At 42.5% G+C, this 144179-nt stretch overlaps 3 protein-coding genes and 1 pseudogene across 5 annotated transcripts; 2 read left to right on the top strand and 2 right to left on the bottom strand.

The window, feature by feature from the left end:
• Positions 1 to 21166: 21166 nt before the first annotated feature.
• LOC121829873 (U6 spliceosomal RNA) lies at positions 21167 to 21267 on the bottom strand (annotated as a pseudogene).
• Positions 21268 to 60036: 38769 nt separating this feature from the next.
• Positions 60037 to 66604, top strand: Ucn3 (urocortin 3). The gene is made up of 2 exons (XM_006990202.4): positions 60037 to 60465; positions 65683 to 66604. The coding sequence occupies exon 2, from the start codon at positions 65689 to 65691 to the stop codon at positions 66178 to 66180; it is 492 nt and encodes a 163-aa protein (XP_006990264.1). The 5' UTR covers positions 60037 to 60465; positions 65683 to 65688; the 3' UTR covers positions 66181 to 66604.
• A 7751-nt stretch (positions 66605 to 74355) lies between these two features.
• Tubal3 (tubulin alpha like 3) lies at positions 74356 to 96318 on the bottom strand. 2 transcript variants are annotated; one of them, XM_016008482.3, is made up of 4 exons: positions 96133 to 96318; positions 79220 to 79463; positions 77277 to 77429; positions 74356 to 75764 (listed from the first exon to the last, which is right to left on the bottom strand). In XM_016008482.3, the coding sequence occupies exons 1-4, from the start codon at positions 96289 to 96291 to the stop codon at positions 74824 to 74826; spliced, it is 1497 nt and encodes a 498-aa protein (XP_015863968.3). In that variant the 5' UTR covers positions 96292 to 96318; the 3' UTR covers positions 74356 to 74823. The 2 variants fall into 2 exon arrangements, with proteins under 2 accessions (XP_015863968.3, XP_076428976.1); XM_076572861.1 differs by lacking the exon at positions 96133 to 96318 and adding an exon at positions 84412 to 84513.
• On the top strand, positions 90592 to 123199 carry Net1 (neuroepithelial cell transforming 1). 2 transcript variants are annotated; one of them, XM_016008505.3, is made up of 12 exons: positions 90592 to 90892; positions 97336 to 97402; positions 101555 to 101614; positions 116910 to 117017; positions 117397 to 117564; positions 117933 to 117995; positions 118289 to 118385; positions 118520 to 118596; positions 119122 to 119379; positions 119723 to 119893; positions 120769 to 120955; positions 121308 to 123199. In XM_016008505.3, exons 1-12 carry the CDS (start codon positions 90765 to 90767, stop codon positions 121709 to 121711), a joined length of 1788 nt encoding a protein of 595 aa, XP_015863991.1. In that variant the 5' UTR covers positions 90592 to 90764; the 3' UTR covers positions 121712 to 123199. The 2 variants fall into 2 exon arrangements, with proteins under 2 accessions (XP_015863991.1, XP_006990262.1); XM_006990200.4 differs by lacking the exons at positions 90592 to 90892; positions 97336 to 97402; positions 101555 to 101614 and adding an exon at positions 112025 to 112527.
• Positions 123200 to 144179: the final 20980 nt, after the last annotated feature.

Here is a 144179-nt window from a genome sequence, read left to right as displayed (position 1 = left end):
CTGCCTGGCCACTGGCCAACCAGTGTTTTATTTATTGACCAATCAGAGCAATTTGACATACAGACCGTCCCACAGCAATTGGTCATTGATATCTCTCAGTATCAATTGTCTCCATTTCCCAATTAAATAAAACACAGACTGATGGAATGGATGAGAGAGAGAGAGAGAGAGAGAGAGAGAGAGAGAGAGAGAGAGAACATGATCCATCCTTTTATTGCATCAAAGAAATAGACCTCAAATCAAAGATGGGCATTGTCTCAGGGTAAAGGGTTGGACAAAGACATTCCAAGCAAATGGACCTAAGAAGCAAGGTAGTATAATCATCTCAATATCTAGCAAAACAGACTTCAAACCAAAATGAATCAGAAGAGATAGGGAAAGACATTACATACTCATCAAAGGAAAAATCCACCAAGATGACATTTCAGTTCTTGACATTTAGGCCCCAAACAAAAGGGCACATAAGTTTGTAAAAAAAAAAAAAAAAAAAAAAAAAAAAAAAAAAAAAACACTACCACAGCTTAAAACTTAAATCAAATATTGACCTCATGCACTGATAGGGGCAGACTTCAATACCCTACTCTCACCAATAGACAGGTCATCTAAATAAAAACTAAACAGAAAAATACTGGACCTAACAGATGTAAACCAAGTGAATTTAACAGATATCTTCACAACATTTCACCCAAACATAAAAGAATGAGCATACCTAATGTAACTTTCTCCAAATTGACCACATACCCTCATAAAGCAAGTCACAACAAATAGAAGAAAATTGAAATAAATCCCTGCATCCTATCAGATCACCACAGATTAAAGATGGATATCAACAACAGAAAGCTCACAAACTATGGAAACTGAACAACTCTTTACTGAATGAAAAATGGATCAACACAGAAATAAAGAAATTAAAGACTTTCTATAACTGAGTTAAATGAATATACATCATACCCAAACTTACAGGACACAATAAAAGTGGTTCTAAGAGGCAAATTCATAGCATTAATTGCCTACATTAAAAAAAAAAGTTGAGAGATCTTATACTAGCAACTTGATAGCAGACCTATTAAAAACTCTAGAACAAAAAAGAGAAATCAAACCCAAAAGGACTAGACAATAAGAAATAACCAATCAACAATATAGAAACAAAGAGAACAATACAAAAAATCAATGAAACAAAGAGTAGGTTCTTCAGGGGAAAAAATCAATAAAATCCACAAACCCATATCCAAATTAACTAAAAGATGGAAAGAAAATATCCAAATTAACAAAATCAGAAATGAAAAAGGGGACATAACAACAGACACTGAGGAAATCCAGAGAATCATAAGGATATACTTCAAAAACCTATATTCCAAGGCAGCCCCACCTCACAGCATGGGCAGGTGGTGAGTGCCACTAGAATGAGCAAGTGTGGCGGTTTGAACAGGAATGGCTTCCATAGACTCATGTGTTTGAATGCTTGGCCCTTAGGGGGTGGCACTATTAGGAGGTGTGGCCTTGATGGAGTAGGTGTGGCCTTATTGGAGGAAGTGTGTCACTGTAGGAACAGGCGTTGAGGCCTTATATGCTCAAGCTATGCCCTTGTGGCACATAGTCATCTTCTACTGCCCAAGCATCAAGATGTAGAACTTTCAACTCCTTCTCTAGCACCATGTCTGCCTGCATGCCACCATGCTTCTTGCTGTGGCAATAATGGACTAAACCTCTTTAGTCCAATTCAATGTTTTCCTTTATAAGAATTGCCATGGTCATGGTGTCTCTCAATAAAAAACCGTCACTAAGACAGCAAGTATGTAGTGGAGAGATGGGGGAGATAGAGAATTGGGGTAGTTTGTGCAATGTGGAGAGAAGAGGAACTGGAGATTCAGTGGTGGTTAGGACCAAGTTGATGCAAGTGGCCTGCACTGCCATCTGGACCCATGGAGATGTTTGGATCCGTGCTGCCACTGAGGGCCATGTCTGGGTCCATGGTCCTGCTGCAGCTGGGGGCCATGTTCATGGTCTGTGTTATTGCCAGAAACCACGTGGAAGCCTATGATCCATGCTCCCTATGACTGTAAAGAGCAAGGAAGCTACTTTTGCAGTGACATCAGTGATTGTAGATGCACAGTTAAAAAGAAGGACATAGAAGTCTTCTGTGGCAACCCCACCCTACCCCTCAAAAAGTAACAGCCTAAACAGAAAGCCATCAAAGAGAACTCTTTAAAAAAAGATGCTGTGATAAGGATGCTAAAGTTAGCTCTCCATAATTGTTGGCTTCTGCATGGGGTATGGGAGGGAATGGCTCAGTTCCATTTAAGGAAAAGGCCACTGAGAGTTTGACTCACTCCAGTGAGTATATAGATAACACAAACTGGATTTGGTTTGTTCCTTTTAATTTTAATTTTTTTGGGGAAGGAGGTCACCAGGGTGGGTGGGTGGAAATGGAAGGCTGGGAAATGCATGTGATCAAGGTGTATGATGTGAAATTCCCAAATAATTAATAAAATAATTGTTTAAAAAAAACTGTATTCTACCAAACTGGAAAATCTAAAAGAAATGTAAATTTTTCTCAAGACATATCACTTACCAAAGTTAAATCAAGAGCAGCACCCTTGTGGGATTGGATCAGGGACACAATTAATATTGAGTCCCATGACCATGATGATATGTGGATAAGAGAGGTGATTTCAAGAGCTTTGAAGAAAAATGATAATGTCAGATGCTTTAATTGTGGTAAACAAGGTCACCTAAAAAGGGACTGTAAGCAGGGCATTTCTAGAAACAATGCTTCTTCAAGGAACAATAGCAACAGGACACCCTTCCCTTTTGGATTATGTAGAAGGTGTGGTAAAGGTAAACATTGGACTAATGAATGTAGATCAACAAGGGGCAAACAAGGCAATCCTTTGCCTTTGCTGTCAGGAAACTCCATGAGAGGCCCCTCTCAGGTCCCCACAGTAAATTTAGTTCAGTCCTCTCCTGCCATCATAGAAGAAACCCCTTCTCAGAGCAATTAAATAACCAAATGCCTATTGTAATAAACCATACAGCTCAGGATGATAGAACAGCTATAGCAGAGAGAACAGGAAATTGAAGGAAACCATAGAACAAATTCTTTGGCAAACCTCTATAAATGAACAAAGACTAAAATTAAAAATACAAATAAATAACATTCTCTTGGAGGTCTTGTAGACACAAGTGTGGATGTCACAATAATTGCACCAGAATTTTGGCATCCAAATTTGGCCTCTTCAGGAGGTAAATGTTCAGCTGTTAGGGATTGGAACATTATCTCAAGTGAAACAGAGCACAAGATGGGTTGAATCTATAGGGCCAGAAGGACAGAGAGGAAAATTAAAGCCATATATGGCTAATATAGCTATGAATTTATGGGGCCATGATCTATTACAACAATGGAATACCCAGATCAACATTCCTCCAACCTCAAAAACAAATTATAAGCTAACACATGTTTCTGAGAGAAATATTAGGAAGTATTATTGTAAAAAACAGTCACCGGCCATACAGATTGTACAAAAACAGGACACAACAACTGCTGATCTTTCAAAGACACCAACAGCTCTACCTTTAAAATGGTTAACAAATAAGCCTGTATGGGTTCAGCAATGGCCTTTAACAACAGAGAAACTCCAGGCTTTAAAGAGCTGGTACAAGAGCAGTTAAATGAAGAATCAACCAACCCTTGGAATTCTGCTGTATTTGTTATTAAAAAGAAATCTGGTGAATGGAGAATGGTAACAGACCTAAGAGCAATTAACAAGGTAATTCAGCCAATGGACTCTCTACAATCTGGAATTCCTTTGCCTATTCTATTACCTAAAGGTTGGCCTCTTATAGTTATTGATTTAAAATATTGTTTTTTCTCAATACCCTTACAAGAAAAAGACAAAGAAAGATTTGCCTTCACAGTGCCTACTTATAGTAATTCTCAGCAGGTTAAAAGATATCAAAGGAGGGTTCTCCCACGGGGAATGTTAAATAGCCCAATCCTGTGCCAATATTTTGTATGACAGCCATTGGAAGTAATATGTAAAAAATTTCCTAAATCTATAATTTATCATTACATGGACAATATTTTACTAACTGATTCAAATGCAGATGCATTAGAAAGAATGTTTGAAGAAATAAAGAAAATTTTGCCTTGTTGGGGATTACAAATTGTTCCTGAAAAGATACAAAGAGGAGATTCTATTAATTATTTAGGATATAAAACAGGTCCACAAAAAAATTAGACCCCAAAAGGTGTAAATTAGGAGAGATCAATTACAGACTCTTAATGACTTTCAAAAAATATTTGGAGACATTTCCTATCTACAGACTGTTGTGAGGTAAAAAATGAACTGAGTAATTTGTTCAAAACCTTAGAAGGTAACAAGGACTTAAATAGTCCAAGAGAATTATCAGTTGAAGCTCAAAGAGAATTGGCCTTGGTGGAAAAGAGTACAGGAGGGACATATGGATCATGTGGATCCCAAACTTGATTGTATTTTGGTTATTTTACCCTCTAAGCATTCTCCTACAGGAATTTTAATGCAGAGGAAAGATATTATATTGGGATGGATAGTTCTATCAAATAAACAGAGTAAAAAAAATTTATGTGGAAAAATCTCTGAGTTGATTTTAAAAGGAAAATTGAGACTTCGTCAATTAGCAGGAATAGACCCAGCCTAAATTGTAGTACCTTTAACTAAAAATGGCATTAATAAATTATGGGCAGAAAGTAACCTTGGCAAACAGCTTGCAGTAATTTTTTGGGAAAGATTAACAGCAAATATCCCAAAAGTGATAGAATTCAACTTATAAAGAGAGCTGATTGGATTCTGCCTTGTATTGTATGGGAAACACCCATATCTGAACCTCATACATTTTATATAGATGCAAACTAACAAGCAAAAGCAGGTTACAAATCAGAAAATTTAAGTAAAGTGGTTCAAAGTCCTTATACTTTGGTTCAAAAATTGGAATTGTATGCTGTTCTGATGGTATTAATGGATTTTTTGGAACCTCTCAACATAGTTACTGACTGTCAGTACGCTGAAAGAGTGGTCTTACATATTGAGACTACAGAATTTATCACTGATGAGTCAGAATTACTCATTGTTATTTATTCAGTTACAAGATACAATCAGGAATAGGAAGCATCCCTTATATATAACTCACATCTGACCCCATACGGGTCTGCCAGGCCCTCTAGCACAAGGTAATGATGAGATTGATAAATTATTGATAGGAAATGTGCTGAAGGCCTCAGAATTTCATAAAAATCATCATGTCAATAGTAGGGGTTTGAAAAAAAAAGCATTTTTCCATAACCTGGCAACAAGCCAAGTAAATTGTAAGGAAATGTCCTTACTTGTTCTTTTTACAATCTGATTCCACTACCAGCAGGAGGTAACCCAGAGGAATGAAATCTGGCAAATACAGAGGAATGAAATCTGGCAATTGGATGTGTTTTACTTTGCAGAATTTGAAAAATTGAAATATGTACACCACACCATTAATACCCATTCAGGATTTCAATAGGCAACGCTCTGAGTTCTGAAAAAGCTGATTTGGTAATCACACATTTGCTAGAAATTATGGCCATCATGGGTATACCTGCACAAATTAAAACTGACAAAGTTTCAGCATATGTCTCTGGTAAAATGAGACAGTTTTTTGCTTATTACAATATAAAGCATATTATAAGTATACCACACAAGCCTACAGGCCAAGCAGTTATACAAAGGTCAAACAAAACTCTAAAGGATATGCTAAATAAACAGAAAGGGGTAACAACCCCCCCCCCAGAAATAGATTACATAATACTCTATTAACTTTGAATTTTCTCAATGCTAATGAGAAAGGAACAACAGCTGCAGAGAGACACTGGATAATAGAAAAACCTACAGAGTTAAATCATCCTATATGCTTTAAAGATGTGCTGACCTCAGAATGAAAACCAGGATATGTGTTACATTGGAGATGAGGTTTTGCTTTTGTTTCTACAGGAGAAAAAAAGCTATGGATACCATCAAAATTGATAAAGGTTCAATTTGAACAAGAGAGACCTTTTAGTTAGAAGAGGCGATAGTTCATCAACCAGCATGACCATCCAATTTAAACTAACTTATACCATTAACACATGCCTTTTCTTTAATCAGATATAACTTGCCAAAAGGGAACCTCCCCAAAGTTAGACTTGGGGAAAGGTTTTTGTTTTTGTCTTTCAGGAGAATGAAAGCTAAGGGATCTAAAGAACACTGGACAAATGAGACATCTGAAGAAAAAGGACAAATCATTCAGAATAAATGTCCCAAGAAAAAGAGTAAATTGGCCTATTGGTATATCACATATAAAATTTCATTAAGTCTTTTCAAGTGTTTGTTTCTGCTCTTCTCTACAGACACTTAACACAAATGGTCTTTACGTAGTCCAAGTTCAATTAAAAATTAAAGCTGGCTTTGGAGTTGGAGAATGGCTCTCTCCTTCTCTAAACCCAAGCATGCTTGTTAAAAGAAAATGCAAAATCTCTGTATCATGTCAGAAGAGCCATCTGATAAGGGACAGAAGAAAACCAAAATTAAGGGACTATTATTCTATTGCCACTAATCTCAATTCTTTGGTTCTATTTTGATTCCTTAAAACTTTTCTTAAGGTCTGAATTTTATATCAAAATTTATAAGGTTTATATATACATATATTTTAAACTTTTGTTATGATATATTAATGGTCATATGGAGTACTAACTAATTCTAGAAAAAAATCTTCATCTAGCTACCTGTACATATTTTTGTGCTTGAATCTCTATCCATTTTCTGCAAGGAATCATGGACATGCCTAACAGAGACTTTGAAGTCTCCAAACAGATGATGGGTCCCACAATGATGATTCCACGTGGACAATAATACCACTAAGCTGACAAACATCACCCAAAGATCAGCTTTGGACTACAAACTACTCAGGACAAGTTCAAGATGCCTACCTGAGATGATCCAGCCTCACAGATTATTAGTGTGAGGACTTGAGATAAGCCCTGCACTTTTGCAGAGAATGGACAACAAATGATATAGCTACCTCTCCCAGGACTTGACAATTAACCCCAAATTTTTCTTTTCAGGATCCCCTAAAGATACCTTTGCACTCAAACAGCAGGAATTAATTTTAAGAACACATTGCCCACATTCCCAAGAGGTGGGGTGGGTGGGTTTTGGTCTTTCTGTGGGTTTTGGATAATTGTCATTGTCTAGGATGGTTGGTTACAAGTTGTTATTGTTAATGGTCTGGAAAAAGGCTAAACAAAGGAGATTAGACTCAAGGTTCTTGTTTGAAAAAAAAAGAGAGAGATACAGAAATGATGAATAAAGATTATTGAATCTACTCTGAAAAGAAAAAGGAGAGGATATGGATATGATATAAATAAAAAGGTAGATTATTAAATCTACTTTTAAAAGACAACTACTAGTTTTAAGTATTTTACATTGGATTGGATTTTTGTATATTGTATACAAATTATGTATATTGATACAAATTTGAGATTGATTTTGTTTTTTTGGGGTTTTGTTTGTTTGTTTGTTTTTCGAGACAGGGTTTCTCTGTGTAGCTTTGCTAGAAAATTCTGTATGTATATTTTGAATCTTGTTCAAGATATTGTACCTATACAGTTCATTTAACAATGTAGTGAAATTTGCTAATCCTTGAAAGTTATTATTATCAACTATTAGGATATAAAGAAATGAAAGTTAGTAGTTAGTCATTACAATCAAATTTGTAGTCGTATTAGGTATGTTTTCAAAGTCAAGCAGAGATATATTTTAGATAGGTGATCTTCAAACCCTTCCAAGATCTACAGAATATGGCATTTAAAATGTTTTAATAACATAGATTTTTTTCCCTTTTTTTATGACTATGAGACATGTCTGCTCCTGGCAGTACTTCAGAGAAGATATGAGCATTGAAGAACCTCTACATGGAGTTAACTTTCATTGTGGCAAAAGTTAACCACTGGGCAAGAAAGTGCACTCTCATCAACTGCTGACAGTATGTTATCCAAAATGTATAAACAGGACACAAAACAAAGGACTACCAATCCTTGCCAAGACAAATGTGGTTGTAGCTTTGGCAACAGGAATCCTCTAAGGCAGGCCAGTATGTTACCATCACTGAAGTGGCTTTGCAATCTGAAAAAGGTACAGTGCCCCTTCCTTTGAAGGCAATTGAGCAGGCAGTGGACCAATGGCTTCTGGTATGCAGTGGAACAGTAGCTAGAGCTAGAGAAGTAACTAGGCTGATTGAGTCTGGTCTCTCAATGGTAGACTGGCATTTAATAAAGGAGATGAAGCCACCCACAAGTCGAGAAGAATGGGAAGCTGAATTCCAAAAACACCAGCAATTTCCAGAATTTAAAACCCTGAGTCATGACATGACACTGGCAGAATTCAAGTTTACCTGGAACATGGAATACTCACACTGAATGTGGGTTTGAGCTGTAGGCCTTGTGTATATCCTGCTTCACAAATGAGTCTGTCAGATATGCTAAGCCTGTAGGCCAAAGATGATGCCCCAATGTTGCAAAGAAACCTTGGGTGACTGCCCAGGAAGCTGTCTGTTTCTGTCCTGACTCACATTTTTTGGAAGTTATTTGTTTGCACTTCCTGTTTTACTAGGTAATATTATTTCTCAGTTCTCTGAGGGAGTTGAAGATTAGATAGTTACATTTTTCCTTGATAAGAAATTTCAGAAAGAAACTCACTAAGAGGTGTAAAATGTATAAATTTGAAAGACATGATAAGATAGTTTTCTGTTGGTAATATAAGATAGGATAGAAAGTGAATTAAGTACATTTTGGATTCACCAAAATAGGATAGATAATAGAATATTTTCGCTGAATTTTTCAAATGCAAATGGACTAGACATTGCTGATTTATTTATTGCTTGTTTATATTGTATATAGTTATTGTATATAGTTTTCCTTATATTAGTTATAACTTTTTTATTTTTTATTAGACAATAAAAGAGGAAATGTGGTGATATTTTATTTGTGCTCTAATAAATAAAGCTTGCCTAGAGATTAGAGGAAAAAAACAGCCTTTATAAGTAAACACAAAAGTCATCCAATGTTAGCACACTCCTTTAATCCTATCACTTGGGAGGCAGGGATCTGTCTGGATCTCTGTGAGTTCAAGGCCACACTTGGAACAGAGCCAGATATGGTAGCACATACCTTAAATTCCAACACTAGTTAACCATGGAGGTCTGAAGGTCTATACAGACAGACAGGACGTGACAGAGCTGGGCAGGAAGAGGAAGTGATGTAGCTGGACAGAGAGAGCAAATGAGATAGCAGAACAGCAAGGCATATAGGTATGAATATACAGGAAGTAGGTCTCTTTTGGAATCTGAGGGTCTGTAAGGTGAGGTTGGCTTGTGGCTTTTCCTATTCCTCTGATCTCTCAGGTTTTAACCCTGATATCTTGCTCCTGTTTTTTTCATTTAATAAGACCGTTTAGCAATTCATCTACAAGAGAGGAATGAGGGGAGAGACTGCTAGAATTAAATGGTATTTGAGGGGCATTGTGGAAACCTAGTGCAGTGGAAACTTCCTATAACATGTGAAGGTGATACTAATGAAGTCTTCAAATAATGAGGAAGATGGAACCCCAACTGGCCATCTCTTGCCATGGAACGAAGCTTCCAGTACCAGGACTGGGTTTCATCCAATTGAGTTGTTTGATGAAAGAATCTCATGGAAATCCCCCAATAACCCAGGCTGTTGCCAAGCAACAGGTTTCTTTCTACAAACAGCACAGCCCCATTGCTGAAGATGGCACCCACACAATTCGCTGAACTTGGAGAAGGCAAGCTAGTGTCTGTGCCATGGAAAGGTACTCTGCCCACTACCAAAAGAGAAAAGTAAAGACCATCCCAGCCACAGATCTTTGATTTACAATCTGTTCTGCCTGAAAAATATGCTAGGAAAATGATGACACAAAGCTTGCAGAAGTAACCAACCAATGTCTTTATTTATTGCCTCTTAAAGGAAACTTATGTATGCTGCAAATTATAATGCAGAATGCTTGCTAGTTAGTACTGTCAAATACCTGGAAGAGTCATCAAAATACCTATCATTAGCAAATAGTCCCAACACTAACTAGGCAGAAGCAGAGGAATCCCAGATTCAGGACTATCCCGTGATATGTATTGAGACTCTGCCTCCAAAGAAAATCAATAAGTAACTGTCTTGACCTTGGAGGGTATGTTAGATGATATCAATGCTGTGTTTGCCTGTAATAATCCAGAAGAGAATAATACATACAAGCCCCCTTTCTGGTATTTGCTATAATTGGAAAGGACCTTTAACCAATCCTATCTAAAGGAATGCATTTCAAGACTTGGCACAAGTCAAAAACCGCTGGCTACCCCTTCACCCAAAAGGCACTGAAGTTTTCCTTGTGGCAAGAAATTCCTTCCCAAACTCCAATGTTCTATATCAAAAGTAGGAAGATGGAATTGAAACCAACATGGTTTCTAGGATTTTATAGCTAGAAAGGACCAGCCAGGCTGCCCAGGCAAATACCCTTGGATCAGGTACCCAGGTCTTGGGCAATGCCTATGAGCTTTCTCTCTAGAAAAGCAATACAGTTTAGTCCACCAGAGGGCGCGCTCCAGCAATGCTACCTGATGCAAGAGCCAGCCATGCCGTTTATTCAATGTATTCCCCTGGCAACTTTCTTAACCTTGTCCTGTCTTAATCTGAAATAAACTGGACAAACTTCATCTTCCTCGTGGTTAGCATATACCTCTACAAAACGGAAGCAAAAATAACATCCCTTAGCCATGCCAAAATCTTTAAATAAGTTGAGAGGTATTTAGTTCATCATACAAGCCGCCCTCGGCACCACTTGGTGATTATTGTTTCTCAGAGACATTTGAGTCCAGGAGTTTAACAATGACACCACCTGAAAAGTGCACTAGGATCTTGTTCTGGCCTCCACTTGGCACCCCAGTGAACTATTGAATGAATTCAGATGAGACACACAGAGTACAGTGAAGACAGGCCGGGTTTATCAGTGTCCTAGGAGCTGCATCAAGCGTTCCACACCTGTCCTTGAATGACAAGCCATAGTGAATCAAGGATGAAGAAAAGTGTGGCGCAAAGCCTGCTGGGAAGTCTGGCCGATGACCATCATCCAGTAGACCACTGAGTTGAAGCCTTTGCGTCTCAGTCAGGTTGGTGATGTTGACAGACCTTAGGCACTGCGTGGGGGAAGTAGGGAGGGGGAGAATGGAATAGATATAATTCAGGCCAAGATCAGACCTCAGTAGTCCCATTACTTGCTTCTGGGTCTAGAGTGGCTTCCTGGGAAAGAAACTATTGAAATATGGACAGTGTAGGTGAGAGATCACCAGGCCTTAGCTCTCACTGCCCAGCTCTCAAATCTAAACTCCTTTGGATGAAAAGACACTAAACACATCAGAGAATGTTATGAAAACTGTCTCATTATGTTCCCCAACATAACTTTCAGTATCATCTCAGCAGCTGTCTTATGATGAACGTCTTTGAAACTCATTTCCTCCTTCCTGCTTTACTCATAACTGAGAAGTATTGGAACAAAGGGTTCAACAAAGCACAAAACAACTTTGAATTTCCCCATTTTGTTTGCCAAGATTTGTCTTGATCCATCCATCTATTCATTCAGTGCAAAATTCATTCCATATCAGATACTACAATAGCAAAGTATAAAAGCTGGGTGTGGTACCTTTAATCCCAAAACTCGAAAGCGGAAGTGAGAGGGTCTCTGTGAATTGTGAATTTTAAGCCAGCCTGGTCTAGAAAGCAAGTTCCAAGCCCTATATCAAAAAAAAGAAGAGAGAGACAGAGACAGAGACGACAGAGACAGAAACAGAGAGAATAGTGTTCATAGCTGACCTCAGGGTCTCCAGAAGGACAGAGCTACATAAAGAGGGTGAGAGGAAGGTATTCTGGGAAGTACATCTGTAAGGAAACACAAAGACAAAAATGGGAGAAGGAAGAAACTGACCCACAAAGCAGATGCAGTAGCTCGAACTAGAGATTGAAATGGGTTCTCTGGAGCTGTCCTGTACTGACAGGGGGCTGCAATCTCAGAAACATGCAGCCATCATCAGTGAACCACACCCTAGCTATATAGTCAGTTGAGGCAGGCTAGTTCCTTCTTGCAGGGCCAATATCGCACAAGCTGCAAATCACCCAAGCATTCTAGGAATTCCTAAAACTCACTCTAGCCACATGTCTTCTCCTTTTATGAGGCCTGAGGGTCATACAGCTCCTGTGAGGTAAGCCATTTCTCTTAGGCTCTGAGAAAATTCAAATGAGGAAGGGTAAGCTTTTCTATTAGCTTACCCCTGCAGGCAAATTGGAGCCTAGAGACCATCTGAGCTGATGCTTCACCAGGCCTGTGCCTCACTGAGGGTGTAATTAAACGGAAGAGCATCAATTGCCTCATTAGCCCTCTACCTGTGGCCATTAGCAGGGAGAAAAGCAGATGCAGCAGCTAAGCACCCCCTCACTGTTTGCTAAGGTTTCAGATAGAGGCTTCATTGCAGGTGGAGTTACCTGGACAGCGGTTTGGGCATGCCAGAGTGAGCATGGTTAATGGGCTCTCTGCTCCACGGAGCTGGACCCAGCAAAACCAGAGGCAGCAGAATGAGACGCTTATAAAAGTTCTTTGTTTCCATGAAAACATCCAGTCCTAGTGTTACTGGGGAATCAGCGTCGTTTTTGGTTGGTTGGTTGGTTGGTTGGTTGGTTGGTTGGTTGATTGGTTGGTTGGTTTGAGTTTATTGTTGTTGTTGTTCTTACTGTTCTGTTTCTTTTTTTCTTCAATTGAAAATAGATTTTATTCATACAAAATATTCTGATTATGTTTTCCCCTCCCAAACTCCTCTCAGATCCTCCCTCATTTCCCATTTCACTCAAATCCACACCTTTTTTTCTCTTTCTTATTAGACCATAAACAAGTATATAATAATAATAATAATAATAATAATAATAATAATAAAAAATTGCCAGGCAGTGGTGGTATACCCCTTTAATTTCAACATGTGGGAGGGAAAAGAAAGTGGAATTCTGTGAATTTGATGCCAGCCTTGTCTACAGAGGGAGTTCTAGGAAAGCCAAGTGTATACAGACAAACCCTGTCTTGAAAAACCAAGTAATAATAATGACAATAATAAAACAAACAAAATAGGAGAGGACAAAACAAATAAACAGAAGAAAAAGCACCCCAAAAAAGTACAAGAAACACACACAGATGCAGAGACACACATTCACACACACAGGAATCCCATGAAAACACAAACCCAGAAACTGTAATATACACCCAAAGGACCTGTAAAGTGTAAAAAAGAAAAAGTCCTGGCAAACATTATAAGACAAAGAACCTCCAAAACACCACTGAGTTCATTTTGTGCCGGTCATCCACTGCTGGGGATGGGACCTGCCCTTAAGTGCTGTTTATATACTCAGTGAGACCCCACTAAAGAGAAAACTAATTTCTCATTTGTGAGCGGTTATCAGTTGGAGCTAACTTCTGGGTTAGGGATGGGGGCTTGTGTCCACTTCTCTCGGCACTGGGATGCCATCTGGTGCAGACCTGATGCATGCTGCCACAGTCTCTGAGAGTTCATATGCTCACCAGTTCTGCTCCATTTGTTTTCTTGATGTCCTCCATCCCCTCTGGCTCTTAAATCTTCCATCTCCTTTGCAGCAGAGTTCCCTGAGCTCTGAGGGGATGGATTTGATGGAGACATCCCTTTTAGGCTTGCGTGTTCTGAGGTCTCTCATTCTCTGCACACCGTTCATCTGTATTTGTTCCCATCTGCTACAGGAGGAAGCTCCTCTGATGATGGCTGAACAAGACACTGATCTATGAGAGCATTAGGATTCATTGTATTGCTACCTTTCTTTAGCAGAACAGTAGTATTTGGTTTTCCCCTAGGTCCCTGGTCTATCTAGCCTCGGGTTCTTGGCTACCTGAGCAGTGTCAGGGATGGGTTCCAACCGGTGGAGTGGGTCTTAAATCCAATCAGACATTGGTGGGTGACTCCCACAAGCTTTGTGCCACCATTGCACTAGCACACCTTACACGCAGGTCACCTGTAGATTACAGGGTCTGTGGCTGGGTTCATATTTACCTTTCTCCTGTGGTAGCGTGCAGAGTACTTTTCCAGTACTATGCATACTAATCAGTAGGAGTGAAGACTCTAGGTAGGCACTATTTCAGCATCTCTATGTTTGGTGAATTACGTAGGTGCTGTCTTCAGTGATAGGGCCTTACTGTCGGTTGCAGAGAGGCACCAAGTGTCTTGGCAATAGCCCAGGTTGTTTAGGGGTTCCCATGAGGTCACTTTAGCCAACAACTTGATTAGATGTAACCTATCGGCAGTACTGGAAATTTCATTTGGTGGTGACAGATGTCCAGTTGGGGCTGTCTCCCTGTTATTTGGAAATTTAATTTAGATCTCTTTTATATATGTATGTATTTTAGGACACTTCTACTGTATTAGATCTCTACACAACTCAGAAAACCTTTTTATGCATTCCTAATATCTTTGATAAAGGAATTTTAAAGTAGATTCAGAAGCTTCAAGATCATTTTATTAGAATTTTAGGAAGAAACCACATAGTGAGTAAGCTGCAAATCATGGCAGCTGACGAAAGGAATATGATGAAGAAAAAGAAAACCATTCCATTTGAGTTAAGGGCCCAAGAAAGAGCAACAGCATTGTGTGATATTTCACACAAAGGAGAAAGGGAAATGAGGAAAAGAAAAGGCTATGCGACTGAGTTAAAATTCAGAAGAGGGGGCAGGCTTAGAAATGAGGAGCTGTACGCAGCGGAACAGAGGGAAGGGTGTCTGAGCTGTATAAGTAATTATATCATCAAGGTGATAATTATACCTTCCATCTTTTTGGCTTTGAGAAGAATCAGTTTTCCCAATGAGTGGTCTCCTCATCAGGCTATTGGCAGGCTCAGCTGGATTAATAATAAAGGGACGAGGCAATAGTGTATAATATTTGGGGCAGCTTACAAAGTAATGTTGTAACCTAGGGCTAGAGGCAGAATTCAGATTCTGTTCATTTGACCAGGAAAAAATAAATCTTTTTTTATGTGAATCAACCAACCCCTCAGCACTACATCTTTTTATGTTATTTGAAAATTCAAAGAGTGAAAAGGCTAATGTTTCCCTCTTCAGTGCCACCATGGAAACAGAAGATGGGGGCCCAAAGCAGACTATGACTGAGGCGTCCATTCTCGATGGCCCCCAAGTACTTGTCTACCTAAGTAGCATGTTGGTGTCAGGCCATATAACCTTAACATCTTGACAACAGGGCCTCAATGTGCAGGTGGGTTGGGGAAGGAAAGGAGGGGTGGACGAATTGCAGATTTTATTTTTACAAGGATGTGTAAATTGGTAAATAAAGCTCTACAATGTGGGAAAATAAGACAGACTAAAGGCAGTATTGTTAACAAAGTACAGAGGTTATAAAGGAACTGAGCATTTGTCAACCCCCCCCCAAAAAAAAACCCTAACTGCCAGACAGAAAATGCAGCATAGCCAATAGCTCATGACAGAACTCAAAGCAAAACTTAGAGTTTTCCAGTTTCTAATCTGTTCACCTCCCCAGACAAAAATGTTGGAAACCTGAAAAAATGGGGTGACCAAGGAGATGAATTAGAAATAAGGGGGTATGGGAAAAGAAAGGAATGGAGGATTAACCTAGAGAAAGGATGGGAAAGAGCAAGGAAAAGCCATCATCAAAAATTGATGTGCTGCAGCTCCAGAGAGGCTAACAGGGAAAGGCCCTAGGAGGGACACATGGATGACCCAGCGAAGGAGAAGTGGATGAGATCTACAGGAGTGGACTGGGTGTTGGGGGGGGGGGGCAGAAGGTGAGGAGTGGGGAATGAGAACATAGGGAAATGGGAAGGAACAGGGACAGCGTGGGAGGGCAGGGAAGGAGATACCATGATAGATGAGGACATTATGGGAAAAGGAAGAGGCAGGGTGCTAGGGAAGCTCTCAGGAACCCACAAGGATGACATCACCTTGGACTGCTGGCAGTGGTCCAGAGGGTGCCTGGACTGGTCTACTCTGGTGACCGGTCTAGCGAATACCCTATCATAGAGCCTTTGTCCAGTGACTGATGGAGGCAGATACAGAGATCCACAGCCAGGCACCAGGCTGAGCTCCGGGAATCCAATCGATGAGAGAGAGGAGGGATTCTGCAGGCAGGGAACGTGGAGATTATGACGGGAAGAAGTGCCGAGATGACTGGCCACACTACTGGAGGCCCATGAACTGTAGACTAGTGACTGTGAAGCCCCCATGGGACTGGACTAGGCCCTCTGGGTACGGAAGACGGTTGTTTGGGTCCACCCAGGCAAGGGAATTGGGATCTGTCCCTGGTGCATGGGCAGGCTTTTGGGAATCCGGTACCTGTGGTGTGGTGCCTTGAGAAGCCTTGGTACAGTGGGAAGGGGCTTGGACCTGCCTAGGCTCAGTGTGCCGGGCTCTGCTGACTCCCCATGGGAGACCTTGATTTGGGGGATGTAGGGATGTGGGGATGTGGGGTGGCTTGGGAAGGAGGGCTAGGAGTTGGGAGGAGGGAGGAGGTGGGATCTGTGGGTGGTATGTAGAGTGAGTAGAAAATTTCCTAATAAAGAAAAATGAAAAATAAAATAAAATAAAATAAATTGATGTGCTGGAGAGATGGCTCAGGGGTTAAAGAACACTGACCACTCTTCCAGGGGACCCAGCTCAATTCTCAGCACCTACATGGCAGCTAACAACTATCTATAACTCCAGTTCCAAGGGGGAATCCAATGCCCCCTTCTGGCCTCTAAGAGCACTGCACTCTGAGGATGCAGCACATGCAGGCAAAAGACCCACACACATTAAAAAGTAAATAAATAATTGAATGGTGCTGTCCAGCATGGCGGCACCTGCCCATAATAGAAGTGCATGGGAGGCTGAGGCAGAAGGAGTATGACAGAATGGCTGACATATGTAATTTAAGGAAGGAAGGATTGAGTTTGGCCTTCAGTTTAAATCCATCACAATGGGAGAATCATGACAGCAGGAACATGAGGCAGCTGGTCACATTACAGTCTCAGTTTGGAAGCAGAAAGAGATGAAGGCTGGGCTAAGCAAGCTTTCTCCTCTTTATTTAATCAAGGACTGTAGCCAGTGGGCTAATGCTGCTAACATTTAGTCTGGGTCTTCCCACTTCAATTAACCAAGCACAGGCACACCAAAGTTTGTCTCCTAGGTGAGTCTGGATCCTGCAAAGTTGACAGTCAGTCTCAACTATCAAACCTGAGCTACAGGGTAAGACCCTGTCTCAAAAAAAAGACATTAATTCCAAAATTCATGGACACAAAAATGCTTAAGGAAAATTTGGAAAAGAACAAGATGAAATTGTCCAAATTCCAAATATGCTTGAGACCATGCTATTGAGATCAAAATAGTGTATTAATAAAAAAGTAATCACATACATAAAAGTTACAGATCATGAAAGGTTAGAGTATACATGGAATTCACTGTGTGGTGAAGACATTGCTTCAATCCCAGGAAGGGTGGGTGGGAGAGGACCTACTCAATAGTAGTTACCTGGTGTGACAGCATACACCTGTAAGCCCAGCACTAGAGAGGCCAGAGAAAGAGAATAAAGACAGTCTTAGCTCTGTAGTGAGACCTTGCCTCAAAAACAAATAAATGACAGGTATTGGCTGAACATGTGAGGCAGAAATTATTATTATTTAAATCATTACTTCACACCATTAAAAATTTTTAAAAAGCTGAGGGGCTAGAGAGATGGCCCAGAAATGGTCCAGAGGTTTAAAGTGCATGCTGCTATTGCAGAAGACCCAAATTATGCTGTCTAGTGGTGCAGGAACAGGTCCATTTTCCTCTGCCAATTAAAGAATTAAAAGCCAGCAAAGAAGAGTTACTGGAAATCTTGGGGAGTCCCAGCAGGCAGTTCTTAGTGTCATTAATAAAAGAATTTAAGAGCAGACACAAACACAAGATTAAGGATACAGGATGTACTCAGATGGAAGCTTAAGGACAATTTCTTGGAGTTTCAAGGGAAAAATCCCAGGCCAGGCAAGCTATAACTCTTGAAGCTACTGGAAGGGAGAAGGCAAATGGAGGACAAATGCTATGCTGCTTGAGATAAGTCTGCGCAGAGGTCAGCCGCCTAGAGGGAGCAGCTTTAGAAACAGGAGACAGAAGTCCAAAGCATTAGTTAGAAGTTTAAAAACTGGCTTAAGCTCAGGCCTGCCTTCAAAAGAAAAAGAAGGAAAGAGATAGAAATAGTTTTGCCTTTTTGATTCAAGTTTCAGGAGCAAAATAGGCAGATCTAGCAGAACCTCATGGAAGCATGGCTTGTAGCGAATGAGCTAAGGGGTGGATATTCTGGAAAGGAAAATATATTATCTTAAGGCTAACCCACCTTGGGGATGGGGTACCCTAGTCAGATCCCTAACCTGTCCCATTGCACTTAAAGTTATGTCTCCACCTAGAAGCAGCACACTTTCTTTACTCAGTTCAGTTCCTAGCACCTGTATCAGACAGCCCACAAGTGTCTCTAACTCCAGCTCCAGGGGAAACCTATGTCTCTGTCCCCCTATGGCACTGGCACTCAGATACTCACATGTACATACTCCCTCATACATACACACATACACATATACACACAATTAAAAGAAAAACTAAATCATTTTAAAAACCTGAGAAATGGTTTCCATTAAAAATGTAGTATTGATGCTGGGCGGTGGTGGCGCACGCCTTTAATCCCAGCACTTGGGAGGCAGAGCCAGGTGGATCTCTGTGAGTTCGAGGCCAGCCTGGGCTACCAAGTGAGTTCCAGGAAAGGCGCAAAGCTATACAGAGAAACCCTGTCTCGAAAAACCAAAAAAAAAAAAAATGTAGTATTGGACAATGTTTTTTTTAACTATCAGAAGAAGACAGGAGGGTGTCTCTAAGATGCTAAGAAGCACCACAAAACAAAACTAATGGGAAAATACCAATATATTTTACCTCTTTAGGTTGTAAAACTACTCTTTTAGAATAGAGATGACCAGGAAAGCTATAAGTCACAGGATAGATCTGGAGAAATATTAAATATCCAGCTGGGAACTTATTGTCATAAAATATAAAGAATTCCTACAAGAAAACTAAAAATAAAAAAAGCAGCCAAAGAATATGACAAGCAATTCAGAGAAGATGAAATAAAAATGTCCCATTAACATATGAAAAGATGAACCTCATTGTAATCAGGGAAATACCAATTACAGTAAAATAAAAAAAAACTTTAAGATCAGCTTGCCAAGAATACTAATATTCAGAGACAACTAAGTATGTGAGACTTATACACCCACACCTAGGTAGTAGATGTCAAAACAGACACAGTCATATGGAAGGACAAGTGAGTTTAAAATGTCCAAGTTTTGCTTTCCTGCATAAGCAAATGAACAAATTACTTGTTATTCTTGTGATAACAATTTGACCTAAAACTAGAATGATTAGATATTAGCCTCAGAGCCCAAGCAGGGAAAGATATTAGAATCTAAGTGTATCTCAGCCCATTGCTTCAGCTAGATGAGTCCATAATCAAAGCCATCTATACCCCAAGTAGCCACCCCATCTCTCCTCCGAGGGGCTGATGCCACTAACTGGCTCCCAGACCAGGATGACAGCATCATAGCTAGGTTATCTCATTTTCCAAACCTCAGTGATGAATCTATTTCATGCTGGCAAGTGAAGTAATTAAATTTCTTTAGTAGCTGGGTCATTGGGTGCTTAATGAAAAATTTGACTCATCCGGTAAGAGAGACACATGTCATTAATCATGGAGGGACCCTCACTTCCCCGATGCCAAGCTTCTCGTTGACCTCGCTTCATTTATCTAACTCATTCTTCATCTCACTTTCTCTGTAGAGTTCCAGAGAAGGGTGTCTGGGGAGACTAGGAAGGGAGGAAATTCATTTAGGCATTGGTGACCCAGGACTAAAATCCTGCCGTGCCCTAGCATATAAGGAGTGAATTGATTTTCTGTGATGTCTGGATCTTTAAAGCCCTGGTGAAATGGTATCACCATGTGGGGAACTTGTAAGTCTGAAAACACAGACATTAACTAGCAAAGCAGGGAGGGTGGAGGGAGTGTGGGGTCTCTGCAGCCACCACAGCTAGCAGAGAATGGTCCACAAAAGGCAAGAAGGGGTTCAGTTCAACACAACTCAGTAGCCGGTGTTGGTTCAAACTTTGGGGGTCAGACCCCAAGAATTTATTTTAGGCATATTTAAGCACAGCACAGTTTGGTGAAAACTTCCCTGGTGATAATTAACCCAATCCTGTGTGCATAATAAAGCTTAAGTGACTGCATCAAGACTCTGTAAAGTACATGTGATTACATGTGACACCTTCCATAGGTATATTCCATATACTGACAAACTCATGGTAAGGGTCTGGGAGAGAATCGACTGTGGTCTTGGTCACACAGATAACACAAAGGTCACCAGGCTATTAACCTATCCACTCTCAGCCTTCTGGGAGGATAACAGGTTTTACATCCCTCCCTTTGAAGGACAATACTATGTGTTTAACATTCTTTGGTTCCCCTAGTGTTTAGCTGTGAGCACAAGGACCTCTGTGCCTCCCACAAGGAAGAACAGGGAAGAATCAGGTATCCAAGGCTTTGTTTGGATAGTCATCTCTAATAAGCAGGTTTCTACCTTCCTGTGCCATTCCAAACTTAAATTTTGAAACCCGGTATTTCTTTACCATGTCTGACTCTAACTCTTGCTACTCTTGACTTACTAACTTGACCCTGACTCTGTGTGCTGTGGTTTGAAATACTCCCCCATGGGCTTGTGTTTGAACCCTTGTTCACTAGCTGGTGGCAATATTTTAGGTGCTTGTGCAGCTTTCAGAAGGCAGAAGCTGGTTAGTGAGAGTAGTGGGACACTTGAGGCTGACCCTTGGGGGTTGTACCCACCTCTGGTCCCACAATCTCCCATGGGAGCAGTCACACCACATTCTCCAGCCACCCTGCCTTCCCCACCATGAGGAGCTGAAATCTTTCTGAAACTATGAACAACAACAACAACAACAAGCCTCTGTCCAGTGTCCTAGTCACAGCCATGCTGTGTAATTGATACAGTGTTCCTGCACAGGGGCCATGCTAATCTTCTCTGTATCGTTCCAATTTTAGTATATGTGCTGCCGAAGCGAGCACTGATACAGTGTTCTTAACCCCTGCCTTCTGTTTGTGTTCTGTGATTACCTTGACTTAGTTAATGTAGCGGCTGTCACTCAGTGACACTAGTACAGTGCTAAGCACTTCACGTAAATTGTCCTCATACCCTCTGCATCTCAGACTTGAGAGGGTAATTAACCGAAAGGACCGGGCTTTGTGTCCACTGGACAGCTCTGGCTGCTGTACCACCTTACCTAAGGTGTGTGCTCTAGAATCCTTAGAAGACTTCGTCAAACTACCTGAGTGTTATGATTTGGGCATGAAATGCCATGAGTTGAAGACTTTATCCCTAGCTGGTGCAGTACTGAGAAGTGATTGGACAGATCCAGGGAGGCACTTCATCAACACAGTACTTTGTTGTGATGGTTCATTTTCATTGTCTTTAGAATCAACCGGGAGACACACCTCTCCATATGTCTGTGAGGACTTTGGAACAGGCCACCAGACTATGCACTGATGGAAACAGTTTTATTCAAGATGAAATCAGGTGTGCCAGGACCTCATTTGTCACCTTGGACAGGACATTGTGGGCCCAGTTCCTCAGCAGAGGGACTTCAGCACAAAAGACTGAGCTTCTGACATTAACCCAGGCCTTTCACTGAGGGAAGAGCAAAGGAATCACTGAATACATGATGGTCTATATGCATTTGCGATGGCCCATGTCCATGGGGCCCTCTATATAAAGAGAGGGGATTCCCCACTTCAGCCAAAAAGGAAATCAAAAACAAAGAAGAAATCTTTGCCCTACTAGAGGCTATATAGCTACCAGGAGGAGTAGCCATTATCCACCGCAAAAGACATAAAAAGGGAACTCCCCAGAGGCCTAAGGAAACAGTGAAGCAGATTCAGCCACCCAGAAGACATCCCTAGAACCAGTCAAGCCTCTGCATATCTTGCTTACCTTGACTGAACCTGAACTAATCCACAGCCAAGCCTATACATAAAGAAACTTTGCCCAAGTGGGCAAAAAGTAAAGATGCCAAACAGGAGGTAAATGGGTATGGTTCTTGCCAGATGAGAGACTCGTACTCCCTGCCATTATCAGAAGACAAATGGTCACCAAACTTCACCCATTGGAAGCAACTAAAACCAGCTACTTACTCAGGCTTAGATAGTACAACAAATTTGGGTTGCCCCTCTCCCTAGAGTCTGACAATTGCCCAACTTTCACAGCCAAAGTTTCCCTAAATCTGGCAAAGGTCCTAAATATTAATTGGAAACTACATTTTGCCTGTAATCCACAAAGCTCAGGACAGGTGAACTAAGTATGTCCTTGAGACCAGCGAAAATTGGGCCAACCTCCCTCCTCCTAAGGACCAGATGCACCCCATATCAAGAAGTTCATAAGGCAAATATTACTAACCATCCCCTCCTAACGTCCTTAGGGGCACTGCAAAAGACCCAGACAGTTCAAAAGGCTGTGCCCTCGCTCATATCTGAACCTGACCACAAAGTTTAGCCTCATGACCTTGTGTGGGTAAAGAGGATCCTTTAGTCATGGCCAGAAATAAGCTTTAGGAAAGAAGAAAAAGTCACAAATCTAACAACTGGTACCAATCTTCATTTTCCTGGTCCCCCTGGTTAACTACTCTACTTACAGCCATTAATCCTTATGCTCCTAACCCTCCATATCGGATACTGATTACTCAACTGCCTACTCAGATATCTAAAACAGAGAATAAACTCAAATAAACTACTAGGGCTAAGGAGACTATACAACACCCTACCCCTGATGAGTCCACAGTTTGACTGATGCCCACAGAATCAGTATGGAACATAACAGGTCCCCAGATCTCAATAGGCCCCAACCCCAGCACAACCGGTGTCAAGATGCGAGTACCACTGATGCCTTGGGACCCAGCACGCAGGCCACACCACCTACCAAAACAAAAACAAAGACCAAATCCACCAAAGTCCTGGGAAAGTCCCTAAATGTACTAAAGATGTTTTTTTTTTTTTTTTTTTTTTTTTTTTTTGCTTCTGTAGTTCTTCATCTGGCTAACTGTTCTTGATAACTGAGGAGTGGCAACCCAGGATGTGTTTTTTGTGCTTAAAACCCACCCTGAAGAAAACATGGGGTTCTGAGCACCCAGTGTAATCGCCAGCCAGCTAATAAAGCATTGGCTTGAATCTTCTCTGGTGGATACCCCACAACAGTGTTTCTAGAAAGATCAGCTGAGGAGACATGAGAATGTGGGTCGTGCCACCTCTGTGCGGTGACTGAGTAAAAAAAAGGAACGAGGGAGTAAAACAAGCACTGGCATTCAGCTCTCTGCTTCCTCACTGCAGACTTCATGTCATCTACTTCCTCAGGATCCCCCCACTACAGGAGAGCTGTCCTTGATGCCATACATTTCCTGCCATGACAGACTATATCCTCCAAGAGTGAGCTGAAATAAATCCTTCCTTCCTTAAATTGCCTTTGTTAGACTGAAATCTCTGCAACCTAAATCCAAAACGACCTCTTTTTCCCTTGTTTATTTGCTCAGGATTGTTGTCACAGCAATAGAAAGCTAATACAACATGCCAGAAACCATCAAACCTTCAGAAGTAGAATCTAAGTAGGTGAAACCTAGGAGATCACCAGGCAGTTGGAGAGGTGCCTCTTAATTCAGATCTGCCAAGTTAAACTCTGGGGTCCATATTGCCTTTGTCTGGTCCCATACTCAATAAGAAAAGGACCTCTTTCTCTTGCCATTGACCCTCTGTTTTATACCCCATCTTGACACACCATCTGCCTATGCCTCCCATGGAGAAAGAGTAGAACTCAGACTGCGTTCCAAAGGCAAATAGCAATGTGCATTGGGAATAAGCATGGTTCAGATAACACCTATCTCTTCTCTCCCTCCTAGACTAAGCTTGGAAATTCCTTTGGTACCTGAATCTCAAAGAGATGCTTTTAGTGTACCACACCCACCATGCAATGATCTTCAAAATAAAAATGTTAATGGAAACTAGAAATAGGTTGTTCTCCCCCCAGATTTCATGGTAATAAGGAAACATCCTGTGAATCAGCTGATACAAAGGGCGAGGGGTGGGGAAAGGTTAAAGCAAAAGCAAATGCTGAATCCATCACCTGATACTACCACCCAGCCCACCAGCCCATTTAATTACACACTGAGTATATGAGTAATTAAAAATAACAATAATAGTCACTGGGCTATTGTGCTGAGAAGAATAGGTAGGAGATGAAGAGGTGGTGACCTTGACCTTGTATACTAAGAAAATGTGAAGGGTTCTTCTAAATATAGGAGCTACCTACTGAACCATGTGTTAAGGAGGAGCAGAGAAAGGGAGCAAGACCCATTCTTGTCCATAGGGGAGGCAGATGATGGGCAGTGAATCATAGAGGTTAAGTTAATCACAGGTTCCTCCACCTCCTACCTTTATGAGCCCAGGTAAACACACTGCTTCTTCATCTGCCAGGGAGAACAATCACCATAACTCCATCACAAGGTATGCAGAGTTTGTAGTGACATGTCAATTCAGTGTCACGAGAAACTTTAATCAAAATCATATGACTAAAATATTCATCTCAGTGCCTAGCTGCAGGTAAAGAGCCAACAGATGGCTGATAATCACTACAACAGCATAGACTTCCTGTCTGTCTTTCTGTTTCCGGTTCACTGACAGATGTTCAGCAGGGGCTTCATAGTCAGTCTCAGCCATAATTACCTCTAACCTCAGTCCTGCGTGTCTTTATTTTCTAGGACTAGATGTGTAGGACAATTTCCAGAAAGAAAGATACTATTCAAACATAAAAACTGCATCTTGGGGTGTCTTAAATATTACAATTTCTAATTTGTTGTTCCTTCTAGCAAGAAGGTATGAAATCCAGTGAAGCCACAGAAAGAGGAAACAGTATAGGAAATGGATTCTGAAGGCAGAGATGGGAGAACAGACAAGATTTGTAGATATTGAGAATTTATAACTAATTAAATATGAAGAAAAATATATTAGAAATATTAGAAAAGTAACTAATAAAAAAGAAGGAAAAATTTAGAGGTGTATTTTTCATGTTTTTGCCTTTTGTACTTCATTTTAAAATTTTTATTTGTTTCAGTTCTGCTCTCATGCCTCCAAGACTGGCCTAGAAAGCTGTTGTTAGTGCAAGAGGATACCCTTGAACTTCTGACCGATCCTCCTGCCTTCTGAATGCTGGGAAAATAGGCAAGTGCAACTATGACTGAGTTTCTAGGGATCAAACCCAGGGCTTATGCATGCTGGGCAAGCACTCATCAACGGAGCTGCATCCCCAGGCACTCTATTTCCTTTTTCATTGACACATAACTGTATCTTAATGTGGTACAGTGTGATAATTCACTACATATAAAGGGCAATAATCACATTAACATAATTAATTTTTATATCATCATTTTTGTGTGTACTTGGAGGCTTCAAATTCCTCTACTAAAAGTTATAATAGTTTGAGCTAGTCAGGGAAGCATATGCCTATAATCTCAGTACTTGGAAAACTGAGGCTGAAGGTTTGCTGTGAATTCAAAGCCAACCTAGATACAAAGTGAGAAGAAACTACCAACACCACACACACACACACACACACACACACACGCACACGCACACGCGCACGCGCACGCGCACGCGCACGCACGCACGCACACACATACACAAGCAAATTATTTTTTTTTAGATTTCATTTTATCCTATTGATATAATATCTTTTTTTAAATTTATTTTATTTTATTTTACAATACAATTCAGTTCTACATATCAGCCATGGATTCCCTTGTTCTCCCCCCTCCCAACCCCCTCTCCTTCCCCCAAGGTGAATTCTCACCTCCTCCAGGGCAAAGCCTCCCCCAAGGACTGAGATCAACCTGGTAGACTCAGTCCAGGCAGGTCTAGTCCCCTCCTCCCAGGCCCAGCCAAGCTACCCTGCATAAGCCCCAGGTTTCAAACAGCCAACTCATGCAATGAGCACAGGACCCAGTTCCACTGCCTGGATGCCTCCCAAACAGATCAAGCCAATCGACTGTCTCACCCATTCAGAGGGCCTGATCTAGTTGTGGGCCCCTCAGCCATTGGTTCATAGTTCATGTGTTTCCATTCATTTGGCACAAGCAAATTTTATATATATACATATATATATATATATATATATATATATATATATAGCGATCTCTCTCTCTCTCTCTCTCTCTCTCTCTCTCTCTCTCTCTCGTGTGTGTGTGTGTGTGTGTGTGTGTGTGTGTGTGTGTGTGTGTGTGTTATTTCCCCAGCACTTAGAAGCTGAAGGCAGGAAAAACAAGAGTTTAGGTCATCTTTACTTACACTGTGAGTTCAAAGCCAGCCTGAGCCATATGAGATTCTGTATCAAATAAAATAACAATGATGGTGATTCCATCCACTATACACTTATCACAACAGTGCAAGTCCAGAACACTGACAACAACAAATATTGATGACAAGAATGCTGAGCAGCAGGATCTCTTGTTGCTAAAGAGAATGCAGAATGGTACAGCTACTTTAGATGGACTTTATTACCTTATTAAAGTAAACATATTTTATTCACTCAACAAACACTTCTGATGAATGAAAGCTTATCTCCACACAAAACCTACATGCAAGGGGCTAGAGAGATAGTTCAAGGATTAAGAGCACACATTGTTCTTGCAGAGGACCTCAATTTGTTTCCCAGCATATATGTGAGGTGGCTCACAACTGCCTGTAACAGCTCTAGGGGCATCAAATACCCAATTTCAGCCTCCATGAGTGCCTGAACTCAACTGTACTTAACTACACATACACACACATACACATAATAAAAAATAACAGAAATGTGTTTTAAAAATTCCTACATGTAGGTATTTAAATTGGCTTCATTAATAATTGTCAAAACTTTAAGAGAAGCTGTCTTTTAATAAATGAACAGATAAAGTCTGGTACATACAACAATGATGTATAATACAGCAATAGACTGACATATGATATAGCACTAAAAGATTGTCTATCAAATCATGAGTTGTCATGGAGGAAAGTTAAATGCACTAGACAAAGTGAAAGAAGTCAATCTGAAAAGGCTCCATTCCGTACAAATCTACCAAATGACATTCTGAAAAAAGGAAAAGTGATGCTTGCCCAGAGCCAATGGGGAAGCAGGGAAGGGAGACTGAGGTGCCGGGCAGCTAGCCTGTGTGACACTTAATGGTGGATACATGTCATTGCCCATTTATCTAAACCCACGGAAGGTACAACACAAAAAGAACCTTAATAGAAAATGAGTCCTAATAAATTTAGGGATTATAAGATTGTGTCAATGTGGGTTTGTAACTAGTTCGCCACCCTAGTGGGGATGTTGATGGCTTGGGAAGCTGTACATGTGGGAAAGTAGGAGGTATGTTGGAAATCCTTGTATTTTCCCTGTACTTTTTTATGAACTAAAAAAAAAATCTCAAAAAATAAATCTGGTTTAACAACCTTGCAAGTGTTAGGTAAATCCTCTTGGAATGTACAAATAGATCACTAACCTCCACCAACCCAAAGGCCGAGTGTCATAAATAGCATCTGAGGCTTATAACAAAGACTCCTACACTTTGCTGTAACCACCTACTAATACTCCCACAAATGCATTGTAAAGTTGCTGTGATTTATAACTTTCTTTTATTCTGTTACTACAAAATGGTTACTATATTGGAACATGGTATTTGGAGTAACTGGAATCTGTGTTCCTGTGTGTCACTTGGATTTGGCTACAGAATAAGCTATCTCTTAACTCTTTAAGATGAGTACTGTATTTCTGTATTTAAAAAAGAAATGCAGGGGAGCTTGTCCATTACAAACTGATCAAAGCATAGATAGATGGTAGATAGATAGATAGATAGCCAGATTAATAGATGATATATAGGTGATACATAATGGATAGAGAAGTGTATCATGATAGCATTCTAAGCAAAAAATTTTTTGAGAAAAATAGATACACTGCTTTAAAAGTAAACATGGAGAAATGGAATGCTGAAAACCACTTGTAATTTAATCAACTACCCTTTGGAACTTGAATTACTGATTTCAAGTGTCACTTGCCTTGGTGGGTGGGTAAGCTTTGGGACTGGTTTTATCAGAGATGTTATAGAATCAAAAATGAAACTATCTACATTCTTTGCTGATCGGTTTGCTGAATGTCTAACTCAATGCTGGGGATACAGTGTTAATAAAAAGTGAAGGATTGCCTGCTGTACCGAGCTTTTTCTTTCCCTGTCTTCTTCTTATGTATTTTTTTTCTCAGCACTGAGGTTGAACCCTGTCTGGGCCTTGCTGTGCAAGCACTGTACCACCGAGCTATCCACAAGCCCTGAGCTTGTATTTTCAAAGAGAGTTGAAGGGAGTGGCTGGATGGGAAAGAGATCTTCCATAATTAGCAATGAAAAGGTGGGAGTGTCTTCCCACAGAAGTTCTTACTGTGAGCCTCCATAGAACAGGACCATCACATACTACATTCCTTTAATTATGACTCAAAAATCACTTCAGGAAGTCATTGTTCCCACTGTTTGGGATGTGGGTAATCTCTGAGAAAACTTTCAAAATTGCCCATGGCTAGGTGTTGGTTGGAGAATATTTACCTAGCATGCTTGAGACTCTAGTTCCATCCTCAGCAAATAAATAAATAATAGATAGATAGATAGATAGATAGATAGATAGATAGATAGATAGATAGATAGATAGATAGATAAGTAAATAAATAAGGTGTTGAAGCTGACCTGTCAGTCTTAGGTTGACCGCTGGCATTCCTCATTTTCTGTTGCACACTCCACCCTCATCACCACATGGTTTATTCTGTTCCCTAGTGTTTGACTCTGAAACACCTCCTGCCTATGCTAAAGGAGTTCTCCTTTCCATAGCATTGGGTCAATGTCTGAATCTCCCAAAAACTGGCAACTTCCCAGGCACATAGCAAAAATATCTCTGATAATGTGGCTGGTGACACCATCGTCATCTAACAAGAGGGAAAATGTGAGTTATGCTCCTAACATCACACAATAATGCACACTGCCTTGTCTTGAGTCTCCTATTTTGGGGACATAAGGAAAGGTATAGGTATATCCAGGACCAACATGTTAGCATTGTTTGTGATCCCAGGACTTCATCATTGTCCAATTTTAGTGAATCATCTTTCCTAACCCTTACCTCCTATCCAGGCTCCATGAACCACCCCCTTCCTTCAGGAACTGAAGCCTATGACTGAAATGCATCTTCCTGATCCTCTGTGATTTGATTTGACTCTGATTGGATTTCAAATACAGAGAACACAGATCTATCACCATGCAGGGCTTTAAGATAATTGACATCTTTGTCCCCTGGACATATTCTGACAGGAGAAAAGTGGGAGGAAGGCATAAACCAATGAGGTAGAGAACAAATACTTTAAACATCAGCCCTGGGGTCACCCCAGAGTGGATCAGGAATGATCTTCCTTCCTGCCTTCATTTAAGAAGAAATCCCCACAGGGAGACTGAATCATGCCTTCCCGGGTGATGCAAGGAGAAACTGTAGTTGCCAGGAGGGAAAAGCTGCAACTCTGTCCCAGACAAAAAAAAGTTGACTGCTTAAAACTTCTTGATTGTGTAAACTTGGGTGCTTGAGCCAGAGCCAAATTACTTTGGACTATCTTAATTTTTGTTAATAACCATTCATTGCCCACCTATGTCTGACCGAATGCCCTTTCAATGAACAGGCAAAGTAAATTAGAATGTATTAGCAAACCACTAGACTCTACAAACCAAAAAAGTCACAGCATTAGGAAGGCTGAGACCCACTGAGCTAGAGGACTAGTAGAACACAGGTGATGTGAAAGAGGAGGACAGAAAATGCTGGTGTTTAAAGGAATAAGTGGAAAGAGGTGTGATGAGAGGGGGAGGGGGTAGTGGGTGGGCTAACAAAAACCATGGAAGTATGTTAAAGTCTCATGGAAAACCCACTAGTTAGTAGATTCATTTCAAAATACAGCTTTTTGAAAGGGGAGTTTGAATGGAGTTATCTTACATGGGTAAGCAATGCTTCTCCCAGAAGACATGGATTATTAAATAAAATTGCAATACTGGGCAAGGGACACCTCACCATGAGTTATTGGTCAAGGAGGCCCTAGAGGTCTCCAAAACAACACATATTATTGTCATTGCCTGTAGTTATCCACTGTAACTACATGACAGGATGCTGTTAAGGGAGACACTACACACTTTGACTGCAGAACATAGAGAAATCAACCTCAAATGAGCAAAGAAGCTTCCTCCCTGCTGGCTAGCTTTCATAGTGCTAGAAGGTGCAATAATCTGTGGTCCCAGGTTGCATAAAAAAGGACAAAGGATTGCCCAATTCAAGCTGAAAATTCCACCTCTTATTCTCAGCACTTTGGCCCTATCTGCTTCTCTACATTGACTGCTACCCAATGCAGAAGTTCTTCTAACCAATGTTGAGAGCAGCCAAGGTTTATGGGTTTATTTAGAGGGCATGTTGATAGCATGACCATTTAGTAAAATAACCACAGCAGCTTCTACTTTAAGGTATATACCTTCCCAGTCTTGGGCTTTTAACCAAGATATAGTACCAGGTGTGGCATTCTTTCTAATGAAGCAGGACTCAAATACAGTCAGAGAGCAGTTAGTTACCCCATAACATCGATGCCACTATTACTAAAGTGGACAGATCTTGCCTTGTAGATCAGTATTGTGGCATTCTGGATAAGATCATTGATGCCTTTTTTCTCCCAGAAGTCTGCACAGCACCTTTCCCCCTCCCATCTAGATCCACTCCCCTTCTGTTTCTCATTAGAAAACAAACAGACTTCTAAAAGATAATAATAAAATAAAATAAAATGATAAAAAACAAAAACTGACACCAGAACTAGACAAAACAAACAAACAGAAGAAAAAGAGCCCAAGAGAAGGCATAAGAAACAGAGATACACTTGTTTGCACACTCAGGAATCCCATAAAAATCACTCAACTGGAAGCGGTAATACAATACACAAAAGACCTGTACGGTTAAAAGAGAGAAACAAAATATATACAAATGAAATAAAAATAAAAATAAATATTAAGCTAAAATTTAGAAAATAGAGGGGGTGGGAAGCCTTGACAGAACATTATGAGACAAGGAACCTCCAAAGATGCCATTGAGTTCATTTTCTGTTGGCCATCTCCTGCTAGGCATGTGCCTCCAGGAGACCGTGTTGATTTAGAGGGTCTTGTCTTTTTGGTATCCTCCAACCCAACTGGCTCTTATGCTCTTTACACCTCCTCTTCCGAAAGGTTTCCTGAAGGGAAGGATTGGTAGAGATATCTTGTTTAGGGGTGAGTGTCCCAAGGTCTCTCACTCTCGGCATAATGCCTGTCTTTAGGCCTCTGTATCTTCCCCCTCTGCTGCAGGAGGAAATTCCTCTGATGGTGAGTGAGCAAAGCACCAATCTATGAGTATAACAGAATGTCATTAGGAGTCATTTTATTGCTACTTTTTTTTTTAGAATAGTAATAATTTAGTTTTACCCAAGGTCCCTGAGCTGTTTAGTCTCAGGTTGTGGATCACCCAAGTAATATCAGGTATGAGTTCCATTCCATCAAATGGGCCGTCAGTCAAATGAGATATCAGTGGTTTACTCCTGCAAGGCTTCTGCCACCATTGCACTAGCATATCTTACAAGAAGGGCACTATTGTAGATCAAAGGGTTTGTGGCTGGGATGGTGTTTTGTGTCTCTCTTCTGGTAGAGTGCAGAGTGTCTTTCTGTATCAAAGACCCTAGAATGTGGGGATGAAGGCTCTGTGTAGTAGACCCCAGCTCGACTTCTCTGTGTTCAATGACTTGTGTAGGTATTGTCTTCAGCAATGAGGACTTGCCATTAGTTTGTGAGAGCAACTTATAGTCTTATCAACCACCTGGGTTGCTTGGGATTTTTCCATCCGACCCCTTTGGCTAAACATATAGCTGCATAAGAATAACTTTCCATACTATTGAGGGGCAAAGAGCACTCATGCCACTGACACATAGTTAGGAAAATAGATAAAAAAAAAATCATGGAGTTGGGAGAACAAGATACATTACAATAGGGAAGAAAATGTGTCAACAAAAGGAAATGTCATTATTTTATCATTTGTCCTTAGTTTTTATATTAAAACCTTTGTTTGTTTCAATGGGGGACCATAATGGCCCATTGTCCACTAGCTGACATGAGTGAGCTCTCCTCTACCCATATCTCATGGCTTTTTAGCACACCTTCTGTGGTGATTGACAAGAAAGATACAAGAGCAAGCAGCCAATCCTTGAAGTTAAGAGTTTATCAATAACTGGAAGCTTCCCTTTTTATATTATTTATTATGAATCCAAACTTAACAACCACTTACCATAGAAACAAAGATTCCAATTTCATGAAAGTTATAGGAAACAAATATACTTCTTTAACATTTAGCAAGAAACCTTCAGTACATTCATAGTTGCCCTGGAGCTCTGTGTTCAACATAATTTCACTCTCTTTCCCTGACTGAAAATTTTAATGGATTCCTGACAAGATTATGCCTTAACTTCTACATCCTCTCTCTGATCATCCCATCCCTGACTAACGTGTGACCTTTTATGACTGAAGTATTGAAAGTCATTAATGGTTTCATTGCTTCTGATTGCCAACATTTGCAAACTGTGCTATGGCATTTATCAATCGCCTATTAGTCTGGGCAAGGATCATTCCCAGCATTGGTTTATGCTCCACAAACTAATTTTCCTTAATTATAAGCAGCTCAGCTCATACAGTCCTAATAAACTACTAATGGCTTGCCATGAAGCCCACAGGAAAAAGAAATACAAAAACAGTTGATATTTAGTAAAATTAAATAGTAGTGAACCCTGGGAAATTGAATTCACTTTTCTGTAGCCCTGACAATATTTGAAACTCTTTTACTGGAAGGCTGGGAAATATTGCTCCAGATGATTTGTTCATATGAAAGTAAGGTGAGGGTAAAAAAAAAAAAAAAATGATCTAACACTCCAGACTTAATGTTCTCTTTCCTGCACCTTTACCTTACTTCCTGAAGAGACCTAAAGCTTATTTCTCTTTTTTAATTTTATTTTTGAGATTATGAAACAATTACATTTTCTCTTTTCTTTTCTCCATCCCAAACTTCCCATACACTCTTCCCTGCTCTCCTTCAAATTCATAGCCTCTTTCTTCACTAATTGTTATCACACACGCACACACACACACACACACACACACACACACACACACACACACACACAATTTATATATTCCCAAATATAACCCATTCAGTCTGTATGTCACTTGTGTGTTTGGGGGGCAGACCATTTTGTACAGGTCAACCAATCGAGTGCTTTTCCCTGGGGAAGACCATTTCTCCCAGCTTTCCACAGTTGCCTATAGTTCTTTGTGTAGGGTTGAGGCCCTGTGGGCTTTTCTCAATCTAGTTTGGCATTTCCATTGTTGTTATCCTTCATCAGCCCACATTTAGGCTGGCACATTGGTGACATAGCTTCTGATGCTACTAGGAGACACACTCGCACAGCAAATTTCCTGATCTTCTGGATCTTACAGTCTTTCTGAAATACGCCCTGAGCACCAGTCGTGAGATTGTTTTATAGATGTATCTGTTGAAACTGGACTCCACAACTCTGCATATTGATTGGCTGCAGTTTTCTGTAGTGATCTCTATCCATTGCAAAGAGAAGTTTCCTTTATGAGGGCTGAAGATGATATTTTCTGTGGGTATAAGGACAAATATTTATAGATTGTTGTTAAAGATTATGCTGGTTTAGTAAATTAGTGCTTGTAGATTCTCAACCAATAACCATGACTTCTCTAGAACTGAGTAGTTAGCTAGGTTGCCAGTACCAGGCATGGTTTCCCATGTGTGGAGTAGATCTTATGTCCAATTAGAGAGATGTTGGTTACCACAAAAGCATGCCACTACTGCACTCTCAGGGTTATCATGGCATGTCATTGGTGTGGTTGATAAGATGTCATAATTGGGACAGATGGTTGCCTCTCTCCTTTGGAAGCTTGCATGGTGCCTTCTGGTACCATGAAAGCTGGTCCTTAGGGAGGAAGCATTCAGGTCAGTTCCAGCTCGGGGTCTCTGGACCCTGTTTCTGAAGTACATGGTGTCTTCAGCAATAGGGACATATCTTTCACCTCTAGAACATTACCAAGGGCAATAGCAATAGGCTGTATGTTTTAGAAGTCTCTTGGATAGCCCTGGCTAACAACTCAAAAGAGGACTTTTTCATGCCTAGTGTTGGAATTTCATTAAGTGGTCTCTAAATCTTGGAGAGGGTAACATCAGTCCAGATTAGGAGAGTTCTTCAAAACTATAGAATGGACTACAGAATTACATGCATTATAGGGCTTTTTGGTGAAAAGTTAATAGTAGGATTCCTTGTGACTTTTCTGGAATCCTTATTATTATTTTACCCATCTCCTTTCTTCTTCTGTATTTACCTCCCTTGCCTTCTAAAAAGAGCACCTTCATGAAGCTTACTTCTTTAATTGCTTCTCAAACAGCCTCATAAAATTCCAGGGGGGAAAAAACTTACCCTTAGAAGATATGGGCTCTTACTAGATATATGGGCTTAGGCAAATCACTAACCTCTTGCTTAATTACATCTGGGGTCCAGTTAAATTTCAGCACAAGAGACATTATAAAACTTTATCTATTTCTGAGAACAAAGTTTGAATTCTGCCCAAGATCTCCTCTATGATTATGTTCCCAGTAGATGTTACCTCCTAGCTGTCACAATTCCAGTACCATCATCAGACCATGAAGATCTACAGTTTCTTTTCACAGTAGCTGAAGGTGTTAACATATATCGGGGTAGAGAGTGTGATGACCTATTGTGTCCCCCAATATTCTGTGTCTCCCTGTAGTAGGACAGGCCCATAGGGTCGAGGAAACTGACTCAGACCAGTAGCCAAGGTATGCACATAACGTACTCCTTAAGAGCCAACTTGGAGTCTGCCTGAGGACCTAGCAACAGTTGATGTGATGTCAGAGTTTCTGATTGTGTCCAGCCAATGAGGAACGACCACACAGACTGGGTGCTGGGAGGAGGATATATAAGGCCCTCCCTGTTATTGAATAAATGAATTCATTATTTGCTTTCAATAGATTCCCGGTGTCTGAGTTGTTGATGCCGCACCTTCTCACCCACTCCCCCATGGGAGCTATTAGAATCCAAGCTACATCTCCCAATAAAATTTACCTGAGGATCAGAGGAAATAGTCAGCCACTATATAGAACTCGGGCAATGGTAGCACACGCCTTTAATCCTATCACTTAGCAGGCAGGAATCTCTCTGAAACAGAGCCACGCATGGTGGCACATGCCTTAAATTCCAACTCCAGTTAACCATGGAGGTCTGGAGGTCTGTACAGACAGACAGGAAGTGACAGAGCTGGGCAGGAAGAGGATATGATATGGCTGGACAGATAGAGCAAATCAGATGGCAGAACAGCAAGACATATAGGCGTGGGTAGACAGGAAGTATCTTAATACATACACACACACATATATAGGTGTGTGTGTGTGTGTGTGTGTGTTATATATATATATATATATATAGCCAATGACTGACCAAAGTAAGGATGGATACCCTCAAAGTCCAACTTAGTGAACCAGTGAGTTTCACTGGGGTTACTTGCAGGAGCACAGGTGAGGAGTTTCCTTCAGGAGCAGAAATCACTCAACAAGAGCCTCATCACAAAAGCCCACCCCAGCATGGATGAACCCCACAAAAGGTGGAAGCCTGCAGCACACTGCACAATCAGAAGGCCAATCAGTGGGAGAGTATCTTTTCCAGGCCCCTCAGATGGTCCTCGCCTCTTCCAAATAGCTTACCTGGTCTAAAGCTCTTCTAGGTAACTCAGTTATTCTCTTCTTCTGGGAAGCCTGGCTGGTCTGCCTCTTTTAGGCAGCTCAGTTCAGCTGGCCCAAGCCTCCTTCAGACAGCTCAGCCCCCTAGCAGTGTCTCTAGGCACTCTATTTCTCATATAAGCTAAAGAAGGAGGGGCCTATTGAATGTGGCCAGTTTCAGAGACTTCCTGAACCTTTTGAATTTTTTACTTCCTGAGTTTTCAGGAGCTTCCCTGCAAGATGGAATGCCTCACCTCCCCTTAGAACATCCCTGAGTTTTAATGAGCTTCTCTTCAGGATGTAGTGTTTTATTGTGGAGGAGGTTGCTGTATAACAAATGTGTAAGTGTTGTTGACTCTTCCAATGGGGCAGACTCCTGGCCTGGTGCTGTCACTCAGTTTAATTCCTGTTATCATCACCAAAGTTGTTTCAAAGACACTGTGGTTCCTTTGATGTGTGCCCATTCTCATTCCGTTAGCATTTAGAGAGAGCTTCCGTTTGCTGTGTACGAAGCTTTGGGATAAAGGTCTAGGAGCAAACCAGGCATAGTTGCTATTCTTAGGAAATTCATTCACTAATAGAAGAGTCACTTAGGATATTGAAGTCATTTATAGCCTTGAGTCTCAGCTCTTATTCTTTGAGAGTCTTGAGAATTGTCTGGGTAATTAAGTTGACAAATACTTTGCATAAATTCCTTCACAAGGTGGCACACAAAAAGTTTGAGTGACACACACATGACAATGCTTCCAATTCATTGTTTCAAGAGGGTAAGCTTTATGTCAACAGGCATTTAAAAAAAGAAAAAAAAAGAAAAGAAAAAGTCTTGTGTCGTTCCTATTTCCTGATGACACACAGACTTTCCAGATTTCTTTGTAGGCTGCCAGAGAGATAGAATCACTCTTTACCACCAAGGCAGTTCTTTGATATGTGACATGGCTGATGGGTATGTGGTACATATGCTGTAATATCCCTGTTTTAGTGTATTGTGATTTATGTACTATGGTGTACTGTGATGTGTATGTTGCATGTATGTTTGTTTGTGATAGTCCCCCATAGTTACTCATTTTACTAAAATAACACATCAATCCTGAAGAAAGATCTATAGCCAAGCTTTCATACTGTGCTTGGGGTGATGAAAAGGGTTTCATTCGTGCTCTGTGACCCCTTAACCTACTCCCATTTTTGTTTGTTTGTTTCAATTTTTTCCTTTTATTTTTCTATCTGGAACACAGAAATATTTCTGACAGAGCTGGTCACAAAGACTACCTCAGGACTAGGGGCTCATCACAGACAGAAAAAATAGATTTTTTTTTTTTTTTGCAAAGCCAAGGACTGGGGAGGGTTCCAAAAGGGGAGCAAATAATTACAAGTCAGCTCAGTTTCCTGATCTTCCTTTTGACTAGCCTCACAGGAGGCCAGCAGAGCATCTCATAGAAGCATTCGGAAGTGTTAAGGCCCTAAAGAATTAAAAGTTGTACATCAGCAGGAAGGTGGGAAAGTGACTCAGCCCACTGGAACCTGAGTAATGCCTGTGTACACTTTGAGTGAGTTGTCCAAACCGTGTTGGGATTCTGCTTTCCTTCAGTGACAGCAATTGACTGGAAGGACAAAATAAGAGCAGCTGGTAAATGTTTGAAAGTGCAGAATGAAATCCATCCAAGGAATCGGCCAGATCTCCAGGTATGCAAAATGTCTCAAGTTCAGTCCTAGGGAAAATTAACCAAAAGAGCAATGGCTTCCCCAACCCTGTTCTTCCCTGCCTTCCTATCATCATCACTCTCATTCTAGAAGCTAAGTGCCTTTTAAAAATATATATTTCTCATTTATTTATTTATTTGTGGTGTGTGTGTGTGTGTGTTTGCACTTGCAAATACAGATGTTCATGGAGGCCAGAAGAGGGCACCAAATCCTCTGAAGCTAGAGTTAGAGTTACATAAGCAGTTGTAAGCCACCTAATGCGAGGTACTGAGAGATACAATGGTCCTTTGTAAGAGCAACAAGTACTCTTAATTACCAAGCCATCCCTCAAGCCCCCAACTTCCTTTTTGATGCCCCACAATTTCTATGCCTGGAAAGCAATCCTATAAGTCATTCAAAGGAACCAGCAGAGAATGATGAAGATGAAATGAAATGCCCTATTTCTTATATGCCAGAAACTCTGGCAGCATAATGTACATGTAAAGAAAGTCACTTGGAGTAAGAGAGCCCTTTCTGTGCCCTCAAAGCAACTCTCGGTTCTGTTGACCATCATCTGTAGGTTCTGAGCACTTTTAAAGCCCACAGGAGGGGAAACTGTGATCAGGATATATTGTATGAGAAAAGAGCCTGTTTTAACAAGAGGTGGTGGGGGAAGAAAAGAAAAACTCCCATCTATGTTCCTCCATCGGTGAACTTTCTTTCTGCGTTAGTGGACAAAAAGTTCCTATTCCTAACTTCTGCCCCCGTCCCTTCTGCCATCTCCTAGTCCTTGAGGGGAGGCACACACCTTTAATCCTAGGACTTGGGAGGCAGAGGCAGTCAGATCTCTGTACGTTTGAGACCAGCCTGGGCTACAGAACGAGTTAAATGGCTTAAGGTTAGATAAAGCATGAATTATCTAGTTAGGAAAGGCGGCTTTAATATGTGGACTTGTATGTCTCCCGCCAGAACAGCCTATAATTCTCAAACCATGAGCTGAGATAAACTCTTCCTCCCCAAGCTGCTCTTGTCGGTATTTGGTGACAGCATTGGAAGCAGATGCAGCCACCATGCCCTGCTGCTATGGGCTGTATTTTGAAGCAATCAGAGAGCTGGTATTATTAGGCAGGGCCCCATTTTTATAATTATTTCTCAAAGCGCTTCTGGCCCATTTGAAAGTTTGAATATGAACCCATATTAGCATGAACCTTGGGCTTCTGATTGTAAATTTTCCTACAAGATTTTCATTTTTTTCCACCCAGATACTAGACACAACTAAGATATTTTTACCTCTCTGTATAAAGGAGGGAGGGAGTATTTTTTCCCATCTTGATCATTCACTTAAAAAGGAAGCAGTCTCTTAACAAATGCTTTCCTTATGACTGAGTTTCCCTTAAGCAGTGGCCTCTGATGGATAGTTTAATATCTTCTTCCAGCATCTAGTTCTGATACATTGACTAGTGGAGCAGAGATTTGTAAACACCAGAGTAACAAGGCTGCTTTTCAACTGTGCTCTGTTGAACCATAATGCAAATCTTAATACAATCCTGAGGTCTCTCGGACATTCAGATAGTTTGCCTCTAATTGACATGCACAGAAATAAACCTGAGCAAATTATCCTGAGGGTAATGATGTAATGAAAAGACTGAGGTGAGAAAGAAATTGTCAAACCTAGGACAAGCCCCTGGGTGCTTTCAAACTTGGTCTAGTACTTCTTACAGAATTACACACACACACACACACACACACACACACACACACACACACACACACACACATACACACACACACAGAGAGAGAGAGAGAGAGAGAGAGAGAGAGACAGACAGACAGACAGACAGAGACAGAGACGGAGGGGAGGACAGACAAACGGATTCATGCATACACATACATTTAAGTGAAGGGACTTTTTAAAATTTTTACATTTTTTATTTAGTGTTTGTGCAACACAATTTTGTACCCTTCTCTCTACACATTTTGATTTCTTTCTAACCCCTTTTTTTTGTTGTTTTTGTTTTCCTTACCATGTCTCAGAAGTAAGTGGTATTTTTGTTTGTTTTGTTTTGTTGTTTTTTGAGACAGAGTTTCCCTGTGTAGCCCTGGCTGTCCTGGAACTTGCTCTGTAAACCAATCTAGCTTTCTATTCAGAGATTCTCCTGCCTCTGCCTTCCAAATGCTAGAATTAAAGGCTAGAAGTAAGTGATTTTATTAACCTTTTTCTAATCTAGTTGTCTAAGCTGGCTTGGAACTCCTGGGCTCAAGAGATCCTGCTTGCCTAAGTCACCTTCAAAATAAATGGAGCAATCACCCAGTGTAATCTCCACTTCTTATACCAGAGCAGTAGAGTAACTCTGTAACCTGAAACTTGGCCTTGTGATTGTGACATTCTGTTCTGAAACCTCAGAGTATTTTTCTACATGAAGACAGTTTCTTCCAAAGAGAAATCCCAAAATCAGCAAATGAGGATATGTTTTTCCATTCCCAAAATCCATGGCTTGCATTTCAGCCCCACTATTTTGCCCCCAGAACCTCTTTAAAGGTATGGCTTCAAAGCCTGTTGAAATAGTATACATGGCTATTGTAAAGAAGAAAAAAATTATAGTTAGAAAAAAATAAGAGACTCAGTTTTAGAAACTCTGGACTTTTTAGAAACTCTGGTATATCTAGATGACTGTTGGATGTGCAGTCTGAGGCTCTCCTATTAGAAATGCCTGAGCTGAAACCTCAGTGCTGTGGGATGTTCTTTGGTATGCTGTGAATATGTGTTGCTCTCATGGTCGATAATAAAGCTGTTTGCCCAATGGTGAGTCAGAATAAGGTTAGGCAGTACAAGCAAACTGAAGACTGAGATGAAGAAGGGCAGAGTTGGGGCAGACACCAGCCAGCCACCAAGGAAGCAAGACATGTAGAAAATGAGGTAAAAAGCCACGAACCACATGGCAAAGCATAGATAAAAAAAATGGGTAAATTTAAATGCAAGAGCTAGCTAGTAATAAGCCTGAGCCATCTGCCAAGCATTTATAGTTAATATAAGCCTCTGAGTGATAATTTGGGAAGTGACTGCAGAACAGGGCAGGACAGAGAAAATCCTCTGTTTGCATATGGCACCCAATGTGGGGCACCAGATAAATCAGGACATGGGAGTATGGAACCAGGTAAGGTTTATTAAGGAATGAAATCAATAAGGTACACTCATGACACTGAACAAGGTTGAGATACTGCTGCTGATTCAGCTGCTGCTGTCCTGTTTTTCCACACAAGGGAGATGGACGCAAACTGCAAGCCATGCTTCTCCTCTGCTTGCAATCCAAGAAAGAGCTCAACCCTTCCCCCACAAATTCTTAAAGGGTCACATACCTTCAGAAAAGACCACACCCATTGGGCCAAACCATTCCAATTGGTCATTGGAATGAATGGCAGAATTCCCATACCTCAAGATGAGTTGTCACATGGCAGAAGAAGCTACAGCTTAGTCCGAATCCTCCCAGGAAGATGCAAATAACAAGACAAGCTGGAATGTGAGTATGGGAATTCTGTGAAAGCTGAAGAGATGGCTCCAAAGTTAAAAGCACATATTGCTTCTGCAGGGGAGCAGAGTTCAGTTTCCAGATCCTACATCAGATAGTTCACAACCACCTCTAACTCCAACTCCATGACATCCAATGCCCTCTTCCGGCCTCTACAGTCACCTGCACTCAAATGCACATACCCCCATACAGATACACACAATTAAAACTAAAACAAATCTATAAGAAACAAAAAAATTCTGTGAAGGACACTGAATTTCTTGTATGCCAGAAAAGATAGAGAACCAGCTGAGAGTAGTGTCCCAGATCCAAGAGATTATCTTAACGAGGAAGTAATAAGTGACAGAGAGATTAAGAAAAGATTTAGAGGAAGCTGTTGGGGAATCATTCATCATTCCATACATTTAAGATAGGCTTATTATATTCTATCCTGGAGGGCTGTTGAGAGGAATAAATAAATTGATATGTAAAAAATACACAGGACAAGTTGGCCCAAAGTCACATGGTAGTCCATCTATGTCTATAACCAAAGCTCTCTGGTTCTCAATCCAGTGGTCTTTTCCCTACATTCTGTTTTTTCATTCAGGTCCTTTCCCTGTAGCTGGAATTTTCTCCAGTTCTGGCTGGGCCCACAGCTGCTCAGACCCAAATAAACACACAGACACTTATATTAATTAAAACTGTTTGGCGTAATGGCTCAGGCTTCTTGCTAGCTAGATCTTACACTTAAATTAACCCATAATTCTTATTTATGTTTAGCCACATAGCTTGGTACCTTTTCCCAATTCTGCCTTCACATCTTGCTTCCTCTATGTCTGGCTGGCAACTCCCGATTCAGCCTTCCACTTCCCAGAATTCTCCTCTCAGTTTATCCCTCCTATACTATACTTCCTGCCTGGCTACTGGCCAATCAGCCTTTTATTTATCAATCAATCAGAACAAAACATTCATAGCATACAGAAAGACATCCCCAGCATTTCCTCCACAATATAATAAAAAGTGTGATTCATTTTGTTAATGCTAATTGTTAAGTTCCTGTTATTTTGCATGCATTGATACAGAGATGAATCTCTTTCTTTGGTTGTTAACTCACTGAGTTGAGATGGAAGATTTTCCTGGGGTTCACTATGATTCCACAAGAGTTGTACATGAAGACCCTTCAGGAAAAGTTAAGAATTTATTATACCACAGCTTGAGGCCTTGACCCAAAAATGGAATCACTAAATCAGGCTAAGGTACAGGCTCTTTTGTGTCTTTGACCCAAAGCCTCAGGGACCAACAAAAACAAACAGCCACCCAGAGCCATTTCTCCCAAGTCTCAAATGTTATATTCCCTAGTGCTGTGCCCACTGTTACAAATAATCCCTGGCTCATGCTCATGAAGGGAACCCTAGTTAAATGCAGCAGATCACAAAAAAACATGAAAGTAGGAGGAAATATGGTGTGAGGGGGAAAGAGATGAAAGGGAATAGTGCAGACTTTGATCAAAGAACATTATATGTATGTGTGAAATTATAAAACAATAAATGAGTGGGAACATGAGTGATCAGGTCTGTGGGGAGGTAGAGGGAGAGTACTGAAAGAGACTACCGGCCCTCTCTCTGCCCTCTGCTCTGCTCTGCTCCCCTCTTCTCCCACCCCACCATCTTTCTCTCTCTCCAGGCCTGGCTCTCCTCTTTCCTATCCCCTCCTTCCTCCCAATAAAGCTCTCTGTAACTCTGGTTAAAAAAAAATACTACTGGAAATGGGGGGCAGCATTTTGGGGTCAGGTAAAAACCTGGTACAAGGGAATCTCCCAGGATGACCCCAGCTAAGACTCCTATCAATAGCAGATACATAGCCTGAACTGGCCATCTCCTGTGACCAAATTGGTGCCCAGCCCAATTGTCATCAGAGAGGACTCATTCAGCAAATGATGGAAACAGATACAGACCCACAGCCAAACATTAGGTGGAGCTTGGGAAATCCTGCAGAAGAGGAGGAGAAAGGGTTGTAGGAGCCAGAGGGTTCAAGGACACCACAAGAAAATTCACAGAATCAACTTAACCTGGGCTCATAAGAGCTCACAGACTCTGTCACAACCAGGAGCCTGCATTGGAACTGACATAGGCACTCTGCATATACGTTGCAGTTATTTAGCTTAGTCCTCTTGTGGGACTTCTAACAGCAGGAACAGGGGCTGTTTCAGGCTCTTTTACTGGCTTCTGGGATCCTTATACTGGATCACCTTGCCCAGCCTTAATACATGGAAAGGTGCTTAGTCTTACTGCAACTTGATATACCTACCATGTTTTGTTGATACTCATGGGAGGCCTGCCCTTTCCTAAACAGAAACAGCAGGGCATTGGATTTGGGGGTGGGAACATGGCAGGGAGGCAGTGGAGGAAGAGAGACTGGGAGGACAGGAGGGGGGAAACTGTGGCCAGAATGTAAAATAAATAAATGAATAAATTCATTTAAAAAAACAATAAATGAATTAAAAATAAAGAAAATACATTTACTCAAAAATGTGTGGATGCTTGTTCATGTGTCTGTGGCTGTCTCGATGAACATTGTTTGTCAAATCTGATGAATTCCAGGGTGTCATATTTTCTATGACAGTACATACTTTTCACATAACACAAAACCATGAAGATATCCTATGTTTACTTCTAGAAGATGGATAATGTTAGCTCTTATGTGTTAGTTAGCTCATGACCCATCTTGAATTATTTTTCCTGTATGGTGTGAGGTACAGATTGAGACTTATTTTACTCCAAATATTTATCCCATTACCAAAGTATTATGTGCTGAAGATGTTTTCTTTTCCCATTGAATCAGCTTTCTGCTTTTTAAAAATCAACTCACAACATACATATATATTGTTATATGTTATATGTCACATATTACATGTTACACCTCTACTCTTATTTTCCCAATTTTTAAATTATTTTTAAACTTTGTATACCAAATGATAGAATGTTGTATGCCATTTTCATGCATATATACATTATTCTGTCTATTTCTTCTATGACATTGGTCTGAACACTTAGTGTTACAGCTTTCTATTAAGTCTTAAGCTCAGGCACTGTAAACCCTTTAATTTTGTAGCCACTTTTCAAGATGGTTTCTATTGGTGGAAGTATTAAGGCATGTAGTTAAAAGGGAGGTTTATTTTGTCGGGTAACTTACAAGTAAAGGGATAGGTTACAGGGTCCAGGAAAGGTGTTCTCTGGAGAACTCTGCTCGGTCTACATTCAGGATCCAGGAACCAAGAGAGCCAGCATATCAGGATTGTGGGTCTTTAAGGGCTCTTCTTTCAGCCCTGGCTTGTAGGCGTGACAGGTACCAGAAGCCTCAATGGGGGGAGTACTTCCAGGTCAAGGCTGGAACAGCTACCCACTACAGGTTTCAGCTATGCTGGATCTTTTATTTTTCCAGGATAATTTTAACATCAACTTGTTAATTTCTCCAAAATACTTATTGGGATTTTGATTGATATTTTTTAGCATTTCATTCATGAATAGTGTAGACATCACTCTCACTCATCCCTCTCCCCACCCCAACTCCTCCCAGCCCCCCTCCAAAATTCACAACCTCTTCTTCTTTATTGTTATTATAATTATATTATATGTGATGTCTATTCTTGGCTGTCAACTTGTCTACATCTGGAATTGACTAAAATCCAAAAAATGGAAGGCACACTTTTGAGGGACATTTGCTTAGTTTGAAGTAGGAAGATTCACTTCTAATCTGGATCTTTGACATAGGAAGACACACCTTTAATCCAGATCCTTTGAGCTGGGAAAAGTCACCTTTGATCTGGTTCTTGAAGTGGTCAGACACACCTTTAATCTGGGCCACATCTTCTGCTGGAAGCCTGCATAAAGACTTGAAAGAAAGAAACTTATGCTCTTTGCTTGCTTGCTCTCACCTTGTTGGCAGGTCCATTCCTTCACTGGCCTTAGAGCCTACTTCTTTGGGATTCCAGGGTATACAGAAGACCAACTGAGACATCCAGCCTCATGGACTGAGCAACTTCTTGATTCTTGGACTTTTCATTCATAGCCAGCCATTATTGGATAAACTGGGGCACAGCCTGTAAGTCATTCTAATAAATCCCATATATGTGGGATATACATATATGTGTATGTGAATATATATACATGTATATGTATATATATATATATGTGTGTGTGTGTGTGTGTGTGTGTGTGGAGAGAGAGAGAGAGAGAGAGAGAGAGAGAGAGAGAGAGAGAGAGAGAGAGAGAGATCCATTCTATGAGTTCTTTTACTCTCGAGAACTCTGACTAATATAGATTTTGGTACCAGAAGAGGTTCTAGAGCTTTAGAAGTATAAGGATAAAACTTTTAAGTATCTGGAAAAGTCTTTCCTATTTTCCAACAGCTGCAGTGGCTGAAACCTTTCCAGCTAAGGCCTCTCCTGGGAGCTTGGAGGGTACTCAAAGCCCTTAGTGTGAACATTTTACAAACCTAAGGAGATAAATGTATTCGATTATCCTGATTCACCAATTGTGGGCAGCAACAGATTTAATGACTCTGTATATGACACCTTTGACAGTTTGTGGAAAAGTAAGGAAAAAGATGATGCTAGCTGGCTGCCCTTAGCATCTCTGGGTAAATTGACAAAGGATAGACATGAGCTCCATAGTAAAATTAACCAATTTCTAGCATTTCAGAATACAGCAAAGGAAGGGATGAACTTAGTGATGAAACTGACTGGCTCCTGATGTGCGTAAACAGTCTAAAGGTTTCTAAGTGAGCCCTGGAAGAGAATCTTATCTCCAGCAGGAAATCAAACCAAAGCTCTCATTATAAGGTTGGCTGAATTACAGCAAAAATTCAAATCTAAGCCTCAGAGGGTGTCAGCAGTTAACTTGGGATGGAAATATGGGGGAGGATCCTATTGAAGATGAGAAGTTTGAACCCTTAGGTTCTCAAGGGTTTATCTCACGTGAGAATGTGTACTCACACCTCCCACCCCCTAAATATTGTCTTTTTCATCTTTAACTGAAGAAATCCTTCATTGTCTGCTAAACCAGCAGTTCCCTTCTCTGAAGAAAGTGCTAGGTAAGAGAATACCTCAGGACCCACCAAGAGTTGCCTCTAGACCTATAACCCAGACTTAAGGCAAAGCGGGCTCCTGGGGAGCAGGGGGAGTGGGTAGAATGTGAAGTCGGGGGCGGGGGGTGTTACACTACTAAAGAGCTTAAAGAGTTTGCTAATTCATTTGAGCAGAAGTCTGGGGAATATGTGTGGAGTGGATTTTAGGGTACGGGATTATGGTGGAAGAAACATAAAACTGGACCAGGCTGAATTTATTGATATGGGCCCTCTGAGTGGAGATTCTGGGTTTAAGCTCACACGGTTTAAGGGGGAAAAAAGAGTGTCAAAAATTTGTTTGAATGGTTAGCTGAAGCATTTGTCAAAAGATGGCCTACTGAAAAGGAGTTGGAGATGCCTGATATCCCTTGGCTTAATATCAACGAAGGGATTTTTAAAACTGAAGGAAGTTGCAATGCATCATACGTACATGCATACGTATGTATATGTATATGTGTGTGTACGTCCTACTGAGTCCATTTATTGTTGCTTGTAAGAGTTATTTTTAAGGGGAAATTTGTATCAAAGACCACATAAGACACATTTAGAATTGTTAGAAGGTTTTTAAATTGTAATAGTGGAGAATAGGTTGATTTTTTTTTTTTTTTTTTTTTTTTGGTTTTTCGAGACAGGGTTTCTCTGTGTAGCTTTGCGCCTCTCCTGGAACTCACTTGGTAGCCCAGGCTGGCCTCGAACTCACAGAGATCCGCCTGGCTCTGCCTCCCAAGTGCTGGGACTAAAGGCGTGCACCACCACCGCCCGGCTGAGAATAGGTTGATTTTTAAAAATCTGATCCCATGGTGATAGTCAGAAACAGAGATATGGAGAGGCAGATGAGATAAACAGATATTTAAGGTTGGGGATAACATTCTTCTCTTCAGAAGGCCAAACAATAAACTCAGGAATCATAAGGATAGAAAATGACATGTGTAATCCAGATTTATCTGGGTATATCTGTCCTGTATTCTCCATTTTGAGAAAGAATCATATTGACAGTGGTAGTTCAGAAAGAGCATGATGCTGCTCATCTTATTTTTCTCTCTACTGCTCTAGAGATCAGAAAATCCAAAATAGAAGCTTGAAGGTAAAAACATCCAGAGCATGGAGTTGTTTGGACAAAACAGACCACTGGCAGATAGCTTTGTCTTTAGAGTGAACTTCAGATATCTGAAAAACAAGCCCAGGGACAAAGGAAGAGCAAGTCAAAGTCAAGCGATGAATAATCGCTTGGGGAAATCTCATTTTCACTTCTGAGCTGCCCAGAGAGTGCAGTGAAGTTCTCATTAGCAGCTCAGTTCTGCCCAGATTGTTCTGCATTCCATACAGATATGATGTCAGCAGACCTTCTGCAAACACTACAACCAACCAGCATACCTGCTGCTTGCCAGAGTTTGGTGTTTCTTCTTTTCCAGCAAGAAACTCAACTCAAGGATCCCATGGGCTCAGTGAGCCATCCACCTGACCTGCAGAGTGTGAAACGAGTGTGGGAAGGTGACTGGAAAAATAAAATTCAAATAGGCAAAAAAAAAAAAAGCAGACTTTAAATTTCTCCCATCGTTGTCATACATACCGTGTGTGTGTGTGTGTGTGTGTGTGTGTGTGTGTGTGTGTGTGTGTGTGTAGCAATGATTAAGGAAAAAGAGGCCATGAATTTGACAGAGAACAAGGGGGTACATAGGAAGTGATGAGTGAAAAGGAAGGATAAAAATAATGTAATTCAAAAAATTAAAAAATGTTTCCATTGTCCATGGTACTATTATATAACCGTGTGTGTGTGTGTGTGTGTGTGTGTGTGTGTGTGTGTGTGTGTGTGTGTGTTATGTACATGGCTGTGAGAATATGAGAATATATGGGTGTGTACAAGTACACATGGAGACCAACGGTTGTCAGGTTTCTTCTTTCAGCACTCTCATCCTTGTTTATTGAAACAGCATCTCTCACTGGACCTGGCCCCCACTGCCCGAGCTACACTAGCTGGTCATCAAGCGGGAGGGAGCCCACTGTTTCCATTTCCCCAAGGCTGGGATTAAAGGCACACTGCCATTCCTAGCTTTTCATATGAGTTTTCAAGTCCCCATACTTCTGGAGCAAACACTTTGCCAGCTGAGCCGTCTCTCCAGACCCCTAAAGGGAGTATTTCATTAAAAATTGTCTCTTATGTGCATGTAAGTATGTACATATGATGGGTGTATATATATGCATGCATGTATGTGTGATGAGTGTGTATGTAACATGCATATTGATGAGTGTGTATGTGTGCATAAATATGTTATATGGGATGAGTGTGTATGTGTGCATGTAAGTATGCATATGTGATGGGTATGTATGTGTGCTTGTTAGTGTGTCTTCTTTAATAGGCAAATGGGAGATGCTACATTGTGACTAATTCTGAACATTAGGATGCTAACAGTTCCTGAGCATAGAAACAGAAGCTGCTAGAATTTGGAAAGGTGGATGACAGACCTCTAGACAAGATGAGACGGTCCTTGGCTCTCAGTTCTTTATCTTCTTTTTCTCCAGAGACCAAAAGCTAAAGGACCCTTTTGTTGCTTGAGTTTTCCGCCTTGCCCACAGTCAGGACAAATCTTTGTCACCCGCCAGTCCCACAGCCGCTCAGACCCAACCAAGTAAACACAGAGACTTATATTGCTTACAAACTGTATGGCCGTGGCAGGCTTCTTGTTAACTGTTTTTTTATCTTAAATTAATCCATTTCCATAAATCTATACCTTGCCACGTGGCTGGTGGCTTCCCGGTGACTTCACATGCTGCTGGTCATGGCGGCGGCTGCAGCGTCTCTTGCCTTCCTGTTCTTTTATATCTCCTCTCTGTTAGTCCCGCCTATACATCCTGCCTAGCCACGACCGATCAGGTTTTATTTATTGATCAATCAGAACAACTTGACATACAGACCATGCCCCAGCACAGCCAAGTGCAGACCATCTCAAACACCTGCACTCAGGCCTATGGTCCTAATCATCCTCTATATGGACCTGCTGGGTAACGCCACAAAGAACCCAAGAAGGGCTCCCACAGGACATACAGAACATCCCACAGCACCCTTTGTCATTTCTTCTTCCATCTAACAGAACTCTGGTCCTATCACTGCATGAAAATGGTGAAACAGAGAGTGAGGGCGATTATTTTGGTAAGGCCTTTGGCTTCATCCTGCCATTTTAGAATCCATCACCAAATTCAGGCTCCTTTTAGGACATGGAAAGTTACTATGTATGAAAAACAGGTGTGAAGCACTGTGCTAATAAATTCTAAGTACTTTTGATCTGGCTACTTGGGGTAGTCCAAAGGCCAGCAATGTGGGCATCATTGGGGCACTTGTCAGAATCACTAGATGCACTGAACCAGAATCCACATGTGATGAGAAGCTCAACTGTGGTGAGCAGAAGCAAGGGAGAGTGGCTTATTACAGGAACACTTCGGAAGACTAATTTGAGAAATCATAGACTTGAATGGGAAATGAGTCCCTTAAGAGGATTAAATGATCATTTTTAAGGGAGGCCATACAACCTCAGAAAGAAAACTATATGAGAGAGACGTTTTCTCTCAGATGAGGAATGTAGCCAATAATATGTGTATAGAAATGTAAACAAATGTGCATGGAGCGCCATATAACACTAAAGAGAACAAGAAAAGCAAAATATAAGGGGATGAGGAAGGGCTGAATGCAGGTAATGGACATGGATGGTGAAAGAGGATATAAAGCTAATTGTTTTTATTGTTTTATTCAGTCACGGATTTTTGTGTGTGTGATGGTGGTTAAGTGCATAAAATATAATCCAAATTGAAAGTCTAAAATTTAATATGAAATCCCACCGCTTCCATTCTGAATGCCTACTCTAACTGTATAGAAGTTTGTTGAGTTGTATAGGCTTAGGGTCTGGTTAATTTTGGTGTGAGACATTTTTATTTATTTGAAATTTTCAACAATAAAATTTATAAATTTTTTTAAATATAATAAAAATATTTTTGAATGTGGTGAGTTTAGCAAAAGGTGATGGAAATTTTCTTGGTCCCAATGGCATCTTGGCTTTGGAAAGGATGTCTGTGGAATCATGGTATATACCTGGAAGTGGAAGAATGAAAACCACTGGTTAGTAGTTCATATTAGATGACTAGGAACAGCCTATTGGATTTTGGAACAACACAACACCAGAAATCCATGCTTCTAGGAACATGAGCAAGATAGATGGGGAGCTTGCAGACATCTGGGTTACATGTATTTGTAGTCATAGCACAGGTACTATTTTATAGTATGCCTTTTATTTTTCTTCTCATTGAATTTTTTAACATTCAAAAGGGCATGCAGGGGCTGGAGAGATAGCCCAGCATGTCAGAGCACTGACTGCTCTTCCAAAGGACCCAGGTTTGGTTTCCAGCACCCAGCATCCACATGGCTGCTCACAACCATCTATAACTCTAGTCTCAGGAGATCTGATGTCCTCTTCTGGCCTCCGTGGGCACTGCATCCATATGGTGCACAGACGTACATGCAGGCAAACCTGGATAAACAGAAAAATAAAATGGAAAAAGAGGTATGTAATGCTGGAGCTAGGAGATGGCTCATTTGGCAGAAGCATATGTACCTTAGATCAGATCTCCAAAGCCCACAGAGGAAAACTGGACACAGTGGGAAACACCCGTGATCACAACCCTATGGCAGCAGAGACAGGAAACCTAAGACTTGGAAGCCAACCAGTCTAGCTGAATCAGTGAGCTCCAGGTTTGGTGAGAGATCTTGTCTCAAAAGTAAATGTGGGAGTGATTAAAGAAAACACCAGGCATCAACATCTGTCCCCTCCACAAAAACTCATGCACTCATATACACATGTACACTTGCAAACACACTAATTCCCCCTTGAATTTTACAATGGAAGTTAATTTTGCATGGTTTTCTGCTATCAAGAGCAAACTGTTAGTGGTATTAATGTTTTCTTACCTAGCCCCAGATCCTCATAAAATAAAATACACCCCTACACTCTTCCTGGATTGTTAGAGATAAAATATAATCACAATGCCATCTGACTCCCCACACTTGTCTTTCTGGATAAATATCTAATAATCTCTCATCTCTACCTTATTTCAATAGTATTATCTTCAATTATAGGCTCCATGGCTAAAACAATCACTCACTCTCAAAGCAGGGCTAAGTTCTTCCCTCATGGTCATAAGCCAAGTCACTGCTGCTACAAAACACAAAGCCACAGACATGGCTGTGTCCAGGGCCTGAGATCTAACACATCTATGTGTGGTCCTGTCTAAGTCATTTAACACACCTGGCCTTCAGTTTCCTCTTTTGAAAAAAAAAATGAATTATATTTTGGGGACAAATGTTCGATGATTCTAGAGAAGTTTATTCAAAGTTCAGAAACATTTCAAATCCCTAGAGAATATCTGTTCGGGTATATGATGTGATTACTGTAAACAGGTAATTTTGTTAGTTTTACCCCAGCCCACATATCACACAGACATTCAAATGAACTGCCTTCTTTCCCACTTGGTGATGGATACCTAGAGGGTCTCAAATAAACTCACACTTACATACACACACACACACACACACACACACACACACACACACACAGGCATACACCTACATACACACACAGAGACATACACCTACATGCACACACAGAGACATAGAGAGAGACACATACCCACATGCATACACACATGCACACAAATATACACAGAGACATACATGCACATGTACACATAGATATGCATACAAATACACATACACAACCACCCCAAGCACATTTCCCCTGCATTGCTCCAATCTTCTTTCAGCCATGGTATTTTCAAAATTGTGGCTGGAGGAGAGGTTATTTGGGTTCGGCTTGGGCTTATTTCATTCAATTTAATTTAGTAATCAAAGCTGTGTTCCAAACACAATTTTGTGCAGAATTCTATTATACAAAACAGAAAAGCTGGAATCCTATTGACTGTGTGGAAAGCAGACTGAAACTCTTGAGTCCACACCAAACTGCATCCCAACCCGTCCTCTCTTAGGAACATTTCACAGAAGCCCCAAGCTTCAATCTCACCCCGACTGTTGTCCATTTCCAGTAAGAGGAAATGGAGAGGAAGTAAATCTAATTGGTTCAAAACTAACAATTCTGTTCCTTGGTGATTCTTTTTTATTAAAACAATTTCTATGTAAAGTGGACCATAAACACAGAAGCCTGAGACAGGAGGATTGTAGTTCCAAAACCTGCCTGGAGTGCAGTGTGAGCTCCAGACCAGCCTAAGTAACTTAGTGAGACTCTGTCCCAAAATAGAAAAACAATGGATTAAGACTGCACTTCACTGATACAGTGCTTGCTTAGCATACTTGAAACCTAGCTTCCATCCCAGCACTTTAAGAGTAGTGTGTGTGTGTGTGTGTGTGTGTGTGTGTGTGTGTGTGTGTGTGTGTTGCCTATGTGTGTGTTGTGCCCTACATGTGGATGTCAGAGAACAGCTCATGGGAACTGGTTATGTCCTTCCTCCATGTGAGTCCGGGGAACCAATTTCAATCATCAGCTTTGGCAGTGGGTTCCTTTATTCACTATAATTCATCTTCCCACCACCAAAAATAATGTTTAAAAATACTTCTATCAACTGGGATCGCAGTTTTTTAAAAGTCTAATTCTGTCTTTTGCAAACAAAAATATTCTTAACTTTTTTATTTTGGATGACCATGGCATATTCCAGTCCTCCATTACCTTTGTCACACCAAGTCAATCTCAAGTTTATTGATATCAAACAGCTTGCCTGCTCAGGCACACATCATATTCTGAATAAAAGGTACCTAACTAGCATGCTGAAACCAAAAATTTTGCATTTTTTTCATTATCCTGTTTTACTCTAAGTGAAAGCACCAAAGTTTGATGCACTTGTGTTAGAAAAACTTAACAAAGGAAAGTACTGTGTCTATTGAGGACACAGTAGAAAACGAATATTCAATTGCCAGTCTTGATCTTTGCAGGAAATCCTAATGTTCCTTCATTCACTGCAGAAGTAGGTTTGTGACCTCAATTTAGGATTCCCATGGTTGGGGAGAACATCTTCCTAAGGCCTTCTCCATTAGTAGTACCACTGAATTATTTATATTTTTTAAAGTTTTTATTTATTTATTGTGTATATGTGTTGTGCCTGCTTTTTGTATCTTCATCATGTGTGTGCAGTCTCCATGGTAACCAGAAGAGGGAGCCCAATCTCTGGGAACTGGAGTAACAAGCGGTTGTGAGCAGCATGACGTGGGTTCTGGGGACCAAATTCTGGCCCCTGTGAAGAGCAACCAATGCTCTTAACTACTGAGTCATCTCTCCAGCCACTAATTTAAATTTTTTTAGAAAGTAAGGTTTAGAGTGTTTCAGGAAAAAAAAAAATTCTGCTTCCATTATGAAACTAGTCTCCATATCGTCCCCACCCCAGTGAGCAAATGATCAATACACCTTTGTATGAATGACAATTCATTTTCTTTATCACAGTTGTGAAATAAGGGAATTAATTACCCTGTAGCCATATGGTATTCCTGCTTGAGAGATGGCTTACCGAGCAAAGGTCTGTTCCTTTGCATTCTTGTAAAATGTAGAGAGACAATCTTTTGATGTTATTAAAGTAGCTGTGTCATTTGCCTCATGATAGCACATACCTATTTATTTTAGGAGCAGTATTCACTATGTGGCCCTGGATGGCCCCAAACTTGCAATCTTTCTATAGTAGCCTCCAGAGTGCTGAGATTACAGCATGTACCACCACCACACCACACTTGACAAGTTTTGTGATTATCATCTCCCATCTGATGGGTCAGCCTGGTCTATTGTCAGTTACTCAAGAGATAGATGGGACACTCTGATAACCCAACATTTTCTTAGCTTCTGGCTTTTAAATCCTCAAGAATTAAGGGGGCCAGGGGTTAGAACAAAGGTTTAATAAAGTCATTACGTGTTTTTTAAAACACCAGAGGCTTCCCTTAAACAACCAACTAAAAACAACCCTTGGGTGAAAGGTGGGTGGAAAGAAGAAGCTTCATGGAGGGAGCAGGGATGAGACAGAAAAGTTAAAAGGAGCAGGCAAGAAAAGATGCGCCTATCCCAGAAAAAGGCCACCAGTGTTCCAGCCTCATCTCAAGCCCCAACACTGCCCCTCAGAAACACACATCTGTCGCTGGTCTCCTGCTTCCTGAGTTTTGGAAAAAGCATATCTGTGGAGCTGTGGGGGCAGCTCAATTGTAGACCACTTGGCTAGCATGTGTAAGGACCTGGGCTCTATTTCCAGCCCTCAAATGAATAAATCACACCCTTAAAAACACTTTAACTTTTATCAGCTTGGGGGTGTGTGTGCATGTGGGTGAGGTGCATGCATCTTAGAGATGTGGGAGCCTGAGGAAACATCGTCTTTGCTCAGTTGCATGCACATTTTTTAAACAAGGGGACAGGTGGGTAGTTCTATTCAACTCAAGACAATCGAACACATCTCTCCAAAGAAGTGGCCACATAGGCAAGAACAGGCTGTTGTCCCACCTTATGCCTGGGTGTCCCAAGAAAAAGTGCCAGCCAAGAGTTTTCTTCTTTCTTGACAGCATTTCTCAGTGGCCTTCAACTGGCTGAGTAGGGTAGCTAGGAAAACAGCCATACAATCCACCTTTCTCTGCCTCCCCGGCATTTGGGATTACAGTCACTCTACCTTACCTCAGTTTTGGTGGTCGTTTGATTGCATGGGTTCTGAAGATTGACCTCAGGTCCTAATTGCTTGCAAGGCAAGCACTTTACCAAGTGGGCTCCCTCCCCAGTCCCTGGACTTACCAATTTTAAGCTTGATCTTTAACATGAAGATTTCTGAGCATACCCCAGATTACTTGACATTCATTTTGATTTTTAAAATAAACTCACAGAATGTACACTTCTAGAGAAAATATTAAATGAACTTTTCCAAATTCTTAATGAAATCATTTCAGAAAACTTGTGCTCTACTGCCAAGAGTGTCTGAAAAATGCCCACATCTTTAATTTGAAGAAATGTAAATGAGAACAAAAGAAACTTATGCTCTCCATGTTCAAAGCCAGCAAGGATATGAAGAGTGGAGTTCTCTTGTACACTGGAACTCTATTTGCTTTAGTTGATGGGCTTTTTAATTTCAGTTGCCAAAAGAGAAGGAGGAAATGGACCCCTCCCAGGTGAGATCCTGTGCTAGGTCCTAACACGTATCTTCTTCAGCTCTCACAAGAACAGAGCCCCCTGGGTGCAGTGCTCCTCACTTTTGCTGCTGAAGAGAATTCAAGACAGAGAATCCAGGTAGCTGGCAAAAGACCATCCACATTAAACTACCACCAGGCTTGTTGAAACAGTCAGCCTGTCTGATTTGATAGCAGAGCATCTATGTCAGTTTTATGACCACCCTAAATATACTATTTATCTAGAAAAGCAACTGTCCAAAAGAAATTATAGGTAACAATGCAATTTTAAGTGGCCAAATTTTGGCAAGTAAAAATGAAACCATGGATGATAGATTACATAGATAGGTAGGTAGGTAGATAGATAGATAGATAGATAGATAGATAGATAGATAGATAGATAGATAGATAGATAGATAGATAGATGGAAAAAGAGGGAGGTAGAGAGACTTCAAAATCCAAAATGTGTTTATTGGGATGGTTTCCCAAGTCTTCTGAAATCATGGTGCTGTATGTACCACTTTCCCCTGAGGAATATCCTCCTGTTTTCCTTCCTGTTGATTACTAGAGGACCATGGAAGAGTTAACACATGAGACTACAGTTTGTGCACAGCTGAAGATGTGATGATTTCACAGCATCCAGGGTACTTTATATCCATGGAGAAGGAACTGGGGCTCCGCACCATATGCTTCTTGTGTTTCCTTGTCTTTTTAGGAGAGAGATGAGTGAGATCCTTTTCAACAGACATGTTCTCATGGGAAAGCCTTCACCATCAGAAAAGGTTTTGTTTTGTTTTATTTCTGTTTTTTTGAGACAGAGTCTCACATTGTAGCCCAAGATGACCTGGAATACACTATATCATGCATGAGGTGCTGAACTTGATACTCAGCATTAAAAAAAAAATCAGTCAAAACAAACTTGAAGAAAAAAAAGTATTCAAGTGAGTTTTGGTGCGGTGCACACTTCTAGTTTCAGTACTCTGGGGATAGAGATCCAAGGACTGAATGTTCAAGGGAAGACTAAGCTATAATAGTGAGGCTCTGCCCCAAAGAAGAGTGGGTAATCTGAGAAGAGAAAGAGAAAGGGAAGTGGAGGATGTTACCAAAGATGAAGAAAATTTTATAATGGCAAAAATGTCAGTTGATAAGGAGAGGTAATCAGTAAGGGCCATGTGCTCATAACAGAGCCTCAAAATTCTGTGGGACAAAAATTAGCCATAGGCAAATAACAAAGGGGTAGAGAGCCTTTCTTGGGCTTCTTCTTAATTACCTTCCACTCAACATAATTTTTATGATAAAATATTATGTCTTGGTCTGGGAAGAGGCAGAAATGGAAGTTTCACCATCCTGGCTCCAAGGTAAAATCTGTTTATCAGTGAAACTTTCTTACAGTTCCCTAATGTCTTGTTCCTTTTTCTCTACTGACAAGCTCAGATTCTAATAGTTCCATTGTTCATGTAAGCACTTTGAGCACACTGGAAAATGAACTTTATAAATATAAACCGTTTCTACTCATATGTGAGGGTGGGTAGCTTTTTCTTCTCACCCTGGCCCTCCGCATATTCTCAACAGAGTATTTACACTCTTAAACAGCATTCTAAATGTTGCTGGTGAACTCATAAAAGTTCCTAACAGCTCACAGAGGCCAGAGAGATATGCAAACTCAGCAAGAAGCTCGCTAAGGTTCCAGCAGAGGGTGGGCAAGAAAATCACTGCTTCCTCACTTCTAAGTGACACCTGGGGAGTTTTACTCACTAATCATCCTTGTGTTGTTCAGGTCTATTCTTCTAGCTGTAAAGCAAATGATTACTTAATGAGGTTTTCATCTGTAACAGAAGTGTATACCTAGACTATACCTGCCATGCTACCCAGGTGAGGTGGTTTAAAAGAAAATGGCCCTCAAAGGGAGTGGCACTATTAGGAGGTGTGGCCTTGCTGGAGGAAGTATGTCACTGTGGGGGCAGGCTTTGAGATCCCTTTTGCTCCAGCTTCTTTCAGTGTGGCTGTCAGTCGACTTCCTGTTGCCTCTGAGTCAAGATGTAGGACTCTCAGCTCCATCACCACATCTGCCTACACACCACCTTGCTCCCCACCATGATGATAATAGATTGAACCTCTGAAACTGTAAGCAAGTCCCTCAATTAAATGTTTTTCTTTGTGAGTGTTGCTGTGGTCATGGTGTCTCTTCACAGCAATACAAACCCAAATTAAGACACCAAGTCTATGTGCCATTAGATACAGAACTCTGTTAGTGGTGGATTCGAAAGCCAACTCCCACCTGTTGACAGAAACTGATGTGCTTGCTCTCTATAGCAAGGGAACCTGGGTTTCAGAGACAGTCACAGACACAAAGATGCCTGAGTCCCCATGGAGGTCTGGACTCAAGAGAACCCTGGGTTTCTGAGACAGTCACAGACACAAAGATGCCTGAGTCCCCATGGAGGTCTGGACTCAAAGGAAGAGGGTTTCTGGGAGGTCCAGAGGAAGCAGGGCAGAGTCGTAAGAAAAGAAGCTGAGGTATAGTGTCTTTCCTCCAGTGCTATTTTGGTTACACAAATATGGAGGGTGGTATTGTCATCACTGAGAAGAGGCCAAAATGCTGTGGAATGCCCTACAGGGCTCCATAAAGACCACCACATCAAGGGATTGTGTGACCCAAATGTCAGTCCAACCAAGGTTGAGAAACCCTGCTCTGCATGTGCCCATGTTTTCGATCTTCATAAATCTTCCTCCCTGCCATACCAGAACTCCTAAAAGAAGAGAAATGAGTCAAGTCCAAGTTTCTAACTGCCTACTCTCCATCAACAGGAGTCCCATGACTGCCTAATATCCCAAATGGGGAAAAAAAACTTCTCTTAGACTAGTCTATACTAATTAATTAATTAATTAATGATAGAACTAGTGGATTTGAATCAAACACAAATCTAGTTGCATTTTACCTCTAACCTCCTGAGAATCGCAGCCCAGATATCTCTGGGGTAAGGACTTGAAAAGGGGGTCCAATTTCATACCTCTCTGAAACTTGTGGTGCTGGTGGGTAGGACCCAGGGCCTGCTCTATAACCAAACTGCATGGCAGCCCTCAATTTCATATCTCTATAAAGTGGGTTAGAATGTTAGAAGAGACCAGAAGCCTTGGAATCCTTCTCTACTTTTCCCTCTAGATATTTGTGGACACTGAAGAGTCTAGATCCTCTAAGATCACCTAGCTCTTCACTTAGAGCAGTGGTTCTCAAACCCCTTTCACAGGGGCCACCTAAGAACATCAGAAAACACAGATAGCAAAATTACAGTTACTAAATAGCAACAACAAAAAAAAACACAACTTTATGGTTGGGGGTCACCACAGCATGAAGAACTGTATTAAAGGTCTGCAGCAATAGGAAGGTTGAGAACCACTGACCTAGAAGAATTTCAATCAAGGAACAGTCATCTGGGTCTTGGTCTCTGGTTTTGCCTGACAGACCATGGAGACCCAACCAGCCACATGGCTCCTTAAAAATCTACTCAACACAATAAGGTCTAAGGCGGATTAGAAACAGCATTGTGCCTAGTGTGAGGCTAGTTCACATCCTGACCCTGTGGTGTAGAGTCTATGTGGCAGCAGCAAGCTATTTCTCATGGCCTCTGTTTCCTCATCTATGAACTAAGGGTCACCTGTCTGAACCCCACCCCCTTCACATCTCCTAGGACGTATCAAGTGATGTTTACTCTATAAACATGTCTCCAAAGCACTTCTCAGTGTGGACCAGCTCCTAGCATCCTCTGCCTGGCTCCTTCCCAACTGACTCCCTCCCTTAGCTCAGTCCACACCAGAGCACTGCCCTCCTGTGTGCACACTTCTGTTTTCCTCTCACTGAGCACAGGGGACTCTCAAGGGGGCAGGCCTGCTACTTTCTAAACTATGGCATTTGCTGCCTGATAATCGGGTTCTGTTTCTTTCTCTCTCTCTCTCTCTCTCTCTCTCTCTCTCTCTCTCTCTCTCTCTCTCTCTCTCTCTCTCTCTCCTCTCTCTATCAGGTGCTTTTCTAGTCTAGCCTCATTCTCCAGAGTCTGAAAAATACCTGGAACCCAGTAGGTGTCCAGTAAATACTGGGTGTATAAACTAGTAAAATTTAAGTGATTTCCTATTAAGATGCTCTGGACACCGGATATTTGACCAACACAAACAATGATAATGAGCTGGGTGAGTAACCAGCTAACACTGTTGTCAGAACTCACAAAAAGACAGGGCAACAGATGAACTCCAAACCACCTTCTCTGCTTGCAAAGCAGTTTCTGGCCCCAGATTTCCAATGGGAGGGTTAGCAGGAGGGAGAGGTAGGAGAAGCTGGAGTCAGCCGGAATTAATATCAGTAATGAAACTCTGTCCAAAGACACCGCTCCTCCGCTTACCTGTGGTCTGGGTTCCGTTGCTGTTTGTCTTTTGTTTTTTAATTAATGAAGCAAGTTGCAACGACAGGAGGGGAAGAAGGTGACCAGAGGAGGGAGAGGCAGGAGGGCTTCCAGTCTCCCGAGTACCTGTCATCTCTGTGACGTGGACAGCTGGCTCTAGTTGTATTTTAAATGAAATCTCACCCCAATGTAGACACCACGTCTGGGATTACGATCCACCCTGTGATCTGTCACTTTTATATACATAAGCACAGGGGAGTGGAGCGGTTTCCATAGAGAGGAAATATCACAGCCCACTTACGAACAACACCAAAGACGACAGAGCTGCGACCCCGAGCAGACAGAAGTTCAGAGGACCTGCCTGGAGCAGCCCTGCTGACCCTGGAGCTGTGCCCTCGCCCTGAGCATTTCCACTCCAGAGAAAGTCCACTTACAGGTAAGGCTGTTCTTAGGGACTGACTTATAAAGTGTAAATGTATTTTCTCTCAACAAGGGCTGGGTGCTAGACAGCTGAGAGAGAGTGGCTACCAGCCCTTGGTAGGGGCTCGTGGGAAGAGAGTGCTGACCTCCATGGCCAGACTTGTTTTAAATCAGCAGAAATTGGTGCCAAAGACACCAAGGAGAAGTTATTCAGGGGACAAAATGACCTTTCCTTTGTTAGTATACACAGACCTGCTTTGAAGAGGTGGCAGGTCCAGTACAGTTTGTCCAGATCTCTCTCTCTCTCTCTCTCTCTCTCTCTCTCTCTCTCTCTCTCTCTCTCTCTCTCTCTCTCTCTCTCTCACACACACACACACACACACACACACACACACACACACACACCTCTTGTTTCTGAATGCAGTCCATCTATGAACACAAAAAGCAGTCTTTGGTGATAGCTTACAACTAGATGGGATATCAAAGCCCAGAAATTAGAGTCCCGTATTCCACGCTGCATCAGAGCAGCAAAGATGCATGGATCTGTTGTCCACTTGTTCAAGCTTCTTGCCTGTGGCATCTTTTTCCCTTTCCTGATATCCCGGGGTGGGGGACAGTTACTACAACATCCCCGACAGCTTAAGAGACTAGCCCAATGCAACATGAAAGGTGAAGAATTCTCCCAGCCCAGAATCCTTTCCATCTTGCAAAGCTGGGAATACCAAGGGTGGGGGAGTGGTTAGAGATTGGGGTACAATAGCTGAATGACTACCACTTGTGGGAGCGAGGGAGCAAGGAAGAATATAGAGGAATGTTTCAGGTCTACCTTTTTGTTCAAGTTTCCTGAGAACTCTGTTTGCTTTATCCTTTTCTAAACACAGCTATGTAAAGTGTGTAGGGGGGAGCCTCTTCTAGGAATGGAATAATTAAGATACACCCATGACTGGTCTATAACATGACAATTGTATCCTCCATCTTTGAGAGGAGAGAAGAGCCTCACTTTTCGTATTCAGGGGAGGAGTTGCTTGGGTCTAGATCTAGGTTGGACAGTGTTCCATACAAACTATTCCAAAAGTAAAATATTTCAAAAAGTTTCATCCTCTAATACTTGAAATGTTGAGTGTTCCCTAAGTTCTGCAGTGTGGATTCCCAAAAAGTTTTCAGCTGGCTCGTTTCTTCGTTGAGTTTCTATCTGTTTGCGGACACTGGGCCCCAGAGGTCTCTGTCTTTATTGCTACACTTGGGAAGCTGTGGAATCCATGGTGTCTCTGTCCTGTGCTTTCTTCTGGGTCTGGCCAGGTCCTTCACTGCTTCGTATTTACACTTGATTGGGTTACAGTTGTCTAGAATGATTGTACCTCTTTAAAGGCCCCATAGGAAAGTACTGCTGAAATAACCCCAAAGAGTTTCAAATGTCTGAAGATAAAAAACAAGTGTACAGATTTACTCCCTAATCTAACTAACTGGGGCTTGATGTTTCCAGAAGAAAGAACAGGGGCGACTTGAAACTTCATGTCGCTTCAGTTAAGGTAAATGGTCCTGAAGAAGTTAACAGGAGAAATTTGTTCAAGAATAACACATTCTCTAGGGAGCATGGGGCACCTTTTTTGTGGTTTGGCTTTATTTGGTTAGTTATCTGTTTATTTCAGCTTTTCAAAGCAGAGTCACACACAGTCTTGGGTTACCTGCTACTCCCTATGCTGCCAAGTATGACCTTGAACCCTGATCATCCTGTCTCTACCTCCAGTACTGAGATTATAGGCATATGCCATTATACCTGATAAAGAGCATTTTCCCTTTGATTCTCTAAGCCTCAGAAAAATATAAAGAATCATTACAAGAAAAGCCCTGAAGAGTAATGTGACTGTCTCCCAACTCCTGCCCATTACTTTGATGGTAAAAATACCCAGAATGGTAAAGAACCCTTATATTTTAGATAATAGAGGGCTAGAGTCGGACCTTCTCTATAATGCACAACGCTCTGGATAACTGTCTTTGTAACAATGTTTCATCAGTGTCAAGGCTGACATGTCTTTATCACCCAAAACACCCACAGTCTCATACACACACACACACACACACACACACACACACACACACACACACACGGACTCAGGGTGTGCCAAAGATGTCCCAGACAGGGTATTTGCTCACAGACACATCTTATGTACCATTCAGTCATCTTTGGCTTCCTCTCCATGATTTTCCTCTCTGATGGAAACGAAGGGTTTAAAGAACAAGAAAATAACGTATTTTTAAAAAATTGTTCTTTCTCTTTTCTCTCTCTCTCTCTCTCTCTCTCTCTCTCTCTCTCTCTCTCTCACACACACACACACACACACACACACACACACACACACACACAAGGATGTAAGTAGATTAAAAAGAGGTCTCACCTCTCAGCCCAGGGTCAATTACTCATGTAATTGAGATGAGCAGGACACAAACAAATCCATAGCAGGAGCTCCATGAAGGCCAGGACATAGCCAGAAAAAAATTTAAAGTTTTTCCTGGGAAAACTATAGACAGTAATTTTGGCAGAACTTTTTTTTTCATGTAAATACACATGCATGGTTTGAAAATAAGAACAACAACAACAAAACCCCTGTGCCTCATCAAGTATTTTTTTCTCAGTAATACATAATAGCATATGTCTGCACAGAGAAAATACATCCAAAAAGACAATTAAAAACCTCTTTCTACCTTAGGAAAAATTAATTTCATTAAGTGTGTGAATGCTAATCTGCATGTCAGTTTATATAACAAATATTTATTGAGGATATGATTTAATATAAGGCTCTGTTGACCCTATCAGCAGCTACCAAGGAACCCCAGGGGCAAAGAATCTCTGCATCACAAAAAAGATGACATCACTGAAGAACTAGAAATGCCAAAGAAATACAGAGTTCAAAGTTGCCCAGTTCAAAGGTACTGGTTTGTAAATTCAGGGGCTAGTTCACACTGAAGGAGCAGCCAGTATCAGTAGAGTCAGTCCCAAGATGGACTTGAACACAAAATACATTGAGTTTTCAGCAATATTTGTGATTCTTGTATAAAAATCTAAGCTGGCCCCTGCCACTATGCTGAAGCATTTTTAGGGAGAACAGGTGGAGCCTCACAATGTAGCAAGAACTTGGACTGTGTCAAGATTTTGTGTGCCTTCGTATCCCCTCATAAGCATAACTCACTCAAGAGTCTAACAGGTGAAAATGGGGTTCTTGGCCCTTAGACAAGAGTGCATTTGCAATCTCTGGGAGGAAGCAGTAAACAAAGCCACAGAAGAGATGGAAGTTTCTCTACAACTTTCCCACCAGCATTAACACTTTCTGAACTGTTGTCTGTTTGCTTTGCTTTTTACATTCTTTCAGGGTTAAGAAGTCACTTAAAATTACTCCCAAGTTTTAAGATGTCTTCAAGGCATCAGACAACGAACATTCACTAACTACGCAGAACTAGCTGGATCCTCAGTACATAGTAAAGCCAAAGATCTGGCCATTGAGCAGTGTGTCTTTGTTCACAGAGAACAATGATACAGCTCTGTAAAATATTCCCCAGGAACTCCAACAAGCTTCTTGTTGTTGTTTGAATCAAGCTCTTAATAGCTAATCTAGGCTAGCCTCAAACTTACAAGCATCCTGCTTCAGTCACTTGTGTGCTGTACAAGTGTGTGCCACCACCACACCCAGCTCTAGAAATTCTAACCATCACAAAGAGAAGTTGAACAGAATAGAACAGAGATGGGCCCACGGCATCAGCATCACCTGCAGGTGCAAGCTCTCAGTCTCAGCATCAGGGCTATATACTGAGCTCCTGACGAGCCTGAACTAAAGAGTAAGACTGATTTTTACAGCCTAAGGAAGTTTGGGGTAGCCTTGGGTGCATTCCTACTCATCAACTGAGAAAGGACACAGCCAAGGTCATATTGGCATTAAGGTGATTTAGAGCTCAGGCCTTTGATTACATGCCCCCTGCCACTGTACACCATAACAACTGCAGCTAAAGCCACTGTACGCTATAACTTCAACTAACGAAACAACTTTCCTCACTGCTGAGTGCTCAGCAGAATCCCGGTGTTTATTCACTTACAGAATATTCCTTGCATTTTCAAATACTGGCATTAGAAAATAATTACCCAAGTTTCATAGCTAGCCCAAAGTAAAGTTCAGGAGCACACCCAGATGCGAGCACTTGAAACCTGCTCGGTAAGTGCCTGCATACACTCCAGGAACAGTATGTTCTGATGACAGGTTGAGAACACACATGCTGGGTACCAGCATGTCAAGGTCTGCAGAACAGCAGCCATGGTTACTCTGTGAGGGGTTTAGATAAACCCTGGCCACTGACAAGCCCCAGCCATTTCCACTTGGGTTTTTTGTGAAGTTAATTAAGTCCATGTCTTTATTTCTGGGTGGGAGAGAATGTGCATTCACAGACCAGGCAAAAGGGGCTAGGGTGGAAATGGGATCGGCTCTTGTACACAGGAGGCAACTTCTGCCCACTCTCCGATTGGTCTAGAGAACAGGCACAGATGACTAGTTCTGAAGACCAAGAAGGCGGCCACACACTTACTTAGTACATTTGTTATTCACTTTGGGGGCCAGTGGCAAAGCTGAATCAAACAAGATAGAGACACCAGACTGGCAAATCCTCAGCTTGTAGAGACCATCAGAACTAACAGAGGGTGAACTGTTCTGCATTGCACAGCCGTGAGCAACTTAGAGCATGAAAGGTTTGTTTGGGCTCACAGTCTGAGATGTTTCAGCCCATCATGACAGGGCAGCATAGAGAAGCTTCCATCATGATGGAGCAAATGCAGACAGCAAGACAGGAAATAACCAGGCATGATATGCTTCCTAGGAACACCCCTGTCCCCCAGTGACCTACTTTCTCCTCCTTCTGAGTTTCCAAAACTTCTCAAAAAAAGCAGCTCAATCAGGAGACCAAGCATTCAGATCCACAAGCCTCCAGGATACTGTACACATCTAGACGATCAGAAGGCTGTGCTAAAACACAGGTGGTCGGGCTCTTTATTATGATTCCCTGGTTCTAGGGAAGGACCTGAGAATCGATTGCAATTTGTAACAAATGTCCAGGTGATGTTGCTGGTCTTGGGGTCAACTTAGAGAAACCTCCCAGAAGAACATTGGAAATGATCTATTGGACCTTGCTCCATGTCCTTCTCAGACCTAAGTCCCTCTCATGCCTGTTTCCACATCCTTCTTTTCTACTGCAGGGAGCAATGCTGGTGCCCACGTACTTCCCGCTGCTGCTCCTGCTGCTTCTGGGGGCCCCGGGGACCAGCCTCTCCCACAAGTTCTACAACGCTGGACCAGTCTTCAGCTGCCTCAACACAGCCCTGTCTGAGGTCAAGAAGAACAAGCTGGAGGAGGTGCCCTTGCTGAGCAAGAAGAGCTTCGACCACCTGCCCCCGCAAGACCCTTTGAGAGAAGAAGAGGAAGGAGGAAAGCCTGGCAAGACCAAAAGAACTTTCTCGGGCGCTGCAGGTGGGAGTGGAGCTGGAAGCAGCCGGTACAGATACCAGTCTCAAGCACAGCACAAAGGGAAACTGTACCAGGACAAGGCCAAAAGCGACCGGGGCACCAAGTTCACTCTGTCCCTTGATGTTCCCACTAACATCATGAACATCCTCTTCAACATCGACAAGGCCAAGCACTTGCGAGCCAAGGCAGCGGCCAACGCGCAGCTGATGGCACAGATTGGGAAGAAGTAAAGCAGAGACCTGGTGGGAGGGCCGCTCGCTGAGACAAGAGCCCCAGAATAGAGAGTGGGGGAAACTGAGGGCGTGCCCTTGAGTCTCAAAGGACTGCTGTGCCTCTCTGATCCCCTCTCGCTTCCATCCTGGTTTTCCCTTCTCCTCTGTACATACACATTTAAGTGCAGGATTGTCCAGCCTGTGCAGATGATGGAGGTTAGCGTCTCTCCTGTATCCTGTGTCTGCTTTCTGGTTCCCTGCAGTAACAGGCTAATTTCACCCAGTGCCTCTCCTCTCCAAGCTCCTCCCTGTTGTCCACATGTGGAAGGAGAGACTGTTGAGGCTCCCTCCCTGTTCCACCCGTACCTCGGCAGAGACAAGGAGAGGCACAGCTCACCCTCTTGCCACCAAATACCTCCCCTTATATCCCCATCTGGATTAAAACCAGTGGCTTCTTGAACTTCTGTTGTCTCTGCTTTTCTTCTTTCAAACTGATCATAGAACAGGAACTGCTAATGAGGGATGTTGCTGAGGGGGTCAGTTCCCCATCCCTCCTGGGGCGGCGCTGCTAAAGAGGAAAGGAAAGCTTAAGAATCGGTCAGCTGTTGTGGTTCCTTCTTAAACCGTCTTTGTAAGCTGGTCCCCAAAAAAAAAGCAGCATAATTTGGGATTTGTTTCAGAGTGGGCATCAGGCTGTGGACGAGCAGGAGGCTGTACCATTCCAAATTCCTCCATAGCACACTAGAGCACAGAGCCACTAATTTCTTAATTTCTTGTTGAGTTTTATGTGTATGTGTGTGGGTATGCATGCACATGTGTAAGCATGTTAGCATTGTGGGGCCACCTGTATATTGGTAGAAATACCTACATGTGAGAGTAAAGGCTGATTAATGTAGCTGTCTTCCTGGATAACTCCCCACCTTATATACTGAGGCAGAATCTCTCATTTGAACCCAGAGCTCACTGACTCAGATAACTAGTATAGTTATCCAGCTTGCTCTGGGGATCCTGTCTCTACTTTGCAGAATCTGGCATTATAAGGAGGCCACCATGCCCACCCAGCATTTTTATAGAGATACCGGGGATCTAAACTCCTGTCTTTAAGCTTCCATAGAGTCTTAGTTACTTCCTATTGCTGTGGTAAGACACTATGGCCATGGCAATTTATAAAAGAACATGTTTACTTAGTGCTTATAGTTTCAAAGGGTTAGAGGTCATAGTGGGGAGCAGGCCAGCAGGCAAGCAGGCATGGGACTAGAGCAGTAGCAGATAACACCCATCTTGAGACAGGAAAAGGAGGCAGAGAGAGAATGGAAAAATATGTTTTGAAACCTGAAAGCTTGCCCCCAGTGACACACTTTTCCCAATAAGGCCACACCTCCTGATCCTTCCCAATCAGTTCCACTAACTGGGGACCAAGTATTCAAACATATGAGCATATGAGTCATTCTAATTCTAACCACCACACATGGCAAGTACTTTACCCATCTCCCTGACCCCTTCACTGAACTCTCACTGAACCCAGATACCTGCCCAGTACTGTGCAGGGCAATGTGGCAGGTACTAATGTTTCTGTGATGTAAGGCAAGACTTCTGCTGTCTGAAAACCAGCTAACTGAATAAAAAGAAGCAAATTTGGAAAGAAGTCAATGTTATCACAATGCTACAAATGATGAACTTGAGAGTGAGAGCAGTTGTGTAAAATTACATACATATTCATAGATTTATATGACAAATTCAAGATGAGAATATTTAATATGAACAAAATTCTCCTAAAACTAGACCACATTAAAAACTCTGTGGCCTCCTCACAGCAAAACTCAATGGCCAGATTCTCAGAAAAGAGACCATTGTCCTATTGACTTCCACACAGGGACAAGTCATTAATAAATAAAATTAAACTTCTGAGTGACAACACAACACAACACACACACACACACACACACACACACACACACACACACACACACACACAAAACATGAACATCAGCGCACTACCAGAGGTAAAGTCAAAATAAAAATGAAGCTGGGGTTGTAGTTCAATGGTTGGTATGTACAAGGCCCTTGATTAAATGTCCAATACATGCACAGAGAGAAAGGCAAAGACAGAGACAGATCAGTCCGGTGGACCCAGGGCTGCAGGATCTCCATGACACAGGGCAGCAATGGAATGTACAGGAGGAGTCTCAGTGAGGGCCCAGCATTGATGGTGCAGCAGAGACCAATGATTCCTTTCAATAAACATCTACAGGTAAAAATATACGGATAAAGGGGTTTACTGTGTGACTCACTGTGTCACACTGGACCTTCCATGATGAGATTTTCTCCTTCTTTCTTTTTTTCTTTTTCTTTTTCTCTTTTTCTCTTAAATTTTATTTTGTTTTATTTTGGGTTAGGGCGGGAGATGAGTGGGATTGGGAGGGATAATGTGAAAGACACAAAGAATAAAAAAAAAGTAAAAATAAATAAAAGCTTAGAAATGTGGCTGAACAGTTTAGGCATGGCCCACTGGGCAGTTTCTTGGAGGCCTCAGCACTCAAATGATTTTTATCAAATTTTTAGGCTCTCAAGGTTTCTCACTCTAATTGTTGAGCTGAACTATGATTCCTACTTCCCCTATTGGCATTTTGAATCCTCGATCCCTAGCTCCTCAGTCAGTACAAATGTAATTACTTAAGTTGAGGTCATACCGGAGTAGCATAAGCCCTAATTCAATATGACCAGTGTCCTATGAGAGGAGGAATTTTGGCCATAGAGGCACACAAGTAGAAAATACTATTTGAAGACTGAAGTGATGTCACAAGCCAAGACATTACCACAAACTAGTAGGGTGGCCTGGAAGAGAACCCTCCCGAGAACATAGAGAGGGAGTTTGGGCTGCTGGCTCTTTGACTCTGATGTTTAGCTTTCAGAGCTAATACTTACAATACTGATTGAGAGTTCATGAACAAATGGATGTGAGTCTGCCACTTCACAGAGGGGAGACCTTGGCTATCTTTCTAACTTCTCTGATCTTTAATCTCTGTCTTCAAAACTGAACATATACATATACCTTGGAATATACTTGTAAGAATTAAGTGAGATATTATCACAGTTTCAGGAATACTAGTGACCAAGGAACTTATAAGATTTACTCATAAACATGTAATATTCAGAAAAGTATTCATTTCCCTGTTCTTGGAGTATTGATCTAAGAGATAGGATGATTAAAATTTAAAAATATTTAAAGTTAAAATTTTCCAGCAATGCCAGGCGGCGGCGGCACACAACTTTAATCCCAGCACTCAGGAGGCAGAGCCAGGCGGATCTCTGTGAGTTTGAGGCCAGCCTGGTCTACGGAGCGAGCTCCAGGACAGGCACCAAAACTACACAGAGAAACCCTGTCTTGAAAAAACCAAAACCAAAACCAACCCCACCCCCCAAAAAAATTTCCAGTAATGCTTGCAAGAGAATGATTGTTAAATCAAAGGGTGTAAAACTTTGTAATTTCACCAAATACTGCCGAATTGTCTCTCTCTGACTTGCAGGGACAGGGAGAGTGGATGCTAGCACCACCAATGCAGTGTATTGAGAAAGTTACAGACACTTGCTAATATGACAGATGAGAAATTATATGTGGTAGTTATAGTAGTACAGCTGTTATGAAGCTGAACACCTTTTCATAGAGTTCAAGCTCATTTGTATTTGCATATGTATGTGCGTTTATGTGATCTGTCATGCCCTTGCTTGATTTTCTCTTGGATTAGTTCCTAATGAGTTTATTTTTTTAAGTAGCTCTTTATATATTTGATCAGAAAGCTGTGTGCCTTTTACATGAGTGGCAAACATTTTCCAATTTTTTATTACTCTATCTGCAAGTCTCTCCGTCTCTCTCTCTGTCTTCCTGTCCCTGTCTTTTTTTTTTTTTTTTTTTTTTTTTTGTCCTTTGATTATTCTGAGATTCAGTTTACTAATTTGTACAGATAAGGCATGGGAGGTAGAGCTGGCCATATCCACAGACCACCATTACTTTTATCATGACAAATTTCACTTTTGTGCTGGGTAAGTGTAGAGGACAGGCATCAGTCATTGTTTTAACATGCGTATGTCCTCTGGTCCTCCTGCTTTCTCCTGAGTCAGAAGAACAGATGCACAGGTGAGGATGAGCCTCGCTGGCTGCAAGAACATAGCAATCCAACTCAATGATAAGTTGCTGTGACTAAAGAGCTTTTAACTACTCTAGCAGCCCTGGTAATCAGTAAGTGGCAAAGGGAACTTTGAGTGCACAAAAAGTAAACACTATTCTTGGAACTTCCATGAGCTCTTGGCAGATAATAATTTGCCATTTTCCTAAGACACAATTTTTTTAATTATTCTCCAAGACAGATGTGCATGAAGAACTCAGTTATCTGGTGATAACTGAACAAATTCCCCAGTGTCTGTGTCCTCTCACAGACTGTGTCATCTCTAGTGATGGCCATGCACCCTCTTAGGATGAATGGTTTGAAGGGGGTCACTTAAGTTTTCTTTGATCAAGCAGAAGGAAATTACTAACCAATGTAGAAATCCACAAATTTTTAGGCATCCCCTCTATGAGCAGATTTTTGGTTGATGATGTTTTAGGGAAATATTAGAGGACCATGTCTGGTTCAAAATCCTGCATCTGTGGCATGAATATGTAAGACAGGGTTAAGAGGAAGCACCTAGTTGGATAAAAGTCATTCATGATGCTGTATACCACACTTTTAATTACATTTTATTCATTGTGTGCATGCCCATGCACACACAAGCATGCTATTCCACAGCACATATGTGGACATCAGAGACCAACTTCCAAGAGTCACTCTGTTCTTCCACTATGTAATTCTCATGGAACAAACTCAGGTCATTGGGCTTGGCAGTGAGTACCTTAACCAGCTGAGCCATCTCTCTGGCGTGCTAACAGACTAAATCCCATTGACTACTTTCACTGCAGTCTGCTCCCCATGGGAACAAGGATTACAATGTTGATTCTCAGTGCTGTGTCCCCAGGAGCTGTGCTCAGGATACTCGGATGGCATATAGGTGACTATGTCTCAAAGTTCTTGTGATAAAGAAGCTGTACATTTTTTAAAACACAGTGTTGACAACATTCAAGAGCAGCTGTCTTAGAAGAAGTACATTAAGCCCTTTAATTCCTACTTTAATTATGAACATTTCATAAGTAACTTAAAGCTTAGAAGGTTAAGCAATGATTTTTCTAGTTTAAGAACATCTTTGAACAGTAAAGGGTACCCACCATATTTACAGTTTAAATCTTTAGATTTAAAGGGAATTACTAAGCGTTTGTGGAAAAGTTTGTCATACTACTACAGTCCTTAAAAGGAAATGGCATATATTAAATTTATAGCCAATCTCAAATATTTAACACCATTTATTGAAGTATAAAAATGGCACCAAAAATGTATGTGGATCCTGTTTAAAAGCAGGTGTGTGAGCTTGCCTCACTTAAATGCTGGACATGTGTAGCAGCTGCCTGTACTCAGAAAACAAATCCCAGCAACTGGAAAATAAAGGTGGGATCGCAGAGCAAGCTGAATACTACACTAGCTGAATCAGCAAGCTGCGTTCATCTAAGAGACCTTGCCTCAGAAATAATGGAGAGGGTGATTAAAGAAGGCATACACAGCATCTGTCCTCTGTATGCTTGTGCACACATGGGAACATCACTTGAACACACACATGCTTTTCCACATATGAATGCACATATGCATATAAGCACACACACCACACACATACACATGAGAAAAGGCAAACCAGACTTACAAATAGTGGGAGCCACAAAGTTTATTTAAAAACTTAAGAAACAATGTTCACTTGAATATTATTATGTTGTTAAATTTTAAAACAAAGCAAAATCTACAAATGTTCTTTCTTGAGGGGAGAAAAGGGTAGAGGGAGGGGGAAGTCAGAGAGAGAGAATATGCACTTCACTAGTGCCCTCTAGTGGCTGAAGAAAAAGCTAACAGGTACATTTGTAACAAAACTGTAAAGCACTGTATAGTGTATACAAAGGGAAGAATCATCACCTATTAATTAATACCATATTTTAATATGGAGATAAATTCCATAGCATACCTCAGCTATTCCTAAGTTCTGGACCGGAGTGAATGGAGGCTCTAGATTGCTCTGGTTATTCAAAGAGGACACAAGACCATAAAATTCCAAGGTTTCAGGGAACAAATAACCTTTGAATTATATTCTAAAGTAAGAGTTACATCACTGGCCATAGAACAAGTATATGCTAGAAAATAGGGAGAGACTATGTTGGTTGGAATTTATGAGACCACTGTGACAGATAGGAGTGGAAATGTAGTTGGTATGAGTTGGGAAAGACTACCCACCATGTACAGAAGTTTATACCTTATGTCTAAAAAATGGTGAGTCATTAAATCCTGGGGCAAGGGAGCAAAATTATGAAAGCTGTGCTTAGAATGCTCAGTCATGGAGCAGTGGGAGGGGGTTAGGAAGACAGGACAAAAGTCAGGAAAGCTGGGGGGGGATTTAATGACTCAAAAAGGAAGAGGTAAATTCTGAAAAAATTACAGAAGCAGAATCAACAGTAGCTGGTGCTGTGGATATCGTTCTATATAAATAAAACACTGATGGCCAGTGACCAGGCAGGAAGTTGGTGGCCAGGCAGGAAGTAGGTGGGACAAGGAGAGAGGAGAATTCTGGGAAGCAGAAGGCTGAGGGGAGAGACACTGCAGCCACCGCCAGGAGAAGCAGCATGTAAAGACGCCTGTAAGCCACCAGCCACGTGGCAAGGCATAGATTTATAGAAATGGGTTAATTTAAGATATAAGAACAGTTAGCAAGAAGCCTGCCACGGCCATACAGTTTGTAAGCAATATAAGTCTCTGTGTTTACTTGGTTGGGTCTGAGCGGCTGTGGGACTGGCGGGTGACAAAGATTTGTCCTGACTGTGGGCAAGGCAGGAAAACTCTAGCTACAAGCTGGTTCTATATAGAATATAAGACATCAGGGGAGGCAGTAAAAATTAACAGTGTCATTTAGAATCTGCACAAACAGACAGAGACCACTAAAGGAAAAACACATTTCAGGAAAATAGTATATTTTTAGGAAGAAAGTGTTTAAGTGTACACAAAGCATCTTGGAAAATGTGTCTAGAAAGTGGAAAGTTCAGTGTAAGACTTAACAGAGAAATAAAACTTAGAGATAAGAGAGTGAACAGTCCCATTTCAGATTATGTGTCTGTGGGATAAATAACAAGAGAGAGAGCGAGAGCGAGAGCGAGAGCGAGAGCGAGAGCGAGAGCGAGAGCGAGAGAGAGAGAGAGAGAGAGAGAGAGAGAGAGAGAGAGAGAGAGCAAGAGCCAGGGGTATCTCCACTAGGGAAAGACAGTGTGGAAGAGGAGTCTGATGGAACACTCATTCTAAACAAGACATTTAAACCACCCCCTAAAAGGCACAGGGAGCACCTCAGTTGAGTGAGCAGGAAGCTAGGGAGAAGAGCTGCAGAATGCCATCCTCTAGTGTGACACATGAACTGCAATTGCTTTCTCTACTGTGATAGACTTTATCCCTTAAAACAGGAGGCAAAATACACCCCCCTTTAAGTTGCTTTTGTCACGTATGTCCTCATAGCAATGAGAAAAGGAACTAATAAAGCCTTCTGGGATTGGAGAGATGGTTCTGTGGATAAAAGGGCTTGCTGAACAAGTGTGAGGAACAGAGTTCAGATCTCCAATATCCACATAAATGCAAAGTGGGCACGGCTGCCCACCTGTAATCCCAGTGCCTGAGAGCAAAGACAGGGTTAGACTAGTTAAATCAGTGAGCTCCCACTTCATGGAGAGACCCTGCATTAGCAAATAAAGTGGAGAGAAATTGAGAAAGATATGACATTGGCTTCTGGCTGCCACATGAACATGCTCACGTCCCCATATTCCTTGCAGACATACAAACATGTGCACACACACATGCACACACCACACACACATAAATGCATGCAAAACAAACACAACCCCTATCCTGGACAGGGCAATTGAAGAGAAGGTATGTAGTTTCTTGCCTGCAGAATACTCATACCCAAATTCTAAAAATGCCCAACAATATTCTTGTGGTTTGTTTGTTTGCTTGTTTGTTTGCTTGAATACCAAACTAAGGAGTTAAAGCCCACACTTGGAGAAAGAAAAAGAAAAATTCTGAAAGAATTTGTGATTTAATTGATGTATAATGCATAGATAATAGAGAAATAACATTCATAATCTTTGTGTTTTCCACCTTAGATACAGGACAGGGAAAGCAGAAACATTAAGGTTCCATACTTGATTAGTGTTTTGGTTTGTTTTGGTTTAGTTTGGTTTTTAAAGTGGAGGGGCAAAGAATAAAGTCAGGCTTTTACTGTGACATAAGAACTAATACAAAATAACTCTACCTAGAAGAGACCTAGTAGTTCAAATGACTGTAATCCTCAGAAGGTTCTCCATCAGCGGAGCCGAATTCTACTGTACACAAGAAAATATGACTGTGTTGTTGATATTGATATATTTAATTCAATGCAGAATTTTGGATCTTGCTGATTTGATTTTTGCTTTCCTTTTATTCATCAGGTATATAAGAGCTTGGAAACAAAGCATAACATTTTAACTCAGCATTCATTTGCATAATCATCTTTATATCAGAAACTCAGCCCCACTTCTTCATAATCTTTTTCCAGAGCAGCCAGATCTTCCCTGGCATCTATAAACTCCCCTTGTTCCATGCCTTCTGTGATATACCAGTGCAGAAATGCCTTTTTGGCATACATGAGGTCAAATTTGTGGTCCAGACGGGCCCAGGCTTCCACAATTGCCGTGGTATTGCTCAACATACACACAGCCCGCTGAACCCTGGCTAGATCCCCTCCTGGAATCACTGTAGGTGGCTGATGATTGATGCCCACCTTGAAACCAGTTGGACACCAATCAACAAACTGAACAGAGGTCCTTGACTTCATGGCTGTAATTGCTGCATTCACATCCTTAGGGACCACATCTCCTCTGTACAGTAGGCAGCAAGCCATGTACTTCCCAAGCCGAGGATCACACTTGACCAACTGGTTGGAGAACTCAAAGCAAGCAGCAGTGATGTCAGGCACAGAGAGCTGCTCTTGGTAGGCTTTGTCAGCAGAGATGATGGGGGCAAGGGTTGTGATGGGAAAATGTATTCTGGGATAAGGTACTAGGTTGGTCTGGAATTCGATTAAGTCCACGTTCAAAGGCCCCTCAAAGCGGAGTGAAGCAGTAATGGAAGATATCACCTGGGCCATCAACCTATTGATACTAGCATAGGAAGGACGTTCAACACCAAGTTTGTGACGGCAGATGTCATAGACAGCCTCGTTGTCCACCATGAAGGTACAGTCTGAGTGTTCTATGGTGGAATGAGTGGTGAGGATGGCGTTGTAAGGCTCCACTATAGCAGTGGAGACTCTGGGAGATGGATAGACAGAGAACTCCAATTTTGTCTTCTTGCAATACTCTAGTGAGAGTCGCTCCATCAAGAGAGATGTAAATCCCGACCCTGTGCCTCCTCCAAAGCTTCGGTAAATCAAAAAGCCCTGAAGTCCACTGCATTGTTCTGCCTGTGGAAAGAACGTGCGATGTGAAAATTCCACCAGAAATATTCAGAGCTAGTGAACTAGATGGTAATGGCAGCATATGAATGCCCAAGGACAAAAGACTCAAAAAGGAAGCTGGGGAGATGGCCCCATCAGCAAAGTGCTTGCCTTATAAGCATGCAGGTCTGAATTTGATCCTCAGAAGCTACACTGTAAAAAAAAAAAAAAAAAAAAAAAAAAAAAGCTGGTCATGGTGCCATGTAGTTATCACCCTAGCACTAGGGAGGTGGAGGCAGACATATCACCAGGACTTGATGACTATCCATCTTATCCTGGTTGGCCAGGACCAGGTCATCGGAGACCCTGTCTCAAACAAACAACAAAGTAGATGGAATCTGCGGAATGACAGACAAGGGGTCTTCTGGTCCCCACATGCACCTGTGTACACAAATACACACAGGGACACACACTTTAAAATGGTTCAGAATGGCCCCTTTTGCCATAGTCAACTATACAACAAACATAGCTACTTTGAAATATTTCTGAATGTTCCTTCTGGAGTTGGGAAAGGCTTTAGAGTTTCACTACTGCTTGAGCAGTTCTAATTCCAAACTTCAAAATCCTCCAAAATCCTCTTTTTTTTTTTTTTTTTTTTGAGTACTTACATGATGGCACTAATAGAGAGTCCGTATCTGAGCTCATAGCAAAGGGTGGCAGTCAACACACTGGCACACTAAAAGTACTACATAAAATCACCTGAAGCCTATGACTAAAAGGGTTATTTGAAATGTAAATGAATTTTACATTTGACTTGTTGACTCCCCTAAAATTCATGTGTATATTTGTATATTCGCACATGCAAATATACCAAAACCTGGAGAAAATACCCATCCAAGTACTTCTGGTCCCAGTCATTCAGATAAGGGAAGCTCGGCCTATAGGAGCAATTGACCATCTTTCATTGTTTTCCATGAATTTGTCTACATATGATCTGAAGGTTTTGTCAATAATAAATAAAAGAAAATTATCAACATACACAAGCAAAATAAAGTCACCTCCACAGGAAACAACGTACCTCTTAAGCTACACACTACATCCAGGATGATATGAAAGGCACTATGTTGCCAGTGGTTACACCAAACCAAACTTAACAAAGGATCTGCAGATTCAAACCCTTAAAGAACTATGAGAAAGAGCAGCAAGTATCCTTCACAAAGGTCTGCCCCTTGTCATCTTCACAAGTAGTAGTGACTATTGGAAAACAGTATATTTTAGAGAGCTTTAGGAATCTCTGCTAACATACACATATACCCTGCAATAGTAGAAACAATGGTGATGGGAAGCTGCCTGCAAATTGTAAAGGCTTCCCATGTAGCAGTGTAACCAAAGCCAACATCAGGATACCTAAGTATCTCCAGGAGGCCCAGAGTGAGAGGGCTGGGGAGGGGAGAGGCCAGCAAGTAAGGCTGGTAACAGCTACCACAAGATCATGAGCATCCAGCATGACCCATTCATAGCTGAAGAGGAGCCACTTGCCAGCTTTCGGATCCTTTCTAGCACAAGCTCGATGACCTCTGAGCCCACGGAGTAGCGACCTCGTGCATAGTTGTTTGCAGCATCCTCCTTTCCATTCACAAGCTGTTCTGGGTGGAAGAGTGAGTGGTACTTGCCCACACGGATCCCATCTGCAGAGAGGGAGGTGTGGTCAGTGCTTGCATTCACACTAACTGCTGGCCCCTTTCTAATTCTGACAGGTCCTTTTCCCATGTTAGGGTTATGGCAAAGGAATGGAATTTATTCCACAGAAATGGCTTTTCTTAGTCTCGAAAAACAAAGAAATCTTCTTGTTGGTGTTGTTAGGCAAGGTACTATGTATTCCAAAAGACCTTGAACTTTTCATGCTCCTGCTTCCACTTCCCGGGGGTGGGGGGGTGGGGGACTAGAATTACAGGTGTGCACTACCATATCTGCTTTAATGTTGAGCTTAGGAACTGATTTCGGGATTCCTACATGTTAGGCAAGCACTGTACCAACTGAGCTACATCTCCAATAGTTTCTTACTTTATGTGTTCATAACACCCAGCAGAGCAATACTTAGCCTGTATATACACATCTTTGGCCTTACTCTTTTTTACCCTATCCACTTAAATAAAACTTTTAATATTTCCACTATATTAACATTCATTGGCATTGATCCACTTCGTCCCATCAATTTGTTATGCATTCTAACTCTATTCTAATAAGGAAAGCAACTCTACTCTAGTATAGACAGATTGCATTTTTCTAATAAGACAGACTATTTTCCAAAGACGGTCATAAAAACACTTCCTATTATATATTTGCTTTTAGAAACCTGTTATGCTTGCATTAAAAGGTGGAGTGGGATTCATATACCTTTCCTTGTGTCTTCATAACTATCTTGACTCATTGAGACTAGGTGAAATGGCACTATCATAGCAGCATCCATAGCTCAGGACTCGGAACACCAACTTGAAAGCTAGGTGAATGAACCACTATCCAAGTGAGTCCCCTGGCTCCCACCTGAATCTTCAAATCACGTGGAACAATGAGAATTTGTATCTTCTGAGCCCCACACAGATTACAAATTCATGAACAAAATAATGGTTGCTACTGCCTTACACCACTGCATCTGAAGGCAGTTTGTTGTGTAGGAATAGAAAACCAATATACATCAGATCCAAACCTACCCTCCTCTCTAGCTGTTCTCTTAAGACAAAGCCTCCTTTCTATCTCCAATATTTCTCTAGCTGCATTTTAGAAGTTGTAGGACAGGATATTTCAAAGTCTGCCATTGTTAATTGTAAAATAACATTTGGGCTATCAAGATGGCAAACTGGGCAAAAACTTGTTACCAAGCCTGATAGCCTGAGCTTGATCCCTGGAATCTGCATGGTGGAAGGAGAGAGACTCTTTCAAGCTGCCCTCTGACCTCCACACAAGCACCACCATGGTCCAAGGGGGGGAGAGAGACAGAGACAGAGAGAGGAGGGGAGGGTTGCTAGAGGGAGAAAATGAAGGAAAGGGAGGAGAAAGAGAAAATAAATAAGTGTAAATTTTAAAGAAAAATTAGTTTCCCCCATAATTTTAAGATTTATATGGTACCTTGTTTCTGTGGAATAATTTTCAAATAATTTACTCTTTTGTAGAAGATAATGACAAATTTTCAGGTTCTTTGCCAATAGATTCTAGCTTTGCTCTCAGACCCAGGAAAAAAAGCTTCAGTGTTCTGCTGAAGTTTGTGGATGGATAAATTTGGAGCTTTATCTAGTTAATCACATAGGAAAGGAGGCTACCGTCCATTTGGGTATGTTTGTCATGGTACAGACTGAGGTTGGGAAAGGTCTACATGATCCTGTTCATATAGATTAGCACAATCTTGTAATCTCACCTGCCTGGTTTGTTTGAGTTGGGACATGGACATGGTTAAAGCACTAGCAAGTCAAATTTAGATTACCTATAACAGTTGGTTCTAGGTCCATGAAAAGCGCTCTGGGCACATGCTTTCCGGCTCTTGTCTCATGAAAGAAAGTGTCTAAAGATGCATTCCTATGTTCCATTTTAGTATTTTCCAAATGATCGTGTTGACTGTCCAGAATGAAGCCATCTGGCTGGATTCCATGTTCCAGGCAATACAGTTCCCAACAAGCATCCCCGATCTGCACACCAGCTTGACCAATGTGAATGGAGAGACACTCCCTCTGGAATAAGCCACAGTGGATTAGAATAGAGTAGGAGCTTGGACAACATGAGCACTACTGATTATAAATGACAAAGACCAAACTTGCTTAGAAATCACAAGAGAAATTCATTGTAATCTAAGACAGTGGTTCTCAAACCTCCCAAAGCTGCGACCATTTAATACAATTCGTCATGTTGCAGTGACCCCCCAAACATAAAATTATTTTTGTTGTTACTTCATAACTATGATTTTGCAGCTATTACGAATCATAACATAAATATCTGTGTTTTCTGATGGTCTTAGGTGACCCCTGAGAAAGGGTCATTCACCCCCCACTCAAAGGGGTCATGACCCACAAGTTGAGAACCACCAAGCGAAAGTGTTCTACAAAGGCCAGCTAGGTAGCTCAGCAGGTAAAAGCAATTGCCAGCCACATAAGCCTGGCACTCTGAATACGATCCCTAGAACACACACACACACACACACAAGGGGAAGAAGATAACCACCTTCACAAAAGTATTCCATGAAAAACAAGTTCCAAAGAGCAGCCACATTTCATGGAAAACTGAACCAAGGACTAAAATGGTGCTTGAATTCTCTCACTCTGGTGAGGCAGCTGAGTGACTAAAATCGTTTGCCTTGAAAGCCAGATGACCTGAATTGGATCCCTGGAACCCAGGTAAAGACAGAAGGAGAGAACAAACCCCACAAAGCCATACTTTGACCTCCACACATGGCTGGTGACATGAGCATCCTCCTATAGTCACATTATACCCATGCATGCGTGCATGTATGCATACATGCCATCATAATAAACAAGATAAAAACTCTTTAAACTTCTTCTGTCCTATAAGTAAAGCATCTACTACTGTGTGCTGGATGAAGAATTGAGTTAGACTCTACATGTATAATCATATATAACCTACACATAACTATAATTAAGGGTAAATTGTGGCTGTGGTAAATGGGTGTTTACATCAGGCTAATTTATGCAGAAAAACGTTACTAGAAAAGAATAGATTTTAAATTGACCAGCTTTGTCAAATAGTAGAACTCACTGCAGACAAATTAAAAGTGTTATCTCTTCAAGCCTTGAAATTTTGTTATTCATATGTGCTCTCCACAAGGAAAAATATTCTAAGGTTAAAATTATTAGAAATTTTCACTTATTTTCCAAAACAAACAAGTCATTGTGCATAGAAATTGGAGGCTAAAGAGGTAGCTGAGTGGGTAAAGGTGTCTGTCACCAAGCCTGAAGAGTAGGGTTTGATCCCCAGATCCACACGGTAGAAAGAGAGAATCAGAACTGCTGTGGGGTGTCTTTCTGTATGCTGTGAATATGTGTGGCTCCCATTGGATAATAAATAAAGCTGTTTGGGCCTATGGCAAGAAAGCTTACAGCCAGGTGGGAAATCCAAGGAGAGCTACAGAGAGAAGAAAGGTAGAGTTGGGAGAGATGCCAGCTGCTGCCAACGAAGCAACAAGATACCAGCAGACGGGTAACACCATAGCCACGTGGCAACATATAGGTTAATAGTAATGGGTTAATTTAAAATGAAAGAGTTGGCGAGCAAGAAGCTGAAGCCATAGGCCATACAGTTTGTAATCAATAATGAGTTAATAATAATTAATAATAATAATTATTATTATTATTATTATTATTATTATTATTATTATTATTTTATAAACAGCTGCGGGACTGCGAGGCCAGGTGGGACCAACAAACTTCCAGTTACACAGAGCCAAGTCCTTCAAGTTGCCCTCTGACCCCACACCAATGCTCTGACTGCTCTGCACCCAATAAACAAACTAAATGTAATAATTTAAAGAAAACCCTATCATAAGCATAATTATATAAAGGATATTTTTCCAAATACTTTTTTTTTTATTATTTTGTGTGTCAATATGTATGGGAGTTCATGTTCTCAGAACCCACTTAAGTGCTTCGTGGGTAAGGCAACTCTCCTATAATTCTAGCCTGAGAAGGCAGAGATAGAAGATTCATAAAACAAGCCGTGGAGCAAGGGTAGCCATATCTCTGAACTCTGGGTTTGATTGAGAGAACCTGACTCAGTGAATAAAATAGAAGCACAATTGAAGATTATTACTGATATCAACCTTGGGCCTCCATCTGCAATACTACCCCATACACACACACACACACAGAGAGAGACAGAGACAGACAGACAGACAGACAGACAGACAGAGAGAGGGAGAGAGAGAGAGAAGATATTCATGATTAAACAAACTCTAGTTATTTCTGAATAATAGAGGTTTTTTTCTTATGTAAAGGTTACTCTTTTCATCTGCTCTAATCAGCATTCATTATTTTTCTTTTTTTTTTCACTGTAGCATTTGGATTTATTTTGGAATGGGGAACATAGTATTACAATTGTTTTTTTCCCCTTTTATTTTATTTTTCAATACAATTCAGTTCTACATATCAGCCACGGATTCCCTTGTTCTCCCCCTTCCTGCCCCCCTCCCCTTCCCCCCAGCCCACCCCCCACTCCCATTGCCCATTCCAGGGCAAAGCCTCCCCCGAGGACTGAGATCAACCTGGTAGACTCAGTCCAGGCAGGTCCAGTCCCCTCCTCCCAGATTGAGCCAAGCGTCCCTGCCTAAGTTCCAGGTTTCAAACAGCCAACTCATGCAATGAGCACAGGACCTGGTACCACTGCCTAGATGCCTCCCAAACAGATCAAGCCAATCAATTGTCTCACCTATTCAGAGGGCCTGATCCAGTTGGGGGCCCCTCAGCCTTTGGTTCATCATTATTTTTCTTAAAGTAAAACAACTTTTTAAGTAGTTGAGACAGACCATACGTCTTAGTTAGGGTTTCTATTGCAGCAACAAAGCACCAAGACCAAAAGGCAAGGTGAGCAGGAAAGGGTTTATTAGGCTTACACTTCAGCATGGCTGTTCATCACTGAAGGAAGTCAAGAACTCAAACAGAGCAGGATCCCAGAGGCAAGAGCTGATGCAGGGGCCATGGAGGAGAGCTTCTCACTGGCTTGCTTCTCATAGCTTGCTCAGCCTGCTTTCTTATAGAACCCAGGGCCACCAGCCCAGGGATGGCACCATCTACCATGAGCTGGGCCCTCCCCCATGGTCACTAAATGAGAAAATGCCTTACAGCTGGAGCTCAAAGAGCTATTTCCTCAGACTCCTTCCTGAGGTCCTTCCTCTGATGACTCTAGCTTGTGTCAAGTTGACACACAAAATCATCAGTAGTACACCATATTAACTACTTTTTAACATAGAGAAAGAAAAGTTGAATCCTAGAAATCTAGAGCAATATCTGCATTTTGATTGCCAGTGGTCCGGGACCAAGTCTGTACTGGTCTGCACTGCCTTCTACATCCTCAAGTCCTTCAAGCTGCTTGGCCTTGTAAGCTGAGGGGCAATCACAAATGCACTGTCTCAAAGTCTAAACTCAACTACAGACCTCAGACCTCCCACAAATCTCCGGCCAGGCCTATGTGAGCAAGAAGGCAGAGGTCAAGAGCTCTGATCTGCCACACCCCGGCAATCTGATCTGGGGCTCAGCAGCATCAAAAACATGTACTTTGTCTCCATTGACATGGCATACCATAGACTTCTTTGTTGCATGAGAATTTCAGGTTCAATACTCAGAACTTCATCTTATCTCTTTGTGTGACTCTCAGTTTCTGGTGACAATGGCTGTGAACTTAACTTCAACATCACTTAGAACAAACAAGTAGCATTTGAAAATCAAAACAGAACATTCCATTATGAACAAGCTTCGTAAATCCTTATCTGCCAAAGAACAATTTCATTCCTCTCCCCTCCTCTTGGACTTTAAAAGCTGTAAACACATTAACCAAACCAGACCTTTGTCCTCTAAGCTTAAGATCAAGTTCAAAAGGAGATGTTCATCATCTCTGTACTTGAAAGAAACTCTTAATCTACAAAATTCGCACGCAGACAGCTCCCAGTAACTCCCTTCTCCAGCTGTCAGTAGACACACAAGGAACTCAACTGAGAGGCATATTCGCTGACAGTAAGTCACAGTAAAAACAATCACCAAGAGGTATCGCAAAAATAAATTGCTGCCCTTCCTGTGCTCAAACAACACAGTAAGTGGTACCATTCTTTCTCAACACAGCGGGCCGCTCAACACAACATAGCTTGGCCTGACAAGCCCTGTTCTTGGCTGTAGAAATGTCTGACTACAAAACAGCCACATCTGAGGGTATAGAGAACTAGATTGACCTTATTCTTCTCTTAGCCTCTGCCATCTTTCAAAGCTCTCTCTTCGAACATTAGTCGTGGTATTAAATAGTCTACAATCGTAAACTATCCACTAACTGTCAACATCAATAAGCCCCAGCACACTAATAAATGCCATTCCAAAACTGATTTGAGTTACTGAGAAAGGATAATTTTCAATTAAGGTTTTAATATGCAATTCTAAGAAATAAGCAAAAGACCTCCCCCCATACCCTTTACTCACTTGCTCTCAGGGAAATATCTTGCAAGACAACATCACACCCAGAATGCTGACATTGATCAAGTCAAGACACAGAACGTTCTACTACAAGTATCTTTCGTGTTGGAAGCCTTGATTCTTAAGATAAAAATGGCTTAATGCTGAAGAGAAAGTTCACTGGGGCAAGGCAAAGAAGCAAAAGCAGTTTGAAAGGTTGCTTCCATTGAAGAATTCAAAATTCTAAGATATTAAAAACTACCATGATTTCCACATGGGGGGGGGGGTTAAAGGAGAAGTGGTTCTCTAAAGGTAGTCCTAAACAGAACTGCTAGAAGTAACTATATTCCTTCTCACACAGAACTAAAGAGAGAGTAGAGAAAATGCTGTGTCGTTATCCTACCACACATTTGTGATTTATTAAGGATTTAGGGTGGAGGAAAGTGCCTAACTGCAACCTACAAAATCTGCCACCATCCCAAATCAACACTATTGATTGTATACTGTGCCCACTTACCATGCTGGTCTGGAGGTGCCTCTATAGCCCTGTGGTGACGATTGAGGATAAGTCATTTCTAACACAGCCTTATCAACTGGGCCCGGAAATGACTCCACCTGAGGGCTGAAAACATTCTTCACTTAAAGCAACACACCCAGTTTTTAATTTTTCAGTTCTCTGATGGCAACGTAGCTGTATTGGGCCTGAACAAGCTGTGCTAAAGTTTGTGCGAACTATAGCTTAATCTACTAAGCCAGTAACAGCTTCCCCACAACTGTTTATAAACTGTATGCATGTTGAATATAATAAATCACTGTGTGTGTGCACACATGTGTTCGTGTGGGTGTACATTCGGGTGTATGTGCACATGTGTGGAGGCCAGAAGACAGCCTCAGGTATTGGTCTTCAGGAGACATTCACCTTGGTTTTGTTAGAGGGATTCTCATTGGCATTTGCTGATTAAGCTAGACTGGTTGGGTTGTCTAGTGAGCCCTAGGGATCCACTTGCCTCTACATTTGCATACCTGGTTGTCTTAATCAGTGTTCTATTGCCATGAAGAGACACCATGGCCAAGGCAAGTCTTATAAAAGAAAGCATTTAACTGGGGCTTGCTTACAGTTTCAGAGGTTCAGTCCATTATCCCAGTGGGAAGAATGGTGGTACGCAGGCAGACATGGTGCTAGAGAAGTAACCAAGAGTTCTACATCCAAATCCACAGGCAGCAGGAAGAGAGAAACTCTGGGCTTGGAATGTACATTTTGAAACCTCAAAGCCCATCCCCAGTGACATACTTCCTCCAACAAGGGCATGCCTCCTAATCCTTTCAAATAGTGCCACTCCCTGGTGACCAAGTATTCAAATCTACAAGCCTATGAGGGCCATTTTTATTCAAACCACCACAGTGGTGTAACAAGTTCCAGGTGGCTGCGACTCAGGCTCTCAGGCTTGTGCAGCCAGCACTTTCCTTATCATCTTCCCAGCCCTCACAAATGTCTTCCAAAATCTTTCCTCTGATACTAAGAATTGAGTCAACCAGCTGTGGAACCTTCATGGGACTGGACTAGGCCCTCTGCATAAACAAGACAGTTGTGTGGCTTGATCTGTTTGAGGGGCCCCTGGCAGCAGGATCAGGATCCATTCCTAGTGCCTGAGCTGGCTTTCTGGATCCCATTATTTATGGTTGGATGCCTTGCTCAGCCTTGATGTGGAGAGTGGGGGGAGCGGGGCGGCAGCAGGGGGGGGGCATTGGTCCTGCCTCAACTGAATGTACCAGTCTTTGCTGACTCCCCATGGGAGCCCTTACCCTTTTGGAGGAGAGGATGGGAGTGGGGGAGGGGAGGAAGCAGGAGGAGGGATGAGAGGGGTATCTGTGGTTGGTATGTAAAATGAATAAAAAAAAGCTTTTTAAATAAAATAAAATGCAAAAAAAAAAAAGAAGTGAGTCAGCATTTATGGGGAAAATGAAAGCATATGAGTTAACATTTGCTACAATAGCAAATCAGCCTAAAAGGTGTTGGGAACCAAACTTTGGTCCTCTGCAAGAGCAGCAAAAGCTCTTAACCACTGAGCTATCTATGCGGCCCCAAATCAGCCCTTTCTGTTTCAGATGCATTTTACAAGTATCTTCTCCTTGAATAAGGTTCAAATCATTTTAAATGCAGACAATAGCAGACACTTTCAATGTGGTATGGACATAGATCAGTCTCTAATACTTAGGGGAAACAAAGAAAATATCATTTGCTCTTTCTCTCTCTCTCTCTCTCTCTCTCTCTCTCTCTCTCTCTCTCTCTCCTCCCCCCCCCTCTGAGACAGGATCTTACTATGTTACTGTGTAGATCATGTGAAATTCAAATTCATAGTCATCCTACCTTAACCTCTTAAGTGCTGAGATCAAAGCCTTGCATCACCAAGCTTGGCCAGATGCACCTTCTTTTACCATCACCTCCCACACATACACCTCATCCAACAGTACTCCCAAACATGAGGGAGTTTTCTAGATTTTTGCAAATAATTTTGTTAATATAGTATTGTATTTTTTTATATTTGTTTTCTTTGGGAAGCCAGTTCAAACTCATAAGGCTTCAGGGGAACATTTCTCATACAAACTACTGCAATCCTCCAAGTGTGCTCTTCTTACAAAATTAGTTGCAAGGCCACAAGAGCAAAATTGAGGCTTTCTGGGGCGGGGGACATTTCTGCTGTGGGTGACAGCAGCATCATCTGTACCAGCTCCTAGTCTGGAGTTCCAGCCTGCAGGCAACCTACTCATGCCAGATCTCACAGCCCCAACAATTAACGGAAAACAAGACCTTTGAAAGAAATCATACAGCCATACAGTACTGGTTTGGACACACTTGGTAGCTATGCTTAGGTCTTGAAAGAATGAAAAAAAATTAAACTGATAAAAGCGTGGTGCTTACTATTTGAATTCCCTTCCTTTTCCATTCCTTTCTTAAGTAGTTTTCAATAAGTAGGATTTCAGTGGCCAGTTCACTACAAACCAAAAAAGTGTCATTGAATTTCTGTTGGCTTTGGTTTTGGTTTTGGTTTTTAAGATTTACTCTTATGTTGTCTGTATGGGTCGGTGTGGGCATGTACCTTATGTGTGTGGGTACCTGTGTAGGTAAGAAGAAGGCATTGGATTAAGCTAGAGGTGGAGTTACAGGCAGCTGTGAGCTATGGTCCGATGTGAGTACTGAGATCCAAACTTGTATCTTCTACAAGACCAACACATACTCTGAACTGGTGAGCCATCTCTCCAGCTCTGGTTTTGTTTTTTTGTTTTTTTTCCAACATAATATTTTTATTATTTGGGAGTTTCGCAATGCACTGTGACCATATTCACTTCCCTGTCTTCCCAGGTCCATACCCACCCCACCTTTGGGGATTCCCTCAAAGAAAAGAAAAAAAGAAAATACTATTTTCTTTAAGGGGCTGGTTTTGGTTTTTTGAGACAACGTTGGGGAGGAAAGGGTTTATTTTATACTTCCACATCGTAATTCATCACCAAAGGAAGTCAGGAGAGGAACCTGGAGGCAGGAGCTGAACAGAGGCCATGGAGGAGTGCTGCCACTTACTAGCTTGCTCCTTATGTCAGCCTTCTTTTTTATAGAACCCAGGACCACCAGCCTAGGGATGGCACTAGGATGGGATGGGCCCTCCCCAATCAATCACTAATTAAGAAAATGCCCTATGGGCTTGCCTACAGCCTGATCATATAGAGGCATTTTCTCAGCTGAGATTCCCTTCTCTCTGATGACTCTGGTTGTATCAAGTTGACATAAAACTATCCAGCACTGGCCTTTCCCTGGGTTTGTATGACCAAATCGCAGTATGTAGTTATGATGGTCTGAGTGATAAATGTCCCTCATAGGCTTAAGTTTTCAAGCACCTGGTCCCCAGTTGGTGGTGCCCCTTGGAGATGTTTATATGGTGGAGCCTTAGGTAAAGAGGAGGTATGCCACTGGGGACTGACTTTGGGAGTTCATAGTCTCACTCCACTTCCAGTTTGCTTTCTCTGCCTCGTATTTGCAGTCAGAGATGCGATCTTTCAACTTTCTGCTCCTGACACCATGCCTGCAGCTCACTGCCACCTCTCACCACCATGATGAACTCATATCCCTCTGGAACCATAAGCCCAAATAAACTCTTCCTTCTGTAAGTTGCTTTGGTCATGGTGTTTTGTTTTGTTGTTTTTTTTAAATCACAAATGAGGGTTTATTTCACACTTATAAACAAAACAAAGCAAAAGAGGTGTGGTAAGCCTAGCACTCAGAAGACAGAGGCCAACTGGGTCTACAGAGCAAGTTGCAGGCCAGCCAGAGCTTCACATAAAAAAGCATACCTTTATCTAAATAAAGATTCTTAAATAACACTTTAATAGATCTCTACAGTAATTATTTTTTATGTTTAAAATATTGTGATGTCTATTCTTGGTTGACAACTTGACTACATTGGGAATTAACTAAAACACAAAGGCCTCAGTACAACTGTGAGGAACTTTTTCTTTTTGTTTCTTTTCTTTCTTTCTTCTTCTTCTTCTTCTTCTTCTTCTTCTTCTTCTTCTTCTTCTTTTCTTCTTCTTTTCTTCTTCTTCTTCATTTTGTTTTTTTTTTATGTTTTTCAAGACAGGGATTCTCTTTGTAGCTTTGGAGCCTGTACTGGAACTCACTGTGTAGCCCAGACTGGCCTCTAACTCACAGAGATCTGCCTGCCTCTGACTGCTGAGTGCTGGGATTAAACACATGCACCACCATGTTCTGGTGAGTAATTTTTTCTTAATTAAATCATTTGAAGTGGGAAGACACATTCTTTTTTTAATAATTAATTTAATTTTACATATCAGCCACCAATTCTCCTGTCCTCCCTCCTCCCACTCCCCAGCCTTCCCCGCTCCAAGGCAAGGTCTCCCCTGGGGATTCAGCCCAGCCTGGTAGATTCAGTTGAGGCAGGTCCAGTCCCCTCCTCCCTGCACCAAGGCTGAGCAAAGAAAACAAAAACAAAAAGTATTTTAAGTGCCAAAAGTCTTACCACCGAGAGAAAACTTAATGTATTAATTTCATCTTTTTCTTCAGTATAATTATAGAGTGATTTAAAATTGATTATAGTTCTTGTTTTCTTTAGTTACATTGCTGTGATGAAACATCATGACCAAAGAAACTTGGAGAGGAAAGAGTTTATTCAGCTGCACTTCCACATCACAGTTCACCATCAAAGAAGTCAGGACAGGAACTCAAACAGGGCAAGGACCAAGAGGCAGGAGCTGATGCAGGGGCCAGGGAAGAATACTGCTTACTAGCTTGCTCCTCATGTCTTGCTGAGCCTCATTTGGTATAGAACCCAGGACCACCAGCTATGGGATGGCACCACCCACAGTGGGCAGGGTACTCCCCCATCAATCACTAATTAAGGAAGTGCTCTACAGGCTTACCTACAGCCCAGTATTATAGCAGCATTTTCTCAGTTGAGGTTCCTTCCCCTCAGATGGCTATCATTTATGTCAAGATAACATAAACTAGTCAGCACAGATCTATATTTCGTGTTTTTATAATGTTTGATTTTCTTTCTTTCTTTCTTTCTTTCTTTTTTTTTTTTTTTTTTTTTTTTTTTTTTTTTGATATGAAGTTTTTCTGTGTGGCCCTGGCACTCCTGAAACTCACTAGGCCCTGGCACTCCTGTAAACCAGGCTAGGTACACACTCACAGAGATCTGCCTGCCTCTGCCTCCTGAGTGCTAGGATTAAAGGAGCATGATACCATCACCCAGCATATCTTTTATTTTTTATTATTTCTTTTATTTTTGAGATGATAATATAATCACATCATTTCCCCCCTTTCTTTCCCTCCCTCCTAATGCTCCCTTATACATTTTCTTGCTCTCTTTCAAATTCGTGGCTTTTTTTTTCAAATTGTTGTTACATAAATAAATAAATACAGCCTGCTCAGTCTGTATGATGTTGCTTGTATATATTTTCAGGGCTGACTGCTTGGTATTAGATAACCAGTTGGTGTGTTCTTCCCTGGGGAAGACTATTTCATTATAGGCTGAAGATAGCCTTTCTAGTCAATGAGTTGTATTTAGACATTTCCCAATCATTCATTTGGATTGCCTTCAGTTGTTCTATTATACACAAAGTCATTAACATCTGCCTGGTGTTATTTTTTTAGGATAACCTTCCACAAGAAGAAGAGACTACATTTAAGGCTGTTAGCAACGTTTAAAATCAAAGAACGTTTCGTTTACCTGTCTTCATAAAATAACCCGAGAAGTCCTCTGTTTCACGCTGCGCATTTGCAGTCTTGCAACCAGAGAAAGTACTGGAAGATAGGAGGACATGACTAGATTTCCCTGGTTATCCGGAGACATCCCTGAGAACACAGGTATTGTTTTTGACAATTGGCCATATATCCCACACGAATAATTTAGTGTTTATATGCGCAACTGAGCCTTTCTTTGGAGTCAACCTGTCTAATGCTAAGCAACATCAAATGGTAACCGGCTTCCTATCCATTTTCCTGGTCTGCAGCATAGGTTCTAGTGAATAGAGCCTGCCTTTGGGAGATTCAGGAAAGGAGTTAGAATAAACCTCCAAACCCTTAACTTTCACTCCGCTGCTACTTTCTCTCCAGCTTCCAGAAGTGTGCCGAGAGGTCCTCTGGACTAGGGCGGGACCCCACATATCCTAGCAACCGCTCCCCGCTCTCTGATTGGCTGACCGCTGGGCCGCCGCCATTTTCAAATCCCCGGATGATGGCGGTAGCAGCTCCCTGCTAGAAGGCAACTTACTGCCTGGCAGAAGCTGGCGGGCACCGTGCCCGCCACGGTCGGTCTCCCGGGCACTGGGCCACCGCCCCACCCCCTACCCCCGGACATGGAGCCAGAGCCAGCGGCTCAGAAGCAGCCCCGACCGCGGAGGAGAAGCCGCAGGGCCTCAGTGCTCAGCGAGGACCGAGCCGCAGGGCCTCCGGCCGACACCCCCGGGCCGGCGGCGGACGGGAGGTGAGTGTGGCAGGAGGTGGGTAGGGAGAGCCAGGGATGGATGCGGGAGACCCGGGAAGTGGGTGGATGGGGAGCACCAGGGATGGAGTCCAGAGACTCAGGAAGGGGGTGGACGAGAGAGCCGGGAGGTCACCGCGTCCTGGGAATGGAGCAAGGGAGGTAAGGGAAGGCCGGGCAGAAACGGGGGAACCCACGGGAGGTGAGTGTGCTAGCCAGGCCGGAGGCACCGAGGGCCTGCCTTGAGCTGAGGCCCCAGACAGCGACTGCTCGGCTCCGCTTAGAAGGGGCGGACTCATTGGACTTGTTGACAATTTCCTTTAACCCCTTCCGGGGTACCATACACTTCAGCACCAGAGCTGTTCTCGACAGGAATCTAGTTGTGGACTGCAGGTGCTCAGACCAAAACTGTCATGGAAAACCTGTAGTGACGGGAGTAATTGTCACCTCAGCAGCACCAGCCCTTTAAGCCTAAAAGCGATTGTTGAAATGAAACGGTTTTTGCAGACCAGCATAGGCCAAGCTCCCGGAACGAAGAGATCGGGAAAGACACTCGCTGGCTTTTCGATTATTAGCACATTTCATAGTCTGTGTTGTGTCTTTATTTCTGTGTGTCTGGAAAAGGTGGACGCTAGGTTGATTTCAGAAATCTGTGTCTGGAAGAAAGGCCGTGGAAATCACAATGTTATCAAATAGGGAATTGGAATGGCATTTGTCTGTACTGCTCTGTAAGTCTTTTGACCTGTGAAATATGAAAATTTTGTTTTAAAACACTGAATATAGTGGTTCCCATCATAATATTGGACTCTGTTGAAGTTACAGATCATATGACTTTGAGTTCTGTGTCTGTGCAGTGAGTATATGATAGTGTCTACTTCGTATAAGGCATTGTGAACTTCAGTGCTAGCACGGGCTTGTGCAAAGAAGTCTCTACATAAGCCTTGTCTGTCAGTTTTTAATCTGTAAAAGTAACAATGCTGTATCTGCTCCATCTTTTCAGAAGTCTGGGTTTTTTGTTGGTGGTGGTTTTGTTTCTGAGACAAGTTCTCACTATGTAACTTAGTCATCCTAGAACTCAACTACGTAGAGAGTCTGGCCAGAAACTCATACCGTACTCTGCACAGAGCTGTTCTCTATTGAAACTAGCAGACTGCAGGTGCTCAGACCAAAACTCATGGAACCGGTGGAGAGGAGAGGAATTGTCACCTGAGCAGGCACCAGACCCTTCTGCCTATAAACTGGTCTTTCCTTGGGCTCCCCAGTGCTAGGATTACAATGTGTGCCACCACACCCAGATCACTTGACACGATTTTAAACTAATCTTTTATATAACTTAGTCCAGTTGTGCTATATGGTTTTGAGGAATAAGGAAACACCTTACTTTCATTAACAAGGCATGCATAAACCCAGTGTATTAAGTAACTCTGTAAAGAGCTAGATTCTCTCACTTGGTGCTGATTCTTATTAGTTTGAAGTTTAAGGAAATATTTACCTGAATGTTTGCCTTCTGAAACTTCCTCTCATCCTGTGCTTACAAAGAAGTCTTATGTGCAGAAGGAAGTCATCTTTGAGACTGAGAATTAGGAGAATCAGAAAAGACTAGTTAAGAGAAAAGAAAAGGATTCCAAAAGATGGATGGAGGTGGTTCTACACTCATTCAGTAATGAATACTATTGCATCCTCCCTAACATCAGACACTGTTGTAGATAATGGTGATTTTAGTGAACAAAAATAGCTGGAGCTCTTGCTCTTAGGAAGCTGAAATTCTCTTGGGAAGGATTGGTAACATCAGGAAGTAAATGAAAGCCTGGTGAGGGGCATAGAGATCATTACTACTTTTAAGAGATCACAGGGAAAGTCTCTTGATGATAATGCAATTGGAGGGAAGGGAGGGGTGGAGATGAGGGAATCTGGAAGAAATGTTTCTAAGCGTAGAGGAGCAGCAAGTGCTCCTCTAGGAAGAAGAATCGTACTGGCCATGTCCAGGGGGCTTTGAAACAGGTGAGGGGTGAAGTGAAGGCAGTGGGGGATGTGGGAATGAAGTGACGGAGGTGCTCTTGTAGTCGTTAGCATCTGGTGGACATTCATTGTGAGAACTTCAAATCCAGGCCAGTGAGACAGCTCAGAGGTAAAGGCATGTGCTGACAAGGCTGACCTGAGTTTGAGCTTCAGGACCCACGTAATGGAAAGAGAGAGCCCACCTCCAAGTTGGTCTCTGACCTGCACACACATACATACACATATGTACACACACATACATAGATACATACATAAATGTAAAAATATTTTTGAAAGAATTTCAAATTTGATTTAGTTAATTAGGAAATTAGAGGAAATGGTATAGACACACACGCTCATGTGTATGGTATCTGTTATTAGTGGCTTTGCATACAGGTATTCCATACTCAACACTATGTTAGAGGATTTTTATCCAATTGTATTTCTAAGAGTGTTAAATTGGTTGAGTATATTAAATTCGTTCACACATTTTTCAGCCTTTTGGGTTTGGTTGTTTGTTCATTCACTTGTTGTGAGGCCAAGTCTCACCAGACTGGCCTAGGACTCAATATGAAGCCGAGGATAACCTTGAACTCCTGATCCTCCTGCCTCTACCTCAGGAGTGCTGGGGTTACAGATGTGTACTACCATGACTAGCTACTCTCAGCCCTTTCATATAAGAACTTATCAGGCTTTAACCCCATCTTACTTTGAATATTGAGCCAAGAATTGTTTCCAGTGGATTGAAGAAAAATGTGGTTCATTCAAAAAATAAATGAATGTCAGATACAAAGAATATAGAGATGGAAAGTAATCTAGTAGAAATGAATAAGCAAGTTAAATAGTGTTTGGTAAGAGCTTCTAGTGATAGAGTAGCATTGATGCAAATAAAAGGAGTACTTCCTCCTGGCTAGAGAAGACAGGAGATATCTCCCTATTGTAATCCCTGAGTCCAGGAGGATTGTTGGCTTGGGGTGCATAATGAATAGATGACTCTAAAGCTGGAAATGTAGCCCAGTAAGTAGAGTGCGGTAAGCATACATAGGCCCTGGGTTTGATCTCCAGCACCTCATAGTACTGGGCATGCCTGTAATCACAGCACCCTGGAAGTAGAGGCTGGAAGATCAGAGAGGTTCAGGGTCATCTAAGATGAAACCTTGCCACACTAAACAGATTAATAAGTAAGCAGGTAGATAGATTAATAACTTCTCATGTAAAAAGGCCCTGAAATAAATGGGCATGGTGAATTCTGGGTATATGAACTCATTCACTGTAGCTGCAGAACCTGAAATAGGGCTATGGAAGAGGAAGTAATGAGAAATTACACTGAGGCAAAATCTTCATTGTGAAGAAGTCCAGGCCGAGGAGAAAAAGGAGTCAAGGATCCCAAGGCCAAGGAGGGATGAAATACAATGCACCAGTGGTAATGGGGAGCACTGAAGAGGTGAATCGGCTGTGAAAAGAGTGCTTGTTGTTCGTGCAGAGGACCAGGCTTTGATTCCTGATCACATGACAGCTCACAACCATCTGTAACTCCTGTTCCAAGGGATCTGATGCCCTCTTCTGACCTCCACAGGCGCTGTATGCATGTGATTTACTTACATGCAGACAGGCAAAATACTTTATTTCTACTAAAACTAATGTAGTATAATGGTACTCTACAGTGCTCAGGAGCACATCATAGGAAAAGAAAGAATGTTAGAGGCCCAGTGAAAGTTACCCTGGAGTTAAAGAAAACACAGCTTAATGAACCAAACTGGCTCCTTAATGTGTTAGTTTATCTTATGCCTTAAATGATTTAATTACTTTGGTATATAAAAGAATAGTATGTCTATGTGGATAGAGAGACTGATGCTCTATGGCACTACATTTCAGTCTTTGTCCCTTTGGAAGTGAGTTGTCCAGTGTTCTTCTAGGAAAACCACTTATGATGTTAATATTTTCTGAAAATGATTTTTTTCCACAAGACCTTAATATAGTGGTTATATTTTGAGTCTAACTCTCATTAAAAAGGGAAAAATAAAAAAGAGTATTTTCCAAAATTTTTGAAAATTGACACTGTTACATGTGTTTTCTGTGCACAGTTCTTTATTTTTTTTCAATTTATTTTTTCCATGATGTTTAAAATAAATAGAAACTTGTTATTGAAATGGGGGAGGGGTTACTGCTGTAAACTGATTGTTGATAGTGCATAAAAGAATCTTGCCATCAGACTGGGTATATTTCCCAGTTAGTTTTGTTTTTGTTTTTGTTTTAAGATTCTCAAGAGCTAGTTTTTGTTTCCAACTGTCAGACATCAAATTCTAAGGTTAGTATTGTCATTATGTAATTAATTTATACTTTGGTGTTATAATTCTCCATCATACTTTTCCTAGTTTACTTTCTATTACTGTGACAAACAGCATGACCAAAAGCAACTTGGGGAGGAAAGGGTTTTTTCATCTTACAGCTTGGTGTCCATCATCCAGGGCTGTCAGGGCAGGAACTCAAGGCAGGAGCCTGGAGACAGGAACTAAGGCAAAGACCATGGAGGAATATGGCTTATGACTTGTTCTCCAGACTTATTTTCAGCTACCATTTTTATACCACCTAGGACCACCTGGCTAGCTGCATCACCACCCACAGTGAACTGGGCCCTCCCACATCAACTGTTAATGAAGAAAATGCTCCCACAGACTTGCTATGGGCCAGTCTGATGGCGGCATTTTCTCACTTGGGGTTCCTTTTTCCAGATAAACCAGTCTGTATCAAGTTGGCAATGTACAGAGAGTAAGGCATTTTGGAGCACTCAGTCCTGAATGAGATGTTGTTGTCACGCCCCCCCCCCCTTGGGATTCTATGCAGAAGAGACAGAAAGACTACAGGAGCCAGAGTTGGTGGATGACCCCAAGGAAACAGTATATTCCAGATACAACAGGACTGATACACATCTGAACTCACAGAGACTGAAAGCATGCACTAGACCTGCAACAGGTTCAAACCAGACAAAATCCAGCACTGAAAATGGGAAGTGGACACAAAGTCTCAACCAGAACCAAGAAGCTATTTGCAATTGATACCTACTGGGAAAGGGAAAATTGGTTTGTTGGTTTGTTTGTTTTTTCAATGGAGTGTTACTGGTATATCACCCACACTCCAGAACAAGCCCCATGCCCAGGTGTCCTAGTTACTGACCTTTTGCTGTGGAGAGACACCATGATGAAGGGAACTCATAAAAGAAAGCATTTAATTGTGTGCTTACTTACAGTTTCAGATGTTAATCCATTATCATCATGATGGGGAGCATGGTAGTATGCAGGCAGACACAGTGCCGGAGAAGTATCCAAGAGTTTTACACCCAGATCTGTAGGCAGAAAGACAGTGTGACTAGGCCTGGCATGGGCTTTTGAAATCCCAAAGCCCATCCCTTTGAGTGACACAGTTCCTTCATCAAGTCCACACCTCTCAATCCTAATACTTTCAAAGAGTTCCACTGGTTGACTAAGCATTCAAATATATCAGTCTAGAGGGGCCATTCTTATCCAAACCACACACTGGGGATAGTTGGCCCACACAAAACAGATGCCATGGTGGTGTGTGTGTGTGTGTGTGTGTGTGTGTGTGTGTGTGTGTGTGTGTGTGTGTGCATGCAGTACACATGCACAAGTTTTGTTTTGGTATTTTTGTCTTACTGTCTTTTTTTAAGTTTGTTTCGATTTTGTTTTTGTTTTTCCTATTTGTTTGTTGTGAGAGAGAATTTTGAGGTTGGATTGGTAGGGAGATGGGAGGGATCTGGTAGGAGTTGAGGGAGGGGAAAGAATATGATCAAAGTGTATGCTATGAAAAAATTTGTTTCGTTTTTATTGGTTTGTTTTTGTTTTGAGGGGGGTGCAGTATAGGCACGTGTGTGTTTCTTCCACCGTGTGGGTTTTAGAAAGGAAAAGTTAGGTTCTGTAATGGGATTCTCTTGTTTTAATTCAAATTTTTAAAAATCAAAAGAGATTTGCATTAATGTAAATAACATGATTTTGATTTTTATTGTGTCAATTTTTTATTTATTTAAAAATATTGGGCATAAGTTTTGAATTGTACCAAATGTAGTTATGAGTTCTCTTGCTGTCTTTTATTATTATTAATAAAAATAATTGTTAAAGCTGTTGTTTATATTAATAGATTTTATGTTGTTGAGTTGTGTATAGACTCCCAAGATGATCTGTTTGGTTTGGAGGATTACTTTTGAATAGTAATCTCTCCACTAATTTTATATAGTCTCTTCATCGTAAAGATTCTGGGGATGGCATACGCCCTCTTCTATTTCGTGTCTGTTCGGAAGGACATTGCTCTCTCCAACTGCTGACATTTGGATCACTATTTTAACTAGTTTTGAGGCTGCAAATGTGATAGCTTTTTATCTGTCAAGCACCTTACTGTATTGAAATTTCTATACTATCTGACGCTTCTGTCCATAGATGCTCCCTTCGGAGAGGCAGCTCCTTCACATTTTTAACACCCGGTCCTTCGTGGGACTTCACTTTGGTGAGTAGATGCCTGGCTTTTCATTTCACAACTTGGGATCCATTCCTCGGTTGTCTTTCATTCTGCTGTACAGCTCAGTTGTGCTACTGAATCACTCAGGAAGCAGAACTTCTAACACCATATTTGGCAACCTGATTTACTCCTTTATTGCCAAAGGCTGAAAGAAAGTTTTATTTCAAGTAAATAAAACGTTTTTCAAAGCATTCATATGAATTCACCTTTAATACTGAACCTTTCTGTTCCTTTGAGTATACATTCTTTGACAACTTTTTATACTATGTTTAAAATTTATAAATGCTTGACTATGAATTATATGTATTCACATGTACATATATATAAGTGAATGATTATCTGCTCTTGGTTACTTCAAGACAGGAACTGCTTCACCATCTTAGGGCAAGGATTATTTTTAAGATTTATTTATTTTTATTGTATGTTTATGGGTATTTTGCCTGCGTGTACACATGTCTGTGTGCAATGTGCATGCATTGCCCGTTGAAGCTGGTATCCCCTGGAACTGGAGTTACATGTGGTTGTTAGTTGCCATGTAGGTGCTGGGAATTGAACTTGTGTTCTTTGGAAGAGCAACCAGTGCTCCTAACCACTGAGCCATCTCTTCAGACCTAGGACAAGATTTTACACAAGCATTTAATTTTCTGTGATATGATGAAGAAAATTGATTCTTTTTATACTTAAAATTTAGTATATCATAATACATATATAATAAATAAATCATGATTTTTATGCTTATTTAAGGAAAATGGCAAAAAAAAAGATTCATTTTCTAGTTTGCCAAGTGTTGCTCATATGTTTGGATGTTCCGATGGATTCAACAAGACATACTTAATCTATATTCTGTTCTTCTGTATTTTATACTTATTTCTATTGGGCATTCCTATACTTTTTTTTTTTTACTAATTACATGTATCATTTATCTAGTGTTCATAAAAAGTTCCATGATTAGCACAATCTGCACACTCATTTGAAATATTTTTATTGTAGAAGTAGGATGGAATTTAATAGAAATAAGCCCATGAAAAGATGTGTGTAACGTTTATGGGGAAATCTGGAAAGCATTGAAGAACATGGAAGACCTTTTCCTTCATGCAGGAAAAGACTGTTTTAAAAAAAAGTCAGTTCTCATGGAATGACTCCATATTTTGTATAGTTTTAAAAGAGATCTGATTAGAGTTTACTAGCCCCCAATTCCCATGGAAGGAGATCCAGAACACAAGTGTACAGATTAGGGTGCCTGTAACTGCTGTTAGTTAAGGCACAGTGTGATACGGACACACATTTGGTAAGTAGACCCAGAAACAAAACCAAGAATCCAGAAAATGATCCACTCTGTTCATCACTTTTTCTTCACTGTAGTAAATACCTGAAAGGAGGGAAACATTCTTTTGGCAGATTCCACGGTTTTAGCCAGTGATCGTTTCTGGGCCACATTGAGCAAAGAGGCCTGCCGGAGCAAATCTCCTCATCTGTGGTGGGCAAGAAACAGAGAAAGACAGACAGGAAGGGACCAGACATGGTCTGTCTTTCCAGGCCACACTCCCAGTGGCCCACTTTCTCCAGCTAGGCTCCTCCTCCTGTAGTTCTGTGCTCCCAGTTGTCTTGGGTTTTCTCTATCGATGGATTAATCACTGGTGAAGGTAGGAGCCTCCTGATGTAGTCATTTCCCCAGAAGTCCCCTCTGAATGCTGCCTGTTTCAGGACCAAGCCTTCAATTCATGAGTAGTTTGCAGAAAACATTTTGTATCCAAACCACGACACCCATGCATTGAGAACTTACTCCGTCCACTGGTATGATAATTGTGTTAGGGTGGGAGGAGGCATGTGTTACCGCATGCTGCATATTAACAAAAGTAACTTCTAGGTAGTTCATAGTTCATAGTGTCCCCCCCACACACACACCCGCATGTAGGCCTGTCCATCTGCAGCCTCTCCTGACCCATGTCAGCAACTCCACATGTATTGCTGTAGATTCTGTTCGTGTTGTTTGCCTGTTAATATATAGGTTCTCCAGACAGGTAGAAATATTTAGGATTTGAGGTTAGCTGGCTTTGCAAAGTTATGATCACATTGTTCATACTTTCCTATATTTTTTAACATGACCTTTGAATCAATAAAGATTTCTTAAAAGCTGTCACTTTAGTTTTGAAGTTTTTTCCCCAGTTCTAATTTATAATGTTCCTTCATTTCTTGTATCATTTTTTCAGTGCCTTTTAAGCTCAGTTGGGAATGGAGTTGCAGTTTTGTCGGCTTGAACATTTCTTTCTGGTGTGCCTTCATTCCCTAATAGTGTGGCATTCTGCTCCTTTTTCCCCCGGAGTAATTTTGTGTTTGGGGGTTGTTTTAAATTTTTTTTTTTTAAAGATTTATTTGTTTATTATGTATACAGCATGTATGACTGCAGGCCAGAAGAGGGCACCAGATCTCATTAAAGATGGTTGTGAGCCACCATGTGATTTCTGGGAATTGAACTCAGGACCTCTGGAAGAACAGTCAATGCTCTTATCCTCTGAGCCATCTCTCCAGCCCTGTTTTAATTTTTTAATTAGACTTATTCATTGTGTTTTATATGCGTTTTGCTTGCATGTATGTATGTGCACAACATTCCTGCTTGGTGCCTGTGGAAGTCAGAAGAGGGTATTGGAATCCCTGGAACTGGAGTTGTGGATGGTTGTAAAGCATCATGTGGGTGCTGGGAATCAAACTTGGGTCCCTTGCAAGAGCAACAAGTGCTCTTATCAGCTGAGCCATATCTCCAGCTCCCAAGGGATGATTCTTAGAGGATTTGATTTGAGATTTTTTTTTTCCATTTAAATTAGTTAGATTTGTTTCTTTCCCTTTTGCAAGAGGCTTAGATAGCTTTTCTCACTTCACAGACTTCCTCTTATTTTCATGGTAGCTTGCGTTCTCTGCTTTCTGGCTGTATTATTCCCCCTGCATATCTCCAGATGTTTCCTTTTCTTTTAACTGCTCTGCTCGATTCTAACTGTACTCCAAGCCTTTTCGTCTTATGAGGCCAAGAACTGAAGAGAGCCTTAGATGGTTAGTTTTAGGCATTTGCAAGAGGTAGTCTGGATCCCAAGGAATGTGTTAAGTTATTTTGAGATGTGGAATGATAAAAATGCTGCTCAATGGTGTTTGTTCGTAATTGATTAAGAACTATAAATGATAGATATGTATACAGTTTTGCTACCACTGGCACCAAGCAGATCTGAATGATTGATTACCCAGATCATTCCAGGATATAATTGTTCCTCTTCCATTTGATAAATCCTGCTTCAGGCAATAAATCTGAGTTGGACTATAAGAAAGGATTCCCCCTGCCGGGCGGTGGTGGCGCACGCCTTTAATCCCAGCACTCGGGAGGCAGAGCCAGGTGGATCTCTGTGAGTTCGAGGCCAGCCTGGGCTACCAAGTGAGTTCCAGGAAAGGCGCAAAGCTACACAGAGAAACCCTGTCTCGAAAAACTAAAAAAAAAAAAAAAAAGAAAGGATTCCCCCACCCCAAAAGACTTCCCTCACCCCTTGATAAACAAAAGTTCCTTTAAAAAAAAAAAAACAAAAAAACAAGCAACATAAAACCCAGTGTGTTTCTAAATAAAATAGTTTCCTTTTCCTGTAGCAGTACAGATGGCTCATAACTTACATGAGTTCTGGTCTGAAAACACCACATAAATAAAATTTTTAGTGGTGAAGAATCACTTTAGCAAGAGAGCACTTAGTCAGAGGGTACTGTTTAGACAATGCATATTCAGAGACAATTTGTGAATCTCCCTAATCAAAATAATGTTCTCCTTTTTGAAGTGTTTTTTTAATATTTGTGTGTGTGTGTGTGTGTGTGTGTGTGTGTGTGTGTGTGTGTGTGTGTGTGCAGATGCCCACAGAGGTCAGAAGAGGGCATGGGATCTGTGTGTGTGTGCCTGCCTGCCTGCCTGCCTGTCTGTCAGTCAGTCCATCCGTCCAGTGTGGAGCTGGAGCTAGAGGTGATTGTGAATTGCTGACGTAGGTGCCAGGGCGGCCAGCATTCTTAACTGCTCCAGCTCCTTGGAGTGATTTTTTTCTAGTTGCATGGAATCTTTGTTTAATGCAATAACATTTAGTTCTATGTATGAATCAAATCTCTTTTTTTCCCTTATAGAAAAGAAAGCGAAGAGAGAAAGATGATGATGTTGTAAGCCTTAGCAGCCTCGATCTGAAGGTAAGCCCTGCTGCCGTGTTAAAGAAAAAGTGTACAAATAGCACTTTATTCCTATACTGTGGAAGAGTGTTGGGTTTGGGAGGGGAAAAGGCATTCATTGCATTTTTTTAAATTACAGATACTCTCTGTGGTGGTTTAAATGAGAATGCCCTCATAGGCTCGTGTATATCATTCCTAGTCCTCAGTTGATGAACAGTTTGAAAGGCCCAAATTGAGGTGTGGCCTTGTTAGAGGAGGTGTGTCCCCGGGAGTGGGCTTTGAGGTTTCAAAAGCCCACACCAGGCCTAGGATCTCTCTCTCTCTCTCTCTCTCTCTCTCTCTCTCTCTCTCTCTCTCTCTCTCTCTCTCTCTCTCTCTCTCTCTCTGCCTGCTGCCCGCTGATGAGTATGTAAAGCTGTTAGCTAATTCTCAGCGCCTGCCTGCCTGCATACCACCATGTTGTTTGCCATGATGGCCTAAACCCTCTCAGACTGTAAGCAAGCACCAGTTAAATGCTTTTTATAAGAGTTGCCTTGGTCACGGTGTCTTTTCACAGCAATAGAACCCTAAGACACCCTCTTTTTGTGGTTCTGCTTCTTGGTTAAGAATGAGAGGAATACCATTCTCAAACAGTAGTCAGCTGTGAGTGAGTAGTAAAGAGCCAGGGCCATGATCGGTGCATAGAAAGGAGGTAGCAGCGGGGCTAGTCATAAGAAGAGCACCATGCCCTTCCCAAAAGAACAAGCACGCACTCTGCACACCAGCCCATTGGTATGTGCGAGACTCATCAGAGCTGAAACTTCCGTGGAACGCTTCCCAAATGTTAAATAGCGGTAGTTTTTTTTTGTTGTTGTTGTTGTTTTTTTTTGGGGGGGGGTGTTGTTTGTTTGTTTTTTCTTTAAAACAAAAGCTAAGCAAATCTACAAGTCAGAGGTGCCCCATGGGCTTCAAAGATGCAGCCTATAGTAAACTGAAACTCAATATCGTATAAAATACTTGGGTACTCTTTTAATGTAAAACTGTTCTTAGACCCAAAGCCTAGTGTCCTTGGAATAAACCAGTTTTTGTCAGTCAGTGAATGGTAGGATGTGAGTAGAGAGTGAGGATGGGTGATGTGGACCTGCTTTTGAGAGTGAGGTTTGCTTTTTTTTGTCTGTCCAAATGATTTTTTCATAAGTGGCCAGAATAGAAAACCACTGGGTTGGAATATGGCATTCTCACTAGAAAAAAAACAAAAACAAAAACATTAAAAATGGTATTCTGCTAGCAGCTCCCTCTTTTTGTTTCTGTTAAATGTAATTAATGTGTATTATTTGATACCTGTCCTGTTGCTGGGGTCTGTTTTACTTTATTTACCTTTATGTTCAATAACTGAGCCACATAGCCTGATGTGTAGTCAGTGATCAGAAAACACCTGACAGATGAATGTATGAAGTCATAAAGGTCAGATGATCTTAAGTAGATAGTATGATCATTGGGTTATGCGTTTTGATTTTGGACATCTTGTATTAAGAATTTAATATTGATGGTAGTTGAATTTTCATGTTGGACATTATCATCTATTTTATTCTATAACTGTGATTGTTCATTATGTTTCTTCAGATAAAATTATACCACATATATGTGTGTGTGTGTGTTATGAAAGAACCTTACTCGTCTATATTATTTCTAAAGGGGTACATGCTTTGTTGTTGTTTTTTAAAATTTATTTATTATATATACAGGGTTCTGCCTGCATGTATGCCCGCAGGCCAGAAGAGGGCACCAGATGTCATCATAGATGGTTGTGAGCCACCACGTGGGTGCTGGGAACTGACCTCAGGACCTCTGGAAGAGCAGCCAGTGCTCTCAACCTCTGAGCCATCTCCCCAGCCCCATGCTTTGTTTTTTTAAAGGCATTTCTCACCTCTATATTGCTACCAACTGTAAACTCACCTTTTTCTTTTGACTTTATGTCAGAAGTAGCCATTGACTTTGTTACTGAGGAAGGCTCTAGGGTGAGCAATGCTGAACTGCATTTTTATGGAAGTGTTCTTTAAGTAGAAGAGGTGATTAAAAACATTTTTAGCTATGTGAATGTTTAGTTCTTTTTGTGATGTTCATGTGTAGGGAGCCTGGATCTTTTAAAAGTTTAAAGGTATATCAGGGATTACATTCTGAGTTTAGTATATCTGCCATTTTGGGATTAATCAGAATGAATTATATGCTTTATTCATAATATAATACATAAATGAAAATTATTTTTAAAACATCATGATCATTTTGAATGAAAATAGTGTTTTGGCAGCTTTCAACTTAACATCCAAACACCTCTTTTGAAAAATGACTTCTTGGAACCATAGTAAGTAATTTGACAATATTCCTAGTCATACATATGAATAGCTTGAAGGGAGCTGGTATGTTAAAGCTAGTGATGTAATCACTCTCAATTGGTAAATGGCCCGTGCCATCTGCCTTTTGATATAACTCCTCTATCTCTGCCACCTTGTAAAATAGAGAATATTACTTCTCTGTGACAAGGTCCATAAAGTCAAGCCAACTGCCGGTGCCAGCGATGAAAGTCAAGAAAACCTGGGGATAGATACAAGAAAGTGATGGTTCTTAGCCAAACAGAAGTTAAATAAAAGACGGATGCTGTTCTGAGAAACCAGTATTACTAGCAGTTATATTAAGGCAAAAGCATTGTTACAGCAGCACTATGAGAAGTTAGACAGATAACAGGTGCTTAGAGACACACCAACCCACACAGCAGTGAGAAGAGCGGGATATGCCTATGACCAGTAAGAAGACTGAGCTGAACCCCCTGAACAAAACAGTTTCACTGATAAATTATCCTCAGTGTTTCAAGAGCTATCACAGGTCTCTAGACGAATTTCTAAATGGTCTTATTAAATAAAAAACACAGAGCCACATTATAGGGGTGAAAGCCTTAGAGATCAGGGAAATAGTGATAGCCACCAACCTTACCTCTCCAGCTCTGCAGCTATCAAAAGTAAGTTACTTTCTGTCTGCCCACACCTTTATATGCCTTGCAGTTCTGCCTTCTCATTGGCTCTTAGCCCAGCTACATCACTTCCTTGTCACTGCCTGTCTGTACAGACTTCCAGGTCTCTATGGTTGGTACTGTGATTAAAGGTGAGTGTCACCACACTTGGCTCTGTTCCCTAGTATAGCCTTGAACACACAGAGACCCTGCCTGATAAGTGATCAGATTAAGTGCGTGTGCTGCCTGACTTTGTTTACTTAAAATGGCTGGCCTTTCCCCCGATCTCCAGGCAAGCTTTATTTATCAAAGTACAAATAAAATATCACCACACAAGTCCTTCTCAAACTCCCCAGAAAGAAATATTGAAAGAGAAAGGCAAGGAATATTCCCTAATTCATTCTGAAGCCAGAATCACCGATACCAAAGCTAAAGATAGTACAAGAAAAAAATGATAAACCAGTATCTTATAAATATGATCTGTAGCATCTCAGCAACAAGGTACTAACAAAGTAGGTTCAGTCCCATATTAAAAGAGTTACATAGAATAATAGCTATGTGGGTCTCACTCCTAGAGTACAAAGTAGGCGCAATAAATGAAAACCAGTCAGTGAACACACCAAATTAACAGAATTAAGGGGAGAGGCTATATAATCCAGTACCTTCCAATTGCTACACCGTAATGAGGAGTAAAAAGGATAAAGAAATGATACATACATACAATAGAACATGATTCGAACTTAAAAATGAGTGGGCCTAGTTCTCCTGCTCTCATGGCCTCGGGGCCAGCTCTACTATTTTGCCCAGGTGAGATGCAGGGCCCACTTTCCTGAGCGCTGCAGTTGGTGAGGGGCAGGACCAGCTCTCTTATTCTCATGCCCCTGAGGCCAGCTCTCCCACTTGCCTCTGGTGGCACAGGGGTGGGGGTGGGGGGCATCTTTCCCTCATCCATGCTACCACATGACGTATGAGGCAGGGGTGGGACCAGCTTTCCTGCTCTTCCCTCGGGGCCAGCTCACCTACGCCCCCACCAAAAGGGTCAGCTCTAGTATGCTGCCCAGGCGAGGTGCAGGGTTCACTCTGGTGTGCTATAGCTGGTGAGGGGCAGGGCCAGCTCTCGCACCGGCCACAGGTGGCTACTAAGCCTTTTTAATATTGATGCCGTTGGCATAGTAGACTAACCAAATGTGTGCACTGTCAAGGTCATTGCAAAGTCTGTGGCAAACAACAGAATAGTTAACAACCTAAGAACATGAAAGAAAATATGGACTGCTGTCCTTCCCTCATAAAAACTAACTGCTAGCCGGGTGGTGATGGCGCACGCCTTTAATCCCAGCACTCGGGAGGCAGATGCAGGCGGATCCCTGTGAGTTCGAGGCCAGCCTGGGCTACAAGTGAGTTCCAGGAAAGGCGCAAAGCTACACAGAGAAACCCTGTCTCGAAAAAAATAAAAATAAAAAACTAACTGCTTGTGGTCATCCATACGAATGGAGGTCACAGGAACACAGACCACACTAGCAGTCATAGACCAAATGCCAAAGGATCTGTCTCAGTAATTGAGCGTTTTGCACAATGGATGAAGTAAGAAATAACACCTAAGTTTACCATGATCTGCTGTGATTCACCATAGTCCACCAGAAGCACTCGTAAGTAGAGTGTTTATAGAGGAGACCACCATGCCCGGTTAGTTCCTTGGCTGATGGCTATTCTCTGTCCATTCCTAGAGTGCAGTACTGCTTCAGATCTTAGCCTAAATGGAGAGATTGAAGTGTAAGGTCTCGGAAGTTGCTTGTTGCCACCATGATTCCGAAAACACTAGGAAGGATCTGCCACATATATTCGGGGCTCTTAAAAATTAATAAAAGCCAGTTCTGCAACTCTTAAAACTATCCCTCGAATCATTTGTCACCACTTTTTATAAGCCATGGTCTTCCCTCTGCATCAGCAGTACCTCATCTCAAACCAGCCCTATAGTCCTTACCACCGCTGTATCCCTGGGTGTCCGAGCCTGAGGTCCCCCCATGAAATGAGCCCTCACTGACAGGCGGTCTGTCTTGAGATGTGTTCACCACAGGCAATAGGATGGAGTAATGAGACAGGAGAGTGTGCATGCAATGTGTGTGATTAAGCTAATGACCGCACTAGGCAGAGTCGTTCTTGCCTGGGCACATTGAAGAGCCATGTAAAGTACACCACAGAATTGTTTCCTCAAGGAACTGGAGAGGGCACCTACTGTCCCCCAGCTCCTGTTGTGCCATTAGTCCGTGCCCTCCACGGCGGCGTCTGTTCCTCGGAGCCCATGCACACATTGCACACAGCAGCATTTAGGAAGCACAGTGGATGGCAAGGAATACATAGTGCGGTGGGACACGATGCTGGGAGGAAGCTGGGGCTGAAACAGGAGCGAGCAGAATCAAGAGTCTAGGCTGAAGACACGGCAGCCTGGGCCCAGTTGGGACCCTGGAGCAAGGCTCAGAGAAAATGGGAGGAATCCAGCATCCTGGTGCATAAGAAGAGATCCTGGGCCAGCAAGATGACTCAGGAAGTAAAGGCACTTGCCATTCAATCCAGATGACAGAGTTTGATCCCCAGAACCTACGGTGGAAGGGGAGAACTAATCCCTAAAGCTGTCCTCTGACTTCTGCACCCATACTTGGGAGCACACAAGTATCATACATACAGAATTATAAAAGATTTCAAAACGAGTAAGAGAGGACACACGTTTTACTGGAAATTGTTATTATCCTGTGTATTTGAGACAAAGTCACCACTAATAGCATATGTACCCATTTCATTTGCTATTTGTGTTGTCATTGCAAAGAGCAAGATACAAACTCTTTATCTTGTGGACTGTTTTGTTTAATAGCACTTAATTGATTTCAACTGAGCTTTTTCCTGAACCAAAGTTCTTACTAAAGCTTGGATACACTTTTTTTTTTCTTTTTCTTTTCTTTTTTTTTTTTTTTTTTTTTTTTTTTTGGTTTTTTGAGACAGCTTTGGAGCCTGTCCTGGAACTCACTCCATAGCCCACGCTGGCCTTGAACTCAGAGATCCGCCTGCCTCTGCCTCCCGAGTGCTGGGATTAAAGTTGTCTGCCACCACCACCAGGCTTACACTCAATTTTTGAATCCAGTGATTTTTGAAAACAAAATCCACAAATAACTTCATTACTCATTCATAATACATCTGCCCGTTTTTGCTTGTAGCTTATTCATACTTTGGAACGCTGGTTTCTCAAAAGTTCCCATTTTTTAATCGGTGCTTCCTTTTTAAGTAAGATAAGTTTCAAACATTATTTTTAACTTATCTATATTTAACTTAGATTAAATAATAGATGTTTGTGATTTTAACTCTGGAGTTTTAAAATGAAATAGTTCCTTAGATTTAAAAAAGGTCCTAAAGTATTTCTTGTGACCTGTGGAGTGTGTTTCGTACACTATACGATATTTAAATATATGTTTAGTAATATAGACACATAAGTCACATGGAGGCCGAAGGTATAAATTTAATTGTCATCCATATTTTTCTTCAAATGAAAAACTTGTTTATGTAATCATCTGTATAACAACCCATACTTGATTACCAAGTTCAGAAAAGCAGATGGCCCCTGCATTTCACAATACTTCCTGTAGAGGGCAGCAGAGAACTTAGTTGGGCTTTGGCTGGCCTGTGAATGTTCACCAACTTGCCAATTGCTTCCTTCACATAAAAGAAAATGGCAACAGTCTCTACCGCAAAAAGTAGTGGCTACTTTCAAGGTTGAGTTTACTTCTTGACTCTGTTTTTAACATTAAATGTGGGAGGGATGAAAGCACAGCCTAACAGTCCCTTTTCTGGAGAGAGAGGACACGGCATGGCCTTTCTCTTTGCCCTCTCTATCCAGGCAGAACAAAGACTATAACTAAACCAGGGTCTTGGAAACCAGTAATTTTATCAGAAACTTGATCCTGTTTACCAGAATGCATTATTTTTAGATAACTCACTGTTAAGTTTTAATTTACAAGTCTTCTTTCCCATACAAGGAAAGTTCAACCAGCTTGTACCTCCGTGGTGCCGTCAGTAAAGAGCTGTGAAATACTGGCCATCAGTGGCCTGATACGGCACTAGGATTGGTTGAAATAAGACCTCTCCTAAACTTCAGCAACTAGAATTTTCTGTGCCTACCCTGTTATTGTAAGTCACCTAATGTGCTGGCCTTTACCTGTGGTCTCCTTCTCTGTAAGAGATTGACAATTATTAAATGAACATCAGTATGGAACTGAATTATAGATGATGCTTTCTGGACACTTTATAGGCACCAGAATATATGCTAAGGTTGTTATGTCTGTTCCCTTATCTGAAAGGTACACCATAACAAAGTTAAACCAGTTCAACTCTCCCCAGGCACTAAGTCACCAGACTCCTTTGGACAAATTGCTTAAATTTGAATGCCCGTCTTCCCAGTCTTTAAGATGATGGCAGTGATTGGTGTTTTGTAGCATTGTGGAATAAAGTTGCATGCATAGAGCTATAGCACAGGGTAGGACCATAAAGGGCCTCCTGTTCTTCGTCACCCTTTTCAGTTTCCCGAGTAAACGGAAGAGAGTGGGTTAGTAGTCTGTGCCAGGTGAACATGTGCGTGTGTACATTGTGCCTTTGGGGTGTTTCCTAGTTGTCTTGCCCACAGACCTGCACATTGAAAATGAGACTAGAGTGAGCCAAGGGTTTTTGTTTTGTTTTTAAACTGGTCTGTTACTGCTAGGTCCTATTTGCTTTATGTAAACGTTCTGTTTGAGGCTTGTGCCTTTACCTCTTGGGTGTCCAGCTGAAAGAGGGAAATGAAAGCTGTCCTCTCCCCTCCTTATCTTGGCCATACTTCAAACAACTAAGTAGGAAAACAGTTTCGAGAAGACATTGGGTAAGAGACCCATGAGAACTCCCTGGCAGTCTCTTTCCTAACTCTTACTGCACTGCATCCTCTAGTTCCTCATGAGACTGTGTGCCCATAGTATTGGCCTCCCTTGCATTGTTTTTTAACTGATGAAGCTAACAGGACCAGACTACTCAGTGGGTTCTGGCCTACACTATTTGTATTAGCTCGAAGAATTTAAGCAGACCTTTGACCTTACCTGAAAGTCCACAATCTCCAGGCACCTCGAGGAGTGCTGTATAAAAAGAAGTATCTTATACAAAAAGCCATCCAGCTTTAAAGCCAAGCACATGACACATGTCACCCAGATGTAACCAAGTAACAAAGAGTGGATGACAGAATATAATAGTGTCTACAACTCAAAAGTTTAAAAGTTCAAAACAGCCAGATGCATCATCTTGTGAGAAACTCGTGTTTGCCTGGATGTGATAGCCCAGGCCTGTGATCCAGCACTCAGGAGGCAGAGACGAGCCTGATCTACACACTGTGTTCCAGGCCAGCCATGGCTGCAGAGTGAGACCCAGTCATAGAAACCACATTGGTGGCCTCAGGGATAACAGTGGCCCTTCCGGATGAGGGGGCACAGGGCTGTCAGTTGGTGAGTCAATTGAGATTGTCACTAGCAGTCTCTGCTCACCGTTTTCTCTTCACTCTTCATCTCCCAGGGTTTACCTCTGTCCTCCTGACAGATCACTTGAGATCCTCATTAAAGATCCGGGGATCTTCTCCTTCCTTCTTTAACGCCTGCTTGTGGTTAACACCATGCATTCCCCTGCTTTCTCTCCGTGTGCAGAATTCTCTTTCCTTTGGTGTTCGCTCCTCTGGTTGTGTACCACTTGGCCTGTGTTCTTTTCATCCAGACTTTTCCAAAGTAAATCTATGCAAACCTCTTTTCTAAGTCCCAAATACTAAATAGCTTCACTGTGTGTTCTTCTGTTCTAGTGAACACACTGTTCTTGTCAGAAGCTTTACTCCTGTGTTCTGTTTGTGTGAACACTTGTGAATTCTCCTCTTCTTGTGAACATTTGTGTGTTCCCTGTTCTTCAGATGCAGTGTATCAAAATGAACTTTAGGATTTTCGTGGAAAATGGCTTTACTTGTGAAACAGTTATTCATGTGTTTAAAATCTTGGACATCTTGCATGTATCCTCTTCTTTCCCGCAGCCCCAACCTTAGGCAAAGTTCTTGGTACTGCCTTGTGAGTCTTGCCTTGTTTTCCCAGTCAACTTTTAGCCACCTTCAACTCCAGACACACAGACTTTAGCAGCCTGGCTCACAGCAAAGGCATCTATCTGTCCTTAGCCTGTGGCCTTGTAAGAGTCTGTCCCTCATCCTTATACTGTTACTCAAACCTGTGTGATGCAATATGGCATTCAAGGCCCCACAGAAACACCACCTTCAAACTTTTCCCCTGGAGCTTTCCCACCCATGGTGAGGTCAGAGGGTTGCCCCAAGTGGTACTTGCTAGCAGCACAGCTTTCTTGGAACCTGCAAAAATTTCCTTTTATCCATCCATGCCTCCTCATGTGGCCTGCCTTTACCATGGGATCTCAGCTACAAAGCCTACATTTTATCACCCAAGTATCTAGAATGGTGCCTTTTTCATACAAGACTGATTTTATGCTTGTAAATACTAAGAAAAAGAACTTTGCAAATTACTAGGATTAAGATGAGCCTGCTCTGCAAAACAAATACAGAAGAAAGCCCACTTCATCTTAGGTCCAACCTTGAGAAATAGTGCCCTTCCATAAAGGAAAGGCTTGGCAAAGTCAGAGGCTTGCCTCTCCCATGTGACTTCACCTCTCTCAGGAGGGGCCCATTTCTTCCCTTGTAAAATGCAAGGCTTTGGCAGCCAGTCTTGACGCTATTAGTGCCACATCAAGATAAGTTTAGGAAGCCAGGCGGCGGTGGCGCACGCCTTTAATCCCAGCACTCAAGCGGATCTCTGTGAGTTCGAGGCCAGCCTGGTCTACAGAGCGAGTTCCAGAACAGGCACCAAAACTACACAGAGAAACCCTGTCTCGAAAAACCAAAAATAAATAAATAAGTTTAGGAAAAGTTCCTGTTGTGTGTTTTCATGGCATAAAATGTCTCACACCAAATTCTTAAATTTTTTAAAACAGAAATGTCTGATGACAGACATTCTGAGCCTGAAAATCGTAACTAGCCCAGTATACTAGGACTGGGGCATTTCAGCAGGAATAGAGCGAGCTGTATATATTCCCTTGGGGGGGGGGGGCAGGAACTACTTTAGTTTTTCACTTGATTTTCATTAGCTCCTCTTCACTGCACAAAGGAACGGATTCACTGTGGCATTTTCAGACATGCCTCTCCCATTACCCTGTTATCTGCCCCCCATGCTCCCTCCCTCCCTCTGACCCTCATGGGAACCACGTTCTAAGAGGCGGGTAAATTTACAGTCGTGCATGCGCCTGCACTGCGGGGTAACTAGGCTCTTTACTACGTAGTTCTTAAACCCAGAACTCTTTATTACGTACTTTTTTAACCTGTACTCAGGTCTTTCCAAGGCATTAGTTTTAGAGAAAAGGGTCCCTGTCTGTAACTAAGTGCTAGAGAAGTAACTGAGGTCGGTTCCTCTGGCGTTCCCGCGGCCTCCTGTGGGCTTCAGCGCTTCCTGTACAAGTTGCTGGCCTTTTTTGATTCAGAGCAACCTGCCCAGCCCTGGCTGCAGCCTAGGTGCGCCCCTGCGGCTGTTATCTGGAGTCACGTGAGGCCTGGCCCCGCCCCGGAGTCCTGAGGTCTGCGTGCGTGCTCGCTGCCTTTGCAGAAGCACGGAGCTCCACGGCGGGTAGGAGGCATGGGCGCATGGCTGCCGGGCCACCCTGAGCACTGGGAAGAAAAGCCGGGGCGCCTCGGCGGCGGTGCTGCCCTGCGGGGCTGACGCGCAGGTGGACTAACCCGAAAGGTTTGAAGGGACACTTGTAAAGCATGGTGGCTCATGATGAGATCGGAGGTCTCCTGCCCATTAAAAGGACGATCCGGGTCTTAGATGTTAATAACCAGCCCTTCAGGGAGCAGGAGGTAAGAGAAACAGACCAAAGGAATGTTTTCCAACTCCGCAGAACTTCTAAGACCTTAAAATTTAACTTTTTAACCGTATTAAATCTTAAAATGCGTAACTTTTTAAGCAAGCCTGAAATGTGTTTAGGAACTGGTCTAAGCTTAAGCAGTTGTTTTTTGGGGTTTTTTTGTTTGTTGGTTGGTTGGTTTTTTTGTTTTGTTTTTTTTTTTTTTGTATATAACATAGCTAGATTGTGTACAGCTTACAAATACAAAGAAGATTTAAAATGTATATGCGTCTCTGGGTCAACATATTTCTCATGTTTGGTATGGTTGTGCTTTTGTGGGTTGCCTTTTTTTTTTTTTTTTTTTTTTAACTTTCATTACTAAGTCTTAGGGACTGTTTTAAGGGAGGAAGTAAAAATAAGAATATTTTCCTCTCAGTGCCAGTGAGTGAGTAAAGCCTGACCCACATGTAGCTAAGTTTGCTCTGGGCCCTTTTTTCTCCTGAAAGGATTTAAGCCCATGGAACACTGATGCTCAGCCTGCCTTGCTTTGAAATCATTTTGGCTTTCGAAAGTCTTTATGAACATTTATGAAAAAATTATTTTATGTCATTTTATGTAATCTTAACAGTTGATTGGCACTGCATTGTATCTCTCAGTGCCCTGCTGCCTGATCGCTTACGTGGTAGAAATGGTTATGGGTTCAGCTAACCAAATCTCTTGATGATAGTGATGGTTTTGCCAAAATACATGTAATTTAAACATGAGCAGTTTGTTGTGTCTCAAGGAAGCTGTTTTTTATACTTATGTTTGGGGTATAAGCTGCCATCTTCAGAAAGCGTGCCTTTATCTGGGGGTTGATAATGAGTTTTGTTATTTGTTTGGTTTTAGTTTTTCTTATGTACTTAGGTTTTATAAAATGAATAAGCATTTTCTTCAAAGAGAATGCTTCATACAATGCCATGACTAAAAATACTCAAAGTAGCTATCTTTTGGGCAATCAAGGCTGACCCTTTTTGGTTAGTGTGAAACATGGGCTGTTTTCCTGGCCCTTTCATTGGAGCACTAAAATCATCAGGAATGGGGTCCAGGCTTTAGAACTGTCAACACAGCCTTAATGACTTCAGTGTAAAAGAGAGAATACTGTGTGATCAAAACTTGTCTTTATCTTTCTCAAAAAAAATTTTTTTTATTCTTGTTTTTCTGGTTTTAAAGTTCTTGCCAAATGAGAAATTATGTATAAGCAATCCAAAAGGAATAAACTAAGACACATACTTTTTAAAGTATTATTTGATTGACTCTAAAATATGCCCTGTAATGACATCATTAGGAAAAAAACTTTATAAGAAGTTCACCAAAGAGTTTCATCCAGGCTGCTGTGTATAAGTAAGATACATCCCAGTTAAGCTTTAAAGTAGACTTAATTTTCTGTTTATAGATCTTCAGAAAGTATCTTAGGACATAAAGTGAGTGGAGATGAATTGTGAAAACTCAGTAACTCAGTAAGCCCAGGGTTAGGCAGATTTCCTAAGGTGATAGATGCACTGGCTGTCTAAACTAGATAGTCGATTAAAGATTAACCTGAGTAAACAGCATAGACTTCTGAGAGCAGATGTTTTTCCCTTCCAAGTGAACTTAGCCCTCACAAAAGGTTGCCTACAGAAGTTCCTTGAGGGTAAGCCTTGTAGCTACTTTGATTCCCAGATTGGCTGCCTGTCATTAGGGGAGAGTGGATGATGTTAGTGTCCATGGCTGGTTATAAGCTGTTTATGTTTACTATAATAAGCTTCCAGCACTCTAAGAAGTTGCCACCACCACCATTATATATAATTAAGCCTTACCTTTAGAGGTGGGGGTGGGGGAGGGGGTGTCTGACTGTGTGTCTGTGTGTGGGTGCCTGTGGGTGTGTACTTTCATCACCTCCAAATATCCCTGCTGAGTCCTGTCTGTGGGGAGAGGTGAATGTGGGTGTAACAACAGTCTTATGATACAGATGTGCGTGTCCTTAAGAAATCTACATAACTAAAGTACCTCTCTTGGACCTGTAGAAGAAAAACTATTGCTTATAATTTACACAGCCCAAATTAATAACCCATGTTTCTAAAGATACAGGTTTCTGCCCGTACCTCTTTAGTGACTCTTGAGTGCCTAATCCATTTCACTTCTCCACAAAAACTTGTATATATGATCTTTTCTTCAAATAGTATCTATATCCTGAAGTGGACAGTAGGCCATTTTCAGTGTTCCACTTTTACCCTTCATTACAATTTTTTATTATTTGAATATGAGTTCCCAAATGGTTGTTCCACCATGTTTGACATTTTTGTTTGTATGTTTTATTTTATTTTGTTTTGTTTTTTCTCAGGTCGCCCAAGCTAGGCAAGGCTGTCCCAGAATTCTTGGCAGTCCTCTGTCCAAACCCACCAAATATAATATACTTCTTACCAAGCATTTTAGACTTGGCAGACTGAATAGTGATATCCTTGTAAAGAAGGGAGATTGTAGTTAGTTTTAAAGAACTATGAATGTGTTTAACCACCAAGTGCAGCCGAAAGAAATACATAAGCAAAATCTGTAATAGTGGTATAAAAGTGTTTTAGGTAAATGATGTGTAGTTACCTAAGTCTAAATGCTCTAAGTCTGGTGAGAGGATGCCTGCCTGACTCTCACAGGGGCCTGGGCCAGTCCTCAGCACAGTAATAATCATAATGATAATAATTCCGCTTTTATTTTAAACATGACATAACTTTTAATTACCAAGATATTAGTAGTTTTACAATAATCTTAAAAAGACAAGAATCAATCAATAATTTTATTTAATACACTAATATCAAAATTCCTTTCTTCACTGAATTGACTTTTACTTTCTCACTCCCTGGGAGGTGCACCTTTCCAAAGACCCTCAAATGGAAATTAAATATTTGGTGATTTACTGGGCAGTGAAATGTTGATGCTTTGACCAGGGAAGAGGTGCTAACCTCTAGAAGACAGGAGTCACAGCAGCTGCTCCGTGTCTAGTTCATATTGGCAGACCTTGTTGGTGAGGTCATCCTATCTCCATTCACACAGGAGACTCTTTGTGCTGTCTTTACTAAATGGAAAGGAATGCCTCAAGCTGCCCCTGCACACGCTTGTGTCACTCAGTCTGCACAGATGTGTGGTGAAGGCATTCACACATGTCCTCGTCGTACGGCGTGTGCCATTTTACTACACGTCTCAAAGGCTTCTTTTTCAGCTCATCGTGCTTTTATAGTTTAAGTTTTGCTTCACAGTTAGGTATTTGGAGGAGGGAGTGGTTTACAACTCTGCCTCTTAAAGCCTCCAAAGTTGAATTCCCTTTGAAGTCTCTTCAGTCACTGGCGTTCCTTTTGCGTGCGTGCGTGCGTGCCCATCAGGAGCTTAAAAGCCAACATGCTGCTTTGGCTGTTTGACTCACTGAAATTTCTACCTACTTTCAAAGTTTTCTCCCTGTTTGTTCTTAATGATAAGGGTTATTTTTATTTGATTTCCTTTCTCCTTTCTTTTAAAGTAATTTGATCTTGTCATGGAATTTTTAGGGGGGGAAATGTTCTTCAATTACTTCTTAATGATGATCATTTTTTGAGACAGAGTCTCTGTAGCCCTGGCTGGCCTAGAACTCCCTTTGTAGACCAAATTTGCCTTGAACTCAAAGAGATCTGTCTGAGTCTGCCTCCTAAGTGTTGGAATTAAAGGTGTACACCACCATGCCTGGCCTTGGTGATCTTAATATAATTTACATTATATATCCTTCTGAATTCGCATCAGAATTATTTTATCATGTGTGACACCTATCAAAGGCACCACATGCCAATAGTTTATGCTCCCTCTGCAGATCCACTTTTATTTCGGTAACTGTGTGACATCATCTGATGATGTGTCCCATGTATCTCACACTAGCTTTGTGAAGTTCTGCAATGCATGAATGCTAACGCATGTTTGCTATGCTCTTGCTATTTTCAAAGCTCTGCTGGTTCTTAGCCCAGACAAGTGAGGCTCTGGCTGTGCCATTACAAGAGCTGGAGCCAGGATTGTAGGCCTGTCCAAGCCTAGGAGTCCTTTGAACCTCCCCTCTGCCTGGGCTTGAGCATTTGTTGACCCATTTCAGTGTCAGACATGTTTAAAGGTTGTTCTCCAACTGAAGTAGTTAAGAATGGAATCACATAATCCTGGGACAGGGATGAAATGTTGATTTCCTTAAGCTATTGTTATTTGGTATTGTTCTAGTTTAATGTGAAGAACAGCAGTCATTTTTTTTAGTTCCCTGTCTCCTTGTCTTATACAAACATTGTTTTGTAAGAGGGTTTAATTTTGTCTGGGCTTGTATGAAATCATTACACCTCAACACATATTTATTGCAATCTGCTTTTGTTTTCCCAGGAGCCAAGCAATAAAAGAGTTCGGCCTCTAGCTCGGGTCACATCCTTGGCAAACTTAATCTCCCCCGTCAGAAATGGAGCAGTCAGGCGCTTTGGTCAAACCATACAGGTAAAAAGGAGGGTGGGCAGGAGGAGTGTACTTAGCACGCTTTTATAGACGCCTGAAATTTGTTTTCCTTTGAGCTGTACAAACATGTTTGCGTTGTTATACCACAGTGTTTGGTTTTGATCTGCTGGCGGGGAATACCTTACCAGACTAGTGTTTGTATAAGCTGTGTTCACTTGGATCCTTTGTCAAAGGCTCCTCTTAGACCATTTCATTCCCCCAAAACTAAATGGAGTTGATAAGTAGTTTTACCTGTTAGATTAAAACTTAAATGATTGTTTTACATACTGAGAAATTCTCAAAAATGTGTTATATTTTTTTAATACAAGATAATTGTTGTAGCCTCCAAATCTCATTTTCTCTTTCATTTGCCTCTTTTAAGTCATTTACCCTTCGTGGTGACCACAGATCCCCAGCCTCTGCCCAGAAGTCATTCAGCAGGTCTACAGTCCCAACACCCACAAAGAGAAGAAGTAGTGTGCTATGGTCGGAGATGCTAGACATCAGTATGAAGGAGTCCTTGACCACTCGAGAGATCAAACGTCAGGAGGTATGCCGGCACTCAGTACTCAGACCGTATTTATTGAGTTATGCCAAGAAAGAAAAAAAATCTCTAAATACAGGTCTTGCCAGAAGAAATAGAAACTAACTGATGCCTAGTTTGTTTGTTTGTTTGTTTGAATTTAAGCAATTATTCATAGCCACCCAGTCCATAACAGTTTATAGTGGGTGGTGCTCATCAGATTCAACAGCTAGTAGATAAATGATAGAAAAAAATGCAAACGTATTCGAGAGTCCATCCTGAATTAGAATTCTCAGACCAAGTCTGTTAAAAAGAGCTGTTCCAAACATCAAGCAGTGTAAATGTCAATTACATCATTTTCATTTCTGACTTCAGCTATTTCTGGATGTTTTTAGGCAATATATGAATTGTCCCGAGGCGAACAGGACTTAATTGAGGATCTCAAGCTTGCTAGAAAGGTCAGTAGTCATTTTACACACGCCAGTCCTTACAAATGACATATCACAGCTTCTAGAGGGTGGTTTCTTAACCTTTGAAGTGGAAAGTAAAAGGGTTTTACATCTTTGACTCGAGATTGAAACACAGCTTTTTCAAAGGTGACCACTAGTAAACCTTTAGGGGTGATCGTAACTGTAGTGTCTCTCCAGAATCTGTGTCCTTCTGTGTAGTTACTGGGGTGCACTCAATGACAGGTTGCTCAAGTGGTTTCTTCGCTCAGTCTTTGTGTGATATATTTCTTCCCCTCCGATAGGCCTACCATGACCCCATGTTAAAGTTGTCCATCATGTCAGAAGAGGAACTCACACACATATTTGGCGATTTGGATGCTTACATACCTCTGCATGAAGGTCAGTTTTGCTCTTCATTTCCGTTCATCTCGGAATAGAACTAACACAAGTAATTTTAAGTTAGTAATAATGTGGAACTCACCAGCTCTTTTTCAATAAGTGTATCATTGCTCTTTTTGCTCTTGTACACTCAGATTTGTTGGCAAGAATAGGAGAAGCAACCAAGCCTGACGGGACAGTGGAACAGATCGGTCACATTCTTGTGAACTGGGTAAGCAAGTCATCGCATATAACAAGCAGTGCTGCAGCCTGTGACGTCACTCAGAGCAGTTTGGTCATACCACCAGAGTCTAAAAACAAGACATTAAACTCCAACAAAGTTGTGGTGATAAGAGTTTATAATCTTGTAAAAAATACAGAGCTTGATTGTGTTACAGACCTGCTCACAAATAACATCCCTGATTGAGCAAAATTCCCATAATGCTATGCTGCTTATCATCTGTTGCAATCTTTCATGGACATGCTTGAGTGCCTACTGTATGTTGGGCCTTGTTCAAGGAGGATTCCTGGGGACTCAGTGACAAAGGTCGTTTCTACGTGTATGAGAAGGAGCAGGCCCATAGAGTGTCAAGATTGTGAGGGGTGTGATAGAAGCAACTTGGATGACTGGGAACACAAACAGCTACCATCCTAGTGAGACTTGGAAGTAGGAGCCGAGTCTTTTGTGGTTTGTGCCACCGCCTGTTAAGCGCCCGGTCCTAACGGCACTGTGTCCCGCTCTGTCTTTGCTCTCCAGTTACCAGGCCTGAATGCCTACAAAGGCTACTGTAGCAACCAGCTGGCGGCCAAGGCTCTTCTGGACCAGAAGAAACAAGACCCAAGAGTCCAAGACTTCCTCCAGCGCTGTCTGGAGTCTCCCTTCAGTCGGAAACTAGATCTTTGGAGTTTCCTAGATATCCCTCGAAGTCGCCTTGTCAAATACCCTTTACTGTTAAAAGAAATCCTTAGACACACTCCAAAAGAACATCCTGATGTTCAGCTTCTGGAAGAAGCAGTAAGTAATAAATGAGTATTTCAAGTTTAGCATCAATAACCTTAGGAAAGCATAGCATGGTACTTTCAAATCTCATGTCATCAAAAGACTGAGTTTTATTCTGGTTCCTTCCACTGTCTGATGGCCTTGAACTAGTCACCTAGTATGGCTGGGACTGATTTCTCATATGAATAATAAAGAGTCTGACTGATTGATTTCTTGCATCCCTTCCCACTTTAGACCCTGTCCTTTTGTGTGAATGTTTGCTCGGGGGGGGGGGGGGGGGGGGGGGGGGGGGGTTGGGGGGTGGGTGTTGAGATACAGCAATTGCTCCATCTCGTTTTATTTTCTTCATCATTTTTAGGTATTGATAATACAAGGGGTCCTTTCTGATATCAACTTGAAGAAAGGTGAATCCGAATGCCAGTATTACATCGACAAGCTGGAGTACCTGGATGAGAAGCAGAAGGACCCCAGGATCGAAGCTAGCAAAGTGCTGCTGTGCCATGGAGAGCTGAAGAATAAAAGCGGCCATGTAAGTGGATTCAAATACGAACCAGGAGGAAGCCATTACTTTCCTCTTCCCAGCCTGCTTAATTTTCCACACATAAATTATGAGGCAGGTTTGTAAAAATAAACCTGCTGCTTGCAGGAAGGTTCCTGATTGTTTATGTGACCAGTTTTGGTAAAGCAAGCATTTGGTTCTGTAGTTGCAGAATAAATAAAACTGAAAGGCCTTGGCCAGGAATCCTTCGTGTCCAGTTGTGAACTATAAGCCAATGTGTGTGGCTGGGGTCTCCTGTCCACGCTTCATAAACACACACCTCAGGAAATGAGTGTTTTATAGTGATGCTAGTAGTTTTAGCACCACTCAAATTCTGCAGCAGATTAAATAAAAGCAATTTTATTTTTTAAATATTAATTACAAAAGAACCTTCTGGATAAGGAGTCAGGAATGATATTTTTTCTTTTATATGTGCTTTCCAAAAGTTGCATTTATAAGTTAGGGGTTCTTTAAGAAAAAGTTGAAATCCAGCCTATCTGATATCTATCACAGGGCCAAATTGTTCTGTAAAGGCTTAGCTTGTGTAGACAGAGCGGAACCGTGAACACTGTAGCAGCATTCATACAGTACTGGGGTTTCAAACCTGTTTCTGCTGATTCCAGGTCTTTGAGATACATCGTGTTTACTCAGCTGTTGCCCAACCTGCTAGTGCAGCCCAATGAAAGAAAAGAACTTTAGGGAGACTGAGCTGGAGTGCTCCAAGTAAAGCCTGCATGGCCTTGAGACCACTGTTTTATGATGACATTTGTAAAGGAGAAATCAGAACAGTCTAAATGTCAAGTCCAGTTCTTTAACAATCAGCTTCCTTATTTAAGAAGTTTTGGGTTTTTTCTTCCTTTCTGCAGAAACTGTACATTTTCCTGTTTCAAGACATTTTGGTTTTGACTCGGCCTGTCACACGAAATGAGCGTCACTCCTACCAGGTTTACCGGCAGCCCATCCCAGTGCAGGAGATGGTGCTGGAAGACCTGCAGGATGGGGATGTGCGCATGGGTGGTTCCTTCCGAGGGGCCTTTGGCAACTCAGACAAAGGTAAGCTAGAAGTTCTCGAACAGTTACACAGAGGAGCCAGATTAGATGGGGAGAGGAAGGTTGAAGCAGAACAGCCACACATTTGAAGCCAACCTGGGCTACAGAGTGAGACCCATCTCAAAAAACACCGCCAGAGAGAAGAAACAAATGTACCTAAATGAAATTAGACTTGACCCTTAAGAATTTTGGGAATTAAACCTTTCCCCAGTCATGTACTGGCACAAAATTGAGTTGGTCAGGGACCTCTGGCTAGAGGCTGTCTTTAAGAGTGTGTGTGTCACATAAACACAAAAACTGTCCTTAAGACTGCATGACCGCTTTCTTAGTCTTGATTCCTTTTTTCTCCCGCCAGCTAAAAACATCTTTAGAGTCCGCTTCCGGGACCCCTCTCCAGGCCAGTCCCACACACTACAAGCCAACGACGTGTTCCATAAGCAGCAATGGGTCAACTGCATCCGTACTGCCGTCACCCCTTTCCAGCGGGCTGCCAGCCCCCTGGAGCTGCAGGGCCTGCCGGAGCTCCACGAGGAGTGCGAGGAGAACAACCCATCGGTTGGGAATCTCCAGGCCCAGCGAAGGTCATCCGTGGTGCCCGGGTTCACTCAGGTAGACGATGAAAGCGTGCTGGAATGTGGCTCCAGTGTCCAGACGGCCGAAGACGCCAAGAGCGAGAAGGCACCTCGAGGCCAGCCTGGCTTACGAAGAGCAAGGGACAGAGCCCAGTCAGGCGGCGGCAGAAAAGAGACTCTGGTGTAAATGTGTGCTCTCTGGTGGGAGGCTGTTTATTTATAAATTTGTACAGTGTTCTTGTAATGGGAGCATCCTGGGTACTCTGTGCCAGCTCTAATGTGTTCTTGGTTTGGGTTTCTCTCTTCCTCTCTCCCCCTCCCTCCCCTCCTGTTATTGTTGTTGTCTTCGTTGTTAATGGCAGCTAAAGATACACAGATTACTGTTAAATTGCAGACTTCAAAGGGGTGTTTTCATGGATTATTTGGAACATACCGACTTGGTATTTGGTATCAGAAGAAATATGTATGAAACTAGTGTTGGCCTGGCTATAGGTTCACTGTGACTTTCCAGTTCCAACCAAATGTGAGATTTACAGTATTTGCCAAACTTAAAAGTTTTGTAAATGCTGAAATTCTATCAGTGTTCCTTGTTAAATCTCAAATGATGAATGAACTTTTAATAATGACACCTACAATCTACATGGAAGATTTTTGAGTTTGAAATATTTGAGTATTTACAGTGAAGCACTGCTTCCTTGGAAAACAATCCTACAGCTCGGTGTGTTTTCCATTTTTATCAACTGGAATGCCTTCTATCAGTTTTTCACTGCACATTCCTCATTTTTCATTCATTTATTCTGCCAACTATTTAATTTTTTATTGTAAAGTAGTTTTTAGTATTTGCTTTTATTTTTTTACATTGATGCCTTTTTTAAATTGGCATGTCCTTAAAGTTTTTCCTCCTGATTAAAGTGTGTGTGTGTGTGTGTGTGTGTGTGTGTGTGTGTGTGTGTGTGTGTGTGTATCGTATTAATTTTACTAAGTGAAACCAAGCCATACTGTTGAGCCAGTTAAGAAAACTGCATTTTTACAGTGTATCATGTTGGGGTAGTAGAGACCCATGAAATGACTTAGTATGTTCTAGACTACTGAAAGAAACCACAAGAAGGACTTCGGTGAAAGTTTTGGTGTTGTTTGGAAAGCAAGAGAGAAGGCAGGAGACTGGAATAGTGAAGAGAAGGACGGGGAAAGGAGTTAGCCTAGAGTAAAAATGTCTGACTGAACCAGAGGAGCGGAGACAGGAAAAGCCTGGCTAGAGGGTGTGTAGGAAGTTGTAGAAGGCCAGAGGGGGTGTGAACTGTGTTTGCTTTGGTTTCTCATACCTGCAAATACTGAATTGGAAAAGAAACTGTAAAATGTGTTGGAAATTTGACCATATTAGGTTAATTCTGGTTGGTTTTCTCCACTTAAAAAAAAAAAAAAGCTGGTGATTCTTCATTGCAAAGTATTTGTGTTTAAATGGGGTCGTGTTCTTTAAAGGAGGGAGGAGGACCGAGTTTCCGTGTTAGCCCAGATTTATACTGGCAATCAGTTCAAGTCATTGTTAACCATCATGTGAAATATATCTCCAGTGGAAATGAAAATTGGAAAAGGCTGTAAATAGATCAATCAAATGATTTCTTTGTATAAATGAATTATACAATTAAAAAAAAAGCACACACATAATAACCCAAAACATTTCTTGCCTGGTTGATATCTTGTGGGGGCGGGCAATCCACTGGAACATGAGGATTTAGCTAAGGGGGTAGATTGTGCAAAACTTACAATGGTTAAGGAAATACCAAATCTTTTTGAAATTTGTTGATGAGTAAGAAAGGACAGTAGTTTATCTTGTGAGTAATGTGATCTTAAAGGACACAGTGGAATCAGAAGTCACCATTATATTGCAGATAGTTGACCATATACCCATCTTCTGGATACAGTAGTAAAGCAAATAGCAAATGCTTCATTAATTTGGTTAATCCTGGATTCTGATGTGTCAGCCTCCTCACTTTGGAAATCCAAATTCAGAAGTGTCTCATACCTGTGGTGTGATCTGTAACAACCGAAAGCAAGGCGCTGGTCCCATCCAGGGTATCATGGAGTTTAGTTCCTGTCAGAGTGGCCTTGTTCAGCTTCCAGAGTTAGAGAAGCAAGTGGTTCAGATGGTGTAATGGGATGATGTTTTATCTAAAGGTGTCTTGCTTTGGTTCCCTCAAGGGAACAGTAATAACATGAGCTGAGGATTCTCAGGAGCGGCCTCTGTTGGGCAGTATTCAATGACCTCGACTCGGTCCTCAGACTTGTCAGGGCATCACCAGCAGTCAGGGATGCTTTCAGAAAAAAAAGTGACTAGGCCTCACTCTAGCCTTCACTCACACCATTTCACTAGATCCAGATATCAGAAGAGGGAGCTGACCATGGGTTTTTATGGTTACATAAGGCCATTTTCATTCAAGTATATGTAATGGTTTTCTGAGACAGTCTTTCTGGGTATCCCTGACTGACCAAGAACTCGCCATGTAGCCCATGCTGCTTCTAAGCTTGATCCTTTTGCCTCTCCTTCTCAAGTGCTGGGATTATAGGTGCATGCCACCACACCAACACAGCTCTAGTCTTGTGTTTTCAAATGTTCCCTCCTAGTAATGCTGATGCTCTGATGACCTAGCCAATCCCTATACATGAATGATAGATAAATAATATCTTAATGTATCTGTCTTCTCACATCGCCTTAACTTGTTTAGAATTGAAGCTGAGGGGTCTGATTTCTTCCCTAGCTGCTTCCAGTGAGTTCACTTACTGTAAGGCTAATCCCTTCCAAGAATCAATTAAGACAATTCTACTGACCTGATGGGTGCTGGGTAACTTTTGTGCTAGCTAAGTCTATTTTGTGTTTAATGTTTTGAGTATGCAAATCCAACACAATACTTATTTTCAGATATATAAGCAAGGTGATAACTCCGCTGAGAAACCTAATGCCCCTTTTTCCAGAGAACATAGTTCCCCTAAGAGGAATGTACTAGAACATGAATCTCCCTAGATCTGCAGGAAGGCTAGAACTTCTGAATGCAGAGTTTTAATTTCTACATATCTAAGCCACCTCCAGCCAACCACAGGACACAGACCTCACATCCATGCCATGTTCTAGTTTTCTTCTCTGTCCCTATGATCAGCACCACAATCAAAAGCAACTTGGGGCTCTTTACAAGTCACAGTCCACCATCATGGAAAGCCAGGCCAGGAAGCAGGTACTGAAGCAGAAGACATGGAAAAATACTGCTTGCTCACTGGCTTGCTCCCATGGTTTGCTCATCCTGCTCTCTTCCATAACCCAGGCCACCTGCTCAGGTAGCACCACCCACAGTGGCCTGGGCCCTCCCACATCAATCATTAATCAAGAGCTGCCAGACAGGCTAATCTGATGGAGGCAGTCCTTCAATTGAGGTTCCCTCTTCCCAGGTGACTAGTTTGTATCAAGTTGAGAGAAGCTAACCAGCACATGGTTACTCATATGCAGTGATAACTTAAAGTCACTTAGGACCTGTTTATCTTGACCCTTTCTCCAGGAAAACGTGTAGCCATACGCACATACCCACACAACTTAAGGACCTTGAGTATGCCCCAAACTCCCTCTGAACTCACGTTCAGATCTGCCCATGTCTGTCCTGGTAGGACTCTGGGAACCTTTAGAGTTAAGGACTTGTCTTGCCCATAGTTTATCAAAGCATTGCCCTATCCTCACTTTGTAAATAATTGTTTGAATCTATCTATCATCTTCCACAGTCAAACCTCTTCTAAGTCATTTGTAACACATTTGACTATTCTAGATAAAAATTTCTCCAAGATAACATAAAAAACATTTTTCTTATTTTGTAAAACTGAATTCAATGCCAATGTCCTCCCTCTGCTTTTGCAGAAGATGGGCTGCTCAGGGGGTGATAAATGTGGATCTGAAGAAAGCCTTAGTCTCTCCCTGGCCACAACGAGACCCAGTCTGGCAACTACAGAGCAGGAACTGTCATGGAGCAGGAACTGATTTAAAAGATCTGAGTACAGCTGAGCATCAGTTAGGATGAAATTATGGTTGATGAGAACATGTCAATGTCCACAGTGTCATAATTCTTTTAAAAATGAATTTTAAGCCAAGGAAATGGCTCAGTGAGTAAAGGCACCTGCCACTAAACCTGACAGCCCGAGTTTTTTGTTTGTTTTTTTATTATATGCTTTTTTAAAATTTTTTTATTCATTTTACGGACCAACCACAGTTCCCCCTCTCATCCCTCCTCCTGTGCCTCCCTACCTCCCACCCACCCCCACTCCTCCAAAAGGATAAGGCCTCCCATGGTGAGTCAACAAAGCCTAGAACATTCAGTTGAGGCAGAACCAAGGCCCTGCATCAAGACTGAGCAAGGCATCCCACCATAGGAATGGACTCCAAAAAGCCAGCTCATGCACCAGGGATAGATCCTGAAATGAAACATTGAGGGGTTTCAGTAAGACCCTGTTGTTAGCATTCACACTCACTTCTTGGAGTCCTGGCCAATAAGCAGGTAATACCTTGGCCCACCCAGTGTCCTAACAACATCATCCTTTGTAAATTCCCCTTTAAGAAAAGCCCCCTCCTCCCTCCCTCCCTCCCTCCCTCCCTCCCTCCCTCGCTCCCTCCCTCCCTCCCTCCCTCCCTCCCTCTCTCTCTCTCTCTCTCTCTCTCTCTCTCTCTCTCTCTCTCTCTCTCCTCTCTCCCTTCTCCTTTCCTCTCTTCCCTTCTCCCTATCCCCTTTAATAATAAACTGTTCACGTGAGTGCCGCCTGCATACTGAGTCTTTCCCCAGGTCCCGCCCTCTGTGACCTCCATGGTGTGTCTCTTTCTCACTGGCCATGGGCCCCTCAGCTCCAACCCACAAGGTCTCTCTCCTGCCCATTTTAAAATACGACACCTGTACTCTCCATTTGACTGGTTCCTAGAGTCTTTGTCAGAGTCAACAAGCCGGTCAAGGTGGTTTCCTGGTCCCACCCTGGCCACTGGTGGAGAACAAAGTCTCTCAAGTTCTGTTGCCTGTCATCCCTCCAGACCCCGCACTCTCCCCAGCCTGTCCCGCTGTGTAGAGTCCCTGGCAACTTTCCATTGTGAGGTCTCCTCCCAACCCTACTCCACTGTGTCCAAATAGATAACCAGCAAATGGCCTGTTAGGTGAGCCCCATCCTGGAACTGCTCTAGAGACAAGCAAACTTCCCACCCCGTGTCTCCTCTGCCCCCACCACTCAGGACTTGAGGACTAGCCTCCTAAATCTGTGCCCCTTCCCCTTCCATCTCCCTCAGCCCCGCCATCTTGAGCTCTCACAGCTACACTCCCACCCCACTTGTGTCCCAGTGCCCCAACTGCTGCACCCCAGCTCCCCAGCCGCTCCTACACTCAGTGGAAACTCACCAGGCCTCCCCTCCAGAAGTCTACGACCTCCCAAAGACACTTCCTCAGCTCCAGTCCCCAGCAGCGTAGGCCTGGCTCCCTTGTGGGAAGATTTCCTCGTGTCTTTTGTGCCTGCATATGCTTGCTTGGTACACAATTCAGCTGTGATTATAACAGCTGTTCTTGAAACATAATCGTGTGTGTGTGTGTGTGTGTGTGTGTGTGTGTGTGTGTGTGTGTGTATAGATCGATGCTGAGTGCCTTCTTCCATCCCTCCACTTTATTTTCTGAGAAATGGTCTTTCATTGAACCGGAAGCACACTGACTTGTTGGTCTGGGTGGTCAGCAAGGCCCATGTATTTCCTATCTGTGCCCCTCCAGCACTGGGATTACAGACATGTGCCGTCACTGCTTCTACATGGGTGTTGGAGACTGAACTCATGTCTTCGTGCTTGTATAACCAGCATTTACCCATTGGGCTACTGCCTCAGCCCCCAAAAGATGGTCTATTTTTAACAAAAGAAATGATCCGGACTCAAAACCCATGTCTGTTTTTCCCTCAACTAATACCCACAAACTAGAATAACGCGATATAAACTCTATAGGCAGAAACTGAATGTCAGTGCTCAGCAAGGTGATTTGAGCCTGTCCTGGATGTCTGGGTCCCAGCCTTCACTCTCTCATGGATCCCAAGAGAACACTGTCCAGAGGATCAGAGCCCCAGGGCCTAACCCCGGCAAAGAATCTGATAGAACAGCCAGCAGGCGCTGGCCATCCTTCCGTGTGCAGAAATCTGACTGGACTTGTTCTTCAAGGCAGAGGACAGAACACCCCCCCGGGGGGGGGGGGGGGCAGAGAGACAGGTTTCCTGAGAGTCTCAGAACAGCACCCCATCTGGGTGAGGAGACTCATGACCCCCTTCATCCTCCACCAGTCAAGGCTGACAGGAGTTGGGCTGTTTCTGGCTGACCTGTTCTAGCAGCTTTTATGTCTGCTTTTGTGTCTCCCTCCTCTCCCTCGCCTGTGAGGGAGAGGGAGGCAGCCATCTCACTGAGGTCAAGGGCGCCTTGTGGGACTGGACTACATCAACAGCACAGCCCTGTCCCCCAGTAGAAGGCCCGCATGGTGAAGCCATGAGCCAGCAGGCTGCCTGTCTGTGGTGGGATGCATCTCTCTTCTTGCCAGGCCTCTGTCTCAGCCCTTCAAACCTCACCTGTCAGTTGAATGTGACTTGGGAGGTTGGCATCAGGATCAGGCCTCTCGGGACACCTGGAAAGTGCTGCAGGGCTGGAAAAAAAAAAAAAAAAAAAAAGGCTGTCTGTTATCTGACATTGTTTACCTCTGCCAACCGTGGAGTGCAGGCCTGCTGGTCCTCACATCTCCCCACCCAGGACTCAGGCCTGAACAAGTCTCTCTCCTGGGGTACTGCCAGGTGTGAGCTCAGCTCTCAGCTCTTCAGCTCCCCACCCCTGGGGGCCATGGATATTCTGTGAGGAATTAGGAGGAGGAGAGCATTGTAAATAAGCCATGAGGGAGAGGGAAGCAGGTGAGGCTGGGCTGACTCCAGACAATAGGGAAGGAGGTGTGCGCAGTAGACCATGGCCTCCATTTGCTTCTCCTTCTCTGGCTCATCTCAGATGTGTGTTAAGTGCCCTCTGTACACAGGACAGAGGGGAGAGGTTTGGTGGAGTCACTCCCCTGGAGGAATACATAAGCTAAGGTAGCAACAGAGCAGGCCGCAGGGCAAGCCTTGTGCAGGCTTACAGACTGAGTATTAGAATGAGAGCGCAACGTATCATTTTTCCAGCCAATCAAAGGCCTGTAGAATTGCACTTCTGAGGTGGCTGAAACCCAAAACAGCTTTTAAACTTTCTGGTCCCAGCAGGCCTGTGAGCCTCACATGCTCTTTTCAGACCTCCTCTGGTCCCAGCAGGTAGGGGCCTCTTCCAAAACAAAGGGAAATCGTTCTCGGGCCTATAAATACACATATATGCACTCCCTCTCTGAGAGCAAGCAGGGAGGGGTCCAAATTTACGGAATTACATTCGCCTCCAGCCAAGGAGCACGAGACCGTCATTTCCACAGTGGAAACTGTTTTGGGCATTCTCTTTTGTTCTAACATGACAGGCAGGTCCACCATGGTGGAATCACTCCAGAACTTTCTGATGAATTTCTGGTTGGCAATAACAGACAAGAGCAGCTGCTGGCTTCACAGGATGATAAATATATTGTTTGAGATGATGCTGGAGTCCGAGATTGGTAACTCCCGCCAGGCTCAGGGCGTTGCCCATCCTAGAGTTTTTCTTATTCTGTTACTCCAGGCTGGAAAGCCATCCATCCGCGCTACTTCTCTCCTTCCCACTGCCCAGTGATCTGCCCAGCCCTCGGCACCCAGCTGACCCGCGCTCTTTTGAAGCAGCGTTTCCCAAGTGGGCTGCAGAGCTGGTCACTGCCTATGCTTGCCCCTTCTCACCCTGCCAAGGTCTCCATTGCTACTCCTTCGATCTTACTTTTCAGGCAAGGTATTGCTTCTACTAGTCTACACGTTTATAGTTCTTTCTCACTCTCCTCCTTACTATGTTTCCTGACTTAGAGAGAATACGTTTAGAATTGTTCCTTGAGTGAACCACAAAGGCTGCCTGGTGCTAGTTAGCTGTGCTTTAACAGGAGTTTATATTGTAAAGAGCAAGCTGATCAAAGACTCCGCCTTTCATACCTAAGACGACCCTATGTAGCCAGGCAATGGCACCCAAGGACCCCAGCTCCAGAGACTTGTGCACCCCCACAATGCACTGGGACTAACACATTAGAATAAGACCAACAGCACGTGATAAAGTGACAATGTGGTTCCTGAGGCCGAGTCATAAAAAAATGTTGCCACTTTTACTTTAGTTCTCTACTCTGAAGGAAGCCACCATGTCATGAAGCCACTCAAGCTGCCCTATGGACAGACAGGTCTTTGCCGGGAGAAACGAAGGCCTACAGCGGACAGCCAGAACACGCCTCTGCGAGGAAGCCCGGTCAAGCCTTCAGCCAATGTTGTCTCACCCACTGCTGCCTCAACTGCTGCTCATGGAAGCTCTTAAAATGGAAATCACCTGGATGTGGTGGTGCATGCCATTAACTCTGTGAGTTCGAGGCCAGCCTAGTCTACAGGCTCCAAAACTACACAGTGGAAAAAAAAAAAAAAAAAAACAACAAGGGAAAAATGGAACCTCTCTCTGTTGCAGTAGAGAAACAGTGTGTTTAGTTTTGCTTTAGGCCGTGAAGCTTTTGTAATGTTGGTTATAATATGTGTGTGTGCTAACAATTCATGTCCTAAAGACCACACCAGGCTGTACCTCTGGTGGCAGAACAGTAGACAGCCAGATCATCAGCCCCCTAATATACAGGTCAAACCAGAGGAAATGAACAAGAAGTAAATTTCAGGACAAGACACAGAGGCCTTGTCTCCTGAGACCCAAAACAGAGGAACAGGCCGCACACGCATTTATTGGGTGTTGCTCATGGCCTAAAGCCTGATTAACCTGACCTAAAATTCCCCAGTTGTACTCAGTCTGTCTTCAGTTTATAACAGGGAGCAGACCTGGAAGGCAGTCACCTTGTCCCTGCACATATGGCTCCTGAAGGCCAGGGGAGCTGCCTCTGGCTCCTGCCGAGTGGATGTCCTAGTCTATTTCCTGTTACTGTGCTACACACCATGATCAAGGCAGCTTGGGGAGGAAAGGATCTATTTCCGAATACAGTCAGTCCATCCTGAAAGGAAGTCGGGACAGGAACTTAAGACAGGAAGGAACCTGGAGGCAGGAACTGAAGCAGAGGACATGGAGGAACATTGCTTACTGACTTGCTCCCTATGGCTTGTTCAGCTACCTTTCTTGTATACTCTAGGCCCACCTGCCCAGGGTTGGTACTATCCATAGTGTGCTGGGTCCTCCCACATCACTCCTCAGTTGAGAAAATGCCCCACAGACACAGGAGCAGGGCAATCTGATGGAGGTAATGCCTCAATTGTGTGTCAAGTCGACGACCTATTACCGTGAGCCTCTTTGTCCCCCACCTTCTTTCTCCCTTGCCTCCCTAGGCCTCTGTCTCCCTCCCTTCTTCTTTGCTGTCTACCTCTCTCCCAAAGCAGAGCAGTCTGGTCATCCTAGCCCTCAATGCACAGCAACAATACAAAGTTTTTCTCATCATGCAAGTGGCAGCCACGTGGCCATGTGGGAAGACTGAAGAGGATCTTCTCAGAGATATCCTTGATGTTCATCTTCAGGTCCTAAAATCCCCAATCATCAACCTCTACTCCCACCCGACTAAGCCATATGTTCTAGTTTCATTTCTGTGATAAAATACTCTAACAAAAAGCGACTTGGGGGAGAAATGTTGATTTGACTTACAATTCCAGGTTATACTCTGTAATTGTGGGGACCTCAAGGAATCAAGCCACATGACATCCAGATACAGAGATAAATGAAAATATGCATTCTTAGTACTCAAAAAACCGGGAATGGCACTTTCTATTTGCAGGGTAGAGTCTTCCCACATCAATTAAAGTCATCAAGACAATCCCCTACAGGCACACTCACAGGCCACCCTGACCTGGACTGTTAAGCGAATCCACCAGAGTCTGTTAAAGGGTATCAATGGATTTATTAAGAGATACCAAGTGTGTGCCCCTTCCTCAGTTTTAAGCAGTCATGTATCCAGAGCAAACCACACCTCTGTCAGGTCAGATACCCCAAAGTCATTAGCAGAGCAAAGTCCCACAACACTAGACTTTGTCTCTGGAGGCTCTCTTCCTGGGTGATTCTAGGCTGTATCAAGTTGATAATTGAAAGTAACCGCCCCACTCTATGTTTACTCTAGAACTTAGAAATAAGCTTCCCTAAATGTGATCCAACAGTGTCATCTCAGGATCTTCAAGCCCCTGCTTGGTGCTAGTCTTGGCCTGAGATGGTCAGTGGCTACTATAGCAAAGCCTCAACAATTCACATGACTAAGTCTCCAACTCTTCAGGGAGTCCATGATGTGGTGACTGCTTGCCAGGATCCCCTCCCCCCCCCCTCTCTGCCCAACTTGTTGTAGTGAAGGAGCAGAGGAGGTCAAGTTGGGGGCATGATGACAGGTAGGAGCCTGTGATCCTTTTTCATTATTTCTCATTTAGTTCTATGCATTGCCCAAACGCCTACTTGTATCCATAAGTATAATTGTCCTTATTACTACATCACAAGAGAGTTGTTATTTTCTCTGAACTTTGAAATCAGTGTTGGAATAATGTGACCTAAACTCACAGATGAGATAGTCTCGACATGTACTTTGGGAAACCAGGAGGGCACCTACAAGACATGTCAAAGGCAGTGACTCCCCATACCCCACCCTCCTCAAGGATCTGTGATGGAGACACATGTGACTTACATGTCAAGATGTCATAGACAGAGATAGCAAAGTGGGGTTTCAAATATAAGCTTGAATCTGAAGTTCCAATGCTGTGAGCTCTGCTCGGGGTGGCCAAGAGCACTCTGAGTTCCTACTGGCACCTCAGATTGAAAAGCTATGGAGAAAACTCCTTTAGCCTCATCTGATGACTCACCTGCAGAAGGCCAGAGAAGCCAGCTCATTCCAAGTTCATTTTGATTTTAGGAATAAATTTAGGCCAGTCCCTAACCATTTCTTCCTGAATCCTTCTACACATGATTTGATTTTTTAAACATTTTTTATTTATTGTGGGGAAGCAAGGTGCAGATGTACAACAATTAGTGGTCAACCTTCAGGAAATGGTTCTCCTTCCCCCGTGTAGGTCCCGGGAATTGAACTGAGGTCATCAGGCTTGGCAATGGGTGTCTTTACTCTGAGCCATCTCACCAGACCTTAATTGATTTTTTTTAAGGTGAACCACTGCTAAATGTTTAATATCTGAAGGAGGGAGTTGTATGTACAAAACTAAGGGAATTCACAAAAGCTTAAGCAAAATTCTTTGACTGCTCAGGTGACATATGAGAGATGATGATAGGGCTGCAAGACTTTCAGTCAAGGTCGCCTTTTCCTGTACACTGGCCCCTCCAGATCACCTGAGGTGTGTTCAGTTTCTTCTCTTCACTGGGCTCACTGATTCCCCGCTACCTCACACACGCTTGCTGCTCCCACCTCCCTAACCGAGAGACCTCTTTCCCTAGAGATATTCATCCATGCAACTAAATATGGGCCTGAAACGCTGGCTTGGTTGGAGACTCCTGTCATCTGGAGATCCTAGGCCTCCAGGGATGGTCATGGCCCCTGTGTTTGCCTGTCCTTCAGGATCCCTCTGGGAAAGCTTGCAGTTCACTCGGCCCTAGGTCAAGGTGGAGGTCCCGACCCCTTTCACCTTGGTCACATATCAGTTATCCTGCATATTTACATTGTGATTCATAACAGTAGCAAAATTACAGTTATAAAGTAGGAATGAAATAATTTTATAGTTGGGGGTCACCACATGAGGTTTTATGGTTGAGGGCCACCACAACAAGAGGGACGATATGAAAGGATCTCAGCATTAGGAAGGTTGAGAACCACTGTCCTAGGCCCAAGGTTTCAGAGGGTGTGGGCCTCACTCACACCTTAAAGTGGCTATTAGTCCTCCACAAATGTTATCCTAAGGCACCTGGGGAGGCCTATTCTAGGCCTCATACCTTGAGTGACGGTTAGTCCTCCCCTGCAGAAAATAAGATGTAGAGAGAGGGACTGGCCTGGGAGAAAATCATATCCTCCCACAGGAGGGGTGTGTGTGTGTGTGTGTGTGTGTGTGTGTGTGTGTGTGTGTGTGTGTGTGTGTGTATGTGTGTGTGTGTGTTCGTTCAACCAACCATAGGTGATGTTCCTTAGTATAACCATCCACTTTGTCTTTTTGAGAGTGTCTTTCCTTGGGACCTGGAGTCCCAGGCATCAACTGTCTACCTTTCCTTCACAGGTTACATGTGTACATCATCACACCTAGCCTTTTACTAAACTACACGGTGGCTGGAGACTGAACTCAGGTCCTTATGGCGACATGGCCAGCACTTGACTGACATATCTCCCCAGCCACCTCTGTCAGAAACTTCTCTCTTGAGAGACTTTCTAGGGTGTAATAAACTTGTAGGAGGCATTTAGTCTGGCTTTGGGACCCACACACATTACTAGATGACTCAGTTGCTGTTGAGATTTATTGAACATGGACCCCAGGTTCTTCTTTTAGTTAAACTGAACTTCAAGTCATATTTCCCTGGACCTCAAATGTTTCTCATTTTTAAATTTAGGTCACACAGTGTCAAGCCCCAAAAGTCTCCCTTTGTCCCTGCTTCCCCTTAGGTATGCTGAAAATCTGTAGGTCACAGATAAAAAGTGGCTCCCTGTACTTTTCTTGATGAGCAAAGAAAGCAATTTTAAAGCTTCAAGAAGTTCTGGGAAAGCTTTGGTGAAATGAATCAGAAAATTTGCTATAGAAGCTTCAGGAAGTCCCTCCTGTGGCTGGGGCCAAGCTTCCACCTCTGATACACATCATGACCTCTTGTCTGAATTTGAGCAACCAATGGGAAACACGTGGTGTTGTGTTCCATTTCAGGGACCTCCTCACTGGAGAAGAGGCAGGAGCCAAGCCGGGGTACAGTGTGCAAGACCAAGAACAGAAATGGGGAACTTGTGACCTTAGCTGTTCCAGTTCACTTACATCCTGTCTCTACTACGAATCTCCAGGAGACCCTGACCAGTTACCACTGTGACCATGGCCTTGATATTTCTCAGTGCATGAGCGATTAGGGTTATTTTTCAAAAGCTCATTTATTGGAGTAGCACAATCACACTTTCACATTTAAAATACATTATCTCCTTGACATTTTTAATCTACACTTCCCGTTTTTAAGAAGTGGATTTGAAATGAGCACTTGATGTCATTGTTATAAGTGGAAAGCCAGCTTCCTCTGCTGAAAATAGAAGGAAAGAGTAACAATAAGCTACTGCAAGCAAAAGCATGTTAATGAGATCTGGCTACTTTTGTTGACGTCATAGGGAAGGTCTGCACTCCTCTTTCTGTTTGCCCACGAGAGCTCTAAAATCATCTCAGATGCCACAGGAGAACGTGTCCCCAGTTCTGGAAAGCACGGCATTCGAACAACTCTGCCATCTTTTCCAGAGCTGCCATCTTGATTCCACCCCTCCGGTCTCCTTCCCAGCTGCTCCTGACACTTTCCTGCAATAATTATAACCCGTGCAAAAACACAATTCCCTGGTCTGCAAGTGCACGCTTTAAATAACCTTTATTTTTTTCCACAGCCAGCCCACAGCACAAGAGACCAGCATTGTGTTTTGAGAGAGATAAAGGACCCTGTTTCCAAAATCCCCTCCTGTTGGCTGAGACAGATACCATGGTGGTTCCTGATAGGAAATCCCCTTCTGCCTCATGGAAAACCAGAGAAAGAAGCAGAGCAGCCCCAGTGGAGGTGACCGGCCTCCACCCAGGCTCCCATAAGTGAAAAGTTTCCATCAGCACAGACTAGAATCCTATTTGGAGGCAGGAAGTTGCTGCTGTGCTTTCTACTATGGTTTGGATGTAGTTTATGCCCCAGAGCTCATGTAGTAGAAGCATGGCCCCAGGGTAATAGTGTGAAGAGGTGATGGGCCCCTTAAAATGTGGGGTGGAGGATCAGTAAATAGAGTTCCTGCAGTGCAAGTGTGAGGACCAGAATTTGGATCCCCAGAATCTGAACAAAGCTGGGCAGGCTTGAAGACATCCTGTCATCCCAGTACTTGGAAAACAGAGACGGAGAGTTCCCAGGGAAGCTGGCTAACAGTGAGGTCCAGGGTTAGTGCGAGGCCTACTTCAATAAATACAGTAGAGAGTGATGGTGAAGACATATGACATCAACTTCTGGCCTCCACACACATGTGGGCTCACAGACATGCCAACATGAATATACACAAATACATATCCTACAAGTACACATACACATACAAAAAAGAAAGCAAAAACAAACAAAAACTCCTAAGGCCTGATTTGGTCATGGGCTACCATGCTCAGTAGGAATTAGTGTACATCCTAAGGGAGTGAGTTGTGTCTCTTGGATTGGATTAGTTGCTGAGAATGGGTTGTTACAAAACAAGGCCACCTCACAAAATGTTCAGCATCTTCCTTAGGCATCACCATCTGCTTTCCCACATGCCCCCACAATGTTATGCCATCTACCACACTATGATGCAGCACAAGGTCCTCATCAGAAGTCGCTGCCTGACTTTGGCCTTTTCAACCATCAAATCCATGAATGCCAGAAACCTCTCTTCCTTATAAAGAACCCACTCGTGTATTTTGTGATAGCAACATCAAATGGACTAAGAGGCTCTCTAAAATGTATCGGATGATTATTTCTCTGGGAGTCTCACTACCAGAAAGATGAGAATCACAAAGTTGTTATTAAAGGGACTCGTATAAACATCTATCCTGGCATCCATGACCTCACCATAAAGAACATAGGAATGATATATCATAGAGGATGAGACCATCATCATCCACCTCATCTGGACCAGAGGGCCCAGGCAACAAGAGCCTGGCCACATGACAAGACCAGTTTGTTCATGCTAGTAATGGTGGTGATCCAGCTGTCTTCAAGCTAGTGCTGGTGAAAGAACACACACCTTTGCCTTTTGTTTATTTCTCCCCAGACTTTACCCTGAATTGCATGTGATACATAATGTACCACATATATGTTTTTTCTTCCATTTTCTGGGCATGTTTGCAGTTGGACACCTTTGCATTAGAAATGTGTATTAGAGCACATCAAGCCCCGAGTACACTAGGCAGCTGGCTCCTGTACTGAAGTCTGCTGGTGACACCTCATCCCACTCTATCCCCAGCCAACATTTCTCTTTCTCGTCACTTCCCCTCCCTGCCCACACCAGATTGGACCTGTAGAACAACAGACAGACTGTATGATTGGCCTTGAGCATCAGCAAGGGGTGCACGGTGGAGTCTAGCTCAGTCCTCAGTAGTAGATGTTATGAAAGAAAAAACCAACCATAACGGCATGAAAAATAACTAACATCATCTTGTACAAACATGTGACTTTTATAAAGATTCCCTGCAAATTTAAAATTCTTCATGAGTTTTTGTTTTGTTCTGGTATGAGAATTCCCTTAAGTGGTGTTTACAGGCATCTTAAAATTTCTCAAAGTTGATGTGGACTTTTCAGTCCCAATGGAAAGAGTACATAGTGTATCTGTTGAGTAATCTCAAATATTTCATCTATAAAATAAGATTCCAGTCGGGGATCCAGCTCAGTTGGGAGAGTGCTTGCCTAGCATGCACAAAGCCTCGGCTGGGTTCAGTCCCCACCATCACATGAACCAGGCATGGTGACTTGTACCTGTACTTCTAGGAAGGTAAAGGTGGGAAGCTCATCATTCCAGGTCATCTTCAGGTACACAGAACATTTAAGAACAGCCTGGCTTACATGATACTGAGTTGGTGTGGGGAAGAGGAGAAAGAGAAAACTGCTTTGGAAATAAGCCCCACGTTTTCCTTATCTGCTACAGGTAATAAATTACCCTCTACTTTTCTTGACTGTGCATAATTTTGATTTTGTATCCATTAAGAGGTGTGAATCCATTGCTTGTGAATCCATTGCTTTCAGTTACAAGAATCCCATTCTAACATCCATTAATCATGAAGAGGACCATGTCTGAGAAACTATAACGGTTGCAAATACCCAGGTGCCCAATGTTGAGAATTAGAGCAAAATCTTTATTTCCAATGAAACAAGGCTCTTGAAATAATCTATGAATCTCAGAAGGAGGAAAGATGTCTGAGTCATGTGCAAGGCCCCCCCCCCCATCTCCTTTATGTGTTCCCTTCCTCCCACGTATCCATCTCCTAAGGAGACCACACACCCCTTGTCCTGTTGAGTTAATATGCAGCATCCTGAGGCTTCCTAACAAAGCCCTGATTTTAGCCTTCAGGCTACTGGGAGCAGGTAGGAATCACTTTCAAGGGCAGCTAGGTACTCTTCAATCTGTTCCATTACTGTTGTTCAGGTCTTCTCAAAGCTGGCTGAATGACTTCTCAGTATCTCCCTGATGCTCACATGGCAGGTCTTCTTGTCATTCTTGTCTGGGCAGACTCGGGAGACTCACTTGTGCCTAGAACTGAGAACTATCATACAGAGCAGAATCTTTGGTGTTGGGATAAGCTGAGTGAGCAAGACAAACTGTCCCATTGCTGTGACTGCTCCCACACTAGTGGGAGTGACAAAGTCAATGAGGAACGGGAAGAAAAGCAGAGTGGGAGAGAGTTAAGTAAGGCCTTGTGGTAAAGAGCGACACGATGACTAACGGCTCTTATTAGAGGGGCTGACACTTATGCTGAGATCTGGGAGGTAAGCAGGAGCCTGGTGGTGAGGCCGGTTAAAACAGAGAACCAGAGGCATCAGGGAACACCCCACCCTCTCCCCTCCTGGTGACTTGTCTCACCCTCTGAGCCACCCTGGCTGAGAGTCCTCCAGATTGTCAGGCCCCCTGGCCTCTCCCCTACAAGACCAACCCAGAAGGGTGGGGCTGAAGGCTAGGCACAAACCCGCCCTGATAATCACCCTGGAAAGGAGGTTCATCTTTAAAAGCCCTCTGGATACCATTAATGATAGTAATTTCAGACTAGAATTTCAAGGAGCTTGAAGAAAGGATTAAGTAGCTTAAAGGCAGTGTAACTCCGTTCCCATCTACATACCACCAGAGATTCTCCTCAAAGTCACCGGCATTCTGCCTGGTCATTTTCTCTGAGAGACTGGATAGAAATAAAGTACAACGCAGCCTCAAATATCCAAGAAACTCCCAACCCCCCTAAGCCAACAATGCCCAATTGGTCTATAAAGCTATTAGATGCTTTAAGAACTAGCCGAGGGGCTGGGGATGTATAGTTCAGTTGCTAGAGAGCTGACCTAGCGTAGGTGAGGCTCCGAGTTCAGTCCCCAGTACTCTATCGACTAGGCATGGTGGCACCTTAATCCCAGCACTTAAGAGGTGGTGGTGGGGAGCTCAAAGTCATCCTGGGCTACATGACAAGTTTGAGGCCAGCCTGGAACCACCTGGAGTCTCCAACACCCCAAAGGCAGTATCAATTTGAAACTTTCATCTTAGTAACCTTCCCCAGCTCCAGCCATTGGGATTGTGTCCAGCTCCCCCGTAGAGAGCTCTTCCTGAATCCCCAGGGCCTAGCACTCTTCTTAGAAGACCAGGTGGCTGGCTGTCTTTCATGGTAGTGATGAGCCTTTGCTGAGGGAAGAAAAGCAAAGAAGTAGAGCAAAGGGACCAAGGGAGGAAGAGGAGGAGGAGGAGGAGAGGGGCAGACTCCTTGCCCCTCCCACACCAGCTCACCTCTCTGGACTGGACATCCCTTTCTGTCCTCATGTTTGGGAAAGCGCCTGACTCTTAGCTCTCCTTGGTCAGCCTGCCACAGAACAGTTGTCTGTAATATCTCAGAAACTCCCCTTTCCTTCTAAGGATGTTTGGTCAGTCAGGGGAAGGAGGAGAGTGTGGGATTCAGAATTCATCTTGGGTGGGATGTGATAGGGAGGTGGAGAGCCCTGGGCTTGCAGGGAGAGATGAGACAGCCTGGCCTGATAGCCAGATCCCCTGAACTGAGTATGAGGAACATGTGCCTCCCACGCTCCCAGCTCTTGGCCAACATTGTCCAGGCACCAGGGAAATCCTGGGCTTGACTCAAAGGGCTAGAAACAGCACGTTCTGCCCTGTTTCTAGCAAAAAGCTGAACAAGAGACCTACTGGCTTCTCAGTAGCTACAGGATTCTGAGAACTCTGACAAGCTTTCACCATCAGATGAGGCAAGAGGCCCACATGGCCTCATGTTAGCCAGGACAGCAAACAGCAGCACTAACACCTGACCTGAGCTGTGCGTGCAGGGGTGAGGCTCAGCCTGGTCCCTCAATGCCCAGTCCACACTCACCTCCTCCCAAACTCCAGAGGCTTCCTTCGGCTCAGATGATTGCTAAGTCAGCCCATTCCTAGAAGCCCTTCCTCTGACTCAGCCCTCAGCTCTCAGAGCCACAGATTACTAAAGCAGGCCCTCTCCAGGCTAGCTTCATGCAATATTTGACTTCCTCTGGCCTCCAGAAGGTGTTTATCTGTTCACACTAAGTGATCACATTCACCTCCTGGGGGCCCTCACTTGCCTTCACTACTTACTTCAACCTGTACCTCAATCCAGAATCATCCCCTAAAAGAACAAATGTGACCAGACATCCCTGATTAAAAACCTTATTTGAGGGACAGCAAAACTTCTCAGTGGGTAAAGCTGCTTACTGCCAATCCCAACAACCCGAGGTAGATCCCCACACAGGAGAGAAGCGACTCCTCCAAGTTGTTCTCAGACCTCCACATGAGCACTGTGTTACACATGTTCTGACACACACACACATACGCCTGAAATGAATACTTCTAAAGTATTCTTAAAGCTCTCCTGAGGCCTGCTGATACAGTTCAATGGCAGAGTATGTACCCAGCATGCAAGAGGTTCTGAGTTTTACCATAGCGTGAATCTAGACTCCCCACCAAAGTTAACGTTCTGAACCCCAGTCTTCAATTTCTAGCATTATTTTGAAGGTTGTGGAGCCTTTAGGAGGTAAGACTGTAAGGAAGGGCAGGCCTTTGGAGGTTCACTCATCCCTGCTTCCTACCTGCATTCTCTGCTTCCACATTCTGCCTTAGGCTCACGCCACAGGACGGAGTCTTCTCTTGTCTTCCCCTCCATAATGGACTGCAGCCCTCTAAAGGTGTGAGCCCAAAGCCATCCTCCATCACTGACAATGTTTCTTTTGTGCATTTTGTCAGAAGGACGAGAAATGTGATTGATATGCTCCTTATTTACTCAGTCTATAAATTTGTATTACATGTTCATTTATTTATTTGGGGTGCACACTGTGGGGGGGGAGAGGGTGCACCATAGTGCAGGTGTCGAGGTCCCAGGACAACCTGCAGGAGTCAGTTCTTTCCTCCCACCATATGAGCCCTAAGGATTGAACTCAGGTCTTCAGGCTTGGCAGCAAAGCGCTTCCCTCGCTGAACCATCTCATTTCACAGTACTCGGAAACGGCGGAGTATGCGCTGCTGTTCCACACACCACCCTCAGTCCTCTCTTTGCTTATTTCCTCTTCGTAAAGTCAAGGCAGTTATGATTCTTATTCCTTATTTTACATTTGAGCAAACCGAGGCACGTGAGTATCACTGACCTGCACAAGGCTACACAGCTAGTGAATGGCTTTATCAAGATTTAAGAAGTCCATGTCTGACCGCCAAGACTCTGTCGTAGTTTCCACCCTGGGCCTCATCTCTTCAGTCCTGTAACCCCCTCAAAAGGGTGTTTGCTTTTATTCACACAGGACCCTGGAAGAATGCCCCTTGCCTGCTCAGAGCTGCCCCACCTCCAGTACACAGGACTGGTGTCACCTTCTCCAAGTCTCTGCTGTCCACTGAGCAGTTTTCCAGCCCCAGACTCTATAACCAGGTGCCTGCCTGCCCCTACCCCCGCCCCGTATGTGGTCATTCATAGCTACAAATCATCTCACCTCCCTGCAAGGGCACAGGCTTGTGTAGTACCTTCCTCCAAGTCCCACAAGAATGTAGAGCACCCAAGAAATCACCTGTGGGGTGAATAGGTGAATGAAGGTCACCAACACCTCCGCCACACTGTCATGATCTAAGGTTCCAATAATAAAGGAAGCATCAATGCCCATTTAGGTAGAAAGTCTGCTGGGGTGTGAAGACAGAGCTCTGGGATTAGTAAAAGCGCCAGGCACAAACCTGTCTCCAGGTCGTGAGTGGGCATCGGCTACGGGCCACCCATACAACACCTCCTGCTCCCAAACTTATATTTGGCCAACCCATAGCCCTCCCACAAGTGGAGATCTACGCAGCTGAATGCTTGCTCCATAGATTCTTTCCACCCCCTTGGAGGCAACCTGCCCAGGGGACCGAAAGCGAGGCTGGGTGTGGGGGAGTGCCTAGTACAGTCAGAGTTTCCAGGGGCAAGTTAGAGCAGAGGTTCTCGATCTTGGCTTCTCAGTCTTGGCTGAGCAAGCACCCGGGAGGCTAAAAAAGACAACCGCACCCAGGCCTCTCCCATACCCACTGTTAGGGGGGGTCAGCACAGGGGTGGGCACACGGGTGGCAATTTCCAAAAGCTTCTGGGTGTTTCTGTGTACTCAGTACTGACAGGTCTTAAAACACTCCTGCTGTCCTCACAACATTAAGGCTGATGACATTTATCCCGTTTTACAGGTGAGTAAACTGAGGCACACAAGTCTCACAGACTTACTCAAAGCTTCCAGCTAGGGAATAGCTTCACCAGGATTTGAGAATTTCAGATTTCTTCCCCCGACCACCAAGACCATCGTGAGGCTGTTAAGTCAGTGTAGCACAGTGGCGGGAGTCACTGGGAAAGCAGAGCTGAAATGGGAAGCAGATGCTAATCCCCAGTGTAGAGGTCGGTGTGGGGCAGCAGCTGTACATCCCGGAGATAGTAAACACCTATAGATAAGCAAGAACTTGCTTGCAGAAGTGGCCTTTGGACCCTTTCCCAGATCATTGTCAAGACAGAGAGAAACCTAGGGAGGAGCAAGATGAGGTCATCTGTGGGCTGAGCAGGGTGGAGACATCGGAGAAGACTCCATCTTCGCCCCCTACAGGACAACTGAGTCTGCTCTTAGCGAATGGAGGGTCTGACAGCCACATTTAATGGCCTTACAATTTCAGAGGAAATGAAAAGAGAATATTTTGTTTAAGTTGTTTCTGAGAATCTGGAACGTCTACTGGGGGCGAGGGGCTGGAGCGATTGTGTTAGACTGTGTGATGCTCTTCCAGAGGAGCGCACGTGAATTCCCAGCACCCACAGAGGCCGCTCACAATGGCCTATAACTCCAACTTCAGGGGATCCACCATCCTCTTCTGGCCCCCACAGGCACCTGCACATGGCATAAACACACACACACACACACACACACACACACACACACACACACACTAAAAATAAAATATTTTCTAAATAATAATTCAGAGGCTGGAGAGATGTCTCAGTAGTTAACAATGTTTGCTGCCCAAGTGTGAAGACCAGAGGTGAGACTCCAGCGTCAACACAAAACTTGAACATCATCCCCCTCATGTCTATAACCTTAGCATTGAGGGCAGTGGAGACAAGATCACTAGGGCTTGATGGCTGCCAGCTTAGCTGAAGAAAGAAAGCTCCACATTCAGGGAGGGACTCTGCCTCAGAGGGACAAGATGGAAAACGATAGATGGGGATTTCTGATCCCCTCCTCTGGCCTCTGCAGGAGCTCACAGGTACTCACACACATTCACACAAACGCACATATATGACAAACACACGTATCATGTGTATGTCTATACACACACAGAGAATTGCCGGGGTGGTGGGGTGAACACCACAGCCTGAAATTCTATAAACAGGTCCAAGTAGTCCAATCTGTGTGATTTATTATGTGTGTTGGTAGTTCACATGGTAGTTCGTTATCGGGAGATAAGTGTCCCAGTGTCACAGCATGTGCATGGAGGACGGAGGACGACAGAGGAGCCTGTTCCCCCACCTCTCTGTAGATGCCATGGCTCTAACTCAGCTTGTCAGCCTCGCCGGCAAGCATCTCCACCGCTGAGCCATCTGGCTAGCCCTCCCTCCCTTTTATATTTTCTTAGATACTCCCTGTGTGTAGTCTTAGGCTTATCTCAGATTCTCAGTCCTCCTGCCTCAACTACCAGTGTGCTGGAATTCAGGCTTGCCCAACCACATCCTGCCGGTTTGACGCCTGAATCTTATCTGTCCCACACAGTGGAGAATCTCCACATTTCTAAACCGAGGCATGACTTGCTGGAACTGGAGGCTTACACAAGGATGACAGCCATGGTTCCCAGATGGTAGAGTGTAAGAAAGAAGGCCCTCTCTCCGGTCTCACCTCAGATTCTCCTCCTTGTTGAGTACAGCTGTGTCACCATCCCTTTTAACCTTGACGAGATTCTGAAAACCATCCCTATCAGACTGGAGAGCACGCCAGTGGGCACTGGAGCCCAGGGGGACCTGCAGTAACAGTACGTGTACTGAGAAGGCTGTGCTGGAGAGCTCGTGATCTAGGTTAGGCTTGAGGAGCTTTCTTACTTGGAGAAACCAGGAATTATGATACAGGTACACTTGGCTAAGAAGTGTGCAAAGAACCAGAGAGTCCATTCAGAAAGGCCTCACTCAGGACCGAATGT

This window comes from Peromyscus maniculatus, chromosome 5 (assembly GCF_049852395.1).
Source record: "Peromyscus maniculatus bairdii isolate BWxNUB_F1_BW_parent chromosome 5, HU_Pman_BW_mat_3.1, whole genome shotgun sequence".
In the NCBI taxonomy this organism is placed as follows: Eukaryota; Metazoa; Chordata; class Mammalia; order Rodentia; family Cricetidae; genus Peromyscus; species Peromyscus maniculatus.
This window is presented reverse-complemented; position numbering and strand designations above follow the sequence as displayed.

Bases quoted from the DNA above. Each gene is read 5' to 3' on its own strand.
- Ucn3 (XM_006990202.4), top strand. From the start codon at position 65,689: ATGCTGGTGCCCACGTACTTCCCGCTGCTGCTCCTGCTGCTTCTGGGG.
- Net1 (XM_016008505.3), top strand. From the start codon at position 90,765: ATGGAGCCAGAGCCAGCGGCTCAGAAGCAGCCCCGACCGCGGAGGAGA. The intron at 90,893-97,335 runs GTGAGTGTGGCA...TTCTGTCCATAG, and splicing joins GGGCCGGCGGCGGACGGGAG to ATGCTCCCTTCGGAGAGGCA. The intron at 118,386-118,519 runs GTCAGTTTTGCT...TTGTACACTCAG, and splicing joins TTACATACCTCTGCATGAAG to ATTTGTTGGCAAGAATAGGA.
- Tubal3 (XM_016008482.3), bottom strand. From the start codon at position 96,291: ATGGGCTTTGGGATTTCAAAAGCCCATGCCAGGCCTAGTCACACTGTC. The intron at 77,430-79,219 runs GTAATCTAAATT...CCCTCTCTGCAG, and splicing joins CCTAGAACCAACTGTTATAG to ATGGGATCCGTGTGGGCAAG. The intron at 75,765-77,276 runs GTGGCTCCTCTT...TTCCACAGGCAG, and splicing joins AAGGATCCGAAAGCTGGCAA to AACAATGCAGTGGACTTCAG.